We start from the raw sequence: 123,442 nt of genomic DNA on the forward strand, positions 1-123,442 counted from the left end.
GAGCCTTCCCCAGGAAAGCAGGGCTCCATCATGTATAACAGTGACTTGGGAAGACTAACAGCCTCATTCTGAGTGCCTCTGTCTCTTCTTTCTTCTTCCCCAAGCTCTGTGTGCTGAGCACAATGCCACATGGTCTGGAAAATCCCCAGGGTCAGTTGGGGTGACCTGTCCTGCCTATATCCCCTCCCAACCCCTTCTGCACCCCCAGCCCCATTGCTGGTGGGGTGGAGTGATGAGCAGAAAAGGCTCTGACTCTGTGTAAGCTCAGCAGTGCCTAAAACATCCCTGAATTGTTAGCACTGTTTCCAGCACAAATGCACAACTCAGCCCCACACCAGCTACTATGAAGAAAATTAGCTCGACTCCAGCCAAAGCCAGCACACTGACAAAATATTATCATTTTCCAGCAGCAAAGACACTCCAGGTACTTCTCCTGTACCTGTGGTAGCTCCGGACTGCATTTTTCATTGGCATTTTTTAATGCAATACAGATAAAATAAAGCTACTATGTGCCTTTATTGGTAAGTATGGTGCAAAACAGGTTTGAATACCTGTGCTGCCTCTTATTAGTCCACAAACAGATGAGTAGGTTGAGATAAGAAAATACTAGAATGGAGTGACTGCCAGTGTCTAAGAACATGCACATGCACTGGTGATCTCTAGGGTGCTGCTGTCCACAGCTACCTAACCCAAGAGAATGGCTTTCCTGGGCAAAGCTGGCACACACACCTCCTGTGAGGCAGCGGCCAGGTGTCCTGAGTTGGCTAAATGGGGGAGAAATCTCCCTCTCTCCTTATATCTGTAGGTGGAGATGGATCCCACTTGGGGATAAGGGCACCCCATGAGCAGACCACAGCACCAACCTGGGCTCTGTGGCACACAGGGCTTTTGTATAGGACAGGAAATATTGGCCAGGCACAGCTTAGCATTCACATGTGATTTTTAAAGTTTCTCCTTAAACTAAAGGCTTTTCAAGACACTGCTTTTGCAAGTTCAGGTGGTTGATGTGATTTCTGCTGCTCTTCTGTTGAGGATGTCCCTATAGAGAATTACTTCCCATCTTCTGTAAGGTTATTGCTCATCACACAAGCAGTTTCTTCCAACACCATCCTAAAATGTCCCCTGCAAAGATGCAGAATGTTGAGTGCTTTGGTAGGAAGGTTTTGGAGAGTTTAAACCTAAAATTCCTCTCCTCTGTTAGCTTCAGGCACTCAACTCTTGCAGCGAGAGCCACAGTGCTGCAGTTGGAGTAGGTCTTACTCTGAAAAGAGAATCAGGAATTTGCCAGATATTTGGCTTATCCTGCACTGTGTTCCAGATGTTTTAGGAAGGCTTTAAATATGGGGTCTGAGATTTACTTCCTAATTTACACAAATTATTAAACTGCCAATCTTCATAATGCTGGTGAAACCCTATTAAAATTTTCAAATTATCATTACAAATTGAATCTTCCCCCATGTGTCTCATGTACTATGAGTCCTATTTTCTTAGCACAGCAATAATTCAAGTCTAGAATTAAAGCCAGAAGGACTGGTATAGTAATTAGCCTTTGAAATAACTTTGTCTGCAGTGCTTTGATGCCTTTTAATATTCGGTCAGTTAATGGCAGAGCTCTTCCCAGCAGCATTTCTGTCTCTGCATTTTTGTAATGCCATTTGAAATGGGAATTGGTTTAATTGGGAAAGGGCTGGGTCCAATCATCTGCAATAGCTGAGAAATATCTTTGTATGGTGACTATAAAGACAAGGAAAGGAGAAGGACCAGGCTTTGCCTTGCTTTCAGAGGCTCTGGGGGACACAGCCTGGCAGGGATGTAACTTCTTGTGCCCTGCACCAGCAAGGGAGGAGCCCAGAGCTTGCCTTTGCCTTATCTGTGTGTGACCTCCCAAAGGTGCATCTCAGTGAGTGGGCACAATCCTACACTTTCTGGGGCCACCTTACCTGCATTTGTCACCTTCTGCTAAGTCCTGATCTGTGGCAGCCTGAACCATGTTCCATTTCCCAGGCAGCTTCTCAAAAACATACTGCTGACTTGAGCTGTGTAAACCTCAGCCACAAAATCACATGTAATCAGCAAACAATAAATTTCAAAAAAAGTTTTTAACAAGCAGGTCTGTTCAAGGAGGAGAAAGAAGAACCACAGCCACACATATACCCGTCACTAGCAGTCAGCTGCTGGTGTTTCTGGAGTTAGGCAGACTCTAGCCCATCTCTCTGCTTTAATCCCAGCCTTGTGATGGCTCAGGGAGATGGGAAACTGGTTTAGAAGCCTCACAGGCATGGTGGTTGGAAAGCCCTTGTGGAGGCATCCAGTCCATCCTTGAGAAAAAGTGGGTCAAAACAGTCAGGCATGGCAACTCTTATGTCTACCTGAATCTTGAGGATCTCCAACCAGAACAGGCCTCCAGAATCTCTCTGGACAGCCTCTCTCTCACTGTTCTGATGAAGGGAGCACAGCCTTACCATGGCTGATGTGCCAGGCAGCAAGGTTTGGTGTGTCCTCTCCCAGCAGCCAGGAGTTTGTGCCACTGCCAGGGTGGAGGGAGGAGTTACTCCACAGAGGGATTTTGCTCCTCTGCTTTGAATACAAGCATTTGGGTTTGACTGTTAAAGCTGCTCTGCATCGCAAAGGGAAGGCAGCACTCTTGGAGACATTACTTTTAGAGGTTATGTAGAGATAACCGGTTTTTTTTTCCCCTGGGTATCAGTGGAAAGTAAAGCTGCAGTTATGACCAATAAGGACATGAATATTTCTCTAGTGCAGGCAGGTGAAGTTTTAATTTACCTCCTGTTGTGTCAGTCAAATGTCAAGAAGAGAATGTGCCTCATAAAGTACCACAAAGAGCCAAGGTAGATATGGGAGGTCAGTTAATAGTTCAGGTCCTTTTGAAATCTTTTAGGTTTCCTTTTCACAAATCAAATTAATATTGCCATTTTCATGGCTACACTGATTCTGTTGTTGTTTCCTTTCTAGAGCTCTTTAAGCATCATGAGTGTGCAGCTGATATTAACTGTTCAGGGACAGATTATTAGGTGTAACAGCTCTTAGACAAAGAATGTGGGAGAACCAAACCAAACAGAATTAAGTCAATTAGCTTCAAGGAACAGATTTCAGTAACCAAAGAGAGATAATATGTAATAGTTTGTAGAAAAAAACAATCTAAAAGTAAATAGTTCAGGGGAACTGTCAGTTTCTTGTACAAAATGATGTTAGGATATAATTCTACTAGCATGCAGTAACACTGGAAATTGCAGCAGGAGACCAGTTTGGACAACTTCAGCTCTTCAGTAAATTCATACAAGAAAGAAGTACAGAAAAAATGGGCATGAGGTCAAGTGAGCAAGGATGGTTATCAAAGAACAGCATGTGCTGGAAGGAAGAAAATCAAATTCAAGAGAAAAAGAAATTAAGAATAGCAAACCTCACAATGTGTGGAGGCATTGGAAAGAGAAATATCAGATGACACATTGGTTCACTACCAACTGCAGAAGGAAAGCTAATGACAAGAAATACCAGAGACGGAATGCCTCTTTTGAGTCAGTTGTTACAAGATGCTTTGGTAGTGATTAAACAGCTACTCTAACGGAGGGGAAATGGTTCAAACTCAGATTAAAAGAATAGAAACATGAAAGATGTTAGAAAGTACAGCAGCACATAAAATATTTTCAAATTGCTGGAGCCTCACGGAATTTGAAAGCTGGATGCTCTCCAAGGATACTTTGAGAATTTCATGTAAAATTTCAAAGTAGAAATGAAAAACCAAGAAATTCCACAAAAGAAAATTGTATGTCTTGCTAAGAAGAGGCAAAAGGAGGCTCTGGTAAATGCACATAATTTGGCTTATTTCTGAATCTCAGAAGAGGTACTGAAACAAAAAACATCCTACTTTTAAGTGCTTCAAATATATCACATACACAAGAAATAGCCATTCTAGATTTGCCATACACTAATAGTGTGTATTGATGGCTTTGGGCTGTGATTTTCTTGGCATCTCACAGATGTCATGGGATGGCTCCTGGGACTGGGCTGTTGGAATGGAAGGAGACAGGCTCTTTAGGAATAGCAGGCAGGAGAGATGAGAAGGGAGTGTTACCCTCTAGGTCAATAGGCTGTGGGGATGTGCAGCTGTCACCTGGGACAGGACAGTGGGAGTGGGTCAGACCAACATCCCACCCTGACGCATGGCCCAGCCTGTCCCTAGGGAGTGTGGGAAGGGTGCTTCTCTGGTGATGAGCCTGTGACAAGCTGCTCCAGGCATCTCTCCTGCCCTGCGGAGTGGGTGTTACCAAGATATCCACAAGAGACAGTGGCAGCTCTTTAATTTCTTCAACAGCTGATGTGGGAGTGACTTTGAAGAGGCCAGGGCCATTTTCCTGCCCCAGCATGTGCATCCTTGGGTACTGCAGGGGGGATCCCTCTGCCCTGATCCCTGTGACAGGCACGGGAGGAGCTGCTTCCCCTGTCTGGGGTGGGGACAAGCAGGATCATGACTGCAGGTGACATGACCAGTGTTGTTCCTGGTGACACTAAAGAATTAAAATATAACCAGTTCAACGTGGATGAAGGTGACACTGAGACAAAAGGTGTTGCAGGACATACAAGAATTAATTCAGGGGATTGTCAAACACCATTGATAAAATGATGGAGGAAAAATGCATCCTGCTCTAACAGGTCTTAACATTCTAGCCTTTCCTTTCTAGCTGATTGTTAAGAGACACACGAGGAATTTTAATCCTATCTAGAGACTACTGAACAGTGTCCTTCAACTGATTTTAATTACCATAAACACTGTCAGTGTTTTTCAAGTTTCAGTATTCAGATGCAGTGAGCAAAGCCTGCTCCACAAAAAAAAAAAAAAAAAAAAAAAAAAAAAAAAAAAATCAGACCGCACAATGTGAAGATTAATTCATGGTCGCTGTCAAGGAACTTGGATATAATAAAGGAGAGTGTTTCTTGTAAACCTAATATTAAAACATTGTTCCTTTCTGTTCTCCTGCAAAGAACATTTTAATGGGACTCTGTAGGTGAAAACTGCATTAAAAACAATTATCTCTGTAATTGCTATCTGGCTGCTCTTGACCTCAGAACACACAATCCTGTACTCACTGTAAGGGAATTATTCCTGGGATAGATGCCTATGTAAATGGGGTCAAATATGTGAAACATTTAAGATCGATGGGTAACAGGAAAGTACAGTGAACAGAGGCTGCAGGTGAGTTTTTACTAGTAGAGGAATCATGCAGAGGCTGAGCTCCCAGAATTTCTCACCCCTGCTGCTCCAAGCACTCACACAATCACTGTGTCTCTGGTACTGAACAGCCCATATTGAGGGTGTCTGATAGCAGCTGTACTCTGAACTGCTTCCAAACACTGAACTATTTACAACTGCAAATGAGTGCCCATGAGCAACTGAGGCTCACATTCCCTCCTACAATGGAACCTGGCACTTAGTAAAAAAAAAAATCCTGGCAATTGCCTTTATGTCAAATGATGAACCTTACCCCAGATTTGCTGTGCAAGCTGCAGATTTCCAATGGGAGATGTATTAAAACAACAACAACAAAAGTTTCATCCCACCTTTTTACATATGACTAGATTAATATCTATTGCACTCAGCAGCTGAATTAGGATTCAGGATTCAGGAATTCTGTAAACTGTCCTGTGCTGTTGGAGAAGGGCTCCCCAGTACCCCAATGGAAATCATCCAGTTGAGTTAAAATAGAGGTAGGTAACAGGACTTCTTGGAAACCTATTCCCTTTCTGCTTTTGCACTGGGAAGCAGGGAAGCATCATCACATTTATTTTATTTCAATCCCTCTGGCAGGATGGCTCTCAATGATGCTCAGACACTGCACCCTCAGTGTTGGTGGCTGCATCCCTGCTGCCTGCCAGCTTGCAGCAAACTGAAGGAGAGCCAGTGCTTGTGCAACTGCTCCATGCACCCTGTTTGTGTAAAAGCAGACATGGCTCTGTCAGCTGGAGCTGCTGCTGACACACCTGACACCAGTGTCGAGGGGCTGGAGGCAGCTCAGGACAGTCCAGCACCACTGGCTGTTGGAAAGATGCAGCTGCTCAGATTCTCTGACCTGGAGGTTGTTATGAGCTATCCCCATCACAGATGCTACTTTTCATCACTTTAACCATTGCAACTAATTCAACAAGAGGGCTTAAAACAGCTGTGTCTGGCCCATGTTGCTCAACTGGGGAATTTGAAGATTAAAAGCATTTTTTCCCATTAGAAAAATGGGTGTTGGGCACCCTGCTGCCATAAGTGGCATGGGGAAATTCTTCCCCACTTTTTGCATAAGACAAATTATGTTTCTAGATCTCTTTGTCTGCAAGGCAAACATGGAATACTCTGAAAAATGTCCCATTGTTCCCCTGAATCTTCAGAGACCCAGAAGCACCAGCCTGGGACAGTGACTACCACATTCACCTGAATGGAACACTAAGGGTCAGGTCTGGCCATGCCACAAATGGCTGAGCTGAGAGGACTGGAAAAGGTGTCCTGTTTTTACCTCAGGGGTCAAAGTATTAAACTGTCCCTAATGTGCTGGAGCAGACAAGACTGAAGGACCTGGGGAGAATTACAGCCTATCACACACAAGGAATCAGGGAGCACACAGGGAAAGAGGGACTCTTGGCCTGTACTTTTGACTTAAACTGAGTGCAGTTGACTGAAAACAGCAGTGAGTCAGGGTTTATCTATAGGTATGACAGCTACCTGCAATAGCTCTATACTGGTAAGTGTGTCAGCTTAACACAACACAGTTACAGCAATCTCCTCTGCACTTACCAGGAGAAACTGTGAAGGAAATGATCTGCCTCTAAACATAAACTTGTTATCTCTTTACCAAAACTGAGTCCAGACTCTCCAGAGGAAAATGCCTGCTGGCTCCTCCTCAGGAGAAGAAATGATCTCCCCACAATGCCTGCACTGCCTCCAGCTGAATCTCCAGCTCCCAGGCAGAGGGCAATTAGATGCCCAAAGTTACAAATCCTGGGTCACATCAGCAGTGAAGCTGCTCTTGGATGGTGTCAAGTGAGTTTGCTCAGTGATACAAAATGCAGATTGGAAATCACTGGGAATTATGTTTTATTGGGTCGGTCTCACTCTTATAAAGCTCAAAAGGAATTTTCATTTTATTTCTGGTTACACTTTCAATGCTTTCAGAACCATTCAGAAATGGTTGTTCCTTCTCCCTGCCTGACAGTGTATTAGTCAGAATCCTTTTCACAGGCTCCTTTATATATTGAAATTGGTTTCAGAAGAGGGCACCTTGCCAGTTATTTTTCTCCCATTTTCTTGGAAAAGGATCAGACATATTTATTGTCCTTGTATTTGTAACCATGGCAAAGTATCTTATCTTCTCTGATGCCTATGTGGTAATGCTGCTGTTTTCTCCTGGAAGTGTGTCAAATTGCCTGCCAGAGCTTTTATATCCATTAACATTTTCATAGGTACCTTCCTTACAGATGTGTTTGAGTTGAACTATACTATCTTCTCAGCAGATTTGGGGCTTTGTGTTTTGTAATGACATGAGTTCTGTGCTTACATGATCAAGGCTGGAGATCAGTGGTTTTGTTTGGTGGATATGGAAGAAAAAGGAGTAACATTCTCCTGCCCAAGAAATGTGAATATCCCTAAGCACTGCCAAATCCCTGGGGCCTGTCTGATGCAGAGAAAGACACTATTTTCTCCAGAAATGTACTAATCAAGAAGCAGAGCTTTTGGGTGCTCAACAATGACACCAAAGCATAACAAAATAGAGAAGTACAGGTGTTCAGAAATTGTGTGAAAGAATAGATTTGCATGAGGAAAAGAAAGAAAGTAAGATAAAGTGTAAATGTTCTAGATGCATTGAGGCAGTGAGGACTAAAAGAAAATATACTGGAGGAATATTGCAAAGTGCTGCCTCCTGCATTAAACAATTATCTTCTATTAAGATCTTTAATGCAGCAAATTTTCTTGCTTAGATTTTTGACCACTCTCAATTTCAATTGATTAAGCACAACTAAATCAGTTTAGGACAACTTTAAAGATGAAAGGGAAAGAAGTACTTCTGCCTCATTACCAAATAAGCATCTTTTTCTTAATGTCACACACCAAGGGTATAGCACTTCTTGTTTTCTTCAATGTTTTTAGGTTTTAATTGTGCTTTGGGAATTTCTAACTGATTTTCACAAGGCATTTTTGTTGTGTGCATATACAATCAGATCATACAATTATTTTTTCTGCAAGACAGAGACCAAATATGTTGATAATATGAAGAGACTGGCATTTGAATAGCTGAGGGAAGCAGAAGTTTTTAGCTAACTATTTAAAAAGGTTTGACTTTGTTTTCAGGGTTTACTGCCTCCAGCTTCCCACAATGCTGTTTGTATCAGCAAAAATGTGACCAGCAGGACTAGGACTCTTGAGATAAATTTTGAGCCCATCACTACAAGACAGACACTGAGGGGCTGGAGTGTGTCCAGAGAAGGGCATGGAGCTGGGGAAGGGTCTGGAGCACAAGTCCTGTGCAGAGCAGCTGAGAGAGCTGGGGATGTTCAGTCTGGAGAAAAGGAGTGTCAGAGAAGACCTTATTGTTCTCTACAACTGCCTGAAAGGAGGTGTAGCCAAGTGGGTGTTGGTGTCTTCTCTCAGATAACAAGTGACAGGATCAGAGAAAATGGTCTCGAGCTGTGCCCAGGGAGGTTCAAATTGGATATTAGGAAAGATTTCTTCACTGGGAGATTATCAAGCACTGGAACAGGCTGCCTGATGAAATTCTGTATGGGGTCAGCATGTTATCAGCTCCATGAGGGTTCATCACACTCTGCAGGTTGACCAGCAACTTCTCAGAAACAGCTTAATAATAATTTGCAAGACAGCTCATTGGGTGTGTTTTGAAAAGCAAAAGGTTTTAATTAAAGAGAAAATAACAAATGATACAAAACTAAAGCAAAAGCTTTGCACAGATGTAGGGAAGCCCCTTTAGACCTTGCTAAGATCCCAAAAAGTACTGAGCGCCTCTGTGCTCCTTCTTAAGTACTTAATGTTTCAGGAGGGCTTTTGGTAAACCGCCCAATAGAAAATAGCTGCATTTCTGAGGAACAGCTACAGAGACCAACAGGTGCCTTTGTCCTGGCACTGAGCCAATCACAGTGAAGGAAACACAGAAGTTTCTGGTGCTTTTCCTTTAAAAGTCAGAGGTGCAACTGAAACTCCTTTCCTAAAATGGGAACACCCACTTGGTTGTGGGGATGCACTGCAACAGCTGTCCAGAAAAGCAGTGGAGTCACAATACATGGAGGAATTTAAAAGACATGTAGATGTGGCACTTAGGGACATGGTTTAGTGGTGGATTTGGCAGGACTAGGTTAACAGTTGGACAATCTTAAAGGTCTTTTCCCATCAATGGTTCTTTGATTCTATAATATTGCTGCCTGCAGGCAGAGACAGAGCCCAGTGAGCCGCACAATGGAAAGATCCAGCATTTTAAGCAAAAACAGCATCTCACTTTGCCCTGGGCCCTTCATCCTGCAGCTTAGATCACATTTTCATGCACCTGCAGAAAAGATTCAATCCTCTTTTACATTATTGGGATGGTTGGTTTAAGAGTCACTATTTTTAAACTAGAATTTGAGATGAAAGAGAATGACAGTCTGCCTCAACAGGGATGAAAGACCCAGAGGTGTCAGAGGGCAACCACAGTCTGTGTGTGTAAATGGCCACATCTGAGCTGGCCTTCCTTTATAGTCACCAGAGAGGAATAGGCACAACCTCTGTGAAAACTCACTTCATTCTAATGAAGCTGCCGGAAATAGTCCAGCTTAGTCACACCCCATGAGAGCCCATTTCTCACTCTTCACAAGAAAGGGAGCTCAGGGTGATGGGCTCATCTATAGATATTTGCACCACAGACTTCTAACATTAAGGCAGATGAATCATTTGATTCCTTCACAGCTGGCTTTAGTTCCAACACCTCCTGCCTCTATGTGTATTTTTTCCTGTCTTCAGAAGTATTATATGACTTATAAGACAAGCTTCTTTGGGAAAGAACAAACAAAAATGATCAAAAATGAACTATGCCCTCTTGATACAGCAAATAGGCTTGGAAGAAATGAGGCAAGATAAAAACCTGTCAATATCTGAAGACCTTCTAAATGATAATTTTGGCACAGTTGTGCTAATTTGCAGCCTGTCTGCTGCTGTAGAGTCCAGAAGTGGCCCCTTGATGCTGTTATTAGCAATCATTGATTTTCACCGTACTATAGACATGCAAATTTCTTTGCCAAAGGAATTGATCTTTGGAGGTGTGCAGGGATCAGAAAAGCTGTTGACTGCCCTGAAAACTGAGGCCACTCACGTAAGAGATAAGGCAGTGCCCGTTCTCTCCACAGTCTGTCCCAGTCCTGATGTTCAGAGCTTTCCCAGCAGCTCCCTTCGAGCCAAAAGAATACTCAGGCTGGTATTAATAATCTTGCTAAAGTACTCATGCTCCAAATATCCCAGCCAACAATTTCTCTTTAAAAAGGTAGGCAGTAATCCAATACAGAAGAATATCCTATCATACAAGCACTGTCTTATATTTGATTTTCTTCCACTGTTTGTTGGCTTTCTTCTTTGCCCAGAAGGATATTAGTTTTGGTGGTTCTCCATCAGCCCTGAAATCTTTTATCCCTGGATGTTGGACTGATGGTAAGACCAGTTTGACATGATGGGTCTGAAAGCTGAGAGAGAGAGCAAAAGCTGTGGTGGGTGATCTAAGGTCATTAGCTGACACCTTCACACTAACAACAATTAGTTGTTTTACTGACAAGTGGTCTGTGCTTCCTGGTTCATTACACTCCTAAGAGTGTAAATTAGAGGGCTTTGGGATCCCAGAAAGAGATTAAAGCAGATTCAATCAGCAATTTAAAGCCAGGCTTGAGAGGGGAAGGAAAAGCCATGCTGTCCATGGCTAACCACAAACATGAAAGTTGTGTTCACAGTTGACTGGTGGCACAAAGGTAGGACAGGAATAGATCATTTAGTGCAACACCTGGCAAGATCCAGAACCAAAAATTTTGGCCTGAAAAAAAAAAAAAGGTCTAAGGTTAATGGAGTCCTCAAAAAAAAAAAAAAAAAAAAAAAACAAAACAAAACAAAAAACAAACAAAAAAAACACACCATGCTTGTCAGTCAGTGGGACCATGTTACAGCAGTCTTAGGTTGCTCAAAGACTCATCAGCAAAGGTATTGGCAAAAGCAGGCGCTGTTCATTAGGGCCCAGGCCTAACAAGCATTTCTGAGATCATAGTGCAGCTCAAGGGTAGGTGTGGTTTGACCACCACAGGCCTGAAGGACCATTCCCTCCTCCTGCATGGATGGCCATGTCCTTTGGTGAGGGGGCAAAGCAGGCTTCACCCTGCTGGGGACAGTGGGGTTCAGGCTGCAGGCAAAGCCTTGGTAGCACTTTGGGAGCAGTGAGCTGCAAAGATTTATCTAGCCTGTAAGGTCTATTTTATGTTATCAGTTTTAATTTGGATAGGGCTTGCATTATGCTCTTTCACTGTATCACTCTGTTCTTGGGGAACAAGGCTCACAGAGGTACCTGATTTATCTTCCTTCCAGCACTTATTGCTTTGTGCTTACTGCTGCATCCTCTTCTGTGTCTTAGCTAAAGCCTAATACATCCAACTTTTTTGGTCCCTTCATACAGCACTCCCAAGATGCTGCTAATGAGAACAAATTATATTTTGGCATTAAAATTTTTGCGATCGGGGGGAGGCCTAAGGTACAAGAATCTAGAAGATAAGTACCATCAATTTGTGCAATGACATTAAAATGGGACTCTAATGACTGGAAGCTGATCCTGGATAAATTTAAGCTAGCAGGAAAACAAAGACTTTCAGTAGAGTAATTCATCAGTAAAATAGCTAGGCTGGGATGATGGAATACTCAGTGTAATTGAAGATGAGGTGTCCCCTTCTGGAGAGGTGAATTGCTTCAATTTCTTTTTGGTCCTTAAATCTATGTGGGAATATTCTTTTACTGCCTTGTTTTTTTTTTTCCCTGCCCATGTTTGCATACTTTGGAAGTTATTTTGTCTAGTTGAAAAATCAATTATCACAGGGAAGTCCACAGGAAAGTACTTTCACGTTGGCCATGCTAAAAGGAAGACTAAATAGTTGGTATCTCCCTCACAGACTTGTAGGGCTGGTTTTGAGTTTATGCTCTTGTCTGCAACCATCCTCCTGCTCTGTTTGCATTTTAACCCCTGAATGTCCCAAGTTCATTGCTTTAGACCAGGGTAATCTAGAGCTGCTGTGTTGAGTTTCAGCAACAGTAAGGGCTGTTATAGACACAAATAGATCAGGCAGCTGCTTCTGAAGGTCCATCTTCATGTCCAAATGCTAAAAGGTATGTGACCCTGCTTCCCTGTGTGCTACCAAACTTCGGTTGGTGCTCAGCCAGGAGTCACCCCACTCCTCGGACAGAGAGGCAGAAAAAAGTCCTGAACTGCAGTGGGTCTGTGCCTCATCTGCTCAGAGAATATGTGTTTGCTGATATCAGCTGGAGAGCTTGAGTGTTTGTGTTGGAGAAGTAGGGGGGTTGGAGCTGTAGGATCTGGTGCCACATTCCCCACACATGCCAGAGTATTGCCCTCTTCCAGACTGGGAAAAGGATCTGCTCCCAAACACTCTTCTGCTTTCTATTTCTTGGCAGTGTCTCTGGTGGGGAGGTGGTTTGGAGGAGAAGTCACATGATCTTATATGATGAATATTTCTCATGTGCTCCAGTAAAGGACTCCTCCCTAAGACAAAGGATCCGCCTTGTGTGAGGCACCAGAAAGCAGAACATCAAACACCTGCACTCACTGTCAGCATTCAGAAAACTCTGGTCCTGAACTGAAACCATTATCAGGTGTCAGGATTTCAGAAGGCCATGGCTGTACTTGGGAAGAGTGATAGAGCACTTCTTCTTTGTGTAAGGATTTTTATTCTGTCTTCTGAAAAATACAGGACACTTCAGCCTTCCCTCGTTGAGGTTGCCTTAGGCACTGCTATGAGAATTTATCTGACCTATGTTAAATGCAGATCATTAAGTCTTTTTACTACAACAGTAATGTCTCTCATAGCAACTCCTGACAGGCAGTTATACAGGTGGAAAGAAGACAAGAAAAGGCCCCCTGCTCCAGCTGGAGCTTTGGCAAATATCCTCCATGAGCCACTGTTGGTAGAGTCATAATCATCTCTGCAGGCAGGAGCTGGGAAGAGTTCCTACTGCCACACAGACACTGCTCTTCAAGGCAGCCAAGCCCAGCAATGTATTCTTTCAGTGTCTAATATCACTGGTGAAGAAAAGATAATTCCTAAGCCCTTCTTAGCTGACAGTGAGATTAAGCCTGGCCCAGCCCACGAGGCTCAGCAAATGAGCCAAGAACAAGCTGTCAACCTGAAACGCATGGTGATGGCCAAACCCAGCACAGCAGTGTCTCACCTGAAGCCTTTCCACTTCTGTGTGACCCCTGACTCTGCAGACAGAGCTGTGGCTCTTGCACCACCAGTAAGACATTGGAAATTCAAATAGTTTATTACCATCTGCCTGTTGTCTATTACAGCATTTGTAACAAAAGGAAGGCCAATTTTTCCCTGACAGTAAATCTACACCACAGAACAGAAGAAAAAGCTTTGTTTTGACTTGTAATCTGAGCAAACCTGACAAGGAAGGAACAAAAAAGCTAAAGAACAAAAAGCCATTTTTAATAGCTTTTTTTAAAAAAATAGAAATCATTAAGCTGAAGTAAAGCAGCTGAAATGTTCAAAGTATTGCTGCTAGAGCCATTTCCTCTCAGTATTTTTCCAAAGTCATCTTCTAAATAACTAATGCAACTATTACCTCTGTAACTATGCCAAAAACATTTGGCCACTTGTTTGCAAGTATTAAGGATTTACAAGGAAAGAGGAGTTGTCTAACTGAAACTCATTCTCAAAAAAGTTAAAAATAATCTAGCTCACTCTAGGGATTGAGGATTCCCTGTGAAACCAAATGAACAAGGCAGTAAAGTTCAACTGGCTCTGATATATCTGCTGCATCTCATCTCCTTCTCAGTGTACAAAGAATTATAGTTTTCAACATCTGTGCACCCCAGACTCGGTATCTTGACATGCTCTTGATCCCCATTAAAACTCCAAATCATACATGATAATATATGTGAGTTTTCCCATACAGGATGCAAAAGTATTACTGAATTTCTTCCTTTGACATTCACTGGATGAAATGCACAGTTTTAGTATAGTAGAGAAGCAGGCATGAGGTCTGAATGTGGTATTTGATAATGGAAAGCTTTTCCCACTCCAGGGCTCAAGTTACCCAGTGCTCAGTGTATGGCCCATGACAAGGGCTGCAAGAACCCAGGAGTCACCAGAGGTCTGTGATCTTCAGGTGTGACATAACTAAACAGGTACACCTTGAAACCACTTGGCTTTCCCAGCTGCAGCAAAAGGGAAATCCATCACTGAAGATTGCTCCAGAGAGTCATGAGACTGTTATCCCAAACCATCCCCAGCCCAGGTCTTGTGCATATCATGATGGTGTCAGAGTCACATTTAGCAGGCTCAACTACCTTGTGAAGAGCTTCCAGAGGAGGGAATTTGGAGAATGTACCCCATTAGGATTTCTTATATGTGGCTGATATGCATAGAGCAATCTCCATGTATTACCCTGTTCAATGCTTCTCCCTACCTCTTAGATGCTGTCAGGCAGATTTCTCAAATGCACAGAAGAGAGTTTGGGAGCAGATCCTTTCCCCAGCCTGGAAAATGAGGATGGTGCTGCTCTGGTATGTGAAAGGTATGTGGTCCTGTTGTACTAGACACCACTGCTCAGTCCTAAATCTGCCTCCTTCAGCAGGAGAACAAGGCATCTAAAGGGTTGTGGCATAGATGGAATCTCAGCAGCTCTGGCTGCCATGCAGCCACACAGGTGAGGAACTGTGTGAGCAGCCATGGTGCCCAGAGAGATGTCTATCTCCACAAGCATGGATGACTACCAGGATGAAACTGTAGAATATCCCTGTTATTTCTTGGAAATCAATCCAGAGGCCAGTCTCAGTGGGACCCCATCATTGTGCTGAAGCAAATACTCTCCTATCATCCTTGCTCTGTCTTTTCTAAAGCAGCATGGTCCTGTGTACTCAGCAAGGAACACAGAGTTGGATGCATCAGGAGATTGCTTCTGAGAATGTACATCAAGCCACTCCCTTCCTGGAACTCACCTCCATAGGCTCCATTTCCTCAAGATCATGTTTTCACAGAGGGCTTTGTGATGGAAGGGGTCCCTGGATGACAGCTGCTCCAATGTCCCACTCAGGTTACATCAGACTTCTCAGGGTGATACCCAGCTGAGAATGTTGCCAAGAGGGAGGCTGACTGTTCAGAGGAGACCTACTCTCCTCTCTGCAAAACATGTAGGGTTTTAATTGGCCTGGAGGATGGTCTCTGGTCTGGATGGTTGTGGTCAGGGCAGTGCTGATCTAGAGCTGAGCTCTGAGTTATGCCAGCAACACCTGAACTGCTCTGCATTGCCAGCTCACTTTCCCACTCAGCCTGCGAGCCTCTGAAACCGTTCAGATACTTTCTTCTGGTTGAAATATTTTTAACCCACCTGAGCAGCCCTAAAAAGTGAGATTCTGCCTCAGAATTTTTTTATTTCTGTGGATGAACTGAAAAAGGAGAGAGGAATAAAGAGATGGAAGAGCTGTGAATGGAAAATAGGCCATAACTATAAGATGAAGCACAAGAAGAACACATACAAGAAGTGAAGACAACATGAACAGTGAAGGAAGACAATACTCAAAGGACAGTTTATTTTAACAACTCTCTTACTAGGAAGGGAAGTCATATGGAAAAGACAAACTTCTCTCATGCAGAAAGCTCTTACATCATCACCTGAGTTTTGTCCTCGTACCTCCAAAGGGAGAGGACTCTGCCTCCCACACCAGGGAGAATGTGCCACAAAGCCACAGACCCAAATGGAAATCGCAGCAGTGCTTCTTCCACTGCTTCACTGAGGACAAAGTAGAAACTTCAAAGAACAGAGTAACCAAGGTATGTAAGGAGTGTGGTCATTTTAAGTTAAGTATTTAGAGTCATGTCTCGTGTCTGAGCCCTGTTCTGCCTTAGCATCCACCTGCTCTCAGTGGGGATTGCCCCATCACTCTTTTCTCCTGACAGGGAGGTAGCAGGAAGCAGGCAGCGAGTTACTGTGCTCTCCTTGCCCTTCCCAGCTCCTGCAAAGAGGAGTCTGTGTGTCACTGCTACTCAGGGGAGGTAACTGAAAGTCCAAGTTTAAGAGGAGAAGCTTCACAGCCTCTGTGGGTGAAAAATCAAACAGAGCAGACTAAATAGATTACACTAATTAGGAAATGCAATATCCAGAGAAGAACAAGACAGTACTTTCTTTGGGGGTATTAGCTGTTGCCCAGGTGAAAAATAAAGTCTTCCCAGATGATCTGTCCTGGCTAATGTCTTTGCAGATAGGCTTTGGAGTAAATTATACAAGGTCATTGGTTTGGGTTTGTATCTAATCAGTTATCCCACATGCTCTAAGACTTTTGCTATTGAAGTTCGTTCTTTGAAAGAATACATTAAAAATATGTTTAGTAATTGAAAAGAAAGCTAATGCTGTATTCCCAGCACTTGGAAACATGCAACATTGTCTTGCATTCAGCTACATGACAGTTAAGTCTTGTTATGTAACCATAGTCGTAGGAGGTTTTGTTCTCACCCCTCTGGCCAGGAGGCTGGCAAGACTGCCTTCAAATTCACCACTGTCCAATGTGATTCCTGGCACTACTGGTGCAGACCAAGATTCAGCCTCTCACTCATGAGCCTCTCAGTGCTGCAGCTGCTGACAGCTGCATCAGGACAGCACCTGCTGATGCCAGTGACATTCTGCCACACTCATGCTTAAAAATGAAACAGCAGGACCTGAAAGCAGTGCAGGGTTGAGTATTGGAGCTTGGGAATGAAACAGAATTATCAGGAATAGGGCAAAGAGCTTGCTGGTGCATCCAAGCCTATTTAATACTTCTAGGCAAGTGGCAATATAGTGTACTGCAAGCAGATAAACACTGCTGAGATCTTTGGTTTATAAGGTTTAGTCACATCACACTTGCTACAAATAAATACTACACCAAGGGACAAATCAGTGAAGAAGGTCTTTTTTCTGACTGAATTCCAAACGACTTTATACTGCCACCTGAGCTTCTCCAAATACTACAAAACCAGTCTTGACCCTAGCAAATCATCCCTGTGGGTGAACAGTAGAGGGGTGCTGCTGGCAGTCCCAGTGCTGGGCAGTGAAAATGCTAAGCTCTCCTTTTCCTTCTCCTGCTGCCCAAACTGCTGGGCTGCAGGCCTGGTAGAGCCCCCAGACCCCTGCCCACACCAGCTGCCCTGGCAGTGCAAGGCTCCTCCAGGCTTGCTCCTGGTGCCTGGGGTGGTCCCCACCACAGCACTGGAGACACATCCTCAGCCCAAGCCACCTGCCCCAGCCCATGGCCCTGATGCAAAGTGCTGTTTACTATTATGTATTTTCCCCTTTGGCCTCTGTTTTTTCTTGTGCAGAATCTTCCCAATTAGGGATAGTTTTTCAGCTGTTTAGTAGATCAGTTCCACGTTTATGTATTAAAATTTTCTTCAGCCTGTTTATTCTGCATCCAAGGGTTTAATCAGCAGTTGTGCTTAAGGGTAGCCTGTGTTTTTATTATCTACTAAATCAGATGAAAGAAGGCTCTTTCGTCTTTTTTTTTATTATTTATTCTTAATTAAGAAAATTAGACTTGTTCCATAAGAGGAGTGCAGCCTTGTACCTCCTAGGTAGGAGCAAGCAATGCTGCCAGGGGAAGTATTTTGTACACAATCTTCCTTTCAGATCTGGTTATAAAATAGTAGTGGCACTGACATGATCAATTTGATAAAAACCAACTGCTGACTTACTGAACCCTTCACCAACTTTAAGTTGGACAACTTATAATGCACTTACTAGAACAGCTTATCCCTATTTATTTTTATAGATAAATATATAAAGTTTAAATATATAAACTAACATGTAATCAATACACAAACACTTCTTTCCTTTGAGGTTAGTATTGATTCCAGCAAAACATGATTATGCTGAAAGATAAAAAATATAATAAAATACATGAAATTTTAATCCCCTAGAACAGCTCTCTGCTCTTCTCAAGCCATTGGCTTCTCAGCTGGGTGTCCCCTGACCTTGCAGGAGGAACACATACCTGGCTGGAAACCAGGCTGCAGGAGAAGGAACCAATGTTACAGCAGCTTCCCTACTACTGGTTTTAGGTCAATGACAACTCATTAGTTTTATCCTTTTACTATTCTCTTCACAGCTCTGCTCTTCCTTTTGGAAATCAGTGCTGTGCTCAGTTCCTTTCCTTGCCACTGCAAAGAATTTCTAATGTTTCCATGGGATCTCCTTCAGTGAGCTCCTTGTGGCCACTTCCTCTTCCATAGGCTGGGGTTACTGGGCAATGACATTTCCAGTGCTGTCCAGTGGTGTCACCAGTGTTGTCGTGCCCAATGGTGACAGAGCTGCACACCCATCCTGTGCTGTGCTTATTCCTCTACCCATTTCCCACATCCCTGCCATGGTGCCCACTGCCACCACTCTCTGACCACACACACAGCCAGTCACCAGGGCTGCTCCAGCAGCCAATGCACTGGCTGTGGGGCTGCCTTCTGATCTTGGAAGGACATAAGAGGAGTAATTTGGTCTCTTTGGCAGTGGCACTGTGTTTGCAAATCCCCTTGTCCTCCTCTAAGCCCAGAATGAATGCTCATGCCAGCACCTCTGCTCCATCCTTCTTCTGCCACTAGAGTCTATGACAATAGACAAAACCTTCCAAGACAACCTTTTTTTGCATCATAGCCAACACTTGACTCAAAAGAGATTTTCATCAGCTTTACAGAGCACTATCAGCATTACTTCAAGTGCCAAGTGCTTGAATTTAAACCTGGAGACTTCCTTGGAGAGGCTCATTGCAGACCAAGGCACTCTGTGCAATCACTCCTGGATCCTCCAGTGATAATTGGTCATCAGTCAGGGCTGCCAGCTCTGCAGAGAGCTGTATCCTAGGCCAGCCTGTACAAGGACAGACTTCCAGCAGAGAACCCAAGGAAGGAAGCTCACCACAAGACAGTTTCTCATGGTTATCATTACTATACGGCCTCCTAATCGAAAGTACCAATTTGGCAAATGCCTTCTTTTTGTGTTGGTTTTGTTGGTTTTTTCTCAGTTCCTTGTCAGGGCAAATGCCAACCTGGTGATTTCTGACGGCAGGTAAGATCTATGTTGTTGAGTTTTACCGATTTCATATCTTTGAGCTTTGTGAAATTTGCCTCCCACTCTTTGATGTGACAGGACAGGGGGTTATTATTGCTTTTCCTGTCAACTCCTACCAGCAGCTGGGAAAATGGTGATTTCCTGGCAAGAAAAGTGCTTTCCAAAAACTATCAAAGCTGTGATCCTGCCTACATTTTGCTCAGGTTTTGCTTAGGTTTAACTGAAGATTTGTCAGCAGCTACACAGGTATAAATGAGAAATAGCTTCATGCCTGACTCATCCAATATTCCACCACATATCCTACCTGGCAAGAGCTCCTGTTCAGCTGCTGCAGCATGGATTTCTTGCTCTCAGAGGGGCGCTGAGAGATCAGAGACCCCTCTCAGGGGTGTGTTTAAAACAAAAATCTGTGAGGTCACAGTTTATGCCCTCTTATCTCCCAGGCTGCCTGCACCCACTGCCAGGGCAAGACCTGCCCTGTCTCCCTGGCTAGGGGGCTCTCCTGGCACCTGGACCACAGGTCTTCAGTCATCCACTCTTCTGCTTCTGCCAGATGGAAGTACTAGAGGAAACAAATGTGTTCCCAAAAATAGTGCCTTCCTTTGTGGCTTTGAACAGCCATGTGTCACTCACACTCCTGCTGAGTCTGACTTTAGGTACAGCTGGCTGCTCTGGGTAAAGAGGGCCATTACTTCTTCCCAGAACAGATTGTCCAGATGATGGACATACACAATGATTCAATCTTTAAAAAAGCCCTTAACCCCAAGAGAAGGGCTATTGAACCAACCCTAAGGGCCAGGACAGAGAAAGCACAAGGCACCAGATGGAGTCTTAGAGGAGGTCACTGCCAGCCCTCCCCGCCACCAGGGCCCACCAAGCCCCCACTGGGGCTTGTTCCTCAGGCAGCTGCCTGTGGGGCTCAGGTGGGTGGTCATGATGAAACAGGGGTGGCTGTCACTGCAATATTCTCACACTCCAGCCCTGTGGGCAGCAGAGTGTGCTGGACAAGCCATGAGGGTGAAGGGATGGACAGTGTGGCAGTGGGAAGAAAGGGAACAGAGGGAGGGGCTCCTGCTCTAAATCTCTGCTGAAGCTCAGATTTGAAGTTAAACACAGCACACAGACTTAAAATAAACAAGTGGGAGAGTTTTCAAATCATGCAGGGACTTTTCCCTCCTTCTCAACTCTTGTGGCATCTGCCTGGGCACAGGCACAAGCCAGCAGGGAAGGCAAAGCAGTGCATGGCCAAACCCCTGCACTCCAACTCCTAATGAGAGTCATGTAAATTTAAGAAAGGGATTGAGATGTCTGGAGCTTCCTCCACCTGTCACTGGCTTATTTCTAACAGATGTCATAATGAGGCACCTGGAGGACAAGATCATTTGGTTGTCTTTACAGTAATCACAATTTAGATGGTCTATAATTTAATAAGAGTGAGAAGGGAACAGCAACAGGAAGAGCTTGCTAGCTTCTCAGGCCTGATGAGCTGCAGCACAGCAGGCCCTGTCCTGCCATGTTAGCAATACAGCTTTGCAGCCTCAGCTTGCAATAAAATCTGCTGCTGCTGTTCTTGGGGGTCAAGCATGCTGGCCCGAGGCACAACCACCCAGCAGCCAGGTGCCCTGTCCACACTGCTGCACCTCTTACAGCATGCAGCAGTCCAGCAGGCAGCAAAAGCCAGCAGCTTCTGGAGAGAAAAGCACATATTTCAGCTCCTACTAAATCAGCTAAATGTGCCCAGTGCAGCCAGAGCACCTCGAAGTGCTGAAGCCAGAGTGCAGAGGCACATCTGCCCTTGGAGAGTCCTGCTGGAATGGCAGAGGACTGCCTTCAGCTGGGAAACCTTACCCAGAGACCATCCACAGAGCTTGGTGCACCTGCTTATGTATTTTAAGCACAGACTTGCCCGCAGCTATTTCTGCAAAACAAATAAAGCCCATGCTGCCCTGGGCTGGATGGTGAGCACTAAGTAGGCTCCCTCTGCATCCAGGTAGGGCTGGTGCTGCTCAGCAGGGCAGAAACTGCAGCAGCAGTTGTCTAATATGCAGCGCAGAGCTCAGCTAAGCTGCATCCTCCCCGACTCCTGTTCTGAAAAGAAAAGACTCCCTTTTACTAATAAAAAGTCTCCCTGGTGCCAGTAGGTATTTTCCTCCTTCTTTCCCAAAGCCCTTTTGATTCACCGATAACCCTGCTTCTCCAGGCTGTCCTTACAGGGAATTTTCCATGAGAAAACTCGTGGAAACAAAGATCCTAAAGGCTTAGCTTGTACCTGATTTGCTGTGATGCTTCTGGGAGTGGTCTCAGAGCTGAGCACGGTCCTGCCCCTCCTGAAGCAGAGCCAGGACCATGTGCCCTGCCCAGGGCAGCAGCTGCAGAGCCCCCCTGGCATGGCAGGCAAATGCTGTTCCCAAGTTGCCATCCAGCTCCTGGGACACTGCCACAAGCAGTGCTGCCCCGGCTGGTGTCTGAGCTTGTTTGGCACCCCAGGATCTATCCCTGCCTGTGTCATGACAGGTAGAAGAATTATAAAAGAAAGGCCTCATAAAGTCAGGCCTGCTCTATTAAATTAATAGCTGGCCTGTCATCTCTTCTAAGTGTTGTTAAGCAATTTGCAAGTTCCAATGCAAAAACAATCTTGGTATGAAAGGTTCGTTAACACAATGACCTATTCTTGGGTTGAAAAATAAAGCATCTGTATAAACAATAGGATCTGCTTCATGAGAACCCATAAAGGAAAAATGTAAACAACCTGAATCTTAGCACATACACATAAACCACCTTCTGACCAAAAAATGAAGTAGTAAGAAAACTACCGGCCAACAGGTGTTGCACATGACGTCTGTGAAAACTGTATAAAATAAGTTATGTGAATAAAGAATTGGCTTTTCCCTGCATGAAAATAATGGACTCTTGGCTGACTTGTTACAACATGCTTGGACAACATCTTGCTCTGTAAATGCTGCCATCGCTGCGGGGAGACCATGGGCAAAGTGACCCCTGCCCTGTGCTCTGGGACTTCCGTGGCACCAAGAGCTCAACATTCATTTCATGTGGTCCCTTTCCATCAATCCCAGACAGCTGCTGTGAGGGGGTGCCTGGGGAAATGCCCACAACAGAGCTGGGGGAAAGGAAGGAGTTCCCCTCTATGGCACTGGCTGAGAATGGGAGAGAAGGGAGGAAAAGGAGGGAGAGGAGAGGATCAGCTACCCACAAAGTATAGTGATACTTTAAACAACCTCTTTTTCCTATTTCAGTCTAACAGGTTTTAAATAAAGCAAAATTTCTGTTGGTTTTGCCATTATGAAAAAGAGTTTTTGGAAGCCTGTTACTTCCTTGCAATGAGAGGTAATTGACAGATCTATTGATAATGACACAGTACATGCATGAACGAGACTTTAGAGTCCTTCTGTGCCGTGAAATATCTAATAGTGCCAGAGAAAACCCTCACTAATAGTGTGGGTGTGTGCTCAAACACATTTCTTTTCTTGCTAATTCTTCCAGGACAGTGGGAAATGTTGCTGTGCAGCTGACAGCATGTTTCCAATAACGAAATGCTGCGATTCAGTGGTTTTTCACACTCACAGTGGCATCACCTTCTTCCTGCCTATATTCTTCTGAGAAGCTTAGCAAGATGAGAAAAGCTACTTCAGAAGCAACTGTGATGTGTCTGCAACTGAGGTGTGGGTTTGGGGTTTTATATGATGTAAAACCTCCTCCTATGCTGGAGGGCACTTAGCAACAGGTAAATAGCCAATTTCATTAGCAGATGTTATTTCTCCATAGTGTCAGTTCTACCGACTGAGTCACTGAGTAAAATGCTAAAAAGCAGGGGGTTTTAGGCTTTTTGTAGGGTAGGGCTACCACCGTGGCATTTGCTGAGATTTGTACATGTCTGAGTTATAGAAAGGAGACAAGTTTTGAGGAGGTCTATTCATGAGAAAAGGAGGATGACTCATTTTTAAAACCAGAGGGGTTCTTGTTATCAAATACTTATCATGGTTACAAGAAGTGAATATCTGCAGCTCCAACTGGAGAAGCAAACCATGAGCTCAACAGAAGGTCAGTGGGAGAGAGCAATTACAGCTTCCATCGTAAAGAGATTTCCCCTTCACACCAAGGGGCCATTTATTTCTGAATTTTCACATGATAAACACACGAAGCACAGATTTAAGGGCATCTGATAATGTTAATCTAATGATAGCTTTATTTCAGCATCCCTTAAAGAATCTTGAATCCTTTTATCCACAGATTTGCCTATTATCAGTTAGTGAATTGGAGATATGAGGCAAATACCAGTTCTGGTTACTGAAGGAAGTGCATGTTTCAGTACAGCCGAGTGCTATGGGTCTTGAGGAGCCAACAGCATATTGTGTGTTGCTCCTTTTAAAGGAATTATAGGGAATATTTCTGGGTTTTACTGGGTTTTGGTTGGTAGCAGTTGACTGAGTAGATCAAGGCAAGGTGTCACGACTGCAGAATTGACTGTACTTAATTATCAATAATTAATTTTACTGCCATTCCAATACCTTGTTGCAAAACCTCAGGTGTACAGATGGGGACTCCCATCTTGCTGTCCACTTACATCAATTTGCTTGGCATATCCTGCTCCTCACCTGACCTTCACCACAAGACTTTTCCCTCCTCATAACCTTTGGTCACACACAGGGGCTGGCCATCTCGGCTGCCCACTGGATGCAAGTCTCCTAAGAGTCTGTTTTAACGAGCCCTGTGTGTCTATTACTTTGGAAACAGGTGACTGGAAGCATACATGTATCTCACCAGGGCTTTCTTCAGCCCTCCTGGTGCCTTCCGAATCACCCATCTACTCCAACCCTCTCCCTCTGCATTATCCTTTCTTCTTTCTTAATTAGGCTGCCTATCTTTGCAGGACTGACAAAGGGGACTTCAGAAGGATATTTACCTATCTAATGTATTATTTCCCTGTTCAGAAGGATGCTGCACTATTAGGGAATCCCTAGCAACTCTCCAGAGCATTCTAAACAAATTTCTAAGATAAAAATGATGTATTTCCCTGAGATGCTCTATAAGGGGCTCCAGATAGTTTGGGAGGTTTGTCTATCTGCCCATGTAAGCCACTCTTGCTGCCAAAGCCAGTAACATCACCCATCACTGCTGGCCTTTGAGAACAGCACTCCTTGTACAGACACAGTTACCACACTCCTGGTAATCTGCATACGAAACACACCCAAGTGCTTTAATATTTTCCTCACAAGTTAGAAACCATCTGCTGCTTTTCTCTCATGGACTCTTTCAAAATTGGCTGTGTTGTCCCTCAAGTGTGGTCCCATGGACCAGACAGTGCCAAGCTCAGGCTTCAGCACAGCTTAGCCTGGAGAAATGATTCTCTCCCTTGCTATATGAACACAACCGCTGTCAGCATCTTCCAGGGTGATCTTTGCTTTTTATGCAGCAGTATCACAATTTGATTCATATTATATTTGCAACCCAGCTGTAATTCACAGATTATTAAGTCCCAAACTGCTGCTTATAAAGGTATCTTTTATTTTCATTCCATTTGTGCTTATTTATTTCCCTCTCAAATGTAGTATTTTCCACCATTTTTCCCCCCTGACCTTCCCTCCAATTCATCAAAACCATTATTTATTTATTCTGGCCTCCCAGCCTGCATTCCTGGTGAGCTAGTACTTTTATTCACTTTAAAAATGCAGCCTGTAACTCCTTTGTTTACTGCAATAATGACAACATTTGCCAGAAACAGCTATGAGAGACTCCTGCTGGACTCTCTTCCTTTCCTCCAGGTCTGACTACCTATTGATATTTTCCATTCCCTCCTGCTCACAGAAAGCCATCCACCAAGGCCTCCTGGTCACTCTTGTACTTTCAGGGCCTTTCTGCCTGTACCAGTGGAAATATTTAATCTTCTCCACAGTCTGCAGTAGCCCTTTGCTCATGGAAAAGAGACAATTTTCTTCCCCTTGAATTCCCTCTGGCTGGTGATTGTGTCCTGATGGCCCACTCAATTTAAAACACAGCATTCAGTGCTAATCACTCTGCACATCCAGTCAATTGCTTTGATTTCATGATCAGCCTGAAGCAAAGCAAACCACAGAGCAGCCTGTGGCACAGGGACACACAGGCCCTTCAGTCATTATGGCAATCTTGTTCCTCTCAAGGCTGGGCAGAATTTTTGCTCCCTGGCAAACAAAGCAGTGCAGAAGTGATGGAATTGCTCAGTGCACAGGCACAGCCTGCTGTGGCTTGGGAAGGTTCTTCCACCACCTGTGGCATGCACTACTCCAAGATCCAAACTGCATGATCATTGGTGTCTCACAGCACTTGCACTCCTGCAGGATGGGATATCTGTAAGAATAGTCACTTCAATGCCTTGATGTTTTACAAAATAAAAACATCAAATAAAAATTCCAATCATGAAATTTAATATTGTCAAGTGTTTGGCTGTAGACATATGCTCCAAACTGAAGTACTCTACACCCTTTCTTTAGATGGCCAACTTGAAAATACCAGTCATCTACAGTCACTTGCACACTCAGAGCAATGCATAATGCTGGCTGGAAAGAACGCCTGAAATCATACCCTACCAGCTCAGTGGCAAAGAAGCAAAAATCCACCAGAGAGTGCTGCAGAAAATGTGTACAAGTGCTATAAGCCACTTTAAAAGTAGAGGATGCTTCACATGAAAAAGATGAGCAGTATGAAACAGCAACCCAACAACAGGAATGGACACAGTCTGTCCTGAAAATATTTCTGCTGCGATGGCATCCACCTGCTTCCCCCCACACATTCATTCAGCAGGGCTGGCCCTGGTCTCACACATGACCTTTGCTCTGGTAGTTCACTCAGACAGTTAGAGATGACCTCTGGTAGGGAGGGCAACCTCACAGAAATCCTCCCTGATCATTTGCCAGAATTGTTCTGGAAATCCTCTGAGAGTCTTCCCAGCTGGTCCACATGATCTCTGAAGTCTCAAAACGGGACCTAGTACATGAGCCAAGGGCTTATTATTTTGAGCACAAGTGGGTGGATTACCTCAGCTGGCCATTATTCAATGGTTTTACTTATGACATCTTCCACTCAATATCTGTTTTGTGATCCACTACAACCTCAGATTCTGTTTTAAAGAATTGCTGCACAGCCAAAAAGTGCTGTAACTGTGCAGGAAGTTTTTGTCACTCCAGTACCCTTCCCTATTTGCCCTGATTGAATTTGCTCCCCTTTCAGGTAATTTTTCTAATTCATAAAAATAATTTCAACTTTTAATTCCATTTTTGTAAGTGATTAAACTATCTCCAATTGATATAATCCAATAATTTAATAGCACAATTTTGTATATTGCTTCATCAATGGAAATGACTGAATAATACCAAAAGCAAGACAGGTCCCTGTGGAACAGCAATTGTTCTATTTCTTGAGTTTGATGATGGAAGACTGATAGCATTTTTCTGAACAATCTAACCAGCTTATAGTACTTCACAACACTTCAAACAAGGACGATACTCTTCTGCTTTGCTTTTAAAATGTCTTGTTAAAGCAGCTGTTGCTTTTTTATCCTCAAGCTCATTATATTGCTTTTAAAGAAAATTGTTTCAAAACTGTGCAGTAGTAGCAAATTTTTATTGGTAGAGGTAAACCTTAGTCTACATTTATTTGTTTTTAATTGGCTATTTAATTCAACGATTATCCCTGTTCTATGAAGCTTGAAGAAAAAAAAAAAAAGAGTATTTAGGTTTTCCCTAATGGATTAAATGCTCATCCTTTTGTTAAATAATTGATTTGATTTTCCTTCCCTTTCTAGTAGGGGTTTCATTAGGCTTTAGAAGTCAAAAAATCTTCTTAGTTTTGTTTGTTTGTTTGTTTGTTTTGTTTTTTACATATATCTTGCTTTTACATTTACACATTGCTACATATTCTTTCTACCCTTGTCGATTTTTCTGTTTAAAGAACTTCTGCCACAAGTATAATGGCCTCTTACTATGCTCCCAGGCTTTCCATTGCATTGGTGTAACTTCTCATTATGTGTCCTTTTATTAGTTCTTAAAGATGGTAAATAATTTATCATTCTATTTGTTTCAGCTATTTTATGGCTGAATTTCAGTATCCTGGAGTGAATTTCATCTGCTCCTACTTAGGTGAGAATTTCCAGCCTCCCAAAATGCAAATTTTCAGAGAATACCACCTTCCTGAATCCTCTCCATCTCCAACAGACACCTTCCTGTGGAACCACACAACAAACTCTTTCTGTAGATCACTGACGGACTTGAAGTCCATGTAAATTCTACTGTATAGCTTTCCATCTTTGCCTAGAGTTACAAAATTTTAATTTGTAACCAAGATCAAACCAATCTCTTCCAGATTAGCACACAATTCCTCAGTAGTCTGAATAAAACCTAGGAGTCACTCTTGAATTAGACTCCTAAACCAGTGTCCCCCTCTCATTCGTAGGAACATTTGTACAGTTTACCCCACCAGAAAATTTTCTGCACATATTACAAAGAAAATAATTTACTCCAAGATGGAGTAAATTACCAGTGGAAAAGAGCTTTTGTCAAGGCCAACAGTTTCTCTCAGGAAAACAAATTTATCACATAACATGTCACATTTTAGCCTTCATAAATATAAATACTCTCTGCTACTCTTCAGGCATGGCAAGTTAGTAAGTTTTGATAGCAGCTAGCATTCCTTTGGGAAGGAATAAGAATTTTGTGTTCCATTATTTTTGAGAATAAAGCCAGGAGTGAAAACGTCTGTAGGTGATCTTCTGGAGAAATTCAAGCTCCAAGCATTAACTCTCATCCCAAAACTGGAATGAGAGTTAATATGTGAGTCTACATAATGATTCTCACATTACAGATTCAAGGTGTCAAGCATATAGAGAGGGAATCTCACAGGTCTGGAAAGAACCCTTTTCCACTAGAATTCTCAGTCCACTTATTACAACTATTTCTTTACATTAAATATGTTTTATTTAGCACCCAATACCAAACAGAAGAAAAAAACCCAACACTGTGGAATAGAATTGGCTGGCACTTAGGCTGGATAGACAAAATAACTTTGAAGAAGTAATACCTTTCTTTAAAAGTTCTTTCACTTGTTAAATGAACTACTAGATTAGTTTTGAGACTAATCTTTGAACTAATAAAAGGTACTGGCTAAATGAGAGCTAATTAATTATTCTCAGCTGAGTAAGTTTGTTTTCTGGCCTTCCAGTGATATGTTGAGAACATGGCCCACACATGGCCCAGGGGGAACCAATACAAAAACTGCATAAAGATTTGCCCAATCAAATGAAACAACAGAAACATAGTATAACTTCAGTTTTTTCAAAAGTGCCAACACTGTCCGTGCAAAAAATAAGTATAAAAGATGCAAGGAGAACAACACCACCATATAGTAGATTTGAACTTACTTTTTATGATGCACTTTCATCAAAACTTGTAGTTGCCAAGTATCAAATTTCACTCATGCAACATCTATCCACTAAGAAATACATATTTTGGTGAGAAAATTAAAGTCCATATTTATGTAAAAACTGTTCCAAAATAAAAATAAAACAAGATTTTTTTTTTTACCAAAAAAAGATTTTTTTGTTTACAGAATAATTATTTGGAAAATGTAATTTCCCACATGAAATAGTTAAAGGAAGTTAAATATATTTTAAAACGGAAGATTCTGCATTTACATAGTTATATGCCATTAATATTGAAGATATGCTTTCTGGCAAAAAACTTCTCATGCTTAAAAAATGCACCTTAGTTTTATACTGTACATTACAACATACAGTAGTAAGAAACAGAATTAGTAAACCTGTCATATGCAAAGAAAAAAGTTACGTATACAAGACAATTACAACTGTGACACAAAAAATTTAAAATGTTCAGTTTAAACAGTATTTGAAGGCAATTCACAATCATTTCAGGAGTTTTGTGAAATTTAAGGCCATTAGTTCTAAATAAAATGTATCTGACACAAACTCACAAAACTGTGTATTTTGTACAAAATATACATGCAAAACCATTTTATAATTATATACGAACAGGCATATAATAAATTTTTTAGGGTAGTTCCGTATGCAAAATTTTGCACAAAGCAACATAGTTGTGCAATTTTTAAGCCAGTTAATTAACTTTATTATTCATGCATCCTGAATGGAAATGTGATTAAATGACAATATTAAACCCAAATATTAAGAGTCAGCATCCCTTTGAATGGACAATCTAGACAAAAAAAAGATAATACTTTAAATTTTTGAAGTTTAAAATGGTCCATTATAAAACATATGCTGTAATCACTTCAAAAGACAATTCTGATGCAAAATTTCCACTGCTTTAAGGAATGCATGATATGATTTAACAATCTCAGTGAGTCAACTAGAATACTCTGATAGTTCTGGATTGAGGTAATTTTCTTTAATCAATTATAGCAAGTAAGTACTCTAATTTGTTTCAGTAGTTAGCTTAAAAAACTGTAAACTTAGATAAACTTAGAAATTGGAGAATCTCTGAAAAAATACACATACCTCCCCCTCAGAGTCTGGAGTTAGTTCTAAATCATATGCAATTATGTTATTTACATTCAGCAGTTGAAATTTTCAATACATGAGATGAATGGATTACTGAGCACTGATTGAAGCACTTCAGTTACTTTAAAACGCATAAATATATTTGTCCTTTTCTTAGCTTTCATTTGTATTTGCCTGGACAAACATTCAAAGAGATATTGCTTCTCTTGTTATCTTGTGACAAACTATTGCAAGCGAGAAGACATGTGAGTCAATATTCCAAACTTTTTTCTTAAGAATAGTTATAAAAGTACTGAAATTTAAAAATAGTAACATGTAAACATTGATACAGAATAATAGCATTCCTATACATTTATATACACACAGTATTCAGAGAGGACCCAATCTTCTAAGTTGAAAACCTGACTTGTGCTTTCCCCCCTCCAATAAATACATCAAAAAAGTAGGGTGTTTGGAATAAAAAAAAAGTCTCAGAACATCAACATCTTACTCCTAGCATTTAAAAGCTTTCCAGTTGCTTATGCAACTATAGGAGAATTTTGGTATGTGAAGAGAACTTTTCCAGCTCCAAAAAGTTATCGGAAGCTACTGCTGCATCCAGAGATTTGTGATAAATGCTGAACGCTTCAGAGGAATCATATCTGAGTCTGCAACACGTGAATTGGGGGTGTATAGGGGGGTGGTGCAGGTGATGGCTTTATTCCTCTGACTCTCATGTAGGACAGAAACTGCTCTGGGATTTCAGCCAGAACATCCTTAGCCAGCCTTGCCATGCTTAACACGTGGTTTCCACTTCTGTCAATGTAATCTCGGAATGGCACAAACTACAAAACAAAAGAGATGTTCACTCAGGCCACTATGCAGACACAGAATATATCTTACAACATAAAAATAAGAAAGTTTAACCTTACAGAGTTAGAGTACCTGATTATGTTACCTTACAGAGTTTTAATGTACATATACATATCTTGCATTTTATGTTATATATTTTATAAATACACATTGTATCTCAATTTTTATAGATCTGCCTCCTAATAGAAATAGTGTAACACTTTCACTTGGGTGAACCCCTTCACATGAGCCAGGGCTAGCTCGGATTGCTGATGACATGCTTCACTGATCTGTTTGGGTTACCTCTCAACCCTTTCCATGCAAGAAGGTAATTTTTTCTCAGAAAGCCATTCTTATCGATAATTACATTCCCTGCTCCTGGGGCACCCACCAGATTGCCTCCACTCTGCCACTTGGTGAAAAAAAAAATTTGAACCTCTGAAGTGAACAAAACAGAAAGGATGACTTTAAATTTTTCAATCATTTTGCATTATATCTAGTAGAACTATGAACCACCTCAACACTCTTAACATGATCCTAACAAATGCATAAAGAAGCTAAGCAAAAAGGACTGGATCAAAAAATAACTTGTTATGTGATATCCAGATGTTCAACACCTAAACCAGTTACCTGCCCAGGCCTGGCTTGGATTTTGTAATACTTAATGAGAATCTTGTGCTACTGGAATATAAAAAAGAAAAAAATCCAGGCTCCTTAATTTTTTTCCCTTGTGTAAAAAGTACATGCAGTCTGAGTTAAAGAACATGTGTCCCATCCTAATAGATCACCTTACCCATTAAGGCTGCAGACATGAAATCTCAGACCACTGCTCTGTAGCAAAGTGGGGCTATTTCAACAGTGTAATTGTTGAAATGCAATTATACAACACAGACAGCCTGATTTCACTCTTTTTCACCTCTCCTCACTACAGAGATGTCAGAGGAGCTGGAGGAACTATGGACAGGTAAGCAAACCTAGAGATGTACAAGGACAGCTAACATGGAGATGGCAGAGGAATAGAATGAAAGGCATAAGAGAAACCAAGGGTAAACTGATGGAACATCAAGTGCTTTATCTATGATTTAAGAGTTTAATTAAAAAGACTAATATGCAAAATTCTCAGGAGAAACAACATGTGCGTCACTACAAGTAAATATTCTCCTAAAATGTCTTAAACAGCAAAAGAGAAGAAAAGAGCAGATATTAAACAAAACTGAGGAAGAATTTGTACACATGTAATACAGAGTATATAAGATGTTTACATACTAGTGAGGAGGAAATAGTGAAGAGCATGCCTTGACCTGAGTCACAGTCAGTAGTAAATATAACATACAGTGACTCACTGTTAACAAACTTTTCTTCACTAATTTAATCAAAATATTTCACAATACTGTTAGAATTATTAGATAATTTCACTAGTTAATTTTAACACAAAAAATAAACTTTTTATATTTGAGTAGTTAGTTTTTTAAAGGCAAATCAGTTTCAGCCTGCTAGATATGAAACAACCGTCAAACCAAACTTAGAGAGTTTGACAGAATCCCTTTTTATTTAGTCAGTTAAGTCTATAAAGTAAATATTTGCTAGTATTTAGACAGAAAAAGAACACATAATAATACTGTCTTCAGGTAATTCAATATGGCATGGGGTAACATTCTGATTAATATATATTAATAATAAATAAATGTTTTATTACAGTTCTGATATGCTGTGAATTTCAAAGAAAGCATTTTCACAGATCTTCTTTATAACATGATAGAAATATCCATTTATGCTCTTTGAACCTTTTTGGGCTGCTGTTATTAGAAAAATTATGTTGCTTATATTTAAATTCATTTAAACAGAAGTGCAATGCATGCCGGAGATACCTGAATTAGCTTTAAAAAGTCTGCCATGGGGTCTTGGGTTGCAATATATAACCAAAAGCATGTATTCTATTCCCAAGCTGTTGAAACCAGTCGAAGAGGTGTTTTTTCTTTTAACTACAGGTGGGAAGGAGCAGGTGACTTCTGTTAATAGCCCAGCTGTTAAAACCAGGTGGAGCAATGCTCCTTCTCTCTTCCATGGCCCATCCCGACTCCAGGGGCATATCTTCTGTTAATGGGCCATCAAGGATCACCACATGATTGTGAGATACTCCACCCAGGGGGAGGAGCCAAACATTCCCACCTGGATAAAACCTGAGATTCAGAACTGCAGCACAGCCTGGTTTCCACTGGATTCCAGAGGAAGACTGGACCCATCTCGCCACCATTGGACCCTTCTACAGGATCATCTCTACTCCAAGAGAACTACATCTGTTACTCCAGGAGGATTTATTTTGACTACTCTCAATACCCTGACCAGGGTGTCAGGTTGTATTCTGACTCTGTCAGTGTTTCTAGGATTCTTTTGATTGATTGTTTGCTTTACTACATTTGCATTTTCTAATAGTCTTAGTAAAGAACTGTTATTCCTATTCCCAAATCTTTGCCTGAAGGCCCTTAATTGCAAAATTATAATAATTTGGAGGGAAGGGATTTACATTCTCTATTCCAAGGGAAGCTTCAGCTTTTCCCTGGCAAACACCTGTCTTCTAAACTAAGACAAATGGCACCCAGGCTTTGCAGAAGTACTAGCTTGGGGTCCACCCCACACACTGCTCTATTGAAAACAGTGACATTTACAGAATAACAGAGCCCCTCTTCAGCCCAATACGGACACCAAGGAACACTACAAAGGCTTTGACAAAATGACAAACAATTTCTTATCTCCTGTTCAGATGTCTCACATCATCTCTACTTTTAAAACTATCTGACAACAATGACCTAAGAAGCCAGCATGTTTTACTCTTCTAAGAGATTTTGTATCTCACTTTCTCATCAGTTGTTATCTCTGTATGTTGCAAAAATGAAAAAAGTATCTTTCTCAACTATTAGAATTCAGGAATCCATTACTTTCTTTAACATATATCTGTAAAGAGTATAAGGGTAATTTAATTTCTGTCATCTTCTGCTCATTTCTGATCCCCATTTAAAAAAAATAGAGAGGGAATTTTAATGTAGTATGCAAGAAGATTGAAAAGAAAATCTGATCATTTTCATTTCCATATATTTATGTAGCTCTCTTTATTCTGTATTCTAATAAAACTGAACTATAAAATCAGGTGTCAAATACATGTTTTGAACACATTCTTGGATTGAAATATTACATCCACCAGCAGCTATCAATCAATCCTTAAACATTCACATATCAGTATTTGTAACATTAAACATTTTGAAGTTTCAGCTCCTGCAGATATAAATGGAAACAAATAAACATATTCCAAAGTTCATCAGCTGCTATCTGACCTCAATTATCATGCAGTATGAGCTCAGTTATTCTCCCTCTCTATATATTCTGCTGAAATAATATAAAAATCCCACCTATGTGGAAGAGTAATAAGTGAAATAAGTAAGAGGAAAAATAAGTGAACACTATGAAGTTTGAGAAATAGGAGGAATAAGGGAAGAAGAAGAAATGGCAGATCCAAGGTGAGGGTTGAATCTAGGGATGCCTGTCAGTGCTTAAGAGCCATTTGGACAATGCCCTTATTAACATGCTCTAACTTTTAGTCAGCCCTGTACTAAAGTGGCCAGGCAGTTGCACTAGATGTCTGTTGTAGGTGTAGGTCCCTTCCATCTTAAATACTCTATTTTATAAATTTATTCAGCCATTACCAGGAAAATACGGCTTCCATATAAGATTTATTTTTAGACACATACCATTTTTTTCTAGAAACCTCACATTTCTCCAAATTTTCAATAGCTAACTCTTCTCCATGGCTGTGTAACACCAAGACTTTATAACATTGTCCTGTCCCTTAGGGGTCATTTCCTAAAAAATGCAGATCCACTACTATGTGTTATAAAAAGGCTTAAAGCTATCACTGGGAATTTCTGAGTTTGTTATAAGCACTTCAAGATAAAGTATGTCAGTGCTAAGGTAAAATGAAAGGTAGGAATAGAAATAGAAATGAGAATTCAAAACAAAGAGGAACAATAAAATCTATGAGAATATCTCCCACCTGCACAATGTCTCTTTCTGCAAACCTTCCTCTTGAAGAAATCCTCACTACATCCCCATCCAGTTCTTCCATAGCTTAAAAAAAAAAAAAAAAATAAAAAAAACAAACTATGAGTTCAGGTACACAACAAAATCATCTTACTGAGAAAAAGTTCAGACAACTTACACTTTTGAGCAATAAAACCAATAATTCTTTTTTAGGTAACTCTGTTAAGATCATTTGCATCAGAAAATATATCATGTTTTGTAGCTGTTTTGCACTTTTTCATGGTGACAATAATATACTTTTATCGTTATTGTCACCTTCAGAAAACAGACTATGACAAAGTTTTTATCCTTTCATCTCTCAAACCAGCAGGTATATCTGGTTTTGTAAGGCAATATATATATATATATATACTTTCAGAGATGGAGAAGAATTCATCTTCAGCAGCTATTGTTACCAAAGATATCAGCGGATAGAGCACAAAGAGGTAATAACTCATATTCACACTGAAAAAGCAGTATCTTCTAATGCTAAGGTATGAGAAGTGCTAAAAAAATTATTAAATTTATTGAGCAATTCTTCTTGTATCTTCGGAGCAGGATACAGGAAAGCTCTGTTGTCCAGATACCTGGAAGCTGTTCTAGGTAGAAAGATGTACCTGCTCTCTTGTCAGTGTTGAAATGGATGGATTTGGGATCTCAGATTATTGCTCAGATGTTGGATCTCCAATTCTACAAACCTTCCTTTAGTGTACACTGCAAACCTAAGCCCTGCACCCTCAGCTGCTCAGAGGTTTATGAACTGGGCTGAATTCACTGAAACCAGCACATCAAAAAACCTGGTTCTTCTGAAACAAGAACTGGAAAGTATAAATGACACTATCAGGAGCCAAGCTGAACAGAATAAATATTTGTTCAAAGGAAAAAATCAGTAGGTCTGCGGAGCATGTTGCCTGATGTTGCTGTTGCAAAAATGTACATGTGTCCAAACTAGGAGACTGAACAAGTATTTGAAGGAGTTTCACTAAAAGATTTCCAAAATAGACATAAATCCTGCCTAGGAAACTCCAACCTAAAAATAGTATTCAGGAAAGTATCATATTTGCTTAGTCTGTTCTTAACATTCTCTAGGAAACTACCCATGGCCATGTCAGATACAGAATACTGGGCAAAAATGCTCCTGTTGTGACCTGTTATAGTCACATCCTTCAAGTAAAGCTCTGCCAAATGTGTCATTCACCCAAGCTTCAGATACCCCCCCTTGGTATCCCCCAAGGGCTGGGATATCTGAAGAGGAGCAGCTTGGTCTCTCTATGGCAGAACTGAAGCTTCAGGGGCACCTGAATGTCCAGACAGTGCCTAAACATCAGCTTTCTGCAGACACACTTCTCCATTACTCACAGCAGACATGGAGTCTGCTGTTTATTCCAGAAGGAATTTCTGTAGATGGAAGTAATTCCTCTGTCCTCCTGGGCACTGAGGGACTATAGACTTGGCATACACCTAATGGGTGAATCTCACTGAGGCAGGATTGTGGCTGCAAAGAAGAAAACTGCATCCTGCAGTACAAACCGAATCCCAGCTTGAGTAAAGGGGATGACATCCCAAGAACATAACCTGACTGAGAAAGGGAGCCTGGGAAAATCCAAGGACTAGACAAACGGAGAAAGGGAAAATGCAATGGAGGGGTGAGAGAATGCTAAGTAACACAGGATCATGTTGGAATCCTCAGGAGTAAAAATGAAGTTTACAAATTTTCATCATATGCATTTATGAATAGAAACTGTCTTTTCTCACTGATTGTGGCATACAATCATCTGAAGTGTAAGTGTTCACCTGGACAATTTCTTCACAGAATAAGATACTTAAAATTATGGCTAATATACCACTTGCCAAAGAGCATAAGAATAATGCCTATAATAAAATAAAATAAATTTTAAATAAAATATTTTTGTCTTATTGTTTTCCCCCTTTTTCATACATTTAGAGCATTTGTACAAAAAATAACAGGTACAGTCATTAGTCAACACTAAACATCTGTCATAGCAGTACTAAGTATATTTCACGTACAACAGAAGGCATACTGCCTAACCAGATGTACCAGAATTAAAAAGAAAGATTTTGGGACTTTGAGACACACACAATGTCTAAACTTCACAGTGTAGCGATACATACTTAAAAATGAATATAAATAATGGAAGCAGCTTAGTTATTGCAACAGAGAATGGTGTTCCAGAATATCACAGAAAGAATATGTAAATAACCTGGTAATTTCTCTCCTGCTGTAATATTCTGTCAATGCTGCTGCACAGTAGGGCTCACTCCTGTTACCAAGTGAAACTCTGTTTAATCCAGATCACCTCGAATGTATTTATTTTTCTCAAGATTTTATTACTGCAGTAAGATCAATATTTCCAGTCAACTGATACTTCACGAGGCATCTAAATATTTGTGTTGAAGAAATTTAACATTTCTCGAGTATAGTTACTTTACTGTAAATGCTGAGCCCCCATCTGGTTCTGACTTGAACAGAGAGCCTGAGGGGCTACACAGCTCCACATGGTAGCTTGTAATCACACTGAGTTACCAATCAATCAATCCAGCTGGAAATGCCAACAGCACTCACTCCTCGCTTCATATAATGTTTTTTTAAAGACCAATATTATAGTATGAAAAGCCACACATTACTAAAATGTAAGCAAATATTAAAAAAATTAGAAAAAACACTAAAACACTTACCATCAAACTCTGCTGGTCCTACCCCCACTATAATTATGGACATTGGAAGTTTGGAAGCCTTCAAAAGAAGAAGAAAATGAGGTTTAATGCATTACATAACCTCTACCAATAATATGAGATCTGAGAACAAAGTGAACAAAAAAGCCACGCAGAAATTATGTTTTAAGGAAAATTTTCTTCCCCCCTAAAAAGTTGAGTGGTGTAAACTGTCTGTTTAAGTGGTACAAAACATCTTGGATGAAGACAGAATTTTTTTTTTTATTATTATTACAAAGTCTTTGAATCACATAGGATGCTAATTAAAGACAACAAACTCTGTTAGCATTTAATACTAATATGACAACTAAGAGGACAGATTTATCTTAGAAACTTTTGTAAACTGACAGTAATTGCAAATATGTACCTAATAACAGTCTGACATTTATTTTAATGTGCTTTGGTGTTTCTTGATATTGCACAGCTGCTTGCAACTATGGGACACTATTTTGTATGTTGATCTTATGCCAAATTTTTGAAGAAAATAAATAATTTACTTGAGCAATATGTATATTACATTTATCCCACTAACGAAATTTTACTTTAGTCAATCATCCATGCCACAGATAAGAAAGATATAGAATTGGCCTGTAGTAAGATTTTTAATTTTTTCATCTTTTTCATTCAAAGATGGTATTTGGCTTTCCCTGAATAAACTCTGTAAAATCTTTAAAATTACAAAGACACTATCTTAAATATTGGACTCTCCTGCCCTGATAGTAGCATCAGTTTATAGAAATAATGTGAATCTGCCTCTGATGAAGAAGGTATCAACTAAAACCAAAGAACAAATATCAGGGTTGACAACTTACTGAGATAATTCTGATAATTCTGTTGCTTATTGAGATATTCTGATAAACTGCAGAATGTCTACAGTCATTTTAAACAGGAGTATACACTGGTCAAAAAAATCATAGTTGTACACCTTCTGATCTCTTAGAACAGAACTTTCTGGTTTTTAGATGTTTTCTAGAATGTTATTTCTTGATTGTAAAGAAAGTATCCTTTAAAGAGATTTCTACTCACACAGACACAGAATTATGTGATAAAATGAAATATGAAACAGTAAGTGGCAAGGACAGCATAAAGACAAAGAGTTAAACTTTTGCATATAAACTTAAGTGTTGGCATTTCCTGAATGACAGCATAACCTTTAAACAGTTTGGTAAAACAGAATGTGTCTGACATATATGCTGTAATGAGAAAGATGCCTAAAAGCACAATTAATGTTAAAAATTGAAATATATTCTGAGTTTTATACACATCAACTTGCTTGGACATCACTGCCCTTTTTAGTATTATGGATATTATTAAGACTGAAAAAAATGCTATTGAAAAGCATGTAATTAGTTCTGTCATGGTATACTGTGCTCACATTTCCAGAAATATGCAGAAAAATGAAGCCGTCCTCATAAAAAATCAAGACAGCAAATATTCCCAAACTTCCACTTATTCCAAGCTAACACCACATCTATTATGTTTCCAGATAATTGTAGACTAACTGTCATTATTTCTTGAAATGACCTATTACTGAAAACGAGGTTTATATGCATGTATTAGTGGCAAATGAATTAATCTTACAAGATATCAGCCAACTGCACTTGCTGGTCTCCTATGCACAGACTTTACATTGAAGAGTGAATCAGAATCAACAGCTGCTCTTTTTTTTTTTTTTTTTTTTTTTTTGCTCCACTGAGTCTTTTTGTCACCTAAAAGCAGCTCATCTAAAAGAAATTATGTTTCAAATTTCTAGGCTGGGCTAGAGAATGAATTTCCAAGCTTATTATGACACAGGGCCTCTTGCTCCCCAGGGAGCAGAACGCTGGGGCATTATTTTCATGAACAGCCCATAAATTGCAATAGTATCAAATCTCTATAGGAGGTACTGAAAGTGGGTCTTCAAAACTATGCCACCTAATTCTACACTACTCACTTGGACATGATGCTAAATTACTTTAACGTGGGCTTTCAACTCACCACTTTGCTGTTAACTAGATCCACTGTGGTATGTTAAAAACTATTGGTAGGGATCTTTTCCAACCAGGTCTAGGAGTGTTTCTGTGTATACTTTCATCTGAAATTTCCCACAGGCAAAAGCACAATAGAACCTGCTCATAATGTAAAATATTACCTATACACATGGCTGTTTTGAAGAGAAAAATACTAAAAATAATGCAGAAACTAAGAAATAAGAAACTGAGAGTTTTAGGGGACTGTTTTGAGGGAAATCAGATGACTGGTATGCTTGCTATTCAGGATCAGAAAGTTGGGGACAGTTTTTAACAAGTGTGGGGATCAAAGCTGTCTGCAATTACGAGAAAGATAGAAAAGAGCTTACTATGCAAAAGTGCATGGTGGGATGTGCATGAGGAAACAGGAGGAGGCAAGAAGTAGATGAGGAAAATCATACAAATACACAGTGTTAGAGAGAAGAGTATAATTTACCACAGAACATTATCTAATTAGCTCGAGTTCAACTTTTGCTTTCTTTTCATCTTTATGAATAAAACAACTTTTCCTGTTTGGTAAAAATGGGTACTTATGGAACAACAATAGTGCCTGAAGTATTAATCTATTCACTTTATTGCCTAAAATAAGAATTTCTAGAAACATAATTTCAACACTTTCAGTAAAACTTACATTCACTATGGATTCTTTTGTCTGAGCCATATCAGATATAACTCCATCTGTAACAATGAGAAGAACAAAATACTGGGAGCCATCTTTTACTGAAGCAGCATATCTAAGGGAAGAAAAACCAACATTATAACACTAAAAAAACCCCACCTTTATAAAAGGAATTAAGATGAAAACAAGCTGTATTTGTAAAATTTGACTACCAAGGACTAACAAACATAACACAGTCAATTTCAAATTAAAGATATTCATGACTAAACTGGACATTTTACTTTTAAATGAGAACAATAAAAACTCATACAATATTGATAATCTGCATGTGTTGCATCAGTGAAATATGGGAACTGCACCACTACCAAAAGGAGCACGGACAGAACGTGCTTTATAGAATCATGACACATTAGAAAGCCTAAGGTGTTTAATAAGCATTACCTATGGGGTACATAGCTTCATATGAAGGGTATACATGAATACTGAATGGTTGGGTTTATAGAACAAATAAAACTTAACAGAAATCAACACATAACATATTTATCTCTCTCTTTTTTTTTTTTTTTTGTCTTACAAATCCAGGTTACTAACTGTTGACGATGATTGAAGATTTATAGTTCACATTTATGTGCACATTTGTAAAATGGCTGAACATGCACCCTGCAACCCTGGCTTAGATATCAATTTCTTTGCACCGCCCACAGATGCCCTTTCCTTCAAGACTCAAGCTTCTCCTTGTGCTGTATAGGAATGTAAGATAAAATACACCCAGTGCCATTCCCAACTCAGTCAAAGGCCCCATAAGCAACTACTCCTTGAAAATGAGCAGCTTTTGAAGGTTTGCAAAGTCCTGAAAGAGAGTGAGTCCAAACAGCCTCACTAAATTCTATGCCCTGAACAGAAGAACTTTTTTTTTTTGTGGGAAGCTGTTTGCTGCTTCACAGCCACTACAGTTCCTACTTTTATGAAGGCTCTTGGTGCTGTGAAGAAGTCAAAAAGTAAAACCTTGTGCAGTGAGTTGTATAGAGAGCATTAAAAGAAAAAAACTAGTTGCCACAGAAATACTTTTGAATACATGCCCGAAGAGTTTGGAGAAAGCCATAATTAACTTACAGAACATCACAATCTTCCACCCTCTCCTCAGGATACAGATGGGTAAAGAAGCCATAAAAGCAGTGAACCTGTTGGATATCCCCTATTTGCATGCTGGCAGTAGGGACTGATGGTTAAATATTGAGATTAGCAAGACCTACCATGAAAGGCATTTTCATGCAGAGACTTCTTTTATCTCATTTTTCCACAATGCTTATAAACTTTTCAATGATGATTGCATTGACAAGGTATGATGGAAGAGTGAAATAAACATTAATATCCTATGTGAGCACTTAACACTGTCTACATACCTACACTGAAAAAATGGAACAGAAATCTGGTTATTTCAAATTTTTCACAGACTAAAATGCTCCAGAGCCTTTTGCAAGAAAGATCTTATATGAGGAGGGGAGATGAGATATGACACTAAGTTGAATTTGGTGTAGTTTAAATAACTCTCTAATGGGGAAAGGATAAAAAAAAAAAATCATTATCTGCCTAAAGACTTTCCAAAGAATACCAAGATCACAACAGGATAGTAATATCTGACATTGTTTACAGAGACTTCATCAGAGGCATTCTTTTAGGTAGGAGGGATATGGAAAGAAGAAATTTCTTTGAGGCTAAAGGAAGGTTCAAAGAGTAACTGCAGGGCAGTACCATGTCTATGAGAGTCACAAGAATAATCAAGAAATTGAACCTTGAAGGAAAATGGTGTTACTGAGAACTGGACTGATACACAGATTGCTCTAGAGATGATCATGCAGTAGAAGTCCTTGTGAAGATATTTAGCTTTCCCATTATAATGCAGTGTGATTTGCTAGCAGGAGGAGCTCCCAAAGTTCGCAAGAACTTGATATTTAGACAAAAGTTCAGTGGAAGAACTACTAATACTGGTGGACAGTCTTCTGTTATTCTGCAAAAGTTGGCAAATATTTCTGAAAACTGGTGTGAAAAAGAACTAATTTAATGCCAATGCTTTGATAACACTGGATCAAAAATTTCAGTTTTTGCAAAAAACAACAGGCCTGAGATAAATTGTCAAGCTCTGAGTCAGCATCTCAGCTGCTACGACCAGTTCTGAAGAAAAAGAAAGAGCCAGAAAAATTGTTGAGATAGATTTCCAGATAATGTGGCTAATGCAGACATTGACTGCCACATACATGGAAAACTGCTACTGAAGATACCATATCAAAGGAAAGATTAAAGGAGACAACTGCTCTCAGATAACAAGCAATGTAATATACATGTACATAATTTTAATGGTATGATCTGAAGACAAAACAACTAACCCTAATGATAAATAGCTGAAATCAGCTATCTAGCCGTGCTAGGGGGCACAAAAAATTCTTTGCACCACAGAATTCACAAATTATTTTCTGCTGGTCTGTAGAACTAACAACAGCAAACGAGATAGTATATAAATATCTCTTCCTATTAAAATTAGCTATTTTGTAAGCTCATAAATAAAACATTACTAGTACAATGATTTGCACATCCCTACTTCGTTATTTTGTAACCTGCAGTTCTTTGTGTCTATAAATAAAATAAAATCTGTTCAGCAAATCACCTAAGCCACATCACTTTCCTATATAAATTCATGAAGGTATTATACTGCCAAAGTCTTTAGCTCAAGATTATAAGTCAAGATCTTGTCTGCCAAAATAAGGCAACATTATCCTTCTTAAGAAACTTCTATAAACACAGGAATGTTTTTATTTTGAGGAGTTAGATGAGGTGTTGCATAACAGCACCATGGCTCCCCAAAGATGACAGCTGTATCACTACCTTAAAAGTACCACTACCAGCTGGTAATTGTTGGCACAGAGACCTGGAAGATTTTGTTGACACTTGGGACATTTAGAGATTAGAGAAACTACATATACCTAAAAAACCCTCAGAGTTTATAAAATTTTTTGATAGATGCAGGTATTTTCTGTGAAGCAATAATTCTGAACTCTAAAGGACAAAAAAGAAACATGACATGACAAAAATTTTCTTTCCTTATGATTTCTGCTAAGATTTTGACTCAGGCTGGTCAACTGGATCACTTGTATTTCTTTTTAATGAGCAATTAAATTCTGCTTAACACCAGCACATGGTCTTCAAACCTACTCAAAGTCACAAGATAATCATGGGACTGAATAAACAAAACAACTGCTAATAAATACCTTTCTCCGTAACTGTCAGCTTTTTATAAGTAGTAGTTGTTCTGACACTAAGAAGTTTCTGCACAGCAGATGCTTACCTGGCTACATGATTAATTACAGGAGCGAAGTTTGTTGGTCCATAAAGCTGTACAGATTTTAGACTCCTGTAATACGCCTCCATTACACCATCAATTCCATGGCAGTATGGATTTTGAGGGTTTCCATTCTAATGAAAACAAGAGATGATTGATCACTATAAGTAAATATGAAGCAAAAATTTTGTAGGTTAATGAACACTAACCAATGTACATATTTAAAAGACAAAGACCTAAGCATTCTAAGATCTATTCAGAGAGTTTACTACAAATGCCCAGTGTATGTCCTGGTCTGCTTGTGAGTATTAACTGCTGAGGTAAGGAGGCTCTACCAGCCTCAGCTGGTAATCATGGGACTGAATTACTAAACCAGTCTGAATCACTACAACTAGCTCCTAGACATAAACACCACCTTTAGTGTAATTAAACCCTCCTTCCAACATACAACAGGAACAGGCATTTATCTGTGTGGATTTAAGGCCTGAATTAGAGGTCAGATGTAAAACTGGAAGCATGTTTAGGAGCACAGTTCAGGCTCAATTATATATTCTTTTAAAAATGTGAAAAAAAGAAATGGTAGGCAGATCCTGAGGTTCATACACTTGTAAGAGTGTAAGGTAAGCAATAAACTTTTCATTGTTTTGGCCCAATATTTCTGCATTGAAAAAATTATTTTGACCTGACATAAACAAATGAAGAAAGGAATTTACTCCTTGGGAGCCCACAAATGGTTGGTACTGTAAATTCTTAGGGTAGGCATTTTATTACCTATCTTCATAATGATTCTTTAACAAGGATACCTGCTTACAGATGGCAATACAAACATAAAAGCTGAATTCCAGACCAATGTCAGGCCAGGCAAATGATCTATTAGAGTAAGCTTCAAAACCTTTTAAATCATTCTACTCTCCTTCATATGCCAACACCTCATTAGCTTAGTGTGCCAGTACCTCATTCTGAGGTAAAGTATACTTTATGTATACTTTATGCCTGGGAATCTAGAAAACCAAAGGGGAGTTTTGACAGAATTTGTCTAAAACAAATTAAAAGAGAGAGCTGAAAACACTACTTAGCATTACATGGGAGATACCTATATATGTTTATACATGGAGGAAGGAAATATACACACACACATATATGTGTATGCATGTGGTGGTTTTCCTTCTGTACTTTATGAGCCATTGTGATATTTTTAATTTCATTAATTTTAGAAACATGCTTAAAACTGAAAGACATATCAATATATTTGAACTTGCTATACAAAGTCCAAAGTCTGTAATTTAAATGAGTATTTGCAATTGCACTTGTTTTAAAGTACTATCTATGTGGAAAACCTTTCCCTGAGGTAAGATATGTTGCACTCTTTTCTAGCACAGGCTGACAGAAGAAATACACATTTACAGTCACCAATCTTCTGCCACGTCTTTGATGCTATCTGATTAGAACTCTCCTGATATATCCACATTTGCTGTAACTCTGACAAATTTATCTTACTCTGAGAAGAACAAAAACCTCAAAATAAGCAAGTAGATAAAATATCAACACTAATCACAAGCATCAGTTATACCAGATCAACTTCTCTGGAGAATCCTGGTAGACTTTAGGCTTGCAATTTAACTGACCCACGGCCCAATCTGAGATTTGTTTTTATCAACTCATCTTTTATTCCACTTAGATATCCCTATGCATCTGAACTAGCAGCCTGTAAAGATAAGAGATCCCAAAAAATGAGACAGAATAAGAATAATAATGAAATATTATCTTGGAATATGATTCGTTTGCTTCTTTAGAGAGATTAGCTTCAGTCTGAAGTCTTTAAAGCATCTGTTTCTCAAGCTGCTACTGCTGAGGTTAAAGATTATTACTTTTCTTTATTACAATTTTTGGCCTACAGGGACTTCTTGACTCCAGATTTCTCTTCATAACTTCAAGTGAAGTAACTTCACTATGATGAAAATTTATGAAACAACTATTTAGAGTTAGCACAGAAGATTTAGCACATTCTCTGTTCTTTACTTGTCCAGTAACTGCTTAAGACTACAACCTTAACTTTCAAAATTCTGCTGTAGTAAAGAATTTTGAAAAACATGTATTTATTTACTTACCAGTGCAAATTCATGTGATACTCTTCCATCTGGAGGAAGTCTAGCTCCAAAACCTAGAGCTGGGAACATTTTATCACTGTCATAGTCCTGAATTATTTCACCAACAGCTCTTAGTGCCATGCCATAAGCATTCAGCTGATAGGGATTCATGTAGTGCAGTGAAGTTGGTTGTGAAGGGTTACCTGTTGAAGCAAGGATCAGATTTAATTTAAAACTTAATCACTTCAGAATCTTCTCTCTTAAAATAAGAAGTTGTATCAGGTAAAAATGCAGTGTTCTGAATAAATTTTAAAAGAAGTAGTTTTTTAGTAGTTCTAAATAGATTTTAGCAGAAGTAGCATTTCAGCATTGAAAGAGCAACAAGAAATTCGTAGATTTGTGCAATTTATACACTTTTAAGACAAAATTTTAAAAAGTATTATGACATTTTGAAAGCAGCTTTGGAAGAGGATCACAACTTATCTCTGCTTCCTCCCACTTCAGCTTCACTCTACCTGAAACTATTTGGCCCTTCTCAATGGGTTCTTCTAAGTTTTCTCCAAGCAGTTATAAAAAAACCAAACAATAATAATAATCAAAAACTACACAGATACTTGCAAACTGCTTCTGGTTATTAAATTTTATATGTAGCTTTTCGAACTTTTATCTGTTCTGTTTGTCCTGTTTTCCTAGACAGGAATTGGACTCTTATCTGTTGCTCATCAAAATGGAATCCTGAGTCCAAATGGTGCCAGCTGAATATTGTTACAAACACACACATATGTACACTTAAAACTGAACACAGCACAAAAGCATAAACACACAAGATGTTTATTCTTACCGTTGGAGGCTGTGAAATCAATAGCGACTGTGAAATTGATTTGGGTTCTGCAGAAAAAGCAAACACAAATTTTATTAATAGTTGTACTGCTGTGTAGAAAAATAAACAAGAGATGGTAACATCATTTGTGGACAAACTGTAGGACACTGACTTTCTAATAGAGGAAATAAACACTGAAAATATTCTCATATAAGGTTCAAGCTAAGGGTTACAAAACACTAACTTACTAACATACTGAAAAGAGTTACTTGATTCCTTCGTTTTTTTTTTCATCGTTTATTAAAAACTAAACAAACCATTAATAAGAACTTAACTGACATAAATATAATTAATTCCTTTTAACAGTAATACTGATTTTTCCTTGGACATATTTTAACCCTGGTCATGCAAGATGTCCTTTCCCAGCTGAGGTGAAATACCCAAACAGAGCAACGTGTCTTACGAATTCAATGCTGCATAGATCTCTACTACTTTGCCATAATTTAGTTGGTATAGAAATACATGATCTACTTGAAAGTGGACAGGGGAATTTACCCTATATTCCTATATACCACAAGAAATGAAGAAAGTATCTTAAAAAGAATAGTAATCCTCACCTCACCGCCACAGAGAGCAAAGTGAAACTTGTCATCTTTTACTATGAGTTCCATCAGTACTGATATACATAAGGGAACAAATTAAGCCTGAATGTATTTTTTGACTAGGCTTAATTATAGTTTTTTAAACAGTACATTGGAAGGAATCATGGATTTCCCCCTGTGGCTTCAGAATGACAACCAGCTGGTCTGTCAGCAGGGGGAAGCAGTTTGAATGTTTGAGGACCACTTACTGCACAGAACTCTACAACAGAGCTGTCAGAGTAACTAATTCTACCAACAGGCTGCATCCTCTCCATGGCATCTAAACCCCCAGTGTCACTTTTAATTTCCCCTTTGCAGATGCTTGTTGAGCCAAATGTTGTAGCAATATATAGAAGATTTTGTAGATAAAGTCTCTTCAAGATCTTCCTCTTACATAGTTTTATTACTTCTTGATAGTCTCCAAGGATATAAGAAACACATGGTAAAGCTTCCAAAATACGTAGCCATGGCAGCCCTTGATTAGAAACTTTCTCATGCCAGGTCTCCTGTGAACAGTAAATATGCCTCCCATTACAGTGGATAGAGTACTGCCTGGATTAAAACAGCTGTCATGGAAGGAGATATGAATTTCCCTTTTGACCATCAATGATTCAATACAGTCCAGTTAAAAATATGTGTTCAAATAATTTTGAATCCGAAAATGTATGGTTGTTCATTTCTAAAGACCTGGATGAAGGTAAGGTTTGTAACATGGTGCAGGAAAACATTTCCTCTTATCTTCCACTAAGCTGGGACAAAAGAGATGACAAGATATTTCAGTTGCAAAAGGATTCAGCTCCCGAATTTTACTGATTTACAAATAACTAGCTCACTATCATTTCCAATAAATCAAACAGGCTAGAAATTTCTGCACAGAAATATCCTTTCTGTCCACTAAGTCTTAGAGTTTTTTGGTTTCTGGTCTTTCTTCCAGACAAAAAAAAAAGAGTAGAAACTAAACTAGGTTTGACAGTCATTCCTGTAAATTCAATTGCATTCCTTTCCAAGACTGTATCCCTTACATTGCTGAACTTATTCATATATTTAGAGGTGTTTTGATAGGAATATGTTACTAACTGGGGCGGCATTAAGCAGCAGGAGAAATATAATTTTGAAATAAACATTATTTTTAGCACAACGTACTTTAAATGTGGGAAGGTCAGCATAGCAAAATATGTGATTAAGTATCAAGATGTAAGGAAAAGCCAGCAATTAAGATGGTGCTATTTGATGTAATTTTCAGATGCAAAGGAGATATCCTCCTCTTTTCTGCCATACTGCAATAAAATCCAGACTTATGGCATAAAATGAAATCTGAATTTATGGACAAACCTCTATTTCATTCTTTAAGAAAACAACAGTCATATAGATGATACTGGTAATGGAATATTCCAATCAAACAGATGCAGACTCAAAACAAATGAAATCAATGGCGTAATCATAATTTGTTAAAGCTTTCAAGATTTCCATGGCATGTGCATTAATTCTAAACAGCTCAAATGAATTACAATGAAAGTTTTGAACATGAAGTATTTTAAAAGCACACATTTATGGAAGAGCAAATACGCAATTGTGCCTGCTGCAGAATCAGTGTGCTTTCTGTCTCTTGCCTATCTAAATGGAAGAAAAACAAGGAGCTTAAAAAAAAACAATTTTGGAGGACATGATGGGAAAACAGATTGATTAATGACAAAATCTTCTCTTTCCCCTTCCTTCAAATATTTGTCAACTAGACTTTAACTGATACATAGTAGTATTAAATGAGACAAACAAAGGAAGGGAGAAGCCTAGAAAATAACTCTGAGTCTAAGCTTCCTTGTCATGTTTACGTAACTGCATATGTTGCAGCAAGAAAGGTAAGATATTATACAAGTACTTCTACAGTTTTCACTGGCATGTACATAGAAATAATTGTATGAACCACTTAAAAAGATTCTATATAAAAAAATTAAGTATTAGCGTTCATACTTTTAAGCATGAAGCATTCTACTGAATTGTATTACTTTTTTAAAAAAAGAGCAGAAAAAAATGTACGTGGAATTTATTAATATCACAAGTCTTCTTTGACTTGCAATTGAGGTATATACAAAATATCAATAGGAAAACCACAATATTATATCCTTCAAAATTTATGTAACTTTTCTGAAGAATGTAGATAATTAGGTTTATTAACTTGTATTGTAACATCTCAGTGAGGAATGTGATAGACCACCCTGAAAAGATTATATCAGCAGCCTTTATATGATTTTTTTTCAAATTTAGACATAAACCTCAGTTCCTCAGTTCCATATACCTGCTCTTTCTGTAGAGATGAATTTTGAATGACTGGGGAATAGGATTGTCATGGCATATTTGTACAACACATTTCAAAGGAAACAGCTGCACTAGAGGCAAGACTGTTTCTTCATGCATTTGTGCATACATAGACTTCAATCAATAGAAATTTCTGGTAAACATGGATGGATGGCCATTTCCAACTTCTGTCTAAGTCCACAATAGGAATGTAGAATTGCCACTGCTGGGTCCAAAGGCAAAGCCCTATATAGCTACTGTCAAAACACAGCACAAACTTCTTTTATATTTCCATTGAACTCTGGTTGAAGACTTCAAAAAAAAAAACCTCTAAAAATGGAACTTGTTTCTTCACAGGTAATCAATGCTCTAAAAACATATGGAATGTATACTCAGACTTTATGCCCCAAAAATCCAAATATAAGTGCCTAAGAATGCATAACAAATTTCCATTTCTTTTAGTGTTCTGGCAGGGATGTTCAGAGCCAGGAATTTCTCAGATTTGGTCACATTTCTAGGCATGTTCTAGGGTAAGACATTTGACACTTCTGTCTCTACTTCTCTTTAGAAAAAACGATGACAAATGAGAAATCGAACACGTTAAAAATTTTATTTAGTACTGAAAAAATGCCTTTGAATTGGAAAAGCTCTAAATAAATGCCAGTATTAAATACACCAAAGCTCTGTATAATCAGAAGAAATAGGCAGCATTTTAATAATTTAATAATATATAGATCATTCCCTTTTGTGTAATCCTTTTCCCTAGCTGATCAGAGGTCATTCTTTCTCAGTGTTTTATTATCAACTCCAATTCCAACAGTAAAAGCAAAGTTCCATAATTTAGTAACTATCTGCATGCTTTATGTAGGAAATACAGCCCCTAACATGAGGAAATAATACAGCTCCTTACAGATGCTACTGAGAGCCATAAACAAATTGTGAAAACAAGAAAGGTTTGTTGCTAATCACATACCCGCCTTTAATATAGTCAAGGAATGAAACTTCTGTTTCAATTAGGAAGGAAAGCAACGTTACCTGAAAGCAAATAAAAGAGAGTCAGACATGAATTGTGTGTTTCCCAGTTGAACAAGTAGAGACATAAGCACAATGTTTTTCGAGCTCTGTCCTTAGGACGTAATTTCCTACAGTATTAAGGGAAAAAAGAAGATTAAAAAAGATATTAAATAATTTCAGTAGGCAGCTCTTGAAAGGGAACAGACAGATTGAGAAGTCTATAATTGCCTTTTTTTAAATTATTATTTAAGGAGAAGGTAAGGGGCATAAGATTGTATTCCAGAACAGGTTACCATATACATGTTTTCTGATTTCTGTGTACTATACCTACAATTGAAGGATATATGATAATATTCTATGAGCACTTTAACACTGTTTGAAGAACTCAATTACAATTATTTATGTAATACTTATCTCACAATAAAGGCGGTATTGGGTATTAATGCAAGCCTAGAATGCAAAAATCTAGTAAAGTACACATATATAGGAAATACATATTTTTTTTCAAAGTAGCATATATATACTACATACATATGTATGTGTATATATATGGATGTGTATAGATATATGCAGACACATATATAGATATATATATATAAATGCAAAGGTAAGAAATTTCAGCAGTCCCAGATTTTATCATTCAGAAATGACAGAGATCCGAAACACAGAGTGATCTAAAGGTGTTACTGGTATTTTCAGTAATCAAGTCACAGAGGTATAAACTCAAGTGGAAAAGATCAAGCATTTAAGATTTTCATGTATTGTGCAATATTTATGAAGCAAAGAATTAAAATTATTTTAATTTTATTTACACAAATTCTCTCATTATATTAGTGCAGCAGACAATCAGTGAAAACTGCTTAAGTAACTACTCAGAGCAAATCCAATAAAGATACAATGAATAAAAAGGAATAGAAATCTATCACAAAATTTGGTGTTCACTTGCAGCAAAATATAAAAATTGAAAATACAACTATGTTGAAAATGTAGAATGAGATTACAGGTAGTAATTCTGTCTTCTATCCAATTTCTTTGTCACAGTTCTTTGTGATTGAGTGACTAGCTAAGCTTAAAATCACCAAATCACCCTTCTAGCTGAGAACAGAAGACCATAACAATGTTCTACCAGGCTATCAGTAGCATAGCCGTGCAAAAAAGACCAAAATTTCTATGCATTTTCACACTGGACACAGTATATTAATGGTTGATCTGTTCTTACAGCTGGTTGCCTTGTTCCTAATTTAAGCAAATATTTTCACTGATTTTAAAAGTCAAAAAATGGAAATGGAAACAACTCCCAAAGAGGTTGAAGTATTTATTTACATATAGGCAATCACTACCAATGCTTCAAGTTTTATGCACTGAATTTTTTATTTCACTACTAGGTTTTCTTTAAAACTAACCATATATTCTGAAACATTTCTGCCTAGTATGTAATTTGACTACCTAAATTTAAAATGACCCCTTAAGTAATAATAAATTGAGATGTGCACATTATGCACATTGTCCTTAAATGCTGTAGTGAGATAGCAGTCAATGATTTATATCCACTTTAAGTTCTCCAGAACTCTACCTCCTATTAATGAAAATTATGGTCTTGGTGCCTGGCTTGAAAATTTAAAAATTTGTGGAATAAAGAATATCTTGGGTAAATGATAAGGATAAGAAAAACAAAACTGCAGGCAAACACATAAGAAAGTGACCATGTGGAGAAGCAGAAGGGAAGCCTGAAGGACTACTAGAAGTAAGGGCAAATGGGGACAGAGATGACTTGATATCAAAAAGAATTTACAAAACCAACAGAAGAGAAGCAAAAAGAAAAGGTAAAGAAGGAAAAAGGAAAGAAAATTGCTAACAACCGTTTATTGGAAATTTTGATGTAATTGGAAGTAAAGAACAAGACAGTTGACTTTGCCTGTTCAAACATAAGTAAAATATGTTTTTTCAAATGCAGACACATACTTGGGAAGATGTGAAAGTATTTTAAACCAAAATCAACATGAAAATTGAATGTAAAAATACTTTTTTTTGCGCTTCTGTACCCTAAGGCAGATTTCATACCTAAAATTTTGAGTACACTTTTAGCACTGGTTGAAAACAACCACTTTACATAAGTTTCTCACTCACTAATTTAATGCACTAGAACTTGATTTTAACATGATAGACTTTAGTAAAAGGAATATGTTAGCAAAGAATAAATTACCTAACAAATTAGATATTGTATGGTAAATTTTAACAGGCAAGCTGCTTCTGCTAATTTTTCATAATTTAAAGCAAAGGTAGAAAAATAAGGTTTTAGTTTCTCACTGATAAACAGACTTAGACAAGAATGTGAGGATGTCAGAACATTCCTTCAAGGCTACTTTTCAGCATGAAAATAGCCCTACTGACTTCAGTGGAACTGCTCATGTGGAAAAAACCCACATGCTGGATGTGTTTACAAAAAACATCTCTTACAACTGATTAGGTTTTCCAATATAACAATCCTCAACATTTATCTTCACTTTTTTTTAAACAGTGTTCTGAACATCATGGATGCCAGGACATCAAAGCTGAGCAAGTGCTGAAGGGAAATACTTGCATTGCTATCAAATGGTTCATGAACATGAGAACAGAATATGGAATGCAAACCAAAAAAGAGCAATTCTCATCCCTAACAATAACGGACCTTTCAAAATAAACTAACAAAAACTCTGTTGGCAATAGAAATTGTTGACTCTTCTCAATTCAGCCATGATAAGCGTACTAGCTTTTAACAATGATAGCTCAGCAGATAAAATTTAAAAGAAAATTTATTTGTAGAAGTGCAGGTATGTTTCAGATAAAAATTAAAAAGTGTACAGTCCAATAGCTTCAATTATTTGACTGAAATTTTGGTAGAACTTATTTTGAAAACCAATGGTGACTTGACAGCACACCTAGACAAATTTTATATCACACTCTTCAAATTAAAAAAAAAAAACCTGAAAATAAATGCTGTGTAGAAGTAAATAGTTTATTGTGGTCTTGACATAAAGTTCTATTCTTCTAATCCTGTTAAATTACAAATCAACTACAACCTGTTAGAAGCAAGAATAAAAACATTCAGTAACATAAAATACATTTACTTACTGTTCCAGAATTAACATACTTTTTCTTTTTTCCTTTTTTCTTTGGATTTATTACCTAGAAACACAGATACAAACATTAAAACAGTATGATCCAATATAAAGACAATTGTAAGGTAATTTTAATGCAGAAAGTATTCTATTTCCAGTGCATTCTAAGTGTATTCAGCATCCTGTTTACTGAGGCATCTTGATGCTGGGATATGTGTGTAGGATCATCTGTGGATGGCAGGGAGAAGGAACTCTGCAGACCTGAGATATTCTAGAATACGTGGTTTTATTGCAAGGGCCGTGGGGAAAAAGGGCCTGACCTTCAGCCACCAGCCTCAGCTGAAGGGAAGTCCCAAAGAGAGGAAGAAAGAACAAGAGGGTAAGAGCTGAGAGAGAAGGGAGCAAGAGAGGTGGGAGCAAGAAAGCCAGAGAGAGGTGGCAGGGGTCAGAGCACAGGGGGAAGAGAGCAGGGGTAAAAGAGCAAGGGGGGGTAAGAGAGCTAAGAAAGAGAGAGTGAGGTCCTTGTTACAACACATTATATCTCCTTTTGTGCTGAATATTCTAATTTACAGTGACTAACCAATACAAGATACAAAAATCCTATAGAATTTATATACAGCCTATAAGAACTACTACATTACCATACTGTGTTATACTTTAAAAAATACTCTTTCAACTTTTCTCTTTTGCTACATTGACCTTTGGATCTCTTAGCCAGCAGAAGGGTATCTTCAATCAAAAGAGATTCTCCTTCAGCTAGCTAGACTATTGTTTTCAGGTTATATAGTAACTAAGACTCAGTATCTACAACTCAAAGTAAGCTTTCATTTCTATTTTGATTATAAAGTTCATATTTTCAGAATCTTTTGCTAAGCAATCATATTTATAAGGTTTCCCTGATTCACCTTCCCCAACATCTGTGCATGTTGAAAACCACTGAATTTAGCCTCATGGTACTTGTCAGGTGAGCCAGTGCTGGGACTCATATTTGACAAATAAGGGATGGGGGCAACAGAGATGAGAACGTTCATTGTATCTGAGAGCTCAGTGAAACACTCCTTGAATTTTCATAAGATTCTGCATTTTTCTGCATTCCTGATCGCAGTGTTTCAGTGTACGATGTCACCCCTGTGTCACCACACAATGCATTTCTTCACAATCCAGTTAATCTGTTTCCATCTGCTCCTCACAGCACCTGAGAAACACAAGAGCTGTTCTACACCCAATTTCTATACTTGGTGCAATGACAGGATCTTGTTGACAGGAAGAATGAATTTCATTAAATAGGTAATTTCATGAATACTGAATATTGAAGACCACCACTTGACTGGCATGCAGGAGTTGGGGGATGTCTCAGTGCACTCCCCATACCCAAGAATCTTCACAGAGCTGGACTATAAAGCATTAAACAGTTTTCTTGAAGGTCTGGAATCCATGCCTATAAAATTTCTCACTGTAGACACCAATTTTTTATTTTCCCCTTCTGGATACCTACAAAAGGCACATTTCGGTTAATTTTGTTACATACACATGAAAATGTACTCCTGCTTTTCCAGAAATGCACGTGGAATTGGAAGCAAAACATTATTTTGTTAATTAGGTCATTCAACAATCTCCTATGTATCTAGGAAATTCAATGCCTTATGGTTTACTGCCAAGTTTTACTGGAAACTGCTCACAGATGTTCTGCGAATGATAAGGAATGAAAACATTCCCAATTGAAATCTTAGTCACTTATCTGGTATAAAATATTTAAAGAAATTTCCCTGAAAATGGGCAAACTAGTAATACTTGTCTTCCAAAGACCTTCTCCCCCAATCAAAATGAAATTTCATTTAAAGATCCTATTCCTCGTACAACACAGAACAGCTGTGAAATGTAAGGCAGGAAGAGACAACTGTGATTTGAGGTCTTCCCAAACAGGCTAAACAAATGACTCACTCATTTCGCCCAGTATGCCACACTGATGTCATATAGTAAATATTCTGCAGAGCTTTTACTCCTTTATACACATATAAGCCCATTAACAATTAAAAAAAAAAAAAAACAATTCCTGCCCCTCCATTTAACAGTGTCTGATGAGCAATAGATTAAACCTGTGTAATGGTGGTAATTAAACAATGCAGCAATTCTTGTTGAGCCAAAATCTTAGCCAGAAAGTGACTCCCGCTGACATTTGCCCAGAAGAGGAAGATGAAAGTAACAGGCTGCCTGTCTGCCCTGTGGCAGTTCATTCACTGCTCTCCAGAATTCAATGGTCAGGCCTGAATTAGCAGCATATTGCTTGCCAGCAGTCATTAAATGCCAAAGAGAAGATTCATTTGAACTTTCTGCTTCAGGTAACTTGACAATTGGCTTCTTAGGAATTGCAAGGAACTGCACTAGAGCTTGGAGTGAAATATCATGGGAAATAAGGCATCTACTTGGAAGCAAAGATTAATTAAATGACAGCTTGTTTCTCCCCTGTAATTCATAGTACTACAATTATTATATTTATGCAGAAGTTTTTTTCATATTTCAGGTAAATTTAGAAATTAAACAGCATTTTTTAGTCTCTGAAAGTTTTACACTCCTGCAGGAACCTAGAAAGCTACATGAATTATAATGAACCTATTAAAAAAAGCTCAATTGAATAAAGGTGGCTCTAGCAAGGTTTCTAATCTTTAAATACGAGACACTCACTCAAACTTCTCTACCTGCCTTGGGTTAGTTTGTAAAAGCAAAATGTTTAAAAAAAGCATTTGCCCAGTATTTTTTCTTCTAATACTGTACAGACTGATCAAGTAGAAGCTGTACCCAAGCATGGAGGACTGGAGTGTGGGGAGGCAAACACGAGCTGCTCAGGAAATGCACACTGTTGCTAGGAGTATGATACTGACACTGCATTTAAGAAACTGAAAAATTACTTAAGATGTTATGACAGAATACTCCTGGTAGGGTAGGATTTGTGTCAGTGATACAACAGGAGAGGACATTTCCACTGCACACAGTAATCTATGTTATGACACTATTCACAGGAAACTACTGTAACTCTAGAGTTGATCTTGGATCTAAGTAAAAAAACATGGCTTTCAGTTATCTTTGTCCAAGTCTGCACAGCACCTTTGCTCATCTTCAAAATAAAAGTGCAGCACATAACTGGAGCACCCTGCTTCCCTGCCTTCTTTCATGCTTACCCAAACCATTACATTTGTTACCACCTATCTTAGGACTATGAAAACACTGAAGTTTAATGGCAATAGTCTGGGACCAATTAGAGGATACCTTAAGGAATAACAAAGATCTGTACACCATAGGAAGAAGAGAAAAAAGGGTTATAGTTGCACAGGCTTAACCACCACATTAGGGCAATAATAGCTTTCCATTGTTTTCAGTGTTTTCTCATGTATTTCCTGAGAGTGAGTAAATACTCATAATACTTACCTCATAAACATTGAACTGAGATTGCCCTCTTGACAACTCTCTGTAACTTGTTGTGAATTCCCCGATGAAATCATGGCTGTTTGAAAAATAAGATTTTTGAATCAAATGCACAACATTTAGGAATTTAAACATGTATTTTGTCTATTAATGCAAAAGAGACACACAGCCAGTATGAACTGATATCCAAGAAACAAGTAATGGCAACAGATAAAATTTGCTTAAAATCCTTATTACTCCCTCTGTTTTGTATATATCCTGTTAGTAATGCAAATTTAGAGTTGGAAAGTATTAGCTTAAATTTTTTTGATGGTTTTTTGTTTAACTTAGCTGCACAATGAGGACTATGTTGTAAATCAGTGACTGACTCCAATGTAAGTTTGCAGAATCTGAAAAAACAGAGTGGGCTACCAAAGACTGTCACCATTTCCTCAGTGGATGACCACTGGCACTACGGGCTCTGAATTGCATATGAGGCTGTGTGAGAGAAGGAGGGTTACTGAAAGCATGAAAGGAGTAACTTAAACCAGAAAAGACCAGCCCTCCTAATCTGTGTAACACAACATTGAACTTTCAAAGGGAAGACCCAAAGTTTATTTCAGCTCCTCTGTCTTCCCATCTGGGAAGAGAAAACCAATGCACTGAGGCTACTCAGCTTATGGCATCATGGGAAAGCAAATCCTAACCTAACAGTAAGGAGTGGTTATCAAGCTTCTCCTTTCTAAGTTCTGTTCCTGCTCTAAGAATACATTTGGCACTCCTGTGCTGCCATTCACCTTTTAAAAACTGCTTAGCCAATGCAGGGCTGGCACATTGGCAAGGAGGCACTGTGAGCACAGTGGCCAGAGAGAGTTGCAGTGGGGGAAGCACAGCTGAGGAAGGTGCCCGGGCTCAGGGGACTGGGGCACAGAAACCACAGGGCTGCCACACATGACTAAGCTGCAGGTTTGTATCTCAGACAGGTACCTGAAATGGAAGGACTGCAGGGGTCAGTGCCCCAACCATCAGCTACACGACTCCCAGCAGTCACAAGTTCTGTCCCCATTCTCTGCTCTGCCCAGCTGAACTTTCCCCACTGCTTCTCCAGATTTTCCCTGCTGTGCCCCAAGAAGGTATTGTATTTCCTCTACACTCTGCCTCCACATGTGGTGAGCTATGAAGCTAACTGTTTTACCTTCCCTCCAATGGTAAACTACTACAGAAATTCAAAGTTTTATGACTTCGTGACATGCAAAACTTGTTTTTAAGAAATTCAGCACAGTTCTAATTAAGCTATAAATATTAAAAGCAAATTTAAATAAATCTGAATGTTGCAAAATGAAAAATGGAAACAATCCATAACAACATGAAATTTTTTCTTGCTTTATTCATAATGAAATTAAACAAAAAATCACCCTCGAATATAAATCTCATTTTCTGAAATCAGCATGAATTCACAAAATATGTAAATCAAACAAATAAAAGGTTCAGTCATCATGCTAATGCAAAATAAGCAAAGCTAAAAATACGGTAAGAAAGCTTGAGAAATAATGTATGTTAAAGACATTCCTCATTACCCAGATTCAGAAGGGGCCACCTCACATGAAACACTCCACTTTCAGCTGGAAGATAATCAAACGGCTTCCAAAACAAAGACTTTTCTTAAGAAATGTATTTTAGAGGTATATCTGTGCTTAAATGCTCTCCAGACTGCAAGAACTATTTTAGCAGGGAACAGAGGAAGCCATCCTCAAGGTGTATTTAACCTTGGGTAACCATGGCACTGGAGAAAAATATGTATTGCTTAAAATGGAACTTTTCCCTTTTGTAACAGCTCTAACATTTTATTTTCAAATAAAGTTGTATATTTTGAAGGCAGAAATTCAAGCAATAGTTCAATGACTACCTCCAAACATGCTGCAGCAAACAGATAACATGAGCCATTCCAGACAGGACTGTTCTCTAGGGAACAAAAGAATCCAAATTGCTTAAAAGTAATTGCTCCTTTAATTCTAAGAGACATTGGAAAGCCTCCTTTCCCTATGGCTATACACAAACACTGACAAGACCTGAGCTAGAAAGATATGATTCCTCTGATGAATCATGTTAAAAAAGTATGGGCACACATAAGCAGTCTCAGAGCTCTCTGCACTCAACTTGGATCTTTACAGTTGGTGTTCTGGTGGATGTACACGCCACCACTAAGCTGGCCCTGAAGGCTGAGCACCTGTTGGACAAAATATGCTTCTGCCAGATATAAAAGTCATTAAGACAATATTCTAACATCAATCATCACTCCTTATTAGTCTCTGGATTAAGAATCCAAAGTACTTATTCTCTTTGCCTGCCTAACACCAAATTTTCCTAGACTTACAGACTTTCATCCATGAGTGGCATATCAGAACACTGAACTAGTCTTAGCACACAGAATTATCACCTAAAGCCCATCTCCCTAAGTTTTCCACTTTCAACCCTGTGTTTTCAAGTGCTGAAAATAATTTTCAAAATGGTATTAACTTTGCATTTTTTATTATCTACAGGAATAAAACAAAAGAGGAAAGGACAATCATAATCAGAAAGATGTCAATGAGTAAGGAGAAAATGCAAGAATTTAAAAATCAACTATCTATCTGGAGAAGGAAGACAAAGGACAAAAAACAAGGTGAAAGAGCTTAGAATCTGAAATTTAAAATCTCTCCTGCAGTATTCATATTCTCAGATGAATGCTTCTGTGGCCCCAGGTTAGCATGACAATATTTAAGCTTTATAACTCAACACGCCCCTTTCCCTATGTAAGAGATCATAAATGTCAGGACTATGAAATGACTTCTGCAACATGCACGATAAGTGAAATTTTTTCTGAAAGTAAATGAAAAAGCTTTCAGAGAGAACTAAAAACATCACAGTATTGCTGATGTGAAGTTGTGCATGATCTTATCTTTTTCCTTCTGTTAGACCTGTCTGCAAGTGCTTCATATATAAGGACATTCAATAAAAAACCCTAAAAACAACTGGGCTTGTCCCAGGTAACAAAACCAACTTTGATGACTTCTTATAGCATCAAATATTTTGGGCTTCATCACAGCTCTTAGAAGCAATAAAAGGTATCAGAACAAGTTGTTCACGTTTCATCAATTTTTGTGCAAAAACTGGTTTGACACAAAGACATGTTTAATAATTAATGGTGTTAATGTTACCAAGGGAATGTATTACTCTTTGTCAGGAAGTTTTATGTGATGCTTGAAAATAAATAAGAGCTCTCTGATGATGATAACACAATCATGATATTACATTACAATTACTCTAACAACATAATAATTTAGGAACATGAAGAAAGAAGCTCAACCCAAAGCATCATGGTGCTATTTTTCAAAGCACAGGTAACACAGAATGGTGAAAACGGGAACTTTTTAGTCAAAATGAAGTCAAGTCATGATTCAGAAATCAAGTATATGCACCATAACTTTGTCCTCCTGATTGCAGAACAGCCTGTAATATTCAGAATAACTTCCTTTGCTATCTAGAGAGCGGGTAATCTTTCCAAGATTGGTCCTGCCCAGTCTGCACATCTCTGGAGCACAGATTCAGTGGGGTGAGGTGTCCAGCTGGTGTAACAACAGCTTATAAAAACTGTCCATCACAAATGGAAATTAATATAAACTGAGGAACAGCAGAGCTGTACAAAAAACTGTTAGAGTAACTCTTGAATGGGATTAATTTCAGATATACTTGGCAATGTCAAAGTTAAATTAGGCACTTAGGTTTTGCTATGATCACTATGTAAGTTTATAGGCACCACCAACTGGCAATTTATTTCAGGTAGGATGGATTCAATCATACCATTTTCCCCTGTAAGCCACTGAAGTAGCTTAAATTATTAGTCCAATCTATTTGTCTGATTTTTGTATTGTCTAAAGTTACATGAAATGAGTGCTGTCTCATCTTTCAGGGGAATTTTACATGTAAGATGTCAGGGCTCAGTGTGCTTCTAAATTCAAAATAGACAGAGAGCAAAAAAGAAAACCCAAACCCATTAGAATAAAAAGGAAAACGTGTAAATGGTATCCCTTCACTTTTTGTTTCAGATATTAATTGTTCAGATATTAATTTTATAGGTATCCAGTACCTATCTGAATCACAGTATCATTATCTATAACACTAGAAGCAAATTGCATTGGTAGTATTAAAGACATTACTGTAGAATAAATAGTATATTTTAAAAATCAAAATGCAAGTGCATATCCATATATTTTAAAGTATAAATTAAGATGGACCAACTTAAAGATAAATGGAAACAAACATATTCAGAGATTTATGAATACAATTTCTAATCAAAGTATTAAGATATAAGCTCAAACATTTTTAAAAGAATGAGAGGTATCAATCTACTGGGTTAAAAAATAATTCTACCTTGTTTGTCAAAATAAAGGCAATTTGAAAGGCCCATTTCTTCAGAAAAATGCACAGCCTGTACACTGGGGTTCACAGCTCTTAAGAATAACAGATAACCTCCTGAATTTATCAGCAGAAATTCCACATATATTCCACTGTCCTCTTTCAAGGGGACTTATACAAAACTCAGGCTTTTTACATTATTGTAAACTCCAACTCCAGAGTTTACAATAATGTTTTGATGAAGACAACATGGAAATGACCATTCAGACCCGATCTGAAATTAGGGTAATTAATAGGTGGCTTCTACAATGCAATATTTAGAGTAAGCAATGAGTAGCCATTGCAAGCATGTGCATTTTATCATGTTCCATGGATGAATATACACACAGCAGGTTTGAAATAGGTTAATGTATTGGTATTTACCACAACTGCAAAACACAGAGCTGTATCACAGCAGAATCCTTCCAGTACCTGTCTGTACCTTTAAATACTGACAAACAACTAGCTACCTCCAATATTATGCTGGACACTAAATATTTATGTTTTAAAATACGTATAAACATGCAAGGATAACGCTTAACAGAAATAATGTCTTACCTTCCATCTCTATCCCAGTCGTATACTTCTACTTTAATTGTCCTAAAATAATAATAAAAAAAACAACAACACAACCCTATTAAAATGTTAAATATGTATCCAAATTGCTTTTAAGATTAATAGCATAGGGGTGCATCAATGATGCCAAATCCAAAAAGCAGAATTTTTCAGTCATTTCTCATGGGGCAGCAAATAGCCTGTCAGGTAACACAACACATCTTCATAAATCAATAGCTAAATACAGTGGAAGCTAAGGAAACAATAAAACACATTGGAAGTTTAACCAATATATTTTACTTGCTGATGCTCTGAATTTTCTGTGGTTATTTAAATAAATGATTCTTTAAACCTTAAAGTATTATCAAAGTTTTTAAGAACTGTTTCCTTATGAGTAAAGTGAACCCTTGAAGGCAGCTCTAACCTTGCTTTGGGGATGACTGGGAAACAGATAAAAAGGAAAAAGCAATTTCCTGAGTAAAGATCAATCATATTTCACATATTTACTTCAAAAGTGGATTTCTTAAAATGCAAATACTACAGAGCATATTATCATCAACATCCTTGATGAAACAGGAAAGATATATGAGGCTAGAGACAGTATATAGCTTTATTCATCTCCTTTTACTACAGAAAGTGTATCTGTGTAAGCAAATTCAACTGTCTCTAACTGAATTCTATTTGGCCTAAAATGAACTGAACACAGGATAGAAAAATAGCACCTCCAGACCTCCTGTATTTTAAGCAACAACTTAACTTACTTTTATTCTTCAGAACAGTTTCACATGAAATGAAGTCATGAGGGTTGTTTCATTAAGAGGGAATAAGAATCAAAGCAATTGCTTTATAATGTGCTTCCATGGAAACTGCTCTTCATTCTTCCAATGACATACAGTCAAATATAAACTGATTTGTTTTCTTTACTAAGAAGGGACTCATTAGGGATAAAGCTGACCAACAGCTGATACTACATACAATAAAATATCAAGTAATTCACATCTGGATGTTTTTCCACATTTTTTAATATACCAAAATAGGTAAAGGAGGAGTTGCTTTGTCTGGATGTAACTTTTCAACTCAAATTTAAAGGCTCCTAACCACACCATTTGTTATATTTTATAGCTCTTGCATAATTCAGATTGGATTTAAGGCACCTTACAATGAATACTGATTAAAGGGAAAGCTGTTCTGCAGAACAAAGTGAAAAACAACTCCAAACCTCTTTTATCCCATCAAGTATTTTAACCTCCAAAGGAAACTACTTTAACCTTCAGAGGAATTCAGCAAAAAAAAGGCAACATCAGTGTCTTTTTCCCTAAACAACCATTATTTTACTTACATTTCAAAACTTGTTATGACAGACAGAACACATCACTAAGTTAAGATTTATGTAAGGTTTAGTGGGATTTAAATTTTGAATTGTCTTACAAATCTGTGTTCAAATAGCAAAATTATCTCAGTGACAAAACTTGGATAACTAAAATAAATTATTAAGAATACCAAGATAAATTTCTGAGAAGGATCTTCAGACACGTAACTGAAGTAAGAGCAATTCATCCTTGAATAAAGCTCCTCTCTACTGAAATTTATTTCATACTAAAGGATTAATTACAGATCTTGACTTTTATCTATTTTGCATGATATGCAAGATATTAAAAGACCTTTCCAATCTCCACACGCTGAAATTTAACCTTTACCTTAAAGGACACAGTTTAGAGGATGGGTTTCCTATTTTAATATTAAAAAACCCACTTTCATTTAAAAATAATCAAGGTTAGAGATGGGTTATCTCTGTTTTAAAACTTTTATGCAGAAAATAACTGTAAGTGCTTTTTGAGAGCTCACACTAAAAGAAAGAACAAAGACATTCAACACTAAGTACTACCGCAGTACTGAAATGCCATTCCTTTGATGTCTGAAAACATGGTATAATCCCATAGTTTGAGAAAAAATAAGCAAATCTTGGTCATTCCATAATGAAAACGTGGAGAGAATTCACTCAGAAGAATGCATTAGTTGAAGATTTAGTCTCCTCCACACCAGAATAAACATTTATTGCGATTTCTTTTACTAATGACATTATTCCCACCTTTCACATCTATCACAGGACCCAGAGCACCAAAATTTTATCCACAAAACTATCACTACCTGAAAGAAACCTTTGAGGTTTGTGCTTTTATGTATTACCATGTGGATGTCAGGATGTTAATCCTTACCTTTATAGAAAGACGTGTTTTCTAATTAAAAAACCTGAAACCTCCAAAAATTTTTCTGGACTATCAGCAGCTTAATTTGAATTAACCTGACAGATAATGACTACTTCTTAATTTGAAACATGACTGTTGTATGCAGGACTATGAAGTTTCATGGAGCCTTTATTCACTGAGCACACTATGTTGAAAGTAGGTCAACAGTGATAATTTGATGAGTGCTATTGCACTTTAAAGTTCCCTTAATTTGGAATGCTGGAGTTATTTCAATATGCATGCATCACAACATCTTTTCTAATTATTATGAAACCTTTTTTTTTTTAGTATGATAAACAGTGCAGTGTCCAGAGACTAGCTTAATGAATACTATTTTGTTTATGTATTATGCACATTAACCCAAATACAAGTAAAAAATTCTATTTGAATATGCTCATTACAAAATTGCTTTGTTTTTATTGCATCTAAGTGAAAGAGTAACCAACACAGCCATTTTTAAGGAGTCTAAAATACCCATTTCCACTGAACTTATTTGTTATTAGGGGTAAAATGTTGATTAAAAACATGGTATTATTACCATATAAAGACAGATCCTTTTATATGGCACCACTGAAAACTTCAAATCTGAAGATGACTAACTTCTGTGTTTCTCATCTACTGATCTATGTATTTTAAATATAATAATATAATTTAATATAATATAATTTTCATTTATCATCATCCTCTGACATTGCATTGTCACCCAAGGAAAACAGATTATCATTGTTCCTCATTGAAACATTAAAAAATACTTGTGTACACTTGTCATAGAGACCATGCTTTAAATTAGTCTTTTCTTTCTGTTTCTAATTCACACCACAGAGAGCAAGGATTTTTTTCCAGAAAACACCACTAGCATTTCCTACAGATTTAGCATATCTGCTTTATTTTTCTAAATTCTTTAATGCAATGAATGGTTTTGAACACCTATTATCCTTTCAAAATGTTGATTAAATAACACCAGGGACTGGACTGGATAGAAAAAGTTACATACAAAAGAACACACAGGTTAGGGAGAAAAAATCTGAATGTACTAAAAAAACTTAAGCTACAGCTTACCGGTCATAGTCTCCATTACACAAGGCTCTGACAGAAATCTTGAATGCCTGCCACACAGGATTTAATGTATTTTTTACAACTTCTGTTTTGTGGCAGATTGTAAAACTGTAATTGAAACAAAAAAATAAAAGATATATTTTGTATTTATTTACTTTTTCTTTTGTGTCAAAGATGGAATTAAAAAAACTGTAATCATCCATACATACAACATCTATATAAAATATAAGGTAAGAAAAAAAGAAATATGGTGAAATCAGAAGGAAGGGAAGACTGAAGAGACCCACTGGAGAGAGATTACAGACTAGAGTGCTAAACAACTCTAAATCTAAAATCTAAATCTAAAATGGTTTTACCCAAAGCTTCAAGAGGAACTATAACCATCCAGTGAAAATTTCAGAGAAAAGCAGTCCACCCCACTTGTTTAAACAGACCTTGTACATGCAGGAATTAGTCACAGATCCAGAATGAAAGCAACCTTGTGAGGATCTGAGACTCTTTCCTTAGAGATTAAGAAACTGATCCAAGGGAATGATGGCTTTCTGATTCTTATTCCCCATCTTATGTCCATAATTTTTTAACCAGGGCTGTTTTAGGTAAAACATATAAGTTTCTGTGAGATTCCATTATCACCTTATCTCATTAACTGTATTAGCACATTCTCCTTTCTTTAAATGATGCAAAATTAAAATACCTATTTTGAAGGTCCCCATCCTGGGGACTGAATTGTTCAAAAGAAAACAAGAGACAAAGTCACTGGTGAAATCATTACTGAAATTCCTCATCCAGTTGCAACTAAATTATCCTTTGAGGGAATGTTCTTCTTGTGCCCCAAACATCTACACTTTTATACTGGCTATGATTCGAAAGACATGCCTGAAACTGAAAAAAAGAATCAAAAAAAGGAAGTATCCTTCTGCCACAGGTGCAGAAGTACTGCCCCAACATCCTGTTGGAATCAGGAGACCCATAAAGCATCACTGGCTCAAAATTCACCCCTTAGAAGGAATGGGAAAGAAAGGCACCCAAGGCCAAGAGAGGCTGTGTGTACCAGTAACACCCAAAGAGGTTTCACAAGTGACCTTAATGCCACTCACAAAGGAGTCATAACTTCTCCAGGCTTGCAGTTTTACATATGCAGTGTTTACTCAGGAAACTGTTCCTGTAATCTGCCTCCAAGAGAAAAGAGCAGGTAACACACACATACACCCATACACAGATTTATGTTAACAACTGTTCCACTTAAGCTACAGATAAAAGTAGTATCATATAACTCTAGCCTCTGGTTTGATACATGTTAGACATGAGGACTTTCAGTTTTCAGGAAATCTTAACCTGCCAGTACAGCCTCACAAAGGCAGAGTGTTGTGTTGATCAGTGCATGTCAAGGCTTAGCAGTGGAACAGCAGAAATTAATCTACTTTAACAAATTAAAGCATGAATGTAGCAAACACCATTTGTAAAAAATATAAACTCTAATTTAGAGATTTTAAAATTCAATCTCGTAGAACTCTGTTAAAAAGATACAAGACATTTCCTAATTTAAATTTGCAGTATAAAATGGTTTTATCTAACACAATTTCTAAGCATTAGCATATTTTGCAGCTACAATTTTCTTTGAGTGAGAACTCTATTTAATTTAAATGCATACTAAATCTTAGCGAAAGTAACACTATTTAGCTATTTTATTACAATTGTCATAGTGCTCTATATTTATGAGGTATTTACCTCTAAAAACCCTGAATTGCAATATTTGATCAATTTGTTGCAATGGTTTTATTTCTGTACTGCATAACATGACAAAATGAAATCCAACAAACATTATAAAATAAACACAGCTTAACCTGAAAAATGCAAAAAAACCACCAACTATATTATCTGTAAATAATTAGGTTGCCTAATTATGAGCAGAAAAAATTCTGAACCGGCACCTACCTGCCATCTTCATTGCTACGATGAAATACAAGGAAAGGATCGGATTTCCCAAAGAAGTCCTTCTTGTCTAGCTTGTTTGCACAAAATTGCATTAAAACTGAGTCCTGAAATGTGTAATAAAGAAAAATTACAGACAGCATGCAGTCTACTACACAAAAAAAAAAAAAAAAAAAAAAAAAAAAAAAACCAACACAAACCAAACAAACAAACAAAAAAACCCTAAACTATGCAAATAGAAAACCAAATAAACGGGGATATCTGTCTTCTAAATGCCCTCTACATATTTACATTTGTGCAATGTCTTCATAGTGCAGTTTGAATGGCTGGAACCAAGAATTCCTCTGCAGGGGCACCACAAATAAAACTATCTTCTATGCTAAAATGGTTCAGAATTTTTCAGGGATTTCCTGACATCCAAAACTGCATTCTGAAAGAAGTAGATGCACAGACAAGGAAAGTACATCAGAATTAATTTTAAAAACTCCAGTCAGGCACAACTCAGCCTCATTCCTTCAGAGACTTAGACCTGTTGGTGTCTGCTCCTACTGTCTGTCACGCAAATGGCTGCTGGCACTTTAGAGTCTGCAACCTTCAAGGAAATGAGCCTGAAACATACCAAGTACAACAAATAAGGAGAAACGTTTTGTTGCTGTGGTCAGGGAAACTGAAAGTCACACAGGTGACTTTCTTTGGGAAAAGGCAAGAATGAGAAAAGGTTTATAATTGCAAAGATAAACCTGCAGATTCAGCAGCTAACAGGCAGGGTCTGCTGGAAGACTGTTCCATAAACAGGTCTGGAGATACAACAGCAACAAGAGGATGATGACAGAAAATGTGGGCTCACCACTGAGTGGGGCAGGGGACCAGGTGACAAAGGACATTGCAAGGTGCATGTTTCTCATAGCTTTCTATGTCTTGGTCTTACTGCTAAGATTTGGCTTCATGACTCTTGGAAACTGAGATCCAGACCTGAGAAAGTCTGGAACAAGGATAACTTGCTCTTGGTAGAGGAGGACCAGGAAAGGAAACATTTAAAGACATACAGAAGTCCAAGGACTTGGTAGGATGCACCTGAAAGTGCTGGTGGAGTTGTCTAATATCACTGTGGGGCCACTTTCAGTTGTCTCTATAAAGTTATGATGTTCAGGGGAAGTTCTCCTGTGTTTGAGAAAGGGCAAGAGTACCCAAACCAGTTTTATCTCATACCCTGAGATGAGGATAGAGCAAGTAATCCTGGAAAACATAGGCAAACGCATGAAAAGGAAGAAGGTGGCTAAGAGACATCAGCAAGGATTTACAAAGGGAAAATTCATGCCTGATCTACTGGAAGACTTTCCTCACAAAATGAGTGGCTGAGTGGATGAGAGGAGCCTAGTGGACATTGTTTATTCTTCACCTTAGCATGGCCTTATACACTGTGTCCCATAAACCCTTGTTCACAATCTAATGAATTATAGACTAGATAACTGGACAGTGAGGGACACTGAAAAATGGCTGAACTGCTGGGTTTCAAAGGGAATATTGAGTGGCACAAAGTCCACCTGGGACCAGTCACTAGCACTAAGCTACACACTGAGGCATCAAAAATGGGCCAAGAATGTTGAACATCTTCATTAACGATTTGGATGAAAGTTTGCAAGTTTGCAAACGATACAAAACTAGAACTAGCAGTTTATACAACAGATGGTTCTGCTGTCATTCAGAGACAGGCTGGAAAAACTAACCAGTATGAACCTCATGGGGTTCAACAGAGCAAAATGCCAGGTACTGCACTTGGAGGGGAATAACCCTATGTACCAGTACAGGCTGCAAGCCAAACTGCTGGAAAGCAGCTTGGCAGAAGAGGACTGAAGGGGCTTGGTGGACACCAAGTTGATCAAAGCGCCCTTGGCAGCAAAGGCCAACAGCCTGCTGGGCTACATCAGGAAGAGTGCTGACAAAGTTGAAGGAAGTAGCTCAGCTCTGGTGAGGCTACTCCTGAAGTACTGTTCATTCCTGGAGCACTAGGCTCCCCAATACAAGCAAGAAACAAACATGCTGAAGGAATTCCACTCAAAACCCAACTGCCCAGAGCCCTGAGTAACCTGCCCTTGGAAGGGCAGGAGTATTGGGCTACACAATCTTCCAAGGCCTTTTCCAGCCTCAGCAATTCAGTCATTCAAAAACTCATTGACATTCTGAATATGAACTGTAAAAATTTGGATAAAGTACAAAAATCCAGAAGATAAGTACATGACAGCTGCTGAGACACTGCAAGAGACTGAGAGAGTGAGGACATGAAGGAGCATTAGAGAGAGTGCAAGAGATGCATTGAGCATTGGCTTCTGTTTCTTTCTGCTTCTTCTCTCTAAAACTAAGAGCACCTTTAAGGAAAACAATATTCTAACCTCTTACATAAATCACCAAATGCAAATTTAGAAGTTATACCATTAACAATTCAATGCAGTTTAACTCACAAAGCAATTTTCACTTTAGTTTTGAAAAGCAATGAGCACACTTACTCTGCAACACCCCAGTTCCTCTGCTGTTACAATTACCGTCCCACACTTCTTCCCAGGAATTCCCCTGCAAGAAAACACAATCACATCACCTTAGTTCCTTAACAAACAGTTACAACTGACACAGAGAGCACAAGGTATGCTTTCAAGTCACAAAGCTGATGGCATGCAACTCAGTTTCCCTTCTCTGCCACTAGTCTGTGTAAAAAAGTTGGTTTATTCTAAGTGAATTGGTAAATGAGTTGCATATTTATTCAAACTAGCAAGAAACAGTTTTGATATTAAAGGAAACAGCATTAAAAGTTTAAATAGGTTGAAATAGTACCAGAAACCCTTCCACTGATGTTTTCTTTAGAGATGACTCTACGACTGATTTGTGAAAAAATCCTATTCCAAATTTTACTTAAAATACCTAAAATATAGTTAAAAGTAAACACCAGCATTATTTTACATTTATTCTGAAATGTCTATGAAGTCACATAATAATCTCACCATCATATCTGATATAGGAGTTGCAAAATAAATTACTATTCACCCAGATATGCTGCAACACCAGAAAGCACAAAACAGTTCCTCAGCATAAAAAGCAGCAAAGAAAAAGAAAACCCACACAGAATCTGATAGTATTCAGTGCCAGTATTCAGTGCCCCTTTTGGAGGGGGATACACAGAACACAAAAAAACATGGGCCGTATAAAACAAGGACAACATTAACATGATGGTTGATAAAGAGGTGAAATACTTCATCAAGATTAGCACAGGATTTCTCTTTCACAGAACAAAAAGTTCTCATTATTCAGGAACTAAAAACTCTACCAAATTACTGGCACAGATTTTGATACTATTAAGTACAAGCTTCATATGCTTAAGTCTACATTCATGAAAATAGTACTGGACCATTTGCAGACACTAAAGAGTTTGTTCTCTTAAAAATTCCCTTACAAATCATGCATTAAGAAAAATCCTTAAATGTAAAGTAAGCACCCTGACAAAAACTTCAGTGGTCACAGATCAGGCAAATGGAACAAACTTTAACTAGCAATAATGCCCTGTAAGAAAATAACAAAATAATTTCAAAATGGTCGAAATTTCAAGTATGAAAAAAAAAAATTATGTAGACACACATCATTACAGACCAGTCCTTCCAGTTGCCAGAGAAATACTGACTAATATTATGCTGAAGACAAGCATGTAAGAATTTAAATCCAGAATGCAGTGCCATTACTCATCTTCCTTAGCTCTAAGGAATAGCTGGTAGTGAGCTACCCTGAAACTGGTTCTATCGCATTGAAATTAGAATAGAAAGTTTATGTTCAGGCAACTAGTTTCTCAAGGTTTCTCTGGGAAGGATTACAGATCAGGATTTTGGGGAATAATGAGAGAGATTATCTGTAACCTGTATTGCATAACTGCAGTCAACTCCACCATTAAGGGCTAGTTATCTTAAACTCAGAAAATGTGCCTGTCTAAGTATGAACAGAGTGGAAACTGAATATAGGAAAATAAAATGTGAAAGTCTACATTTCAGTTGGCCCTACTGGCTTGAGAGTCCAGAACCTGTAGGTTTCTCTACAGTGATCACCTCTTTTTGGACGGTATTTGAAGAAGCAGGTCATTTCATTGTTAGAGGAACAGAACGGACAACCATTATCAAATGAATGTTTTTCAACAATACCTCCAAGTCTAGATAAGATACACCCTTGAGAAGTAATTATTGTTTCTTTAGAACAAATGGTTCCACAATTGAGGCACCACATCTGCAGCACTAAGAGAAGTTTAAAAGGACACTCTGAAGAATATTTGGGCTTTAACAAGGACTGAAAGAAGGACCTTTACAAAGTCTGTGTAAAAGATGACAATTTATGTGGAAATTCAAACCCGAGAGGTGAAAAAGAGCCTCCAATTTTGCAAGCTAGAATTGCAATGAGGCAGAGGATGGAACATTTTTCAGGTCATTCAAAATGTTACAGTCTTATCCCTGAATTTGGAGAGCCTAGCCCTCTGACAGTCACATCCACAGATAAAAGGATAAGACAAATATATATATAGGAAGTCAGTTCAGGTGTTTTTCTTTCAGTTATGTTCACAGCAAGATGACAGGAGAAAGAACTTCACAAAATAGGCCAGCTGGCTCCAGTACAGCCTCATTAGCTGGCAATGGCACTCAGATGTGAGTAACAAGCACAGAACACTCATTAAGCTTTGCAATGACCCTATCTCCTCATCAAAGGGAATACCTACAGGAATGCACTTAGCAGATCCTGAAAAAAAAACATTGCTCAGAGTTATAAATATGGCTGGCATCTTCTCTCTAGGAAGAGAGAACACACAAAGATCTAATTCTGGATTATGCCTGAGCAGGTGACACCCTCTTGAGAGAAAAACGAAACCATGCCATTTCTAGGAAGTAGGTGTATCTGCACGTTATCCTTCCATGCCAATACAGCTGGAATGTGCAAGGCAAGTCAGAGTATATCTTACACATGGAGCTTGTCTTGAGAAGGCACTTAATGAATCTAGTAACCCAACACATAAACAGAACAAACATTACTGTCAAAATGTCATACTATCCCTTTCACCTTCTTTGAATTACTAGAATTATTTTCCAATGGAAATTATCCAAAACAAATGTTCACATCTGAACCTGGACAGTCTGGAAAACAAAGTGCAACACTAAAATATGTTCTTGAACAAATGCTCACTGTCACAAGGATAACAGGCTAACAGGCTACCACACTACAGTACTGGGAGCAAGACTCTCCCATGACAGACTGCATAAAATTCCAAATCCTTAACAGTATCAGAAACAGAGAGGTAGATTCAGGGGACAATCTCACAACTGCCAAGAAGAAATACTGTCAGGTTCATGCCTCAGAGGTGTAATCTGCTGGTGCTAATAATACCAATGAAACCACAAGGTATGCATGCCATGTAGGCAAAGAAAAATGTGAATTGTGTACCCTCACTTTTGTACTTGCCATGAAGATTAGTGCAAGGTGTGTTTCAGACTTCCTGCATGACCACAGTAATAGTAACCCTGCCCTAGGCTTGAGATATTTTACTGTAACTTTGAGGAGGGACAAGACTACCCTTTCACTGTAGACTTCCCAAGGGAACTTTCCCTGATGATACACAACCTGACTTGAAGCTGGACAGCTCACGGCAGCCATGGAGTCCTGAGTTGTGTAAGATTTCCGTAAATGCCTAAAGTAGATAGAGCTGAAGAATAAGTTTCAAGGCTTTCTAATTTTCATTTTGAAAGAACATCAGAGCTTACTTGAATGCCAATCAGAGAATGGAATTCAAGCTTCTCAAACTGCTTAAGTATAAAAAGTGACAGTTCTGTAGGGTAGCTGATTGGGACTAAACAACACCAAGCATTCTCTTCTTTGTACATCCACTAGCAGAGAAATGAAGAGGGAAAATGTTAATGAACTTCAGAAATATGGTCAAAAGATAAAGCTCTCTTAATTCATAGATCATAAACAGCATTCATGCTATGAGAACACAGACTTGACTTCATAAAGAGAACAGTAAATTCACAGCAGTAAATATCCCTAAGAAGGGAAGACATGCAATATTGCCAATTCAATTCTCATTGTTTGAATATTAAGAGACATTAAACCCACATCCACAAGCAAACAATCCTGAAATGCAATGCAGTAGATTCATGAATAACAGAATGAATAACAGAAATGTCTCCTAGACACCCAGATATCCAGATTTCAGAGACAATCACTCAGGCACAGTTGTCAAGTCACAGGACTGTCAAATGCACCAATGACAAAATAAAACAGAGACACTACAAAGAACTAATAAAAAGTCAAACTCTCACATTAGCATGTGTCTACACACATGTTGGGTCCATTTAGTAACTACCATACAAAAGACTATCAGAACCAAGACCTGAGAAATGATGGTTCACCCAAGAGAAAATATATTACACAGGCCAGCACAACTGTGAAGTAAGAGCTTTTTTCCACAGAATGTTTACTGATATTTTTTCTTTTCTCATACACAATTTCAAACTTTAAACTTCATCTGTTACTCATTTCAGACTTCATTTAACTGTACCAAATGCTAAACTGTTGCACTGATGCCTTTTAATCTACATGTTCAAAACAAATTTCAGGAATTTTCTCAAAAAAATCCATGTACTACGCTGAATAATTTACTAATTGAGGACAGAAACAAATTTGAAGACCTTCAAAAAGTCAGGTAAGATTCATCTTACTAAATGTGCTTCAAAGTCAGCACTTTCTCTGAACAGGTGACCACAGCCCTCCAGTAGAATCAACCATCAGTCAACCCAATTGCACTGGAGTTGTGACAGTGCAATTCACCGCGGCAGCCAGCATGAGCTAGGCCTAGACAGTGAAAAGTCAGTGAGCTGTTGTTTCAGTAGAAGTAAACAAAACAGGGCCAACCTCCTGTCCCACTTGACAAGATGGTATTTCTGAGCTCAAACTGTGCAGCTGTCAAGAACTAAAAACATCTCCAGAAGAAGCAGTGACTGCATGTTGCCATCCCACAGTGCTGGGGCCCTGGTTCTCCTGGGACAGCCCTGCAGCTGGGCAGGGATTCCTTCCTCAACTGTGACACTGGAGCTCCCCTGCCTGTGCCTTGTACCTCTGTGATTCTTTGACTGTGTGGAGATGGGTTTCCACAAGCTGATGACTCTCCTGGGATGGGTCTGAAAGCAGCCAGGGCAAGGTATTTGGGCTCTCCCCCACCTACCATTGGCACCCTCTTCTTGTTTGTTTGCAGACAACCTTTTTAATCACATAACCTACTTACTGTACTGGTCCTCGAGGTTATTTCCTAGACATGTTTTTAAAATTTTAATATCCAGAATGGGATTAAGGGGAGAATCACAAAATACTGTTGTCTAATAACCACAGTATTTGCTGATGTTAATCATTTTGTGTGATTGTATTAGAAATCTGATAATCTGGTCATCTGATTCTTCACTCTTTGTTTGTGAAGGTTTTTTCTACAAGAACTCAAATGCTTGAACAAAAGATAATAAAAGTTTTATGATGTGCTAATTTTGCAAACTAAAACAAAAACATTTTTAGAATAGTACAGTCAAGATGTTTCTAGTGCAAGACATAACAAAGTTGACAAAAATTTTGGATTTACTAATTGTCCAAAATGAAACCTAAATTATCATAGCCCACATAAAGATTTCTATTGGATTTATGCTGTCTTAAAAGTCACGTGTCAATTCTATATATCAAGATATCTCACAGCAAAAAAGTTCCACAACTCTTGCCTTATGCAGCAGTATGCATTCATCCAACATTCCAGAATACTTACACAATTGATTTTTCCAGTCTGCTCCCCTGTGATCCCACTATTTCTCCCAGTGTACAAAACATCTGTCCCAAAAAATCCTGAAAAGCAATAACATAAAACCTCAGAATTCATATTACACACAAAGAAACTTGGTTTCCCATTTATCTGAGCTGTTTCCTACTGAAGAACAGATTAGTAATAACTATGCAATAATGAATCATAAACAGACTCACTACTACCTATTTGACTTAACAGTAGGTTACATTTACAGATGTAATTCTAAGGCACTACACAATTACTACAGGGAGGATGTAATTTAAGATCAATGGCTAAAAGCCTCATCTTTTTCACTGTGAAGCACACACAGCATTCCTTCTACTATCCTCTTTTCCATTGCTCCAGGTTCTCAATGGTTTTTTTACCAAAACCTTCCTTTTTTTAAAAATAAAATTTTATTTTAAAAAAATTCACTGAGAAGCCTCTGAAGTCTACTCTTGCATCTCTAAATTTTATAGTTACTATTTCATCATTCCCACTTCAAGATAACGTGAGTATAAAAAGGTTTCTTTGAACATTGAGACACAAGCAAAACATGCTTCCATTTTAGGACCCAAAAACGTATCAACAAATTGCAGCATATTACATATCTGAAAGGGTATACACGCATGCTCAAACATGCCCTTTGCAAGAGAAATGTCCCATTAAAATTATACTCATTAGCATTACGTGTTTTCACTCATAACACAATCACTGTATTTGTCTCTATGTATCTGATATTACTTACAGTCCAAAGAAAATAAACATACTTAAGAACTGTAAGCATTTTAGCACAAGAAATTATAATAGTGAGGAAGAACTTACATGTTTTGACAGGTTAGGACTCTTTGAGTCAACATCATAGCTTAGGGGAAAAAAAAAGAAAATTTGTATCAGAATTGCCACATGACATATCTGAGGAAAATTATGTAAAGAAACAAAAATCAAACAATTCTTTCACCTGTTGTCATGTATGAAATTTACACAAGCAGATTCATTAATGGAAGGCTCTCAGTAAGGAAGACAAATTGAATAATCACATATTATAGGACTATGGTTCATTTGTTATTTGAAATTAAATAATTTTCAACAAAGTGCAAGCTTTAAAGAGAAATTCTTCTGATATTCCTGTTTGAACAATGAAAGATGACAAAAAGCAGTTAGAAGTTAAAAATTAACCTTAGAAAACAAACTAACTTGTAAATTATTTTCTTAGGTAATATTTCAGTCATTTGAATAAGCAAATAGAACTGACAATAAACTAAACTGCTTTTAACAAGAGTTTGACTTGTTCTTTTGAGTTTATCATAATCTTGGTCTTCCTCCAGCTAGAAAATGTCATAGTTTCCCTTCCATAATCAAGCCAAGAGTTCGAAAAAAATATTCCCTGAATTTAAGAGAGATTGAGAAAAAATAATGTGAGAAAATCATACAGGATTACTAATCTCTATACTTTAATAGTCTTCCATCTTTATCAGATAATCCAAGTAATAGTTTTATCAAATAATCCATTGAGATTCAATACCAGTAACTAAACTGAAAACATTTTTATCTGTTATGTTACTGCCCATCTCAGGCTCCCTTGCATGTTTCAGTTCCCACTGCACGGAATGACATCCCTTTGGTTGTGCTGCCACAACTGCTGCTGGGATGCATCATGGACCAGATCACAAGTCAGGATGACAGGAATGCCATAACATAACTGGATGTAGCACAGTACAGTCAAAGCTTAAGAAACATATTTATAAAGAAAAGAAATTCCTATAAATACCAATAACATGAGTTAAACTCTCCAATTAAAAGCAAACTCTTTGGTGAAATTGACCAGAAAAAAACCACAACTTGTAATTTGACCTGAGGTACAGCTACAGAAGTAAAACAAAGAACTACTTCACTGGCCAAATCACTAAGTACCAGCTTTGAGCAGAAAGGGGCTGAGACATTGGTGGCTGTACATTTTAGAGGGTTCATGATCATTTATTTAAGCACCAAATATCAGAGATATACTTCCCACTTGATTTTTTTCCCCCTGCAAAATATATGATTCATATAAGGAATTTATTTGAAAAATAACACTTTGGCCAACAGCAGTGCACAATTCTGCCAAGGAACTGAATACAGGAAACTTTCTAAAGTTTCAGAATTGGGATTTAATCCATGAGTGGCTCTATGAGATCCACATTTCTAACTCAGAGTTCCAAGATATTTAATTTTTCATCCATCACTGTTATAGTGCTCTACACTAAATTCACACAATATGGCTATATGGTCACTTGCAGGCAAAGACAGCAACAGCTTTTCAGCTTTGAGTTCAGAACAGATTTAAGTCTAGGTAATGCAGGACAGCAGCAGAAAGCAGTCAGGTCTTTCTGATAAGTACACAGAGTGTGTGATATTTACAGCTTTTCATGAACAGACAGGAGTCCATTTCTCTGACTACATAAAGAATTAATGCAGAAGGTCTTTACAGACTCTCCTTTCTTACTGTTGTCTGAGCTTGGCTTTCTCTTTTTCAATTCATTTCTATAATTTTTCATTTCTATTGCACTGTTCCCTCCCCATAACCTGCATGCATCCTATGAGAAGCAAGAGTAAAACATAAAGATTTCCACACAGCCCTCACTGCAGCAATGCTTTATATTTGGAGAGGAATCCTTTATTTCACAAATTCCTTAGTTTTTACTTAAAACTTACTTTAAATAACCTACAAGAGTTATAATCCACAGATTGAATGACATTAAACCCAACTTTTAAAACTACAAATAAAGTCTACATTAGGCTTCCATTGTGAAAGACAAAGAATTTGTACCTAGCCACCTCAAAGCACCCTGTAATCTTCCTGGCTTTAAGTATTTCCTTTTATTCCTTGAAATAGGTGGTCTAGTACATCTTGCAAAGGAAGGGAAAAGAAATAGGAAAAGGGTTCTGCAACTAAAAAAGGAAATACAAAGAAAATTTGTGGCCACAATGCATAGTGTGATGCAAAACTGCAGCAAAAACTTAATTATCTCTGAGGGCTATTCATACTACCTCCTAGGGCAAGGTTAAGAAAGAACTGCTAATAAAAAAAGAGGATGAAAATTGAAAAGAAAAAAAACAAAAACAAGACAACCTCGGTTATCAGAAAGACTGAAATAATTAGAAAGAGATGATAGGCAATGGTGATGTGACCTGGTGACTGGATTCTCAATTCTATTTTCCAAAGAATAAAGTGAAAATCAAAACAATTCCACCAGTCGGATGAAATGAGCACATCTGGAATAATGTCAAAAGCCATCTACCTCTAGAACGACTGCTGTTGTTTTAAAATCTTAAAATTTAGTATAATTAGATGCATAGTAAAGACAATTTTGGCTCTGTACTATTTGTACAGTATTTTATTTCTGAACAATATATCTGCACCTGTTTTGCTGGCTATGCTGCAAGAATATTTTAACATATATATTTTCCTTCCTATTTTCTGAAAGTAATAATTGTAAGCATAATTGTACTTTTGACTAGTTAACACCTGCCAATTTCTTAAAACTCAGTCATTATTACCATACATATTTATTTCTGAGGAAGGAATGCTAAATCAATCATGTTTATTATATTAATTTATCCTATGTCAATAGATACCATTTCACTTCAAGTTAATTTTATGCAGGACAAAACTTTACACGCTTACAGAGGCTGCAATATTAGAGTCAAAGGTAACTTACAAATCGAATCGCAGATTCTCTCTTTCTTCAAAGAAGTAGTCCATTATAAATTTTCTTACAAAATCTGGATTTAAAGTATTATCAATTACTTCTGTTCTTCCAAACTGGAAAAGATAAGGAAGTCTAATTAGACTGCCAATACCAGGAATAGGTGAGATATATGACACCTGTAAAAACTTCTCTCAAACAGATGCCATGAAAGAAAATGACTGCATTCACATGAATAGATCAGTTACCTGTGGATGAAGACAGAGTGGCAGCAGATCTCATATTTCAACAGAGTAGTACATACCTTGACCTAAACTTCACCAACATCAGCTCCCAAAGCCAATAAAAACCCACCAAAATTTGAATCAGTAAAAAAATCTGTTTCCTGAAAATAAGTGCATCAAAAAAACCCACAACCAAACACAACAGCAAGCAAAAGCTTGCATATTTTGTTTATTTCAGACAGCTTTAAATATTAGGGAACACAGTCCTTCCATTGCAAATGTATCATTTTTGCACTGTCCATCTCCCATTTCACCTCAGTTCAGCTCTCTCTTCATCGCTCCTCTCTCTGAGCTTTTGGCAAAATGCCTTTTCCTTCTTGATGTTTATAGGAGGTGCCTCAGCCCCCTGGACTGACTTTGGAGATGGCTTTTCATGGATCAGGAGGATGAACCAGACACAGCAGATGAATAGGAGGCTAGATAACATACAGGTTCCTTTCTCTTAAACTATTCCATGATTGTCATATTTCATATATATCATGGGTTTAAATTTTATAGCTCCATTACAAATAGAATTATGTATGAACGCAAAGGAAAAGTTACTTCATGAGAAAAAGAAGCTATAAAATGGCAGCTAAGGATCAGTCTTAATTTTTTAAAATAAAAAAACTTCATACATTTTAAGTACTTTTCATCTCTTCAATTCTGCATTTTTTTCAATAAACAATATTTAATTTTACACTACAACCATGTTACCCTTGGGAAATCTGTCAGATTTGATTTATAATGCATGACAGAAGTGTATCAGTAACCAAAGATAAATATGCAAAGTGCTGATGATCCAATCACACTGAGACCAGAAAAGGCCTAACTGGATGCCCTTCACACTGTCACCTTTACCTCTCACCAGTTATACTCAGATTGTTACATAACTCAAGAGACTGAATTCTGTGACACTACTAACTTTTCTTTAAATTATTTTAAAATACTGTTTTGGGTTTTAGTTGAGGCTTCAGATTTTTTTGTCTGTTTGTTTTTTTTACATGGCCCACACAAATGATTCCTTCCCATATGTTTGGACTCAATGATCTTAAAGGCCTTTTCCAACCTAAATGATTTTATGATTGAACTATCATAAGTAATTACTTAACTGATGAATTACTAATAGAATTTACTTACTTGTGACATTAAAATGCTGCTCTCTAAAAATTATTAGTCTACATTTTCGAGCTAAATTAAGCACCTTTTGAAATCTGTTTTCCCAATTACCTATAGCCCTTTTAAGAAGAAGAGATTACTTCTATAATCCAGTCATTTATTACTAATAACACAGCTACTGATTAATTAGCTCTCCACATGGCTTACTTTCCCCACTAACAATCGAGTAAAGTTAAAATTTCAACATGGCCAAGCAGTAATAACCTTCAGAAACACTATTTGGGAGAGTAGTAACAGAATTAATGCAACTATTTAAAGATACTAATCTTCTACCTACCACCTTTTTTTTTTTTACTGCTGGTATAAATGTAATACACCAGAACATATAAAACACAATCCTGATTAAGCCCCTCCACAGTGCCAACCTATAAATTTTGACTGTTGTAAAAGATACTAGGAATGGATTCTACTCACTGAACTCTACATCTGACATAGTCAAAACTTTAGGCTTTTGGTTATCTCCTGGGGGCATTTATATGGAATGATTCATCTGATCTAATGCAGACATCTAATTTAGGTCTGGTGAACTGCCCTCAGGATGTTATTTTTTTTCCATTAACTGTAAATAGAAAACTGAGTTGCAAATATTTATACCTGAACCTCCTGATAGACAAGATGGAGATAATTATGATTTAAAACAAAAAAAACTCAGATTTTCTAGCAACTACAATGTCAAAAGTCTGTTTTAATGTCTGTAGTTCCTAAACTTCCTCTTTAATTATATGTACTTCTAGGTAAGATTATATTATAATCCTACTGTCAGGGCAATTATAATATTAAAAATGGTAAGTAATTGTTTTAACAGCTACGCAAGAGAAATAAGAAAATTACACAAAATTATATATGAACCTTTTATAAGACACTAATAAAAGCCAAAATTTTGACAAATTCATCTTAACCCTGGACCAGAAGAGGACCCAAATGCTGAGTGATAACATAAGCTTGACAACTAAACCACAGAGGTACCAAGCCACCTAGGCACTTGTATGACTTAAGAATTCACTGTTTTCACAGTTTGCTATCCAGACATTCAGAACCCTGTGTACATCCACTACATCTCCTAATTTAACTATGACTAGGGAATTCCCATTATGACTCCCTAAACTAACATTTCTTCACACAAATCATCAGAGGAACGTGATCCAGCAGGTATACTGAGAGGATGTCTAGCATCCTCTTAAGAACAACACAGAGCAGCAATTTAGCTAAAAACTACAAATTAAATAGGTACATTGTTTCATGTATTGCAGAGTTATATGAGCTTTTCCCCAAGCATGAAACAAATCCAATCCTCCCTTCTTGACAAGACTGAATCTCACATTCACCACGTTTCAGCAAAGCAGAAAATGCAGTTCTCTGGCCAACTGGCAAGGACACCAAATATAAGAGAAGAGGTCTGTTTTCTGAGGCCCTGGTCACCTCCCACTGGAAACTTTACACAGTATATTCACAAAAAATACCAGTTCTGAAAACAACAACATCAGACCTCCTCTCTTTTACACGGAAAAAATAGTAAGATAGTACATTCCACTCTTGGCTCTATTCTTAAAGCCCCTGGCCACACAGCAATGCACATGTAGTGAAGAACATCTGTAGTGAAGAAGTTTTACCAATCCTCTCTGAAGACAGGTAAATAGTGTATCTTATCAGTAGAAAGATGAGCATCCTTCCCCCGGTGCTATCAGTTCTTTCAAAGAGTAACATTAGAGGAGAAAAATTAGATGACTAAGTACTGGGACAGAGTTCCAGGCCATAAATGTTGATCTGCTGCAGGTATCCAATTCTGAGGTACTTGATTTAGTTTCTCAAGACTTATCTCTCCAGAGTGTTTACACTTACAGATAAGATAAAGTCCAACCTATGCATAACATCCTCCCTCCCTTGTTGCCCACAATGGTGTGCACTCTATTCAGCAGCATCTAACTTCTCTGAAACACTACACTGCAAAGGTAGATCTTCACCAAAACTACAGGCTAGTTTTGCTGACACTGTCCATCACCACAGCTCAGTCCTGTTTGAGTATCTTTCTCTCTTGAGAGCCACACACCTTATCCAAATTGACAGCTAAGTCTGGTTTAATTTATCTGAGGGAGACTAAATGGGAAACTCATGTATTTTTTCTATTTTTGATGGAAATGTGTGATACAGATATGGAAATTGAGATCAATGTGACTATATTTTAAGGGTTTGCTAGTACATATAAGCCTAGAGTGGCATTCAAGAGGTTATGACATGCCCTCTTCTGCTAGGACAAATGAGCAGCCTTAAATATACCCAAAAGGTTTATACATCAATGAATATGCATCTTACCTCTCTCCATTCTTTGTTTCCAATTGCTTGTGTGTACAAAACACAGACTGTGAAAAGAAAATAAAAAAGTTTTGTTATTTTCAAACTTCAACATATTCTTAAATTAAGTGAACTGATTTTGTAGTCTCTTGTGCTGTGGAAATTAGTAACTAGGACAATCAAATAGTTATGTTTTCCCTCAACTGTCAGTAAGTCTAACCAGACTGGAGACCACGTGGTGTACTTGTTGCAGAAATCAGCTAATAAATGGAGTGCTTCTAAAATGGGAGGCAGCACTTAACACCTGACCTCCAGCAAAGCACTTGACAATCTTTAAAGGTAAAATTGGATAAAAGCAGGTCTTCTTTAAATGTGGGTGGTCAGACTACTCTAGATAATCTAATGTACAATTACTCTAAAATATGCTTCTTTCAAGAGAGAAGAAAATTCAAGTAAAAAACCAAATGAGGACCCTACTGAAAAGAAACAAGGGGAAACAGAACCAGAAAAAAGGGGGAGGAGGGGGAAAGACTTCTTAGGTTTTCTTCCTTAATTTTACTTCAAATTATTTATATATATTTAAGCACCTCATATATACATACTTTATTTTTTAACCTAAAGCCTGATAAAAAATGGAATAAATTAAATTTGTTGACGTAACCTGATTTTGAAAGACCAAACAGAACAATCCCACAGGTGTCACTCAGATCTCTATTTCCAGTACAGCACTCACTACACATTAAGCTGCAGCTTTCATCACAAGGACTGCTGACAGGGGTGCAGTGATTATAATGACATCTTTTAAACACTGTTTTAAGTATGGATCATTTGCACTGAAGGAGCACTATAAACCCTATTTTCTACAGTCTTGAACTAGTTGCAGGTAACTACAATAAAGCAATTTTTACCTGAAACTCCTCCTCAAACCCTTTTTAAACAACAGAAACACAGATATGTCAACATTTTTTTCCTCAACAAATTCTTTTCCTGTACCAATCATTATTTCTCAAGAGAAGGTAAAAATAATATTTTAGGTTGCAGCCTTGAACAACAAAGGTAGAGGTTTGATTTTTTTCTCAGTGAAGTCAGAATCATCAACAGACGAAAGCAGAAATGAAGTCAACTTTCTAACTACATTTTCTTCTTACTTGAAATGCATTTCCTCCACACCAAAAAAAAAATAAATAAATAAATAAATAAAAAATCCCCTTAGGCAGTAGCAAGTAAGAGGAGAAACAGAAAAAAGCAATTTCAATATTTTAGCTCATATAGAAGCTAAAAGTTAACACTTTATTTTTTAAGTAAGTTGTCTTGCATATGAAAAAAGCTTTTACCAAAAAAAAAAAATCAAAGTATTTTTTAGGAGATGTCTGTCTTTCTCCATTTACTCTAAATAAACCCTTGGCAGTCATGTGCCTACCACCTTTGGTTACTGTTTATAGTAGAGTGAATCCAAACCAAAAAGCCTGTTTTCACAACACACTCTGGAGTAGGCTGCTGGAGTGCATTACATGAAGAATGAAGTGAAATGAGAAAATGTGAGAAAACAGAATTAAATAGAAACTATGAAATCAGCTAAGGAAAGTTCTGTAGGTTACTGAACTTCTGACTACCCATTCAGAATTGTAGAATCATAGAATATCTGAGAATAGAATAGAATAGAATCATAGAATATAATCGCTGGAAGCGACCCAGCTGGAAGGGACCCATCAAGATCATTGAAGTCCAACTCCTGGCCCCGCACAGGACACACCAAGAGTCACCCCATGTGCCTCAGAGCATTGCCCAAACACCTCTTGAACTCTGTCAGGCTGGTGCTGTGCCCACTGCTCTGTGGAGCCGGTTCCAGTGTCCAGCCACCCTCTGGGGAAAAACCTTTTTTCTAATATCCAACCTAAACCTCCCCTGATACAACTTCAGGCCACTCCCTCAGGTCCTGGTCACCACAGAGAAGAGATCAGTGGAAGCTGTAGACTACAATAAGGTCTCTCCCTCTAGGCTGCAGATGTGTCTGACATTTTAAATATAATAAAAATATAGACTAATAAGCAATCACCTCATACAACATTTTATTGTAAGTAAATGGGCAAGTCTGACAGGGATACATACATGTGCATCTCAAACTGACATTTCAAAAAAAAGTCAGCCCTAATGAAAGCTTTAGAAAAGACATATATTCCAGTCTTTCTCATAAATACTTTGTAAATTTAGAACAATTTTAAAAATTCTTCTATCTTTCCTCTAAAATGAGCCCCATAAATTTTAGGAAACCAACCATGATACTGGTCTCCATCAATTTAAGATTCACCATCTCAAATTGCTCTTGGAGTTTTCTAAAGATCCTGATACACTAATTGCAATAATCACTCAAAAACTTCGTCAAATTCATATCCAACTGGAGAAATGCAGATAAATATGGTAAAGTTGATCTAAAGTGCTTGAAATACTCAAACCACAGATTAAAGGCTCCATAAAGCAACCCTATTTTTTAGCAGAAAACAGTTAAGAGCATTGTCATAAGGGAGAAGAAGGAATAAAGGGGGATAATAATATTTCAAAAGCCACCATATCATGCAACCATATCCTAAGACAGAGCTGAAAAAATAGTTTTTCTCTCATAATTTTAAAAACTGAGGGAGCAATGATAAAGTTCATAGCAGCACACTAATGAAGAGTAAGTAAAGAGAAATCCTTTGGAAGGCTTTGACATATGAGCTGATTCAAGAGAAGATACAGCTACATCTATAGTCAGGAATATTAATATTTAGTAATTTTTAACTCTAGGCACTGATACCACAATGTCATATTCAAGGTAAAGTTAACTAAATCTTGCAATGAAGAAGAAGGTGGAAATGTCAACACTTATTACTCTGTTGTAGATACAGTTCCCAAAATATTATTGATTATTATAGCCTGCACTTTCCTATTTTCCAAGATAGACTGGGCCTCCCTTACCTGCTCTTGTCCCTTCCCTTTCAATGCATATATGCTATCCTTTAGTCTGGCAACTATTGTTACATAAATGTTGCCCAGCTCAGTTTTTCCAAACACAACAACACATCTATTCCATTTCAAGGAAGACTTACCCACGATGAAACTGACCTTTTCCCCATGCTACCTAAATCTTTTCATGGTACCAGTTCTAGCAGGGCTCTCCAATACTCTTCAATAACCAGTTTTTATACCTTCCAGGCAGAAGTGCCCTAAGGTCCCTTTGTCCCAACTGCAAAGAGATTCTTCTTATTGTTACTGTCCTCCGTGGGGAGACTCCCCAGGAAAGTTTTTATGTCTTCAGTTGTTCATTCTGGACTCTTTTGATGATCAATACTCAGGAGCTACAGGGTTCCACAGGAGGGGATTTCATCCAGCTGTGCTGCTGTCAGCACAGCTCTGCAGGGCTCAGCTTGAGTTGTCAGAGCAGGGGAAGAAAACAATTCTGCCCGTCATTAAACAGAAGAAACATGCCAAAATCATTAACCTGTATCTCCTCAGCAGATCTTATCCCTGCCTCATCAAGGAAGCCCTGTTTTAGCTCAGCTTTCTACAAGAAAAAAAAACAAACCAACAAACCCCATCAATTAAAAAAAAATATTCCTAGAAAAAATGGTCTCCAAACTGGGAGAGCAGGATGCTCCAAATGCTACAGTAAATCAGTATATATGACTTGCTTCAGTATATATGACTCCACTGAGCAGAAAGCACTGTCATTAAGACCTTTCAGTGTTGTTTAAAATACTTCATGAACAATGGCTATCCAAGCCTGTCCTATCTACATCTACTATCTCTACTCTACAGTTATTTCTGTCACTTGCCTCTGGGGGGGCATAGTGACAGATTCCTCTTGGCATGAATGTTCTAGATTGCAGGGAAGTGGTCAGAACTGGAATACTGAGTAGCAATTACAGTATCAAAAAAAAAAAAAAAAAAAAAAAGGCCAAGCATATCTCCTAAAAGAACCAGAAAAATCACAAATTCCTTTTTAATTTCAGGAGAAGGCTATTTATATTGACATGGAAGTCAGCTACATTCACGTGTGTTCCTCCAAGAAGAAGACCAAAAAGATACAACTGGATTTTCACTACCAGTATGATCCTTAGATGAATGCACTGGAGTATGAAAAGAATATTAGAACTGGCCTAGTCAAAAGTAACAAGAATTTAGCATACAGAATGCCTCTACATAGTTCTATCTTGTATGAGATCTAATGGCTGCAAATTCAGTGGCTGTAAAAGTGGATCTTGTGACAGTGGCAGGATGCTGATTTTAGCACCTTTTTAGCAACAGAATAAACTTACTGTACACAGAGCAGCCAAAGAATGGCCTTTATCCAAGTGAATAGACATGGAGGAAAGTTGTCTTGCTGTACTTCCAAATACAGAAGAACAAGAACCTTCTATATTACTCACCCCTTTTACAGTAGGGCCATACCTCTGTGTCCAACTAAAGGACAGTACAAGCAAACAAACTAAGTTGGCTATTAAAAAAACCTGCAGAGTACTAAAACTGGATGTACACTGTTTGGAGAGGACCTAAAATCAAAGCTGCTCTAACAAGTAATTTCTAGAGTGCAAATACAGTATGAGCACTTCCAGAGTCAATGGATTCTCCCTCCTCTCTTCACCAAGGATGTATTAGTACACTCTATGGTTTTATACTGCTAACCTGTGACAGACAGGCCTAATTGGCAGCTTAACTGGGTACTCACAACTGCAGACCGGACCTCTAAAGCACACCACCAATTTAAGTGCTTTAAATAAGCTATTTATATTAATTGAAAAAGTAGTATGTCACAAACTGATAAGTAAGTTTAAGACACTTTTAAAATATTTCCACATTTCCATATACTCTGAATCCATTAAAAAATACCACCAGTTTACCTCTCAGAAACATTTTAAAATAGATACTAAGATTTCTTTAGGTTTTACTGCCACTTTGTTTCTATGTTTTTCTCAGAAGGGGTCACCCACCAGCCTGGGTCACTTTGGTTCACTCATCTGTGTGTTACTGGGCTGTGCACAGGCTACAGAGCCTTTGGAGGTACTGCCTTTGTATGGAGCATCTCCTCTCAAGAAGGCACATCCAGCAGTGTATCTGCACACATGTGGCTCTGGCAGTATCTTCAGCAGCTCTGTCTCTAGCTCACAACTGCTGATACATTTTTACTGAGATCTGTTAGAGCAGGGCACTGTGTGCTCCCCCAGCTGGCACAAGGTCTGGCAGGCAGGTGCTGCTCACATGGTTTTCAGAGCTGCCTGGAACCAGCTGTGACTGTCACAGAGTTGTTCATGGCCTTCTCCCACACAGCTCACACTGCAGTCCCCTGCCACTCAAACCCTGCAATTCCTGCACAATACAGTGCCCTATCTGATAAAAACTTGAAGCACGTGTCCATAATAATATTTGAGTTTAAGAGCCATAGACACCATATCACTTTTGCCAATACGAAAGATCTCTGAATTCATTACAGGCAATAAGTAACTGAGCATTCTTCAAAACAGTTTAACTGAGGATCTTTTTTGACAGAACCACAGAATTGTTAGGTACCTTTGGAGATCATCCAATCCAACACCCAACTAATTTTTACTATTTTTTAAGCCAACTAAATTTATTTAATATGCAAAACACTTGGTTTTGTTTCTATGTGATCTCCCTATACCAGAGGCATGGTATTGCCTATGTCTCCTGGGATTGTTTTGGTTTTTTTTTAAAAAAAAAGCTTTACAGATTAGAAACATCAAAGGAACTGCTAACTCCTTGTAGCTTTTCCCCAGAAAGTAGAAGCTTTTCCCTTCAAAAGTGTATTGTGAAATCTCTCTCAAGAAATTTTTGATGCAGAATGCAAACATATACTCTAACAAAACTACTCAAATGTTTCATACTGCTACATGACTCAGGATTCAAATATCAGGACATGGTTGCATGTCCAGAGACTTGATACAAGTACACATGTCTTGGGTTATTTCCAATGCCAGTAAGCACAATATGTGGTCTCCTAAGGAAGAAGAGCCCAGGCTTAAAGAAAGAAATTGAACTTATGGATAAAAGCAAATGGAGAGTTGTAAGGGAAACAAGATGACACCACAACCTAAGGACCAGTCTATTAACACTAAAAAACTCCTTTGAGTAACATTATCAGAAAAGAAAGGAATTTTTTGTGTTCTCGGTTCTGATTAAAGTTTTCAGAAAGCATCCAATACAGGAAGATAGTAATAACTTTTAAATAAAAATTCCCATCATAAATTCATAGACATGAGAGTTTTGAGGGATCCAATCATAATACAGCTTAGGAGGAAAATGAGTCACCAGCTTACAATTCTGAAATTAATAATTCAAAAACCATCATACCATTTTTGATCAGGAAAGATAAGTGTTTCCCAGAGATTAATTAACTTCATTTTACTTTTCAGTATTTGATTCTAAAATTAGTGCACAGTATGTACTAGCAGCAACAAATGCTTCTAGTCTATTTAGTATTTTGCCCAATAGCTTTGAAAAAGCTCTAAAACAACAGATACTGAAAAATAAACAATAACCTAACTTTCCAGAATTTATTAGTTTTAGGAAACTTAAGGTTAAATACTAAAAAAGGGACTATGTAGCTCAGGAAAGCATTATTAAAAACAATCTTTAAAGTTCCAGTTCTCATAACATTAATTGTAATTTATTCAAGTATAACTTAATTATTCTACTTAATTGTCACAAAGACAATGTAAACCTAACTGACATTGCAGAAAACCACCCACCTGATTTTATTCCAGTGTTTGCACATTTAGAATACGTAATAAGAAGAAACAACAAAATACTATATACTCACTTGGATCAGATTTAGAAAATGTATCTCTGTCCAAAAGATTTCTATAAAAAAAGAGAAGAGACAAAAGTAATCTTAGAGGCTAAAAAAATTGTGAAGGATGCAAATCAGATACCAGTGCACATATGTTTTTAACATATTTAATCAGGAGTCAGATTAGTCTTCTCCCCTCCTAATACACAAGACCTAGTCAACACTAACACTGGAGTCAGCTTACATTTCATTTTATTATCCATTTTGGATTTGAGCAAACTGTGGCTCATATACTCCAATACCATGAACCAAAAAACAATCATACGTATGTTATATATACATGTAACAGGCATCAGGAAGAGAAATACCTTTAAATCACAAAGGTCTACCAGATACTAACTTGCCAGTTCAACCCAAAACCCTTACATTTTACTTAAAAGAATGGCTATGAGATTTCAGAGCCATCAGGAAGCATCTCCAAGAATCTGTCATGGACAAGTTAGGTAAAGAGAACTAACCCGTACATAGAATACATATAGGAATAAATATTAATTTTGTTATGGAATGCAGTCCCAATATCATAACCACACTTCAGCCAGCTGAGAATCATACACAGATGAATAGACTGAAATTAACAATTCTAAAGAATCAGGACTGACCAGAAACCGTTCTCAGAATAGTTGCCAACATTTCATCATTCAAAAAAAATTAAATAAATTTTAAAAATTGTCTTGATAGACTAGAAAAACGTTCTGTAAACAGGATGCCATTGAAAAAGGACAAGAAAGAGTTAGTAAACTGTGGAAGGTATTAAACTTAACAGCAAAAATTCAGCATAACTACTTGGAGCTGGATATACAGCAGTTATGTTAAAAATAGTCCCAGATATCACAATTGACCACAAATTCAATGCAAGTCAGGAGCCTTGTACCTTTGGGAAAAAGGCATACTGGAATACACAAACAAAACTTCCACTTTAGACTAATTGCCTGGTCTTCCTAACACTGATAAACACTCAATTCAAGCAATAACATTTTGGACACTCCAATTTCTTGCAATCTAAGACAGACGTGGAGCCACTGGAGTTCAGTGAAAACAGAAATAATCAGAAGTCTATTGACAGTATCTATGAGGGAAACACTGCTACAAATTGCAGCTGACCTCGATGTAGACAGAGCAAGCAGGAACAGGTTTAACCATAAATTGAATCTTCTGCACTGCAGGCACAGAAGTTGAAGTTTATTCCATTGTTTTACCATCTTTCACTGTTAAAGGTGGGAGAGATGATGTGAAATCTCCATTGTCTTCAAGAACATGTCAGGTAGCTACAATTTCTAGTAAGGTCTTTGATCCTACTCCAGAGCAAAAGGAAGGATTAAATAACCAGTTTACATCCCTTATAGCTGATTATTTTTAATAACTAGTAGAGCCTCTTCAAGGCTCACCATTAACTACTCTCATTCAAATCTAAATCAATTTATTTTTGTGCTACTGAACAGTGCTGAAAAGTGTATTCATATTTTGTTAATACAGGTGTTGTGTTCTAAGTGGTCCAATTAAGACTTCAGCAATGAAAAGAAACCATATCACAAATTTAGGTTTTGTTAAGTTCACACTTCAGAACAAGCAATGTGGACAAAAAAATACCTTGAAAAGAACATTGGACAGATCTGTTTTATTTAATCTAGCCAAAGTAGGCATTAGCCTGTGAATTAGTACTTGTAAATACACCTGAATTCTGCACACACGAATTCTTCTGAACTTCTCTAGTCCATTCAGAAGTGTAATTCTTATGCATACAATTACACTCAGTGACACTGTATCCTACCTTAACAAAAATCATGCAAATATAAATTGGAAGTATTAGGAAATGCAGGAAAATCAGTGAACCCAAGTGAGTAGTTGACAACAATCACTACAAACTGCTTTAAAAGACAGTACAGAAAGTTCTGCAATATTGGAATTGCCAAAATGAAAATTGCCTCTTATTCCTCCTTTAATTATACATACCTAGATACACCATCAATTCCTGGTAACTAGAATTGGATTATCCCAAAATGAACTCCAATAAAACCTCAAAATTAGATTTAGATGAAAGAAACAGAACATTAGATTTTGGAACAGGCCTCCCATACTCACCATTAGAATTCCAAACAATTTTAATTCCTCTGCATGATAACTATACAGTGACCTTATAATTGGTATGTTAGTGCTTGTTACTGTAGATTAGAATTAAGGAATTTTAGTAATGCTTATATTAAGATAAGATGCTTTGAGTTCTTTAGATATTTCCTACTCTTCTTGTGTTCCTTTTAATGTTTTGATCCCCTCTATTTTCCCATATACACACTAACAAAGAGTGGCCTGGTACTGTAAAGCTTAGTCTATCCTGATACTTCCAGCAGCTGCTGCAAAAAGCAGCCACCATGGGAACAGCATAAAAAGAAGGTAAGGATCTGTAGATGAGAATCTATAGATTCTTAAAGAATCTTAATGAATCTAAAGATAAAGAATCTTTAATGAGTTAAGAACATTTCTACAGAACAACTATCCCTGAAAGGATTGCAAGGGTAGAGACACCCAAGTTTAACATGGTAATTCAGGTCAGTTCATGCAATGAGCTCCAGTTTTGAACTAGTACAACTTGCAACACCCTCAATTCAACCCTGTACACATTTTTCTACAAATAAACAATATCTTCAGGAAAGTTTGCAGCATGCCTGGTTTTCCAAACCATAAACAGACAACCAAATTAGTAACATAAAACCTTTGCAAGCTGTTCAAGCAATGCCACCAATTTCAAAAGAAACTTTAAAGAAAAAGTGACAACAGAAAAAAAAAAAGATGAAAAGAGTCTGATTTGGCCACTAAATCACCTAACACCTCAATATGCTGCTCAATTTCATTTGTTCATTTTCACTTCAGGGAGATAACAATCAAAGTAGTCCTTTAAACCTAAGTACACAGTACATACACATAGGACAATCCACAACTACAGGAAACGGTAAAGCCAAATAGAAAGTAGACTGAATGTATTTCTAGAACTTCAGGTACTCTTAATTTTCAATGGCACTTTCTTCTCCACATGCTGAGCAATACAGAATGTATTTTTTCCCTTCTTCCTGAGAAAAACTTTTTTTTTTGTATTCTGTCTCAGAAAGGCTCAGAAACCAGAAATATCTGAAACTTTCTTTTCTTTCTCCTAATCAAAGTATTGAGAGAAAGAGACTTATATTTTAACTGAACACGGTAAGTATGGCTTTTTTTTTCTATGCCTATTAAGCCTTTCAAATAAAGAATACAAAAAGAAAAGGAATTTCTTTTTTTATTTTGATTATGACGGAGGGGAAAAAAACCCAAAAGCTTTTATTTGAGAAACATGCATATCAGGCACCTATAGCAAGGAAGTCTAGGAACATCTGTGCAAAAAGCATTATCCTACCAGCACAGATCTTGAAGGAATTCATTCTGCCCCTGCCCATTCTGGTGTGGACCTTCAAAAACAGTTGCAACAGCATAGATGTCTAAGGGAAAAAAATGAATAGGAGCCATTGCAATAACGCTGGAAATGCTGGGATAATTTTTTTTTCTGTATAATTACAGCAATTTCCCAAGGGTGAGAAAGAAAGTAATCAGTAAATAAGATAAAGTTAAAATATATTTAGCTATGCCTCACAGAATCCTTTTGCTCCCATAGTTTCATAAACTCCATAAAAAATTACCAAAATAACAGTTCAGTGCTCAAGAAGTTTTTTAGAATAGAATGTTTTGGCTGGAAGGAGCCTACAATGATCATCCAGTCCAATGGCCCAACCACTTCAGGGCTGATCAAAAGTTAAAATATGTTATTAAGGGCATTGTCCAAATGCCTCTTAAATGCTGCCAGGCTTGGGCCATTGACCTCTCTAGGAAGCTGCTCCAGCACTTGACCAACCCCTCAGTAAAGAAATGCTTCCTAATGCCAAGTGTTTTGTACTATTTCATCTAAAACAAGTCACATGTATAAATCAGATGCTTCAAGATTCACTGATTTAGTTAGCAGTGGGAGCTAACCAGAAACCATCCAGCCTGTGCTGCTTCCTACAATCTCTCACCCACTATGTGCTATATGTAGTCAAATATATGCTAAAAAGCAGCATTTATTCACCTTGTCCACATGTACTTTCCCTCCAATTTTACTTTATTTTAGTGATCAATATCTGAACTTCCTTCTCTGTAAGGCTTTTTTTTAAGCCTTTGTTACACCAAACTGCTAAGCAGAAGTAAATCAAATTCCCCTGTCGGAAGTTACAGAATTCTGGCCTTAAGGACAGATGACAATAACTGCAGAACTGACAGTTTAAAATCTGCTTCTTTAGTTTTAAAATTCAAAAAAATTAAAAATCTGTATTGACTGGAGAAAGACTTACTTATACATTGCTTCCAACAGCTCTGAAATCTTTAATGATTAAGATGTGGATCACTTCAGATTCATTTGTCAAAATCTCTCTGGGTGCTATGGCTTTATGTTTCTTTTCCTATTTAGATTACATTTAAATGCATGCAAAGATTTCTTGATTGTGAAATAAAGCACTCAGCAGTTTGCAAACACAGAACTTGGTTACTCATGCAAAATAATTTTTAGAAAATTTACATTTTCAGTATATCATATTTGTACTATATATTACAAGCACACACTACTTCTCTCACACTTATCAATCTATGGGAAAAGGAATTGTCCCTAGTTCATTAATTAAAGGCATTTCTGTTTTCATTACTTAATGATGGGCCCACATCACTTCTTCACAGAAGATCCTGATAAAGAAAGGAGTACCCTAATCACTTTTTAATGTGCAGAATAGTACCCACAGTACTACTAATTGTAACATAACTGTATTCACCTAGTAGGCACTACCCCTCAGCCTTAATGGTATCACTGAACTTGAAAGGATCAGTCCTAAGATGAGGTATGATCCAAAGAGTCCACTCGAGTGAAGAGCCCACTTGACCTACCTTCAGAGCAATTTCACAAACTGAAGTGGCAGCTTAAGTAGTCACCCTTGCACAGCTATTGACTCTCTCCCTCTCTATTCTGTCAGAGCACAACAAAGGCAGCTATTAGCCTCCAGATCCCTAGATTCAAAATGCCCTGGACCTAACAGCACATCAGACAATCTCTCAGAATTTTACCTTGTCAAAATAACTGGTTCTCTTAGAATAGGCTCACAGGTGAGACAACAGTGACTCTACTGACTAACAGGCAATTAGGATGACCTGTTCCTTTCTGTTCAAATCATCTCCACTCTTCAGGGCACTAGAAAAACCAGAAAGAAAGCAAACATATCTCTGATGTGCAAGCTTACGAAAACATACACAATACCTCTTCATAGCCTTTGGAGAAGTAATTCACTCTTCTTGTTCACCAGAAAACAAATAATTTTCAGTCTCATGGTAACTTTCATTGTCAAGCTAAGAATACATTGATTGAGAAGCCATAAGGGAAAAAAAAGAAAGGGAGAAGCAATGAGAAGGGTAAGATCAGCAGTGCTTCCATGAGTTTTAAGACAATCCACAGAAAGCCATCTCTGGCCAGGTGTATGCAAACAATTTTAGGATGAAACCTCTATTAAAACTGCTGATTACTCCTGAGGGTTAAAAAAAAACCCAAAGGAAATGCCAAGTTTATTTATTCTAACACAGCAATAGTTTTACAGGAATTCTGTTGAAACAGACAGGAAGTACTGAGTTACAAAAACACCCTGGTGCAGATGAAGCAGACCTGAACACAATCTTAGACTATTCCAATTTAAATTAAAAAAAAAAAAGACCAATTAGTACTATCATAAACTGGTGGAACTCTGCTCCAGTACTAACCCAATTTCTATCTGAAACCAACAGAATAACCATCCACATTTATGTTGTTAAGGCTGGCAGGTAAACAGTCTCAGGCTCTGAGCTTCTGGGAAACGGCACTAAGGACTGCTGGTGGTTCAAAGAGCTTTTCAATCTCGTGTCACTCACCACTCCTTTCCAGTTACTTTCACCCAGACCACCCAAATCCATGGATATGCTGCCCTACTTGAGATCTGATTTCTTCAGATGTTTCTGAAGAAATACATTTTATACTGTTTATACATTTCTTCGGAATGTATAATACAGTTAATGGAGTGTTTATTAATGTATAACAACATATAAAATCTACAGATTGGTCTTGCAGTTTTTCTGAAACAACTCTTTAAAAGGCATACCTCAAAGAAGTAATTTTAAAAGGAAATATATGCCATTGGTATAATATTCATCCTTTCTCTGTCAGTGAGGGACTTTGGTGGTTCACCCACTGGCTCAGATGGGCAGAGAAAAAAATGAAGAAAATAAAACTATCACAGAAAGTCTTCACAAAAATACAAAAAGCTATAGCAGATTTCCTAGTACCTAGGTCTTTTCCTGCTGCTGCCAGGCTTCCCTGTAAGGCCTTTTTGAGGCCTATGACAGTGGCCTTCAGCTGAGGGAGGGTGTCACAGTGAGCCACCCACCATGTCCCACCTCCTGTCTGAGGTGAACCAGGAAGTTTACAGTGGTGGCAAGGGTGGAAGAGATAGTCTCAGAAGGAGTATGAGATTGATGACTTCTTCCTCCCCACCTCAAGGACCCCCAGCTGAGTTAACATGCTCTGACTTCATTCATCTGCAACTCCATTCTACATCCACATTTACTGTTACCATACACAGCCTGTATTACACCTGCTTGAGACCTGCTCTTTCATTGCTTTTGGTTTTGCCCAGCTCCCAAACTGCACATCTTTACCAACCACTGGTGGCCTCTTTACAGCACCGGGGTCCCCAGTAAGGGGGACATCTCAAGTACCCTCTTTTCACCCTCTGCTGCCACACTCCCATCCTGTGCCCCCGTTTGCAAAGCCTCTGCTATCACACCATGAAGATGCTCCTCTGCACCACCCATTCTGTGAGGCTCACAAATACATCATTATACAGGTAACAACTACTTGCTACTACTGTCTGCTGAAAGAAATGTGGTTATACAACGACAAGCCAAAGGGAAATTAACTAAGCAGTAGACACCCAGTAACTAGAAAAAAAGATACCAGGTAAAACCAAACAAAGCTCCATGTAGGCAAAGGCAGGTTCAGACAAAATCTGACAAGTCCTGAGACTTGCAAAGTTGCATTGAAACCTGAAGCCTGCGTGAGAACTGCAATGTTAAAGGTTAATGACACAAAAATCAGACTTGCAAAAGCAACAGGTGCTTTGCTGAGGCCAGATTTGCACCCCCTAAACAAACAGAAGAATTTTGGGGTGTATGTTGAAACCACTGATCTTCCTAAGAACAGCCCAGATGCAGAGGAGCTGCACACCCTCCCATCAGAGGATGACCACAACAAACCCAGCTTTGCTTATCAACAATCTTCTTTGTTGAGCCAGATAAGGGAAAAGGCCTGTAAGAAGCAGATCCTGCAAGGTGGGGTAATACTTTTTATGATGCCAATGTCCTCTCCTGATGAGACTCAGGTGTAAAATCACCCCCTGGGAGAGGTATCAGGACATTCATACATAAACCTGAAGGTATTCATTTGTTCTGGTAAGTCACAACTGGCTCAACCTGTGCAGTCATGAGAAACAGTGGTCACGTTTTAGAAAGGGCCACAAATCTTCAAAGACCCCCCCCCTGAAGCACCCCCAGACTGTGCATGATCCACAGTATTTCACAGTGGAAACTCCACACCCAGAGGAGGCACCTGGGCCTTCCCACTTGAGCATATATTAATTAACCCACCGAATCTTTTTGGGGGGAACTTCTCAACCCCAATGGATAAAGACTGTGACCTCAACAGTCACAGATCAATAGACATCAAAATTGTTGCAATCAAGTCTCAGTGCTGGATCCGCTGGTAGTGATATCTTTCCTCTCCTTTTGTATTCTTACCCTTTCTTTGTTTTCCTTGTATATTTTCCTGAGTGATATTTTTATATAACTTATATTTCTACAAATGATAACAAAAGCAGATACGTTCATCCTTTCCAATGTAACTGTTCCGTTCTGAAATAACCCTGCCATGTACACACTGGTCATTCAGTCTTATTTCACTTTAATTCACCCCAAGGGATGTAGTAAGAACTTTCAGTTACCCCATCTCAGGTGTGTGCTAAAACAGCCTGTCCCTTGAGTATGGAAAATCACTCTATGAAAAGCCACTGTCCACAAAGGAGACACGAGTCCTACAGTTTTATTCGAATAAAGGGAGAGAGTCCACTCGACCATACATCCGTGGGGTTTCTCTCTCGAGGTTTCAGAGGACCAGCTCCCTTTTATCCTAAAATCCCGGCCACATGTTGTCCTCTTCCTTTCCCCAGCGGCTGCGGTACTAGGCAGGTACAGCCTTCCCGATCAGCCTACCACATTCCCCCCTTGAACACGTCATTTTCCTCCAGAGTTTAGAAATTAGGGCAATGAGGGTTCTGCAAGAGACACTGCACTGGCCCATTTGCCTTTTACCCTTAAGTTCAGGAGTCAAACTGTCTGGGTTCTGTAGCTTGAGGCTGGCAGGGCCCTAAGACACGTTTCAAAGACATTAACGCACATTTCTCCTTAAGACACTCTTAAGGAGAATGGAATTGTTTGTAAAGACATTAACACCCATCTTTCCCATCGGCAGCAATGGAAAGAGAGAACTTACAGTGCAAAGGATCTGCTTTAAAGTCTATCAGCCACGTGGCTGCACGTTTAAATCTCAAACAATGGAGACACACAGGTGAAAATCAAACCGTGCACTCTATCAGGAATTGCATCTCCATGACTATGGAGACTGTAAACCATTTGTATTTTTTCTCATCTGAAACCAGCTGGTTGTCTAGGCAGTTTCATTTCAAAGAAAAAAACATGTAAGATCAACATTCTGTTGCCAGTCACACATAACCACTCCACGGACTTTTAATCCAATACAAATAGAAACCCAAACACAAAGAAAGCAGGGAGCCAGATTTACAATCAAAATTAATTTTATATTCTGTATTTTGTACTATAGAGAGTTAGAAACTCGAATAATTGGTTACAAATATCTCTTATCATTGTAACTTTCTGTGACAGAGACTTCTAACAAATTATTAATACTAAAAAAAACCAGAAGGTAAATATGATTGCTGGAGAGACATGATCTTGCCAGAAATCAATGCCTAGGACAATCAAAGATATAATTAAACATACTTTCAGGTATTGCAAGCACTCAGAAGTGGCTGGTTAAGACTTTCAGACAGCCAAATAAAAAGAAAAATTCTGAAGTGATATGTTTTGTTCCTCTGTGCAAGGAAGCTGAAATTGAATTATTTCAATTACTGAGAGCAGGGGTTGCTTAACTCCATTCAGCTCATTCATTAATGTTAGATTTCTGTAGAAATTGTGAAGTGGCATAGGACTGATCCAAAACAGGCATGGGCAACCAACTGTATTTCTGTCAAATTAACCATGACAAGGTGTTTATGGTGCCCTTACACACCATAAATGTTGTGGGAACAGAGGCAGTACACAGTTTATCCAACATAAACCTAGACTGATAAAGACACACTGCCTGATAGAACATAAAGCCTTTCAAAGCAGTATTATCATAACAAACATCCTGAATTAGCAAAGTGGCCCTGCACTGTGTCAATATTTTACAACAATCCTATCATCTTTTTAATAACCATGTCATCCTTGATACACTACTAGAAGTCATAAAATGATAAAACTACAGCTCCACTTTCCTACAGATAGTAAAAAAAAACCAAACACTCTCAAGAAGATAATTCTGATTGACAAGTCCATAAATAAACATTAACATTAGATATAATGATTATTTTATTATTTTTATTAACATAAAAATAATTAACATAAGACTGCAGAATAGCTGCAGAATTATCAGGTACTACAGGAAAAAACCTAGGCCTATCCACACAGTAACCACGATAAACAGAAATCATCATTATAGAGATCACAACAAAAAAAGTTAAAAATTTGAACCCATTAAACCATGCTGAACTTTGTCTGCTCACGTAGAGCACAAATTTCAAGGTACATAATAACCACAATCTTCCGGTTCTCAGCATAAGATAAACTACTTCAGTCAACACATAGTAACAGCACTAAGAGAGAGAAGAGGGGAACAGAATATGAAGTTTTTCCAAGGCTTAACTAGATTGGAATCAGTGGAGAACATCAATAGAGGGAAAACAGGACGATGACGGGTATACAGCCTGAAGCTTACCTGAAGCTCACATAAGACCACAAGTTTACACACAGAGCTGGTAAGAAAAGAATTGTGTCTAGACACAAGCCTACAACCAGCATGCAGTGTCAACATTCCTGTAGAGGAAGAGGAACCTTTCGGCAGGAAAACAGTAGTGAATAAAAGGATAGAGTGCAGCCTATTTCCACTTTTCCACACAACCTGCAGGGACAAGGTCCTGCTCCTTCACCACATGACAATTGTGCAAAATTATGCCAGGCACTGACAAATAAAGATTGCATGGCAGGTGACAGTAACATTTTCATCAGACCATGAATGTTCCTTGTCACATGTGATGAAGGGAGAGACAGGGTGCAGAGGGAGATGGATACTAGAACAACTGATCCAGACAATAGTGGACAATTAGCAACACCAGAGGATCCTCTGGGATACACATGTAAGCTCTTCTGAGCTGGCTCTTGAGTCAAATACTTCTGCTTTCTGATAAACTACATCTTACAGAATAGAAGTAGAATTGAATAGAAAAGAACTGTGAAGTTTTTACTTGACAGGCACTGAGTAGTAATAACTAGAATTAATTTCTTGCCTTTCTAACATTTTCAAAGTTACAGCTAATGCTACCATTCAAAAGCCATGTGAATGATATAAAAAGCTTTTAGTCATAAAGAAGTCCCAGAAAGAGCACTTCTGGATTTTACAATTTTCACAGAACTTCTCATCTCGTGAGATGCATTTCTCTTAAAGGCCACCTGATGTGACCTCGAAGCTAAACCATGGTGGCTTGGAGAACATCAACAGTGCAATGCCATTTGCATAATGCTGAATCTGGATATTTTGGCAACACTGTGAGTTGCATGGCATGAGCACGCAGGCAAATTGGGAAATACTGATAGAGAAACCACATGGAATGGAAAGCTGAAGGAATAGAAACTATATCCTTAGTAAATAAAACAGAAAGACAGAACAAAGGAAAGAGTCACAAATTTACGTTACGGCACAAACAGTTTGCACGGCTTCACCAACCACCAAGTTGTACCATCTGTACAAACTGTAAGAACTTCCCTCATGTCCTACAAGGAAAACACACAAAAACCCACAAAAAACAAACAACTCACACACATACACAAAAACCACACATCATCGCAACAACAAAAAAGCCCAAAGTCAAACAGAAACAAAAACCCAAGAAAAAAAATCTAGGAATAAAAATAGTTATCAGCTAACAATTGTTGATGCAATTCAGTGACCACATTGGTCCTACAACTCTTCAGGTATCAAGAAGAAAACTGTGATGACCCAAACTGTTGTTAAAAGCATTTCTCTCCAGGTATAAAGGAATACACAACTGCTAATTATTAAAGAATTTCCAGCATTCTCTGAATTTTGCTGTTTGCTCTTGCAGTCTTTCACAATCTCATTTAATATCATGTTTCACAAGCTTTAGCCAACAAACGTGTTTAGAGATGAATGACAAATGTGTTAACCATTAATCTCTGCCCTAGTGTCACTCATTTTACACTCTGCTTTGAAGCATCATTTTGTAATCAAAAACTGTCAGCCAGCACATACAGAAGAAAGGAATCTCCATGGAAATTCCCATCTTTCTACACCTGACATCAAGACAAATGAAAGTTTTAACAAAACTAACACAGCTTTTAATGACATCTAGAGAGAAACTGCTGCTGTAAACTACATATTGAAATATACTGGAATTAGTTACAAGTAAGGTCAGAACCGATTGACTATGCTCTATACCTGCATTTCTTTGTAACTATCTGATGGATTCTTAAACCACTGTGAAACCTGGGAGGTACATACAAATGATACCTGGAATTAAAGGAACTCCCATACTAAGTGAATTGGGTCGAATTCAGCATAAATGCTCTGACATCTGTAACTGTGACAGGCTATTTGGAGAACTTAAAAGTAATACTAAGCGTCTTGGATTGCTTTTGCACATTCCAGCACACCCTTCCTTGGACAAGTTGGTGTTTGTGAACTGTGCAATGACAGCCAGCAGTACAATGGGGCGATTATATGTCAGCCTGGTGACTCTTTCAGTATTACAGATTTAATCCTACTCTATTTCTCACTGCTTCAGCCTTGTTTTGAAATCCACACTTGATAAAACATCAAATCGTACTTTATCTACTAAGGAAAGAGAGGGAGTGGTCTGACAATTTAAGTTTAGAGAACTGCCGTGCTGTCCTGGTAGCAGTGCTGGTAAACAGCAACAGCTCTCAGGAGCTACACTGTAAAATGAAGCAACGGATTGTAGAAGAAACTCTGTCTCGTTTCCCATCAGGAAACACACTGACAGTTCAAATTTTCCGCTGGAAGCTGCCAACTCTGCTGGTGAAAGGCGTCACCGCTTTGCAGCTACTGGGAAATACTTAAGGAAGTCGCGGAATGTGAACGAAGACATGAATAAAAAAGCGCACAAATAAAAGTATTTTTTAGACTTCTAACGAGAAAATCTCTGCATCACGGGATGAAACCGGAATTTTGAAACACCGACAAACAACGGACAAAGGAACAAAATCACAGACACCGCATTTGGTGCCATGGGTTGGCATTCCCTCAATTTCCCGGCAGCAGCGTTACGATAAAACATGACGAGGCGACACAACACGCCCGTACTCTTTGAGTTTTGCAAGAGAGCCTCGAAGAACCCGTGACAGGATGACTCCGGACGGAAGGTCTCCGTCCCCACCACGGCACTTGGGACAGCTCCAGAAGTTCAATACCCGCGGGATAACGCGCCCTGCGTGGCTCCAGCCCCCCGGCAGCGGCGCGGGCGGGATGCGGGCGGGATGCGGGGCGGGATGTGGGATGAGATGCGGGATGGGATGCGGGGCGGGATGCGGGATGGGATGAGGAGCAGGATGCGGAGCGGGATGCGGGACAGGATGCGGGATGGGATGCGGGGCGGCGGCGGCCGCTGCCCGTCTCGGCAGGACCCGCAGCGGCCGCGGGAGCGGCGTTTCGCCCCCGGGGTCCGGCAGCCTGCGGCGGACACGCCCGGAGCGGCCAGCGGGCTGCAGAGGGCTGGCAGCCGGCCCCGGGCTGCGCCCCGTACTCCCCAGCCCGGCACGCTCCGAGGGCAGGAGCGAGAGCGCCTCGCACAGCGCCGGGCACACAGGCTGATCCCCTGCCCTTCTCCCCGCTCCGCTGACAGCCCGGGACGAGGGGCCCCCGCCCGTCCGCCCCCTCCGAGCCGCCGCCGTACCTGCAGGACACGGAGAGCTCCACCTTGGTGGCCGGGATGCTGGAGCTGAGAACGTTAAAATCCCCCACGGACGCCATCCTCGGGAGCCCACCGCTCCTGCCCGGCTCCCGCTGCCCCGCCGGCTTCTCCAGCCCCAACATGGGACGGAGCGGCGGGGCGGGAACGAGGAAGAGACGGAGGAGGCGGTGCCTAAACGGCCTCGGGGCGCGGTGCCGCTGCCGCCCGTGGCGGGGAGCGCGGGGAGAGCGAGGAGCCCCGGCCCGCCCCGCTCCTGCCCGCCCCGGCCCGCCCCGGCCCGGCCCGCCCCGCTCCTGCCCGCGGGATGCGCTCCCGGCTGGAGCGGCCGGCGGGAACGGCGCGTGACGTCACCGCCAGCGGGAGCCCCACGGCCCCACCGAGAGCACCGGGGGCACCGAGCCCTCCGGGAAACGCGGCATCGGGGCCGAAGCGACCCCCAAACCCGCGGGCGGGGAGGTGCCCCGGCCTCCGGAGGCGTGCCCAGCGATTTCGCTCCCGCGCCTCCCCGGTCTCTTCCCCCCTGGCCCCTGCACGGAAACTCCCGCTCCGTCCCGTCCCGCAGGCTGTGCGGGGAATCTCCTCCCTACGCGTTAGCAAATGAGGAACTTCCCCGGAGTCTTCCCCTTGGCTCTTGCACGGAAACTCCCGCTCCGCTGTGCCCCGCTCCGCAGGCTGTGCGGGGAATCCCCTGTTCCGCGTTAGTGCGTGTGCGGATCCCCGAGCCCCGAGCAGCCGCAGCGGCGGCTGGGGCAGCGCCTGTGGGCCAAACCTCAATGCCTGGCGCGGGGCCCTTCCCCCAGGGCCGTTCCCCCGGGGCCGCCACCGCAAAGCGGCGAAGGCGCGATGTCTGCGGGGACCGGCGAGCGATGCCGGGCGGGGCCGCCAGGGGGCGCGGCGGAGCGGGGCCGGCGGGGGCTGGCGGTGATAACCGCCCTGGGAGAGCCGCCAGCCGGTCCCTTTGCCAAAGGGTGAGTTTACCTTCCTTATTGCGGGCACTGACACATCGAAAAGCGAGGTTTCACTCTCACACGTGCACAGACCCATTTTTTTTTTTCCCAAGACCACCAATCCAATCGCCCTGAATCTGTTCACAGTAATTCACAATAATCACAACAGCTCCATCACCTTCTATGTAATGTGTTTAATTTGTATCCTCCGTTATTATGGCATCTAAGTAGTCCCCAATGTTTGTTTCCCAACGTAGCAGTTTGAAGAGCGATGGAAGTGGTACCATTCCCATGTCACAGGTGGGAAGTTAAGGCACAGGCAAATTAAATTCCATGTCTGTAGCCACACAATATGTAGGACAGGTCGAGGATATAAACCCAAAATCACGTACTAAATTCCTCTACTCCTCTGTCTGTTAATAGTTTTACATATAGTAATAAAGTAAGTTTAATATGTTTATTTGTAAAAAAAAAAAAAAAAAAAAACAAACAAACAAACAAACAAACAAAAAAAAACCTCAAAGCCACAAGCATTATCAAAATAAATTCATTTTTAATTTTATTTTCTAGCTCCTTGTTGCTGTAATTCAAGTTCAATGCTTGATCTCTGGTAGTACATCAAAATAATGGTAAGAGAACCTGAATGTCAACACCTGGTTAGCTCATAGCAAACAGAAAGAACAGCAGTGGGAATGCAGAAGACAGTAACGTGTTCTTATGTTACTCCCTGAGCACAGCACACATTTGAAGCACAACTCCAGTGGCAGAAACTCTAGGAAGATATCACGGATATTTTATTCAGAAACTTCTGATCACATCCCAGTTCTAATCTTCTGGCTCTTTGTTTTCAGAGGGTTATCACCTGAAGTCTCATTTCTTTATTTTCATTCTCTTGTCCAGAACAATTTGTTAAACACAGAGCAATTTCTCATCAGATATCTCTAAAGTATTTCCTCTCAAACCAATCTGTCTAAAGTTCTCAGTACAGCCAAGAAACCACGTACCTTCACAAGTATTCTAGGTGTGTCTGCAGGCAGCCAAACCAGTGAGCCTGTAGCTGAAATTCTTAAAAAAGCCAAACCACAAAACCCAAACACAAAGCCAAGAATAAATTTAGTCCACTACTGTCTTTTTCTGTACAGTAGTGTGAAGGGATGGGTGAAGGACCAGTGCTGTCTTGAGAGGCTAATGCCCAGTACAAATAAGCTACTAGATGACCAAAAGCTAAAGAACAGATTTTGAGAAAAAACCAAGCTGCTTTTCAGCTTTATAATATAGTTCCTCCTTCTTTTATAATCTGCTATAAGGATATATTCATGATCAGTGTATCCCATAAGGCATGGCATGAATAACAAGAAATGTATGAAGAGTTATTATAGTAATACATCACTATAAATGATATAACTGTTACAATACTATAGGTGTGAGTAACTTTAAAATATATCATGTAAGTGTGACATGATCTTACATTATTCTCTACTAATGCACTTTACCTTTGGGTATGTGGGGGTTTGTTTTGATCCTTTTTTATATTACCTGATCTTAATATTTTATTCTACTTAGAAAAACTGGAAATTGTTGGCGATTGCTGATTCCATAAATAGAGCACCCTATGAAAATAATGGAGGAGTTAAGGTAATTCAGGTCTTCAGTGTTGCTGGGGAGATATCCATCTTCTTTCACCACATTTATAAAGGCACAACTATTTTGTCTTTTAATGTTTCAGCTTAGAGTAAGTGCATAGTTCTTGTGCAATGAAAGTGATTTATACGGGAAAGAGAAACTAAAAAGGAAACCACAGGGTAGTTGAAAGATCTGCACCAATGGGACTAAATATACATTATTATCATTCCAGAGAGGCACCTTGTATTTTTTCATTCTTAAATGAAAGGCGTGGGGACTGGAACAATGCCCAAGTATTAGGACAGAGGCAGTTTTAGTATCTGAATTTATGTAAAAAATACCTATCAGATTACAGTGCAAAAAGAAACATAAGAGCTATCTGTGATATATAGTAAGCTGACATTTGAATGACGTCAGCGACTCTCTGAAAATTTTGCAATGGAAAGCAGGACACATTTTCCTTGCTTTCTTTTGTGATTATTACTTTATTATTACTGGCTGTTGTTAATTATCAGATACCTACATAAATCGTTTCAATACCTGCAACCTAATTTAAGGAATGAGGGATATATTTGCAGTAATTACAGCATACACCATGAACAAACTAGAGATTCCAGAATAGCTGTAATGCGTAACACTGGATGATTGCTTTAAAACATCACAGCTTCCAGGTTTCAGCACTATAATTGAAGCCGAATGCCACAGGATGCAAACATTGATTACTCCCCTCCACCCCCTCAGCTTTCTGCCTTCTGGATCATTATTAGACATCTCAAAAAAGAAGTTTTATGATTAAATCTTTGCACTACTAAAAAAAATAAGCCACACACAAAACCAACATGGACTAATCTGTAGGAAGTTAAGGGACTGGAAGTGGCATCTGTTCTAGTTTTGTGATAGAATAGGTGGATGATTATAGAAGTGAGCTTAGAAGTGAGCTTCGGCATTATTGGAACAGAACAATGTGATTACAATGCATTTTTATGACAATGGCATGCCTACTCAATCTGTATTTGTGGTGAACATACCATATTCCTTTCAAATATCCATTCAATAGTTCACTCAAGTAACATTAATCAAATGTTGTATTTTTATCCTGGCTGCCACCAAACTGCTTCTTTCAAGAACCTAAAGAATGGAGTGAACTTAGCCATAACTTGGTCCTTTCTGGTAACTGAACATAGCACTGAAATAATTCCAATATCCTAATGAACACTACAGTTTGAGAATTGTTATATCTTTCTTTCCTGCCTTTGATTAATATGGTTAATTTCCTCCTTTGTGAAGGCCCCTGAGCCACTCAGGGAAACTTCTTGGCCACTACCTTGGAAAAATCTGCCATAGGCTTCGAGAAAGCCTCAAAGCTTAGGGTGAGCAAAAAGACTTCCCCCATGGTGCTCTGCAACACTGTGTTAATCTACCTCAGTTTTGCTTTCCCCATTGGTCCATGGGCTTTGCCCACCTTTATGGTTCATATATGTCCCTAGTTCTTCTGGTTTCTCCTTTTCCTGTTTCCACACTGGTTGTGGTATCCCTGGTGGTTTGCCCCCGTGTCCCCTGTAGGGCACTGCCCTTTGCTCTGCCCTTGCCCTCAGACCATTGGCTCCTGAGCCCTTAGTTAACCCTGGGCACTCCTTTGCTCTGAGTCTTTTGTCCCTGATCCCTTCAGCATGGTGGATGCAATGAACCTTTGCTGGAATTCACCATACAGAAGGCCCTTCCTGTCTTTCCTTCACTGAGCTGTCTGTGGGGTTTGTGTGCAGGGACTGGAAATGATTGTTCCCGTGGCCTACTCTGAGTGGCTTCTGGAGGAGACATTAGAGAAGGTAGCAGCATTTCACCATCCTGCCACGCTGCTACACTTCTTCTTTGCTAGTGCTGACTGTTTCAATTCATTGAACAAGGATAAGGAATTTAGCATTTGCTGGGACAAGTGGAACCATCAGTGCCTCCATCACTACTGGAACCATTGGCAGAAATCATGGCTGAATACAGACCACAGGCTTTAAAACCATCTGTAATAGAACATACTGATGGATACATTCAGTCCCTTTATTCTTCTAGGATGAATTATCTCCTATAACTCCATGATTTTGTGATCTGTTTTCAAAACACACAAATACTGATGAAGCTCTGTTTTTGTGAAAGTAAAGCCTAAAGGAAGTGTCAGACTCAGAGGTTAGACATAAAGCAAACCTCTCCACTTCTTTAAGGTTTTCACTTTAAACACTAGCTTTTCAAGGGCTGATGTTTACAGTCTCACAAGTATCAAGGAGAATACATTCTTCTGTAAAAAGCATCTAGGCCTTTTGTGTTTAAAAGCTTTTGAAACCTATCCATGCTGTCTGCATAAGAGCACCTCCATTGTGAGGACCCAGAAAATTTGTGTGGTAGTTTTAGTTTTAAAAGAGAGTAGACACTCAAACCACTACACTAAATTTGGCAAAACAGAATCCAGCGAATGTGAAATCACCACAACTTGTCACCATGGCATAAGCGTGAGGAAAGTTGGTGAGTCATCAGTGCAGAGACAGCTAATAATTTCACCCTTTCTGTACCATGATGAAGTTAGCAATGCATTTGTTTGTATACTTCTCTACTGCTTCCATGCAGAATAAAATCACAAAGGGTAAATACCATTTCCCCTCTTCAAACACACAAAGGACAGCTATCCCACAAATACTCTTGTCTCATGGTATTATATTTATTTACACTAGGACTATGTTATGTATCAAAGTACATCTATTAACACTATATAATTTTCCTGTATTATTTCAAGTTTTCTTCCAGTTTGATCTAGGCCAGAAGAGAGAGATCAGCCGCACAACCATAGGGTTCCTTCCTGCCACATCCTAAGGAAAGGGTTCTTCCATAGAATCAGCTTATGTAGCATCAGTTCCTGACACAATTTTCAACTGAAAAAGAGTTCAAGAGCTCTTCTGTTGCAGACAGGTAAAAGATATTATAAAAGAAAGGCTTTATAAAATCAGACCTTGCTCTGCTGAATTATCACCCAGCCTATTAGTTCTTCTAAGTGCAGCTAGGTAGGTTCTCTAGCAAAACAATCTTAGGAATGAGAATCTGTTTGCATAACAACCCATTCTTGGAGAGAAAAATAAGTTTGCACCTGCATAAACAGTGAATCTGTCCCGTGAGAATCAGTGAAGAAAATATGTAAGCATATCTAGAGAGAGAAAATTTGATAAACATGTACAACAGCCCTTGCCAACCAATGAACTGAGTTTCAATGTATTGCTGACCAATTAGGTTTAACACAGTGCTTTCTGATATTTACTATAAATATGAGCTTTGTGAATAAAAAAATGACATTTCCTGCATGAAGAAACTGAGTCCTGGCTGATTTATTGCAACACTCTTCAAAATGGCAAAGACCCCTGAAACATTTTCAGAGTCATTGAAGAGGTGTAATGGAATCCATTTCAGAGCTTACACCTAGCACTGCATAGTGAGGTCTCCACATCTATGAACAGGGGAATTTTAAATCTACTGAGCACTTTGCCAGCTCTCAGAGTGAAGCAAGCAGTGTGGAACTCAAGTTCTAAAAATGTGACTTTTGAGTATTTTTAGTACAGGTTTTTAACTGTTAACAAAGTCAACTTAAGGTTCAGAAGTTCAGATTTCATTTTAAATGACAAGGAAAACTGATTAGATGTTTTTGGTTGAAAAGCTATTATTCATGCACCTTCAACTCAACATTGGCCATCCAGATTTCATTTGCACACAGGCCACCAGAAAAATGTAAGAATTCATTTAAAATAATTTTTCTAGAAAGACAATTTATGACTGGCTCATGGCAGCAGATAATTCCAGGTTCTGTTAAACTAAGTGTTTAGTATGGCAGAAAGGATGGTAACAAGAAGATTGCCTGCATACAATTTATCTCAAAAATTCTAAATAACAGTGTTTTTTTCAAAGAATGTAAGATTAGATAGCCTAAAATGAAACCTCAAGATGTTTCACAAGATCAGGTGAACAATTCAGGAAAGTGTTTTAGTCTCAGAAGAGGTAGAGGAGAATCTACTTCTTGCTCTTTGGTTACTTCCCGTGTTCTCGGACTACTCTTGATGACTGGATTATTTTTTTCCTTCCCTTCCTTGCCCAATCACTTTTAGGCCTTCCATATTTCTAAGAAATACCAGCTGATTTGCAGAAAATATTTGTTTGTTACAAATCCTTTAGGAATAATATATTTCACAGTTTCTTTCTCTACCTAATCTCAACTCATATCATTTCCCTCAGCATGCTTCCAGAATATTCATAAAATCAATGCCACCATTAGCAATACACCTTGGGAGGCCAAATCTTCATATATAACAGTTGCTTTGTGAATTTGGCTAATGCAAAATAAATTAGCACATAGCCTCTACAGTTTAAAGGTATGTTATACAGTTATTTTCTTCATGGCAGCTAAAGTCAAACTCAATTCTTTTAGGAAAAAAATCATTACAGGATTTCTGAGTGCAACAGCAGCAATGCCCAAACTGCTACAGCCTCCTCCATCACCCAGGTGGGGCTTCAGTACCCATGCACATGACTTTGTGTATTTCCTGATAGCATCAAGGAGATACTGGGTCACACCATTTTAGGCATGGGAGAAATCAGTAACTCTGCCAAAATAGACACAGATTTAATCTTAGAGAGTAGACTCCAACACAGATTTCATGAGGGAGAACCAATTGCTTATGTATTACCTACCTGTAAATATTCAGACAGATGTGTACACGGTGAGGGGAATGACCTGGACTAATCTGGGTAAGTGCTGGATTCACTGCTTGTCAATAGTCACACATTTGAACTCACATAAATAAGTACTCTGGATGATATCTCAGGTTCACTTATCATTTCATCTTCCCAGAAGGATCCCTGTGGAGTCAGGGTAACACTACATATTCTAATCAGCCAGCAAGAAGCAAACCCAGACTTTTCTGCCAATTGCTTTTTAACAGTTTCTTTCACAAATTTCTCAGTGTAAGCCAAGAGAGTGAAATTTCAAAAAACTTGTCACTATTTGTGCCCATACCATTTCTATGGCTTTCTCATTTTGAAAAAAAAGTAGTGGGTGTTTCTGTATTCCTTCAAAGATCAGTGAAATCGCAGCATGTTGCCAGGTCCCTCCATGTACTATTTTTCATGCAGTCAGGCTTACAGTGAAGCTCTGTCCCAAAGTAATTTTGAAGGCTGCATGTGATTTACTTTATTGACTTCTTGATTATTTTTTTCTCAAGATTATACTTGTTTTGTGGAAGAAACCGGGCAAAAAGAGAACATAGTTCTATTTTCAGAGAGGAAAAACTTCATGGCTCCTTAAGACTCTGTCATATTTGATAACTCATTGTTAGACACAGAACCAGAAAGCATAAGCCTCTCCCACACAATGGATTCCTATGGTCTGGGTTCTGGAAAGAGAAGGAATTGTGTCTGAAAAGATTTGTGTGAGGATAGCAAACCTTGTTTCTCAGCTGAAAGACTTTCTGGGTGGGTAACAGATCTTATCAGTACTATCTGTGATGATGATTTGGCTTCCGCAATTGATTTTATGCCCCCACCTACAAGGACTCAAGCAGCAATAACTGAAATAATAGGAATATCATTAAACACCTCCACTCCCATAATTATCAATCATGAGTCCATTATAGGAGCTTCAAGGTCATATGCTCAGTTTGACAAAGCAAACTTTAATCCATTAAATCACTTTGGCTTTCACCTCCAGGGAAGGCCTCTAGCAGTAGGGGCTTTTTCTTCAGCTACTCAGAGAAAGTTTATCATTTTAGATAAAATGCAATTTTCTGAGCTGCTCAGTATGGTTGGGTTCTACAGAGGCCATAGTTTTCTTCCAGAGTGCAGACACCAGGTTTCTCTCTGGGGAGGAGCTGTGCAGTGGTCTGGGTTGCTCTGCCCCTCAGTGGACCTGGATACTTCCTACACACCTGGGAGATCTCTGCAGCAAAAGGGAGGTCCTTGTTCACAATATATTTTGAAGAAATACAATTGCTGCAGGGCATCGGCTTCTTTTTCTTCCAATTTAGCAGAAGCAAGCTCCAAAGTGACTATATAAATTCTCAGAGAAGCTGATTTTAATCACTCATGACTCATTTATAACTATGAATTAAATTTTCCAACTTTACAGCATTTATTTTGATTGCATTTTATAATGACAGTTGCCATCCTAGTTACTAAACACTAATTTATGATATAGGTTAATTTTGCGTTATTAATGAACTATCAAAAAGGCAGTGTGACTTATAGTACTGACATTTAGCAAGTCACTAAAATATCTAGAGAAGAAGAACTTCAAAGAGCTGCTTCTTTTCCTTTCATGTAAACAGAAAAGAACCTCAGATAGAAAGTGATTTTTTTAAGAATATTTCTTCTTTTTTCATCCTCATGTATTCCCTCATTCATGAATTTTGTTTTTGTATTTCCCATTCAATTAAAATACCTTAAACAACAGTTAACAGCATGTGGATATCAGGAACAGTCTTTTGAGAACATCGTCCATCAGATTTTTCTCATTTCATGGCAACATTCAAGCAATTAAGGTTTTAATGAGGCTGAAAATTTCCAGCCCAAATAATGTAATGAGTTTGACTATCTTCCAGAACAACTGTGGCACTAATGCAGGAATGCATTTAACCATATGCTTGAATTCATAACTGTTGTTGGGCAGCAGTTGTCTGCCTCTTAAGTGAGGTGTAAAGCTCACACTTAACATTTGTTGAGCTTGGAGGGTTCATTGCACCATTGCTTTGCCTGTGTGAGAAGTTGAATATTGCCATTTTCTCATGTCACATTCTGCTCTCTCAATGTACTTACTCATATCCACAAATTATTCAAATGAGACTTGATCCATTATTTATTTTCAGCGTTAAGACACCACTAAAGATTGCACAATATCTCTCAAATGGGAGGTAAATTAGATTCTGTTACTTAACAGAATATGAAAAATTAAACTGTATTGGCACCATGGACTGAGATGTGCTGATGAGTGTCAGGACTTCTAATTCTGTATCTGTGGTAAATGAGAACCTTTCATTTCCTCTTCTTTTTAGAATGGTCTTGCATCCTGACAAAAACAGTATTTGTTTTCCTAAAATGACTTCATACACATTATTTATTTGACTGTGAAATAAACATTCATCTTCAAAAATAAAGAACTAATTAGTTTGGGGCAATTGCCAGATACCAGCAGCACACTTTCCAGAGCTACAGTAGCGAGAATTCTATGAAAATTATTCCACTATTTAGGTAACCATAGCACAGTTGTCTTCAAGTTATTTTGCAAAAAAGATGCTGGCTTGCTGCCAGCACAACCATCATTTGTCCCAGCTGAGAAAGTAATTTCATAAACAGTTCAATTTTTTTTTTCTGGTAGGAAAAAATAAGTAAAAAGGAAAAAAACGACCAAAGAATTCTAAAACAAATTTAAAGAAAAAAGTAAATGGCCAGTTTTAAAACTGTCACATGGACTGCAATTCTGAATGTGCTTCAGAGAAACACAAAACTCCTTGAAATAAGAAAGATATATTTTATTTGAATAGTGATTCCCTGTTTAATATTTATATGTTTGAATTAAAATTTAACTATAAACACACAAAAAAAATTAAATTAGCTTTTCAGTAGCTTTTAAAATAGTAAATTAACCTTACTTTGCATGATTAAGAGAAGGATTAGAACAATTCTTAAATATATACATTTTAAACAACCTAGGCCAAATTCATCCTTACAGGAACTCAACAGAAATGAAATTATCAATGAACTAATTAATCCTCTTGAATTCAACACAAAACTCAGTACAAATTAATATTACACTTTAAATATTAACTTCAGGTCCTTAATTATTTAAAGTTTTGGTGTATCTTTTTCATAGTGATATAATTAGCATAGCCATGTGGAGATCTATAATGATTTTAGACGTTTGATTGCAAGATACATTTTGAGTCCAGTTTGTTTGTCTCCCAAGAAGCATTATAAACTTTTGAAAGGGAAAGGCACTAAAAGAATCTTTTACTGTTGAAAGTTTCTACTTTTTAAAAGCCTTTGGGGAAAATATTATGCATTCTTGAGCATTAATCTATATAAAGAACAAACTTGGGCTCCTAACACAGGGAAAAATGCCCTATACATAATTGCTAATTTGACATAATACTACACTACATTATTGCTACACACAATATTAATCCTAATACTCAGTCCAGTTTTAGTCTTGCACCTAAATCCAAGAACCGGTCCTAATTCAATACAGAATAGAATCCTCTTCTACCTGGTACCTCATAGCAGCAGACTCCCAACACAAGCATTCTCTTAAGTGCCACTTAGATCCCAAGAACTGTATCATGCACTGTAGAAAGGGTCACTTTCAGCTATAGTGAGAACTCAGCTTCTTTTTGCAGCTTCATCAGTAATCTTGAGTTTACCTTCAACAAGACTAACCTTTGCCTTGCTTAGCATTGGCTGAGAAGCCACTCACTGCAGAAGCTTGGTATAGCAAGGAAAGTTTAGGAGTCATGCTTCAAAACCTACTTTATCATCCCTTTTCAAATTAAAAATGTGTTTTACCTACTATTCTATGATTCTAACATCTCTAGACTTAACAGTCCTTCCAGGTAGGATATCTTAATTACAAAAATTAGTTATTTTTCATTATTATCTAAAGATTAGTTTTTATCCAGCTTTTTAAACTCACTAGCTTTCATTTTCCTCATTGCTGTAGATATTTGTTCAAACTATAAATCAAACATGAACCTTAATACATCATGAGGCCATCTTGGCATGGCAGGTAACTTAGCAGGGAAAGCACTGTTTAACATGATCCAAAGCATGGAAACCTGTTGGTTTTTATCAAAGAATGGTGGGATCATTGAAATTGAAAGTGACCTCCATGTTTCACCTAGTCCTCTTGCTCTGAGCATGGCCATTGGTGAGAGCTTTGAGTATGGCTATTGTCAAAGGAAGGACAACTTGCTCAGGGTCTTGTTCAGCTGAGGTTTAAAACTTGCTAAAGCTGGCATTTTGCAGCTTCATCAAGTGCCCCTTTCCAACATCTGAACACTAATAAAAATTTGCCCTATATCCAGTTAGATTTTCCTTTGCTGCAGCTTGTGACTGTTGCCTTTTGTCCTTTCTGTTGTGCACCTCCAAGGCAATGCTCACAGGTATCATCAGGGAGCTCCACTCAGGTAATAAAAGCAGCACTTACACTCCTCATCCTTCTCATCTCCAGGCTACACAAGGAGCGTTCCCTCTGCTCTTCTTGCTCATTATGATCTAATCATCAGCTCCCTAATCATCCTAATGATCTTGCACTTATGTGTCTCTGCAGTTAAATGTCTTTATAGCAGGCATCCCAATGCAATTCAAAGATGTGACCTAGGGGAAAAAATCCCTGCTGGCTCTGCTACCAAACCCGTGGTTTTGTTGACCTTCATGTCACCTGGGGTGATCTCTCTGCTTATTTGTGTTCAGTGTGTTGTCTGCCCAGGGCTTTGCAGCAGAGCTGCTGTCCAGCCCATCAGACCCCTCAGACTCTTCCTTTACCCATGTCTGGGTGCACCCACACCAAGTGCAGGCCTGCATTGAAACCCACAATGCTCCTGTTGGCCTGGGGGGGTCTTTCTCAACACAGCAAATCAATGTGATAAAAGTCTTTATTGCTTATTCTCTCAAACTTGATCAGGGATTTTTTGGTGTCTGATGATAGCTTTTCACAGTGCAACGTAATGTGGTAAAGCCATAAATATCAGTTTACAAAAATTAGCTCAATCTGGGTTTTTTTAAATAAACCATTAATTTTTGTTTCTTTCAGAAGTCCAAAACATAGGCAGAATATAGTGTAGGTCTTAATATCATCCTTGGCACAGCTTCCCAAGCAGTCCGTAAACTTGACATAGTGAGTGTCTCAGGTTGCAGAAGCCAAGCCATAACCACCTTCTGCATCATTGACTCATGTCCTCCCCACAGCCTTTGGTGATCCTAAAAAGCAGATACAGCACAAGAATCTATTTTGCATTACTCTCCAAAACTTAGATATATATCTCATTACACAATGAATCTTTGCACTTTACATTTACCTCATTCTTTATATTGTCTGAAACTGAATTTCTAATATTACCATTTTAGTTCATCTTTGTAAAGCTCTCTTAAAATATGCTGTTCCTTTTATAGTTGCTCTCCAAAATAAGCTTCTTACAGACATTTACTATCTAAATCAAATTAGTTAAATTTAATCTTCTTTTATAGTAAAGGAAGACAAATAGTGTGAGAAATGCAAATACTAACACATATCACTTCTCCATCAAAGGCTTTTTCTCACAGTATGCTTTCTGAAAAATTACATATGCAATGCAAATGAAAAATAGTTGATATACAAATAATTAGATTATATACAGCTTTATTTAACTCTCATTTTTTGATGTTTAAAACATTTCTAAGTGCCACATCCTCTTTGCAGAGAAAGGCCTTTGAAACATAAATATCTTCTTTTAGGGCTGCAGAGTTGTTCAGATTTTAACTGCTTATGTCCTCTTTAATTTTTGAGGTCAGTGGAATGCATATACTTTATTTGCAGTCACAGAGAAAGAAATATTTTCATGATCTGTTTGTCATAGAAAGAAATACTTTTGTGATCTGTTTGTCATATTGAGGAATAGATCAGATGCAAAAAAGGTCTTACAATGAAAAGGGACAGCTTCAATTGTATAAGCAATATTATTGCTGCAGACTTTAGACTTGCAGAAGTTATTTATCTAAATATATAGAACTATGACTACAGAAAAAAATCCTATCTTTTAAAAACTACTTGCTTAGAATAAAATAAAGTTAAAAATTAATGGGATTAAACTATAATGGAATGATTTTTTAATGATGCCACTGCTCCATACCAGTGTTATTACATAAAAGTGAATTCTGAGACCAATGTTGCATTCAAAATAACGTTAAGGGCAGGAAAGAAAACACTTTATATGGAAGCCAATAATTTATTATTAGTCTAATGAAAATCTCAATGCTAATTACAATATAACAGACAGTTACTAAGATTAGTCACAATAATACTTCCTACTACAGTACAAATTATCTGATCAGTTCAGAATAACATTAATAATGGAGTCAAAACTGTTGTACAAAACCTTCCTAGTATCTAGCTCTGCTCTCGGGCTCTGCTGCTGGGTTCTCCCACTCATGGGCTTTCATGTTTGGTCCTGTGTTTGATGGCATCAGTACTGCTTGAGAAATAGAGGGCTGCAGAAAGCCATCAGCACTTATGCCCTTTGTCAGGGCAAGTGTGGTGTTCATGTTGGAGTTCCTTCTTGGCTGGAAGGAGGTGTATGATGTTGATGGTTTCTTCCTCCTTACTATAAGAACCCTCACTTGGGGCAGTTTTTCAAGACTGGTCCTGTGAGCTCCTGCCTCATTGCCTTGCAATTCCATTTCACATTCAAATTTACTGCATGTGGTGAGCTTTGCTCTTTCAGCCCTTTTGGCTTGGTCCAGCTCTCAAAGTGCACTTCTTTACCAACCACTGGTGACCTCTTTACAGCACTGAGGTCCCCAGTAGGAGGACATCCCAAGCACTCTCTTTTCACCCTCTGCTCTCACATTTGGCATCCTTTACTCCCATTTGCAATGTCTCTGCTTTTGCCCTGTGACAATGCTCCTCTGCACTGCACCATCCTGTGAGGGTCACAAATACGTCATTATATACATAATAACTACCTGCTACTATTATCTGTGAAAAAAGTCTAATTATCTCTCTTTTCCAGGTGTTGGTGAGTATATATGTTCTATTTAAGAAGTGTGAACTTATAGGCTTTAAATTTCTTCTTAAAGGGAAAAATCTGATAATTTGGATGCTTCAAGATGTAACATGTAGGGACTTTCTGGACTGGGTACTTCAAATTCTGTTCTGACCAAAGTAATGCAATAAATGTGAAACAACTAAATTGCAGCAGAGAGCTGAAGAATAGTTGTCACACAGTTATTATTAATAGTTCTCTGAATTCCCTTTGTGCTCTGCACTGTCTTAACACTGGAATTGTTCCTGCCTCAAAGAGATTAAATTAGGCTAAGGTTCAACATGTGGATTTTAAAGATAACTGCAGAGGATGGGTAACAGAGAGCACACAGAAAACAAATAATGCCAGATAATTACTTCTATTGATAAAATCTGTGAGTGGAGACAATGCAATGTATTACATCTAGATTTTACTAAAGGATTTGATGTAATTTTTCACCAAATGATGTGTTGATTAAAAATTAGCACTATACAAAATGAATGCTGCACATGCTAAAAAGAATATGATTCAGAAAGTTATTCTAGAGACCATCTATAATGGTGTGTTTCAGGATCAGTTCTATTCAATATATTTATCCTTTACTGGGAAACTTCACAGATAAAACATAATGGAGACCATTATAAGGAAAAGAAGTAGGTCAATCAAGTGATTGGAATTTCACGGTAAACTGTGTTCCCTGGAATAATGGTGTGGTGCAGTTTAATGCAAACACAGGCCTATAAGATGCAAAGATATGGACCATTCACTGAATATACAAAGGCCTGTTTTAGAGAGCAGCATGTTGAACACAAAATTGGAGACAAGATGGATAGCAGCTTTAAACAGTCTATAGTGCTGTAGAGCAGGAGATGAGTTGCAGGCCCTGTGCCCAAGCACAGACTGGCCACAAGCAGCAGATACTGTTTCCAAGAGGCCTCAGGAAATGCAGAACAGGAGTCTCAGTGTCTGAGGAGAATTAAATCAATGCACCTAAACCAGGAAAATTTTTCCCCATTGACAAACAATATTTTGTACACTTGAGTTTAAATAATAAAAACATTTATGGGATTGGCTGCAAGGCAATTTATAGCAAGGAAAACAACCCTTCTTCAGAACATACTGACTGCAGTCTGCTCCTCTTTTAACCGTCCCCCTTTTCATCATACAACCCACCTAGTGAGGAATCGAGTTGCTGTCCCAAAGGGCAGGGCTTGGCTGGTGCTGCATCAGTTTATCATGTCACCACTCTGTGTTGGTTTGGAGAAGCCAGAAGGGCCCTAAGATGAAGTTTGCAGCTGCACCCGGCTGCTCAGCACCCTCTGGCCGCGGGGCTGGCTGGCAGCTGCTCCTGCCAGCTGTGCTCTCTGCCAGATGTTCCCGTCAGATGTGTTTACTGCCTGCGGGCTGCTCCGCCCTGCCCCTACAGGCACAGCGCCTGCTCGGCACTCCCAGCCGCAGGCTGCTCCCATGTTCTGCTGGATTATTTCACCTGGGGTGTTTCAGCTCTTAGGGAAGGTTCAGTGATGCACAGGAATGTGATGAAGTCATTGCTACAGAAAGATCAGTCCCCAGATACTATCTCTTAAAGATAAATTCAGTCACTCCTTAGAATTATTTTTGTTAACTCTTTTTACTTCAGCAGTTTACTGTAGATTTGTAAGATTGTCCAGGCTTTACCCATCCCTAAACCTTACCTGATTTTAACAAAAATGTTTTCAATATTACAAAATACCTACAAAATGTAAATATGTTTAAGCCTGACATGTTGTCTGTTGAAATCAGCAGATCCCACTGTTCCTCAGGTGCCCGGAGTGGCTGCACCCTACACCACAGCCTGCAACTCCCAAGGAGGGCCCACTGGTCCCCAAACAGCTTACCTGAGCAGAAATAAAGCCTAGAAGTTAATGCATCCCAGTACTTGCATGTAACAGAACAAACAGCAAAAACATGCTTGTAAAAATAATGCTTCAGATTGTGGTGAGGTTTTGAGGTTTTGTTGGTGGTTTTTTGGTGGGGGTTTTTTGTTCATTTGTTTGGGGGTTTTGGGGTTTTTTGGTGGACTCTCTCTGCAAGAAATTGTTCTCATTCCTTGTTTTTCTTACAGCTTCAGCTACACAGTTTGAACATCCAACTTTTCCTATCTGTAGCATTTGCTGCAGTACTGAAGCAACAGGAAAAGAGCAAACTTGTTAGGCAACATCAGTAAGACTGATCACTTGCCTATTTTTGACTGGTTGTCAGAGCAAGATTAAGGAACCAGCTATCTCACAAGCTAACCTTTAATGGTACCCTGCAGTGCTACTATAGATCACTTAGCCGAGCCACTAGTTAGATGGTCATTGCTGTCATAAATACAGGATGCAAATATTTCCCAAATTTTATGCTTAAACTATTGCTCTTCACTTCTTCTTCAGGTCAATTTTATTTAAAAACTGTATTTCAAAGAGATCTAAACCCCAGACATAGCTCTAAAACTAGTCTAAGGGATTATGTGGTAGGTTGCCCCAGCCAGTCCAGGCTGAAAGAACCACAGTTTGAATGGGAAGGAGGCAAAGCTCTAAAACTACTGCTATGCGACCAGCTGTGCTATTCTGAACAGTGCTAATAGGAAAACCAAAGCTCATTTTCGTGTCTCCTAAGTCCATATTCATGCACAATTATTGTGTCTCTTCCTCTATGTTGACAAAACCTTTATAGGTTATGGTATGAATAGCATAAACTACTTCATCCTTGTGATTAGTTTTGCAGTGTTTTAGTTAACATTGTTTTTCTGCAGCACAACGCATTTCATGCTGAATGACAGTATATGGAAAATGTGGGGCTCTCACCTGCTGTACAAACTGGCTTGCCTGGGGACTTCTGGGCATCAATTCCTGGGAACCAAAGGACCATCTCAAGAAGGATCCCTCCTTCTTATACTTTCTTGGTGATTCATCTAGGGGAAAAAATTTCACAGTGAGATTTGCTATTCAGTTCCAGTATGCTGCCTGATGACCTGAATAACTGCAATTTAGAATCAGTTGAAACTCCTTGGATGAAAATCTTTGCATCTGGTATTCAAGTCTACAGAGTAGGTATGCTGTGGGGATAGGTGTCTAGGCTCCTGCTGTGATCAGTGAGATCTAGCAAATTCTGGCAGTGGAATCCGGGCTGGGGTAGACCCAGACAGAAGGAGGAGCCTGCTTCAGTGTGGGTGATGCACTCTGGAGGTGCCACTGTCTGCACTGGTGGCAAGGGGCACCTCCACCCATGTCCAAGTCTGGGCTGCAGATACTACATTTAAACAGGAAGAATCTCACTCTGTGTCTTTTATTTCCTGTGTTCAGTAAGGTTGACAAAAGCAGAACACATAGCATTAATCTCGTAGCAATTTGTAGTCATAAAGGTATAAAACAAATAGCATTAAAAAAGGAACTGTAATAGGTTTAACTTGTTTAACATATTGCAAGCATTGGTTGCATGGGAACGAACACATAAAACTCATTGTAATTGTGCCAGTTATAATTGCAACTACAGGGAATATAAATTTCATACTCTCTCTATATTAGCATCTCCTGTTTTCTAGAGGTGGAAAAGAAGAAACCATGAAGAAAACATTTGCAGTTTAAGGGTGGATTGCGAGAGCTACTCATAAAAAGATAATTACTGCTTTTTAAGGTTCAGCAGAAGATATGCTTATTAAGCTTAATAATGGCTCTATTAAAAACACAAAGCCAAATAATCAACAGTTGTCCCTCCCCACAAGAGTTACAATTAAAGGGTGTGATCTAGAGCAGTAAAAGGAATAACAGCAAAGTAGAAAGAAGTGAGAGAGAAACCACTCTGCTTGGAAACTTAGTATTGCAGAACAAAAGGCTATTAAAGATATCTGAAATAACCATAATGTTTACAGTAGAGAATATTTGCCAAGTCAGTGAGAGTCATTAAACAAAAACTGAAGTCAGATTTAACAATACTGCTTTTCTTCATAAAACAACATTTCAATAATTGCTGATCTGACTTCTGCACCTCAAAACAAAATATCATAACAGTATTATAGATGTAACATTAGGAATTTGAGAGCTGATTCATTGTCCTACAAAAATTACCAGTAGCAGGCTAAACTGATAATGCAGAAAGAGGAGCACTAGGAGTATTTTAACATTCCACTGAGAGTGGTGGATTCACACTGTCCCTCCAGATGTTAGACTGAAAGTTTTTCAAATTTCTGTTAGGAATGAGGTTTTGCAGGGGAAAAAGATACAGCATATATCCTCCCTGATGTGTAAGGATTAACTCAAACAAAAATAAAAACCCCAAATTTCTCTCTTTTTTTTTTTTTTCCTGATTTCTTTCTGTCCGTTCACATGTTCTATTAATCTTTAGGGAATGCTTCAAACAATTTTCAGATTATTTAGCTGAACTGCTGAGCTAAATTGGACCTTGTCTAATTTAGAAAGTAATACAGTGCAGTAGGACCAAACTACTGGGAAAGGCCAGGTGCTGAAGCACCAACAGCAACCCCATGCCCTTTATGGGTGATTTACTTTCATACAGCATTAATGCTCCTTGATGGCTGGGGTGCATTCCATCCTGTCTTAGATAGTCTATTCTAGTTTAGCTCATGTGAAAAAGATTCACTTCACATGCCCCTAGACCCAAGTGCAGTAAGTGGAGACAGTCACTTCAAAAAGTTCACTTCAAAAGCTTGCTCCTTGTCTGAACTAAAATGCTATCACAGGGGCACCTTTGTCCTATACACTACTTGCAGAAAAGTCAGTAGGAATTCTATGCACCACCCAAAATATGAAATTGAGTTCTCAGACAAATCAAAAATAAGAATGTATACAAATATTTTATGTAACGGTGGTTTCATAATTTCCTATAAAATATTTAATAAAGCATCCTGTTATTCTATATTTATTGCCAGCTTGACATGAACATTTAATGTGCAAGTCTATTTTATGAATATATAAATAGCTACATTTTTAAAACAGAATTCAAATGGGTATCTTCAAATAATCAAGAAAGAAAGAAAGAAAGAAAGAAAGAAAGAAAGAACACATACAAAATACTGTTGTCTGGTAAATGTACACAGAAGGTTCATCCACATAGAAAAGAACTCTTGAAGACATAACAGTCTTCTTTAACTTGTTGTTTTATGGTTTGAAACTTCCCTTGGGTGCTGAAAGGCACAAAGTATTGTGTCAGACTCTTGGCATCTCACTGGAAATGCTGTTTTAACTTCCATTGCTTTCCAGCTGCCTATAAATTCCGGACATTTTAAGTTAGAGTTTCTCAAACACCTTCTCCTTTTCTAGCCTCTAAACCTCTATGATCACATGAAACAAATTAAGAGATAATGAAATGCTGCATAGTTTGAGCACTATATTATTTTCTTTCATGTGTAACTAAAAGAATTGTTTCTTTTCTGCCATCAAGTACAGTACTTCCAGCTGCTTGATCTAAAAACACATCAGTGTTATGGAACTGTGCTTTTGTCTCTTCCAATTTGGCAGTGGCTTAAACAGCTTTCTCATCAGACTCTGCCCATCGAAGGAAAAAGAGAGGAACATTGCTTGTATCTTCAAAATTATTGTGTGAAGTTTTATATATACATATATGTACATACGCATATATATAGATCCCGTAATTGCCATGCTTTTTATCTCAGCTTTCTCAGATTTATTCTCCAGAAAGCATAATCAGGTGGTGAAAAAACTGATCAACCCTCTTTCAAAAAGCTGAGAAAAGTGTTTCTTTCCTTTTTGCTTACTCTGAATTCATATTCAAATTTCAATGTTTTATCTGGGCCTAATTTTTTTTTTTTTAAACTAGGACTTTAGACACCTATTATGGATGATTGAAAAGCAATCATGGCATCATGGTCTACAAGAAGTATTACAAATCTATGATCTCAACTCTTACTCCTGTGTCTGCAGGAGTTTGAGATCAGCAGCACATTTAATTTCTACACACCCCCATTACCTCCCCTCCATACGTGTGTTAATGTGGGGAAGAGGGAAGGAAAAGGTGGGAGGAAGCAGCATAGTCCTGAGCTATTGGCAAGAGAATGGAAAGATTTTATTGTATCCCACAAGCGCTGGACTTTGGTCTCACCAAAACAGGAGGTGGGGCTGCTGTCAAGGGCTTGTGAAATTGCCTGAACCAAGAAGGAGTGGATAGAGCAGAAAACTTAGCAGGAAATTTTGCTTTGCAAATAGCACCCCAAAATGTTTTTGGTACATCCTTGAAGCTCCATTATATTTGAGCACAAGCTACAACTGCAACAACCTCCCAAGCAAAGTTCAGTGAACAGAAAGGACATACAACTCTCATTACTTTTGGATTTTTTTCCATTTGGGTCTTTCTCTGTGCAACAACCTTTAGAGAGTGTCTACACAATCCCTTCTGGGTCACTAGGAAAAGCCTCACCATCTGTCTCAGGCCTGGAACTACTCAGAATAGCTCCAAGGCTCTGCTCCTGTTATCCATGCACCTCTCTCTGCCTCAGCTCTCTCAAGGCTTCTCCAGCTGACTGCATTGCTCCCAGGAAAGGGCATTTTCTTGTCCCCCC

At 38.6% G+C, this 123,442-nt stretch overlaps 1 protein-coding gene across 1 annotated transcript; it reads right to left on the minus strand.

The window, feature by feature from the left end:
* Positions 1-27,858: 27,858 nt before the first annotated feature.
* On the minus strand, positions 27,859-102,847 carry CPNE8 (copine 8). Its single transcript, XM_083859033.1, has 20 exons — positions 102,510-102,847; positions 89,095-89,135; positions 82,302-82,348; positions 78,562-78,665; positions 75,686-75,725; positions 74,846-74,922; positions 69,531-69,594; positions 67,030-67,133; positions 65,098-65,202; positions 61,796-61,837; positions 56,828-56,903; positions 53,418-53,471; positions 50,266-50,327; positions 46,381-46,427; positions 45,561-45,742; positions 43,459-43,586; positions 40,131-40,233; positions 37,455-37,512; positions 34,732-34,805; positions 27,859-30,679 (listed from the first exon to the last, which is right to left on the minus strand). Exons 1-20 carry the CDS (start codon positions 102,647-102,649, stop codon positions 30,491-30,493), a joined length of 1,737 nt encoding a protein of 578 aa, XP_083715159.1. The 5' UTR covers positions 102,650-102,847; the 3' UTR covers positions 27,859-30,490.
* Positions 102,848-123,442: the final 20,595 nt, after the last annotated feature.

This window comes from Zosterops lateralis (genome assembly GCF_965231275.1).
Source record: "Zosterops lateralis genome assembly, chromosome: 4".
Classification (NCBI taxonomy): Eukaryota; Metazoa; Chordata; class Aves; order Passeriformes; family Zosteropidae; genus Zosterops; species Zosterops lateralis.

Bases quoted from the DNA above. Each gene is read 5' to 3' on its own strand.
- CPNE8 (XM_083859033.1), bottom strand. From the start codon at position 102,649: ATGTTGGGGCTGGAGAAGCCGGCGGGGCAGCGGGAGCCGGGCAGGAGC. The intron at 82,349-89,094 runs GTGAGTATATAG...TTCTTTTCACAG, and splicing joins ATTTTCTAAATCTGATCCAA to TCTGTGTTTTGTACACACAA. The intron at 43,587-45,560 runs GTAAGTAAATAA...TGTTTTCATTAG, and splicing joins TATCACATGAATTTGCACTG to AATGGAAACCCTCAAAATCC.